This window comes from Rhinopithecus roxellana, chromosome 6 (genome assembly GCF_007565055.1).
Source record: "Rhinopithecus roxellana isolate Shanxi Qingling chromosome 6, ASM756505v1, whole genome shotgun sequence".
Lineage (NCBI taxonomy): Eukaryota > Metazoa > Chordata > Mammalia > Primates > Cercopithecidae > Rhinopithecus > Rhinopithecus roxellana.
In genome coordinates this window covers 146103280-146247458 of record NC_044554.1, presented here as the reverse complement: position 1 = coordinate 146247458, position 144179 = coordinate 146103280, and the positions used below count along the sequence as shown (strand labels likewise).

The following is a 144179-nucleotide window of genomic DNA, read 5'->3' as shown; positions in this document are numbered from 1 at the left end:
TTTCATACCACCACACATGGCTAATTTTTTTATTTTTTTGTAGAGATGAGGTATTGCTATGTTGCCCAGGCTGGTCTGAAACTTCTGGAATCAAGGAATCCTTCCACCTTGGCCTCCCAAAATGCTGGGATTACAGGCGTGAGCCACCGTTCCTGGCTGTTTTTTTTCTAAGACTCCAAAGAGTAAGTGGATCTGACATTCTTGGTTGCCCTCTCCTCTTCCTTTTCGACAAAGGCCAGAATCTTTTTAGGTATTAACCCTTCCCACACGTAACTCAGGGTTAATCCTTGCTAGGCCAAGCTTGTGATTGCCTAAACCAAGCATAGGCAAGCGAAGAAAAGTCAAGTAGAGGATTTGGGGAACAGATTTCTACATTCTTGAAAAGATACAGAAGGAAGAGAGAGTCTCTCTCTGCTTCAACTAGATGTCACTATCTATATGTGATGCCTGGAACTGCATCAGCTGTTTATGACTCTGAGGGCAGCCAGCCTGAGAAGGACAGAATGGAAAGGTGGGAAGGACCTGGGCCAGAGATGATGCTTGTGGGCCATCAAACTAACCACCCACAGAACCTCTCTACTTCCAGACTTCTCTGGCTTATGAAATAATTGATGCCCTCTTTGGAGTCAGGGTTTTCGGTTGCTTAGAGCTAAAAATATCCTAAAGGAGACACCAAGAAATGTGAGTGTATAACTCGTTTTAATTAATTTGCTCAACATATATTAATTAAGTATCTACTGTCACCAGGCATTGTTCTAGAACTTGGGTTAGAGCAATAAATAAAATGGACAAATCCCTGCCTTTATGGAACATATATTCTAGTGGGGAATTCACTTTGTACAATGGCTTGTAGAGTAATCCCCCTTATTCTCAGGTGAAATGTTCCAAGACCCTCCAGTGGATGCCTGAAACCTGGGATTGTAGCCAACCCTATATATACTATGTTTTTTTTTTCTCTCTCTCTCTCTATATATATATGATAAAGTTTAATTTATAAATTAGGCACAGTAATTTACAAATTAAAGGTAGTAAATTAACAACAATAAGTAAAATAAAATAGAACAACTACAACAATATGCCAGCATCACTGCTCTGCACTCTGGGGACATTAGTAAGTAAAATAAGAGTTCCTTGAAATAAGGCAAAATGAGGTTCAAGGAGCCCTTATTTTACGGTCCCCCAGTCATCTCTGCTGGACAAAAGGATGATTCCCATCGTGGATGGGACAGAGTGTGACAACTTGAGGTTTCATCATGCTACTCAGAATAAAGCATGATTTAAAACTTATGAATTATTTATTTCTGGAATTTGGACCAAGGTTGACCATGGGTAACTGAAACCATGGAAAGCTCTGATAAGGGGGACTACTGTACACTTAGTACAGCACTAAGAGGCAGAGAGAAGATCAGTGCTGGCAGGATGGGAAGAAAGCCACGTGTGTTATGCACTGGAACACTTTTCAGCGGCTCTCATTTAGTCACCATACTCACAGCGAGGTTGATGTTATGGTCCCCATTTTACAGATGAGGACACTGGGGCTCAGGGACCATAAGCAGCAGAGGATAAGAATCCAGATGTTCAAATACCAGCTCTGACCCTCTTTCTGTTCTCCCCCTCCAACAAGCCTGCAAGGTAGGGAGTGGGTCAACAGGAGTAGCAGAATGGGGGTCCCAATGTGCCAGGATGTGGACAGGACACGTCATGGATATCCAGCTTCTCCCTGGGCTCAGGCCATTGTGTGCCCATGAGGACTGTAAACAGGACAGGGCAATAAAATTCAGGACAACCTCAAAAAGATAGACATCTGGCAACTGTGAGATAAACAGAGCTTTTGATGAGCTGGTGATAGTGCAGGAAAGAGTGAAGTTGGTACTCTAAAGGGTCTGTGATTTCCTGGCCTGTCACCTCTAATCCAGGCTGCCTTGCAAGGGATGTGGTCCCAACCTCTGCAGAAGACAAACACAGGCTCCTGGATCACAAATAGGCTGATAAAAAGAGGGGAATGCTGCTTCACTCAAGAGCTTTGGGTTTTGCAATAATAACAAGTAAAGGAACCTTTCCACAAACTGCTGTTTGCGTGATGTTTAGTGACATAGTAATGGTAGCTTCTATTTACTGAGCACTTGATACATACCAGGCAATTTGCCAAGTCCTTTCTCTGTAGGATCATATTATGAAGTTAATTCTATTGTTATTCTTGTTTTTACAGTTGAGAAAAGCAATACACAGAGAGCTTTAGTAATCTGGCAAAGGTCTCAAAGCAAATAAGAGGCAACACTGGAGTTTCACCATGTCTGTCCCTTAACTACTATCTGCACTCTTTGCTCTGAAGGTTTTAGGGGTTTCGTGCATCCTTCACTCTTCTTAGTATATCTCAGGTGTAGAACCAGTGGTTTGTTTGTTTTCTACAATTTACATGGGCTGAATCAGAATCCTAAAATGCCCACAGAGTCCCACTACGTAAAACTCATGACCTGATCTGTTCTATACGCTACAAGACCATCCCCTGACCACTTCTTGGATGCTATAGCAATGTCAAATTGCTATGAAGGTTTCTAAATATTTCCTCACGGTTTCTGTATTTGTCTCATTGTGGACCAGTAGCAAATCGTCCACAGACGGGCACTGGCTCACAGATCACAGACCACAGTCTGCACAGCCCTGATCTAGGACACTTAAACCTGCAGACCCCTCATTCTGAAAAGGCAAGAAGCCCCCTTAATAATGATGACTGTTTTTATATACAGGCATATCTCAGAGAAGGAAAGCCCAACATTTGAAAACCCAAAGGAAAAAAGGAAGCAGAGCCATCTATAAAAAGGTAGTTAACAGACCTAACAGTATCTTCCATGTTATAAACCAATAACTGTCCAACAGTGGGAGAACAGAAAAATAATTCATTAGATAATTCATAATTCATCAGGTCATTCATTAGGATAGTATGCAGCCACTGGAGGGTATATTGGTCGGCTCAGGCTACCACAACAAGATATCATAGACTGCTATTTGTAAACAGAAATGTACTTTCTGACGATTCTGGAAGTCCCAGATCAGAGCCCCGCAGGAGAAGTTTCTGGCGAAGAATCTCTTCCTACCTTGAAGATGACTGTGTATCCTCACCCAGGCTGAGTGTCTCTCTAGTGTCTCTTCCTAGAAAGATACAAATCCTATCAAATCAGGGCCCCATCTGTATCACCTCCTTTAACCTTAATCACTTCCATAAAGGCACTGTCTCCAAATACAGTCATATTTGGGCTTAGAGCTTCAACATACGGATTTTGGAGGGAACACAATTCAGTCCCTAGCAGAGGGATAGTATCAAAGACTTTATAAACCATCTTATCCTTAATCATAAATTGGTGGATCATTTTAGCTAGCAGCCTGCATTTTTTTTTTAGTACACTTAATAATATCTCCTTTACTTATTTTAAGAAAGCTGTTATAAATTCATTCTTACTAAGGTATAAATGGCCAGTAACCTTTACTACTTCCCAGGAAACAGTTGCAACGTAATGGGAGACGTAGTTAGCTGATAGGAATTAACTATCTGCTATACAGTAGGAGCAGTACATTGAATCAGGCATAAGATGAGACTGTTTGGAATCCCTGATATTATATAGCACAAGTCTCTCAAGCCTTGTCCCAGCTCTTCTTCCAAATGAAAAAACTAGAGTCCTTGCCTACACCAAGAATATAGATTAGCTATTTCACTCCCCTACTTAGTAAGTGTATATGTGGAAGCTTTGAATTATTTAGGATTTGAAACTCACCTACTTTCCAAAATAATTTGAAAACGTTTAAGAAAATTAAAACAATTCAATTAAAAACAGAACAGAAGCAGCTAACAATGGCCAAAAGGTAGATACAAAGATATGCAGCCAGGCACAGTGGCTCATACCTATAATCCCAGCACTTTGGGAGGCCAGGGCAGGAGGATCACTTGAGGTCAGGAGTTCGAGGCCACCCTGGACAACATGGTGAAACCCCCTCTCTACAAAAAATACAAAAATTAACCAGGCATGGTGGCATGCAGCTGTGGTCCCAACTATTCAGAAGGCTGAGGTAGGAGGATCGTTTAAGCCTGGGAATCAGAGGTTGCAGTGAGCCAAGATTGCACTACTATACTCTAGCCTGGGTGACAGAGTAAGACCCTGCCTGAAAATGTACATATATATTGCTGTAGTGAAGCAATACGTGTAATGTATATCTTCCTCTGAGGGACAGCATCATCTTTTACTCAGTAAAGTGGGCTGACTGATCGTATCTCCCATAGTACTTCCCATGGTAGGTGTTCAAAACGAACAAATTTAATCAACATGCATCAGCTTCAAGGTTTAGCTGTCTCTTCCTGAGGAAACCAATGCCCAAATAATGAAGTATTTTATAAATTCCAAAGCAATAGCTGATCCTCATCATTTTATTTTTCTGCTAAGCCATTTACAGTACCCCAGGCCTGAAGTATATTATGTGTTGTCACTTTATAATATATTTAGAACTCGACAGACTCCCCTTCCCCTCACCTCACCATTATATGATCCACATAGGTCAAATTTTGTGTCAAGCGAATTGAAGTGTTATTTTATTATCCAAAGTAATTGTTTCTGGATTAAAAGGCCATTATGCTGAAATGGTTATGTTGGTGATTATGCTGTTAAGAGTGTGGGGCTAACTATTGGTTTAGCTGAATGCCCATGTTCGTGAAAGTCTTCTTTCAGCTATCCTGTACGTGGCAAATCATTCTTAACTGGGTACTCCAAATGGTCTGTGTGCCTCAGATGTACTTTACTAAGCCATTAACACATTGAAGTTCCTCCCCTAATTCCCCAGTTGACCATTAATTAACAGTGTAAGAAGAAAGAATCAGGCCCCCCATTGCGATGTGGCTGAGATGAAACGTTTCAGCAGTGATGGTGCTCAGAATCAGGCAGTCATTGGATGAGCTCTCTTCGTCACATCAAATATGCCATCAAAGGAGGGGAGAGGGGACTATTAGAACAGTGCTTTTATTACAAGCATTTTTTTTAAACTCTGCCAAGTATAAATACTTTTTCAAAAGCTTCAAGGAATCTCAACATTGCAAGGAATTTTGAGACTGACTTGGCCTTCAAACTGCTCCCATATCTGATGACCCACTACGTGCTAAGCGCTATGTTAGACAATTCAACGCTTACAAATCCCTTCAAGATTTCCTACTGTACACGTGGGAAAAGAAGCTTAGAAAGAAGAATCTATCCAAAGCCTGATGGCAACTTGTAAACTATGTTTTTTTTTTTTTTTTTTTTTTTTTTTTGTTTTTTTTTTTTTTTTGAGACGGAGTCTTGCTCTGTCGCCCAGGCTGGAGTGCAGTGGCCAGATCTCAGCTCACTGCAAGCTCCGCCTCCCGGGTTTAAGCCATTCTCCTACCTCAGCCTCCCGAGTAGCTGGGGCTACAGGCGCCCGCCACCTCGCCCGGCTAGTTTTTTGTATTTTTTAGTAGAGACGGGGTTTCACCGTGTTAGCCAGGAGGGTCTCGATCTCCTGACCTCGTGATCCACCCGTCTCGGCCTCCCAAAGTGCTGGGATTACAGGCTTGAGCCACCGCGCCCGGCCTTGTAAACTATGTTAAAGATCCATTTGGGTTTATCTCTAAAACACAGGCTTCTATCACATACCAATTCCCTAAAACCACAGCAATCTAGCTTACATGTTAGGCCACACATAGGTCTACGCACATACCTTAGAACCACACGGTTAATCATAAGCTAACAAAACACTGAACAATTCCCAGAAATAAACTTTACAAGAAACAGGCAAAATCTATTTGTGAACACACACACGCACACACACACACACAGAAGAAGGTTTCAACAAAGTTGTGAGCAATTTGAGAAATCATGTCTCTTCTTATATTATCACATAAGGAAACTCAGAATTGTAAAGAAGCCAATTCTTCCCCAAGTTAATGTATAAATTTATGTAAACATATATTGTATAAGTTACATAATTCTAATGAAAGTACCAACAGGATCTTTCTTGAAACTTTGCAAAATAATTCTAAAGCTTATCTGGAAGGATAAACATTCAAGAATAGCCAAGAAAATTCTAAACATAAGAGTAATGAGATATTAAAATGTGTGGTGCTGGCACAGAAATACACAGACTGACCAAATCACCATGGTAGGGCCAGAAAGTATGTGTAGACATTTAGTACATAATCAAAGTAGCATTTTACATCAGTGGGACTAAGATAAATTATTCAAGAAATGGGAAATGGTCTTCATACATAACAAAAAGAAATGATCTGGAAAAAACTAGCTAACCATTTGGACAAAATAAACAGAGCTGGATCCCAGCTTTATTCTTTATACTGCGTAAATTCCAGTGGGATCAACACTTTAAATGTAAAAATTGGAAAAATGGAAAAGTATAGGAGAAAAACACAAGAAGATTTTTATTATCCAGGGAAGTGACAGTCTTTTTTATCTTAAGTCAAAGGCCAGAAATGAAAAGAGAAATAGAAATTTTATTTCATAAAAATGTAAATTGATAAATTTAATTTCATAAAATTTTATTTCATAAAAATGTAAATTGATAAATTTAATTTCATAAAATTTTATTTCATAAAAAATTTATTTCATAAAAAACTCCTGGCTGGGCATGGTGGCTCACGCTTGTAATCCCAGCACTTTGGGAGGCTGAGGCGGGTGGATCACGAGGTCAGGAGATCGAGACCATCCTGGCTAACATGGTGAAACCCCATCTCTACTAAAAATACAAAAAATTAGCCAGGCGTGGTGGCAGGCGCCTGTAGTCCCAGCTACTCAGGAGGCTGAGGCAGGAGAATGGCATGAACCTGGGAGGTGGAGCTTGCAGTAAGCGGAGATCGTGCCACTGCACTCCAGTCTGGGAGCGAGACTCCGTCTCAAAAAAAAAAAAAAAAAAAAAAAAAAACTCCTATAGTTAAAAAAATAAGCAAATGACAATCTGAGAAAAATATTAGCAACAAATATGATTTTAAAGGATTAATATCACTAATCTTAAAAAGACAGTATATAAAATACATTCTCATATATATATATATATTCTTTTTTTTCAAGATGGAGTCTTGCTCTGTCACTGAGGCTGGAGTGCAATGGCTTGATCTCAGCCCACTGCAACCTTCGCCTCCCGGATTCAAGCAATTCTTCTGTCTCAGCCTCCCAAGCAGCTGGACTTACAGGCATGCATCACCATGCCCAGCTAATTTTTGTATTTCTAGTAGAGATGGGGTTTCACTATGTTGGCCAGGCTGGTCTCAAACTCCTGACCTCGTGATCTACCACCTCAGCCTCCCAAAGTGCTGGAATTACAGGCATGAGCCACCGCACCCGGCCTCTTCTCTATATGCTAACATTTTTTATTTTTTTACAATGAGCATGTACCATTTTTCTACAGAGAAAAATAAAAAGGCTGTTTTCATTTTTAAAAAGAAATATTTGTTTAACCATGCCTACTTCCTCCAGCATATAACTCCCAATATTTAAAGGAACTAACCAACAACTTTAGATCATACAATCACAACCCCTAATCAAAGTTCTAAAAGTTCTTGAAGTTGGATGTGCTTAAGAATCGCCCAGGGTGCCAGGAGCAGTGGCTCACGCCTGTAATCCCAGCACTTTGGGAGGCCAAGGCGGGCGAATCACGAGGTCTGGAGATAGAGACCATCCTGGCTAACATGGTGAAACCCTGTCTCTACTAAAAATACAAAAAATTAGCCGGGCGTTGTGGCAGGCGCCTGTAGTCCCAGCTAGCCTTGCGAGACTGAGGCAGGAGAATGGCGTGAATTGGGAAGGCAGAGTTTGCAGTGAGGTGAGACAGCCCCATTGCACTCCAACCTGGGCGACAGAGCGAGACTCCATCTCAAAAAAAAAAAAAAAAAATCGCCCAGGGAGGTTTTACTGCTGATACCACTGCACTCCCACCTGGGTGACAGAGCGGGACTTTGTCTCAAAAAAAAAAAAAAAAATCGCCCAGGGAGGTTTTACTGCTGATTTCAAGGGTAGAAAACTGTGCCTTTAAAATTGAACAAGCATCTTGATGTATCAAGTCTGCTAACCTCACTTTGAAAATTATTGTAGTTAGTATATTCAATCATGAGACATTTAAACCTGCAAAAAAAAAGTACACTGGGAGACTATCTCTGAATTTACCAGATACAGAAATACCCAGTGCTTCTGCAATATACCCATGTAGCAAACCTGCACATGTACTCCCTGAATCTAAATTTTAAAAATAAGAAAGAAATGCCCCGTGCTTCTTAAAGCAGCTACATTGGCCATTGAAGAATTGCTTTCTCTGTCTTATAGTTTTGGGGGTCCCTTAAGATCCGATGCTAAAATGTTGATGCCAAATGAAACTCACTGTCTTGAAATTTCGTCCTCAAGATGTCTTACATTTTGTGTTGGGAAAACAATTATTTGATATGACCCTGAACTCTCTGTAGTTCCACGATATGAAATATGTGGTTGTGTCTTCCCTGGTTAAGTGACTTTTACAGGAACTCAATCTTCTGTGTGCAGTTTTAATTTCATTTGCTGAAGATGCTGTGTTTTCTAAGGTAGAAAGAAAATCTGATTCTTTCTTGGAAACTTCCTGCTTCACTTCAACAATCTGATTTTTTCATAAACTTGGAATGACCTTTGCAAGTGTCTATTGGGCTCTTCTTCTCCCTCTATGTCCACCTCCATGTTAGGAGCTTTACAGGCTTTAAATATTGAGACACTACTATAGTTCATTATGTATATATGTGACATATTCAGAGCTATCTCATTAGATTCAAAACTTATGATTTCAAGTTAATTGATGACATCTCCAGAATTAAATGCAGTTTACTTTGAGACATCTTCCTATGACTGTGTTTTTCAAAGGACATGAAAGAATTAGAAATTGATCATTTTTTTTCTTTGTTTTCTCTCTTTTTACAACTTCTGGTGACAAGTAGTTAAATCCTATCACCTACATGTTTAGGCTTACAATCATTTCTCTCCTTGTTTACAGGTACCATCAAACTAGATAAAAGTAATTCTGGAGCCATTTTATTGTTTATATAATATTAGGTCATTCCTTTCTTCCTTCTTCACTCATTCATTTGATCAGTGCTCATTGAGCATCTGGATATGGTCCAGTTACTTTGCAAGATCATAAGCCTAGAAACACTTTTGGAACTCTAATTCTGATTGATTCAATATTTTCCTAAGTTTTTCCAAGAAGGAACCAAACTCCACAACTGCAGCATAGCTCCAGAAATATCAACTAAACAATTACTGTGACATTAGTTTCAATAATCTTCGTAAATGGCCGGGAAAATGTCTCACCAACTGGGGACTATCAACCATCATTACTTTAATCTGGTGCTCATGGCTCCACATGGGTACTTTTGGGTCTCCTGGTCTTTACTGACATAGAAATACTTAAGTTTCCTGACACCCAATGACATGTATGACATACTCTGCCAGTAGCTCTCTTGATACTGGTAGAGGGACATGCTCTTTCACAATGACCATTCTTCCAAAACAATCTTTACTCTAGGAGTAATCTGGGAGTAAATCATGGATGAAGAATTCTGCTGTCTGAACAACGACTGCAGGTCCCTAAAATCTTGACAGTAATTTGGGACTGGCACCTGCTCACCCACACAGTAAGAGCCCTCTCTTGTCATACTATCAGTAACCCTGTGCTGCCCTTGAATTTCTGAGGAAATCAGAAATTTGTTTTCACCAGCCAGTCCTTGCTCCATGCCAATGAAAATATCAAATTTGGTTCCATCAGGAGTCCCCCTGGAGATGTCTGCCATGGCTTCCATGTGCAAGGTGATCTCATAGGAAGCTATTTTGGAAATCCCCAATATCAATGTGGGACAGATGGCTTGACTCTGTGAGGTTTTAGCAGAGCCTCTTAGACCTCTCGCTTTCCTTTGTAAAATCCAAGACTCTAGTGACTGACAGGGTTGGCAAGGCATCCTTCTTCAATAATTCAATAAATTCAGCAAAATCCCTCATCTTAGGTGAGTCACTGGTCACAAAAGATGTTATGATGGCATATGTTTTGTCTTATGGGCTATCTGCTTGTGTTTATTTTGCTTGCTTCTAGATAGCCTCAAATACCACTTGGAAAAGGCTGAGTATAAAAATTGGGGGAACTATGTATAGTTCATCTGAAAGTCAGCACAAACTTTACACAAGTCCTTCATTCTTTTGGGCAAGGTGGGCTTGGTAATAATTCTCAAAGAGTACTGGTGTCAGCTTGAAGGGAGGTCTGTAACCAATAGGTCCCAGGGTTCTCTCTCTCTTTAGACACTGCCTCAGTCAGAATGTTTCCCTTTGCCACAGAGGAGGACATGATGACAAGCTTATCAAGTCCAATAAAATTCATTCAGTGTGTGAATCCCAAGAAAGAGGACACTTGACATCCAACTCTGCAATGTACTTCAGAGAAACCATTTAAGCAACATCTGTTCAACTTCCAGAGTGGAGATAGGATTCAGCTGCATATAAAGAGTAATTGCCGGAAGATTCCTATGTCCTGCTTTTCACTTTTCTTCATTTTTACTAGTATCCTCTTCTTTTCCTTTATTTTCTTGTATTTCTTTCTTTTTCTGTTTTGCCAAAAGGTATATAAAGTATTTGAGGTCACAGTAAGTGCCCCTGGTTGTTAGTTCCAGCAAATTATAAGCAGCCCCTTACTACCATAGTAAAGGAACACTCTTAGGTATCACACAATGCTCCCCAGTATGCAGACTGGAAGATAAAATCCTTTCAGGCAAGTTCAAGTCCTGTGGCTCAAAAGCCATAAGATTTTTGAGCTGATAAAAATATTGGAAATGATCTAGCCATTTTACAAATGAGGCACATTAAAGTTATGGGATGTTCATGGCTTACCAGTGCCCCACTACAATTCAGATATAGAGCCTGAATGGGAACACCCACTCCTTCCCTATATCTCTCCCTTACACTCCTGGCACCTTGTAAGTAGGAAGCGCGTGCCCTTCTGCTCTCCTTTCTCCCTGACACACAAACCCTGTGCCATTCATATGGGCATTCTCACAAAGCTCCACCCCTTTCATCGTGGTTTCCTCTGTCTAAAAGTCCTTCCTTAATCTGGAAATCATTTCCTACTCATCTTCCAAGACCCAGCTCAAATATTGAACTTTGGGGAAATTTATGTACTCCATGCAAGTCACTTGCTCAATGTTTACTTTGCCTGTACTATGTGACTTTTCAGACTGGTTTACATCCCACTGTCTCTCCTGCCCGGAGCTCCTGAGACCAAGAATAACATGTCAGCCATCTTGATTCCCTGGCTTTGCACAGAGCCAAGCACATGGTACACAGGAAGTGACCAATTAAGCAAACAAACAACACCAACAATAAAAACAACTCTCCATCTACAATTCTGTGGAGGCCAAAGCTCCTGCTTTCAAGGGGCTTATTCAGTGGAGGAGTTGCTTATAACCTCACAATAAATATTTGCCGAATCATGAATTAATGTGCTCTAATTCTGATTCTCCCAGGCTGATAGGTTATTACCAAAACCCATCTGCTCTCAGTGTGATTTGTGCCTCAACCACTTTTTTTTTTTATCTTGGCTAATAGGACTTACTACTCTGTAGTCTGGCTTCTGCACTACACTGCATTTATCACTGCCCCCAGTACTGGACTCTCACCATAAAGCTATGCAGAGAAATTGGCGGGAGATTCACTGTCACACATTAGAAGTGTCCTCCATGATAAAACGTCATGTTAGCCTGGAGTGGGAAACTAAGCACACATACTGTTAGTCGGTGTGTAAGATGATCAGCTTGGCAATATATATCAACATTTTTAATGTACGTCTTTTTAGCTGCATTTCCACTGCTAAAAATTTATTTTATGAACATACTTGCACAAATTTTCAAATGCGAATTATAAAGATATTCATTGAAGTAACAGTTGAAATAGCATACATCTAAACATTGCTATATCCATACCCTGGAATTCCATGCAGGTATTTAAAAGGATGCCACAGATATAAATGTGCTAAGAAGGAGTGAAGTTCAGTAGTCACACATCACTTAATGATGGGGATACTTTCTGAGAGAGGTGTTGTTAGGTGATTTCATCATTGTGCAAACATCATAGAGTGTACTTACACAAACCTAGATCATAGAGCTTACTACACACCTAGGCTAGATGGTGTAGCCTATTGCTCCTAGGCTACAGACCTGTACAGCATGGTACTGTACTGAATACTGTAGCAATTGTAATACAATGGTGAGTATTTGTATATCTAAGCATAGGAAACGTACAGTAAAAATACAGTGTAAAAGATAAAAAATGTACTTTGGGAGGCCGAGGCCGGCGGATCACGAAGTCAGGAGATAGAGACCATCCTGGCTAACATGGTAAAACCCCATTTCTACTAAAAATCCAAAAAATTAGCTGGGCGTGGTTGCACGCGCCTGTAGTCCCAGCTACTCCGGAGTCTGAGGCAGGAGAATTGTTTGAACTTGGGAGGCAGAGGTTGCACTGAGCTGAGATCGCACCACTGTACTCCAGCCTGGGTGACAGAGCGAGACTCTGTCTCAAAAAAAAAAAAAAAAAAAAAAAAAAAAAAAAAAAAAAAGATACGCCTGTGTAGGGCACTTACCATGAATGGAACTTGCATGACTGAAAGTTGCTCTGAGTGAGTCAGTGGATGAGTAGAGAGTGAATGTGAAGACCTAGGACATTACTGTACATTACTACAGATTTTATAAGCCCTATACTCTAGCTAGGCATGGTGATGCACATCTATAATCCCAGCTACTCAAGAGGCTGAGGCAGGAGGATCACTTGAGCCCAGGAGTTCTAATCCAGCCTGCGTAACATAGCAAGATCCCATCTCAAAAAAATGAAAAGTGAAAATAATAAATAAACTCTGTATACTTAGGCCACACTAAATTTATTAATTTTTTTCTTTCTTCAATAATGAATTAAACTTAGCTTACTATAACTTTTTACTTTAAAAACTTTTTAATTTTTTTAACCTTCTGATTATTTTGTAATAATACTTACCTTAAAACACAGATTGTATAGCTGTACAAAATTATTTAATTTCTTTATATCCCTATTTATAGCAGCTGTTTTCTATGTTTAAAATTTTTATTTTTATTGTTTTTACTTTTTAAGTTTTTTGTTAAAAACTAAGACACAAACAGGTACATTAGCCTAGGCCTACACAGGATCAGGATCATCAATATCACTGTCTTCCGCCCCCACATTTTGTCCCATTGTAAGGTTGTCAGTGCATGGAACTGCCATCTCATTCATATATATATACACACATACATGTATTTTTTTTTTTTTGAGACGGAGTTTCACTCTTGTCACCCAGGCTGGAGTGCAATGGCATGATCTCCTCTCACTGCAACCTCTGCCTTCTGGGTTCAAGTGATTTTCCTGCCTCAGCCACCTGAGCAGCTGGGATTACAGGTGCCTGCCACCACGCCCAGCTAATTTTTGTATTTTTAGTAGAGATAGAGTTTCACCATGTTGGCCAGGCTGGTCTCAAACTCCTGACCTTAGGTGATTCACCTGCCTCGGCATCCCAAAGTGCTGGGATTACAGGCATGAGCCACTGCGCCCAGCCTCGTCTCCTCTATTAAAATTCCTTCTTCTAGAATCCTTCTGAAGAACCTGCCTGTGGCTGTTTTGTAGTTAACTTTTATACATATATATGTGTGTGTGTATATATATGTGTGTGTGTGTGTATAAATATGTGTGTATGCATGTGTAGAAAGTACAGTCTAAAATAATAAATAGTATAGTAAATGCACAAACTAGTAACAGTTGTTTATTGTTATTATCAAGTATTATGTACTTGATAATGTGGCATACTGTGTTATGTGGTACACTTTTAAATGACTGGCAATTCAGTAGGTTTCTTTACACTGACATCACCACAAGCACGCAACTAATGTGTTGCATTAAGATGTTACAATTTTTCAGCTCCATGGTAATCTTACAGGGCCACTGTCGTATATGCGGTCCATTGCTGATGAAAACATCATTATGGGGCACATGACTGTATTATTAATTGAAAATATAAGACGTTGAAGAGTAACGTTCAGCATTAACCCGTTCGTGTAAACAAAGAGTGGATATACAGTCATGCACCACATCATGACATTTCGGTCAACAATGGACGGAATATACAACAGTGGACCCATAAGATTAACCTGGAGCTGAAAAATTCCTATAGCCTAGTGGCAACATAGCCATCATAATGTTGTAGAGCAATTACCTTTTTAAAAATAAATTTAGTGTAGCCTAAGTGTACAGTGTTTATAAAGCCTACAGTAGTATACAGAATGTCCTAGACCCTCACATTGCTCACCATTCACTCCACTCACCCGAGCAACTTCTAGACCTGCAAACTCCATGCATGGTAAGTGCCCTATACAGGTGTATTTTTTTTTTTTATCATTTATAGTGTATTTTTACTGTACCTTTTCTATGTTTAGATACACAAATACTCACCACTGTGTTACAATTGCCTACAGTGTTCTTTTTTTTTTTTTTTTTTTTTGAGATGGAGTCTTGCTGTGTCACCCAGGATGGAGTGCAGTGGCACAATCTCTGCTCATTGCAAACCTCATCTCCCAGATTCAAGTGATTCCCCTACCTCAGCCCCCTGAGTAGCTGGAACTACAGGTGTGTGCCATCAAGCCCAGCTAATTTTGGGGTTTTTAGTAAAAACGGGTTTTCACCATGTTGGCCAGGCTGGTCTTGAAGGCCAGTCTCAGCCTCCCAAAGTGCGGGGATTTACGGGTGTGAGCCACCATGCCTGGCCAATTGCTTTCAGTGTTCTGTTACAGTACCATAGTGTACAGATTTGTAGCCTAGGAGCAATAGGCTATACCATATAGCCTAAGTGTGTAGTAGGCTACACCATCTAGGTTTGTATAACTACACTCTATGATATTCGTGCAATGATGAAATCGCCAAACGATGCATTTCTCAGAACATATTCCCATCATTAAGAGATGCATGACTGTATATATTTGTATGTGTTTTTAAGTTACTGGAAGAATATACAAAACTATGAATAGTGCTTGTAACAGTGAATGGTATAGGAGGAAGGAAGGAGGATTCTATTTTTTATTTCATACACTTCTTCAGTGTTTGAATTATTTTTATTGAATATATTACTTTCATTATTTTTAAAAACATCTTCTTCCCACCTTCTTGTCTTGTCTATTTCAGCCTAGCCAACTAGGTTTTCTCAGGACTGAGGTTATTTATTCCATATTAACTCTGTCTCAAGTTCATATGCATCTCCCAAGATTATTCTTCTCAAACCACTTTAGGTTTAAGAATGACTTTTCCTAGGTCTTTAGCTTATGATTAAATAAATGACACCATCAATAGACAGACCCCCTAATTCAGGTGTTGAATTACAAAAATGAATTTTCAGGGGGAAAAATGCTAACTCGGTTGTGTTAGTTAAAATATCAGTAAACATTAGCGATGACACAGTGTCATGAAGCGGAAGGTCAAAGACTTATACACCCTTCACTGGGCGCCATGGTGGGACTTAACTGGGGCAGTTCCGGTTCTGCCATTAGGACCATGAGCACTCCAATCTCAATGAAATTGTGTAAGACACTGCCGTTATCCCCGGATCATTGCCACGATAGACCCAAACAACTCCAGTCTATCGTGTCAGTGGGTATTTGGGGAGTCTTTAACACACGGATCATTGGCAAGCTGTGCCATAAAAGCCCTGTAGGAGCCGTGACCGTGTGCGGAATCAATGCACACTCGGGGACTCCCCCATGCCCGGATCATTTGCAGCGCATCGTGTCAACGTATACTCCGGGAGCCCTTACTCTGAAGCCTGTGAGTGCTGAGGAACAGTGTACACCAAAAATACTTATGAAATAGTTGTTACAGTGCGTACACAGTATTCACTTTTCTAAATGGCATGTCAGCAAGTTCAGTGTGCCACAAATAACTCCTAAAAGGCACAAAACACTCCTAGAGGCCCACCTTCACACATGAACGGTTAGTCCATGGAATTGTGGCATGGCTGTGGGGGAGTGTAAGTTTTTCTTTACAGTAAAAAAGGGAAAAGGAGGAGACATCTCCTATGCAGTGTTGTCAGGGTTTTCAGCATAATCCCAAACACCTCCTAATTTTTTCCTGGGCATTTGATCCCTAAGATACAAGGACCTTCCCTCCATCCCTGCCTTGTTCCAAAGTACCTGGAGAGCAAGGTGAGAGGGCAGAGTTAGAGGATAGGTGGGGTTGGGTCTTAAATGCAGTCCCACAGAAATATAGTGTGAACCACGTGTGTAAATTTAAATGTTCTTTGTAGCCACATTAGAAACAAAAACATTTAATTCATGATACTTTATTTCACCCCATATACCCAAAATATTATCATTTCAATATGCAACCAATGTTTTTAAAGGATGAATGAGCCAGTTCACATTCTTTTTTTCATACAGTCTTCTTTACAATGGAGTGTGTATTTCCCACTTGAAGAACATCCTGGTCTGGCCTGGCCACACTGCAAGCACTCAGCAGCCTCTTGTGGTCAGTGGCTGCCCCAGTGAGCAGCACAGGGGCAGAGGCCCAGGAAAACCAACCCCAGGAGCGTGGATGTTCACTGCCTTCCTTCAACCACTCCAGGCAGGTGTGTCCACCTTTCCGCCTCATTTCCTCAGCAGGGCTGCAACTGCGGAACAGCAGCCTTTTCTCGGCAGCCTGACAGAATAGCTGTGTGTTGGGTTTCTGTAATCATAAAAATGACCACAAATATGCATTCGGAAAGAGGGACAAAAACTTCTCTAGGCCCAAATTGTAATGGCAGTACTAGGTCATCTTTCTTGGAGACGGAGGTGAAGGGAGGGCAAGGGGCCCCTGGGGAAGGAAAGAAGGGGCGGGCGTTGCGTCGAGTGCGGGGGCGGCGGCCTAGCTGCACCCGCGAACTTCCCCAAACCTGCCGCCAGCTCACCTCGCGGCGTGCGGGGTCTCTGGCAGTCGGACGCTGCAGGGTGGCTAGTTTCTGGGGCTGAGTCTGGCGGGACACAAAAGAGGAGGGAAAGGAAGAAACCGAGACAAAGGCGCGGGGGAGGACGAGGAGGCGCGCGTGGTCGCGGGGCGAAGCGGGGATGCGGGGCGGGCACGCGCAGCCCCGGGCTCCCGGGACTGGCGGGCGGGAGCTGGCGGAGCGGGCAGGGCGATTTGAATATCAGGCTCAGCCACACTTGGGGCGCCGCTGACAACTTCATTACCTCCGCATATAAAAATGACTGCCGGGGAATGCAAATAGCTCGCCCGTCTCAGCCGCCTGCCCCCGTTCCGCCGCCTGCTGCAGGCGGAGGCCCCGGGAGCCACGGCGGCCCGAGGCACAGACGCGCCCTGTCCAACATAATGAACTGCCCGGCCGCTGCTCCGCCCACGCCCCCGCCCGCGCCAGCGCCGCCGAGCCCTGCCGGGAGAGGGAGCCGGCCGGGTGCGGGAGAAGGAAGGGGTAGGCGGCCGGGGGCGGCTCAGAGGCCGCGCGTTGCTAGTCAGTGTCGGCAAATGCCCTGCCTCTTGACTCTGTCATCCAATTAATGCCGTGAAAATGCCAGGAAAATAGAGTGCTCGGTGGGTTCCACTCGTGACCGCGAACTCTGACGGAAAAGCAGGACCCCCGGCCTCCGTCCTGTGCGCCCTCGTGGTTAAATTGGACGCCAGCATCCCAGTGCCCCGCTCTCGCCTCTACTGCAAGCCGGCGGCGGGTGTGCTGCACCCTGCTCCCCAGGCCTGCGGCCCCCGCGGCCACCTGGAGGAGGCTGCGTCGCAGTGCAGGACCCGCCTCCCGAACCCTGGGCCTTCCTTGCTGGGCTCCCCGGGTGGCCACCGAGGCCAACCGCGTGCGGGAGGGAACGCAGGCTTCACGGTGCTTCTCTTCTTGCCCTGGCTTGCTCCCTGTCAAGAAGTCATCTCCTGCCTTCTGATAGCTCCCCCTATCACATTTGGGCCCCTTGTGAACTTCTCAAGGGGAGAAGCTAGGTCACTTTTATTAATAATAGCAACAACGGCAGTAGTAAACATCTACTGAGGACTATTCTATGCAAGGCACTATGCCAACTGCTTTACCTACATTATGTTTATCACAGCGATCTTACTGCTCTCCTGGAAACCAGGCTTAGCAAAGCCTTGCAAGGTGCCCAGGATAAGCCAGCTAGGGTGGGAGGGAGCATAGATGAGAACCCAGGCTCCTCTGCACTCTCCATCACTCTGCAGTATTTTCCTAGTCCTTTCTACAGCTCACACAACTGTCCAGCACTCCTTCCTCCCGCGACCGCATCACCCCCAGCCATTTTAGGCCAGGCAAGCCCACCCCCCACCGCCCCCATCCCCCCACCCCCTCCCTCTCCTTGGCCCAGAAGTAAATCCTAAGTAGTCTAAATCGGTTATGACCAACCCCTTCCCTTGCCCAGGCATTGGCTTAGAAAAGAGTATGTGACCAGTCCTGGCCAAGGCCAAGCTAGGGGACATCTGCTGGGGTTTTCTGGGAAATGCTTCCTTCTTCAAAGAAAAGACACCCGTAGAAGCGATTCTAGTTTATTCTGTTGTATAATGTGTATCTCCACCACCTGGCAACCACGGAGGAGCCAGGGAACAAAGTTAGTCTTTGCGAGATTTACAGGGTTAAGTGAGCTAACTCCGGTGTTAAAGTTTAGAAGAATCATGTTTTAGTCCTATCTCTACCTGCGATGTAGTCATCGTGTTTATTCAGGGGCATATTTAAACTTATCTCCTTTTTGAAACAAGACATGAAGATGTAAACAAAGGAAAACTCCAGAAATTTCGTCTTGTCTCCATTAAAGAGTGTGTTTCTAGGCACTTCAGTGGAACCTGTCACTTCCAGCTTCTCTTCCTGGGCACTCACCTCTTAACTCATTCAGCTTTTTCCCCCAACTCCCTTTTCCCTCAAAATAGCTCTTTGCCTACACAGCCAAGGCATCTGTTCCCTCCAGGAACATCAGAACCCCCCTTCTAACCATCCTGCACCCACACACCCAGGCGTCTGAGCTTGACTGCCTTTGAAATGTTTACTGGCCTTCAAGTAGTCTCTGAAGAATTTGCATCTAATTTTGAACTTAGGGAAAATCAGGCATAACCAGTCACTTACTAGTTTCCTTGGCAACTGCTTTAAAACGGAATCTGAATTGGAATGAAAATGGATTTTTATAGTTTCACTGAAATCATACACACTTTTCATGAAAATATACAGAAAAAACTATAAAAATATATATGTACTATATGCTTTATTTATTTATCTGGAATCAATACACAGTAACTAACTCAAATATCTCTGTTCCCCACTGCTGAGGAAAGGCACCCCACACTCCCTTAGCAAGATATTTAAGACGCTCCACAATCTGCACCTAACCCAGCTCCAGCCTTATTTGTCTACTGCAGTACACCCCCAAATCATGCTATTGCATTTCCTCTCCCATGACATTCTCTAGAATGCCCTTGAACTTCATGTCCAAGTGTTCAAATACCACTGATCCAAGTCCAGATTAAATATCACCTCTTCCAAGAAGCTTTTCCCATTCCTCACATATAATGACACAAATTGAGTTACTTAGTGTTTATTTTCAGCAATATTTAGCATATTTTATTTACTGATACCCAGTATTGTTAATGCACATTTCCTAACAGTTGGGGGGCTTAAATATAACCATGCAAACAATTAAAATGAGTAGTAAATATTATCAGCAGAATTAAACTCCCAACTTAAGGCTGAGCTGTTCTCTCAGATGTGATAAAATAAAGCTTCATATGCTGCTTGTTTTTCTTAGGATAACATTGATTTCAGTAATAGAAAACCTGTCTGTAGTAGCTTTAAAAATGAAAAATATGTGGTATCTCATGTAGGAAGTCCCAAGGTAGCAGATGCTAAGTTTGGTTAATTTAGTGGGTCAAAAATGTTTAATGTTGCCAAGTTTTTCTCGTCTTTCCGAAACTGCCATCCTCAGCTTGCTGACCTTGTTCTTAGCTAGTTCTCCTCAAGGTCTCAAAATGGCTGCCATAGTTCCAGGCATCACTTTAAGACATGGAAAAGCCAGACAAAAAAGTTGACTGTTCTCTTAAATTTTTTAAGAGTGGAGAAATTATACCAAAGATCCCTCAGATCTTTTCTCATTGGCCAGAACCAGGGCACGTGACTATCTCTAAACTACCACTGGCAAGGGAGGCAAGAGTGTCAGAATTGATGACTAATCAGGATTTAGCCTTGAATTACATTGAGGGTAAGGGGAGCCATGCAGGAGAGCAGGGAATTGACAGGACAGGCAATGCCAAAACAAAAGCTGAATTTTAGCCAGTTTCCCAGTCATCAATTTCTGCAACCAAACCATCCCAAAGCTTAGTGGCTTAGAAAATTTTTTATTTTTTCTCTAGAATCTGGACAGGGCTCCTAAGGATAAGGAATAAGGGAGGCTGGCTATTGAGCAGGCACTAAAAGTATCAGGAACTTTTTTTTTTTTGAGATGGAGTCTTATTCTGTTGGCCAAGCCAAGCTGGAGTGCAGTGGCGCAATCTCAGCTCACTGCAACCTCCGCTTGCCTGGTTCAAGGAATTCTCCTGCCTCAGCCTCTCCAGTAGCTGGGATTAAAGGCACACACCACCACACCTGGCTAATTTTTGTATTTTTAGTAGAGACGGGGTTTCACCATGTTGGCCAGGCTGTCTCAAACACCCAACCTCAGGTGATCCTCCCACATTGGCCTCCCAAAGTGCTGGGATTACAGGCCTGAGCCACTGTGCCTGGCCAGTATCAGCGACTTATGATGGCTTTTTATTTGAAGATCAAAACCAATCACCCTTTGATTATTCTTATATTGGTTTTTTCTACCAAAAAAAAGTGTTTGAAAAAATGGTGTATATTGAATTAGTCGATAGCAAACTGATTGGCTGAATCCAATTGTTAATTTTCTTAAGGTACAGTAAAATATTTGCTCTTTTACTTTGCTTTCTCCCCACTAAATAGCCATGTTATGGATCCCACATAGGATTTTGCCTTTAACAATATAAATGCTTGACTGAATTAAGCCATTTTTGCCCTAAGTTCTTTAGTTTGTAGACATCTGAGAATTAGGAGAATAGCAAATAATTATTTTGATTTAGCAAATAATTTGATAACTGGATTATTCACCATCAGAATATTTCTCTTTGAAAACATGTAAATCACAGAAATGTTTGAAGATAAAACTATTAGTCAGTCCCCTCTCAAAGGCAGATAGGAAAATTGTAACACGTAGTCTTTATTTTGTAATGTCACTTCGTTATCCTAAATAGGCCTTCTAGTTCTCTTTTAATTTCTATCTATATATAAGGTAAGAAAGTTCTTAAGTAGTGGCTAAGTCATGTCATTTGTCTGGAGTCAATATACGGTAACTAATCAGAATGTCTCTGGTCCCCACTGCTGAGGTAAGGCAGCCCACACTCCCTTAGCAAGACATTTTTAGTCCTGTCATTTACTAAAATACCACATGGGCTTCCTTTTGTCATCATATCTTCCATCTTCTAATAAATGTATAAGTGTCTCTAGGACAATACCTGGTCGGATGATGAATGTTCATACCATCATACTCTCCCTTTCTTTTCAAGACACTCATGGAACTGCTTGCACAAAATCTGATGTATTCCAGTACCATCTGTGTGAATCATAGACCTTTAAAGCCAGAATGACAGTCCTCTAATTTGACAGGCAAAGAAACTAAGGCCCTAGAATTTAGAGAATTTTCTGGAAGTTACCAGACTAGATAGTGACACAGTGGGATCTCATTATCTTGTTTTCTGGTTGGTTGCCTCTTAGACCATACATTGGTATTAATGATTAACATGAAGTACAGACCTAACTCTAACCAGGTTATGAGTCAGATTCTATAATATGGAGTTGGTGGCACTCACTCAACCAGGTCCCTGAAATCTCCACCCCAGCATACCCAGAGATCCCATCAAGTCTCATTCCCAGGTACCTGAGGTCTCCTCAAATCCCTGTTTCATCACCTGTGCCAGCAGCCCAGGCAAACCTGGGGTTCAAGGAAGGTACTTGACAAGGTGCTTCTTACCGTCCCCATTGAGCTGGGGCAGTCAGGGGAAACAGAGGGGACAGCTGGTGATGCATTGCCTCCTGTCTATGCACCTTCACAGTGAATTTAAGGCTGAATCTTCAGATTCACATCTGACAGCTTAATCGTAAGAGAAGGTTTTTGCTTCTCAGATGTTAATTGAATTTTCCCCCTTAAACAATTGTTTGGATTTAGAAACCCTGAGGCCTGTATTTTTTCAGTGTGGAATTATTCCATTGGCAGCATGCATTCAAATCCACAACTCATGTTTCAAATCATACATTTCTAAAAAGAGAAACCAATGTGCTCCAATTCACTAATACTTTTAAACGATTAAAAGACAACTAAGAAAATGAAACCTAACCACGACTATTTGTACCCTTCTTTTTCTTCAACCAACAATTGCTATAATCCGCACTAATGAGGTAGACTGTGTTAAGAATTTTCTTCACTTAACATTTCTCATTATTAATAAATTCTGCGCTGACAACTATAAAGTGAACACTTTGGATTTATGCACCTAACCTAATTACATATGCTGCATGTACGCATTTCATTATTTACTTGACAGATTCATTCCTTGATATAATAAATAATTAAACAAGAATCAAATATTAACAATCAGATACATGTTAATTCTCCTCAAATCTGTAGAAACAAACTATATTTTTATCTTCAGTTCAACAAGCACTGACTAAAATTTCTTCATTAGGCAAATTTCATAAGCAAAGTTCTTGATCTACTTTTCTTACTTTCACTGAAAATTAAACCTGGAACAAATTATTCCGGGATTACTTCATGGAAAAAAATAAATGTAACAGTATTTCTAGCAAGCCATTGGATTTGTAATCTTCCATGAGCACTGCTGTATCTTATACATGAAACATTAATCTAAGTGTTTGTTAGGAATTCTCGAAGATGGTCTTATTATAAACCAGAAGCCAGTATCAAATTGGTTGCTAGTGGTATATTACCAGAGATGTCTTGTGGGATAATGGTTTTAACCAAACAATTATTTTATAACTTGTTTAAAGAATAATTCCACGACATTATGGACAATGGTAAAACTCAATTTGGGCTGAAAATTTACACTGAGGTCAAAGTATAGCTGTTGCTTTTTGCACTTTAATGAGCTAGCTTTAAATTTTTTTATTCACGTATATCAACATCTTCATTGATCAAACTACTCTCACATTTTATCAAATTTGCTTTGGTAGAGGATACAATACAATTTCATCATTTAAAAAATATTAAAGATTCATAGATAGCCACATTATTCATAATGCAAGATTAATGCCAGGCTGACAGGTTTTTGTAAAGATCTGACTCTTTTTTTTCTAAGTGCATATACCATATCTATGTGAAATGTACCTCTGATGTTGCATATTGGTTACTCCCTTCTCTTCTCTTCTAATGCTAAAGAGAGAATATTATGAAATGATTGTCAGGGTTAGTGTGTCTCTGACCTACACATGTACTATTAATAATTTATGAGCTGATTTGAAATACGGCACCAAGAAATCAACTGAGGACCACAGCCGCTCCCAGGATGACATAGACTCTGGGTTGACAGCATGTGTGCCCAGATATTGAGGTTCTATTTGTTAAAATTCATAGAGAGACACAAATTCTTTGAGTGCCAGAGTTAACCGAATGGAAGGAAGCCACGCTTCTTTGTTAGAAATTTCAAGTAGCTACATTTATCTCTTTTCAGCCAATCCTTTTTGTGACATGAAATTTCCTTTTTAAATTATTTAATCAGGTTGTCAAGTTAACTCATAGTGTCCATAAACACTGGAGAAGCTAAATTCAAATAATATGGAGGTATATAAAGCAAAAGATCAGGTCTTTCGTCTTATTTCCCCCATGCCTTCACACTCAAAGGTTGTCCAGTGTGTATCCTTCCAGACTGTTTTCTGTGTTCCTACAAAGACAGAGGAGGTAGGGAGAGAGAGTTCCCACTATTCTCAGAAATGGTCTCACACTCTACACACAGTGCTGCAGGCTGCTTTTTCCACTCAACAACATATCAAAGACACCGCCCACATCAGCACATACATTTGTAGCGCAACTTTTAAACAACAATGTAGTGTTCCATTTTAAAGATGTCCTTTGACTCATTTATCCATTCCCTTATTAATATATTGGTAAGCTGTCTCAAATGTTTCATGATTTACAATGCCCATATACTGAACATACATACTTATACTCTTGCTCAACTATTTCTCTAAGATAGAGTCCTAGAAGCAGAGTTGCTAGGTCAGTAACTGATTGTTAAATATCCTTAATCCACTAATTAGGGAAAGATAAATAAATATTCTTACTTAGGATTTAAATAATGTAACATTACACTAACATATATGCTCATAATATTTAAGTTCATTTCTTTAAAAAAGTTGGCTGGGCTCGGCAGCTCACGCCTATAATCCCAGCATTTTGGGAGGTTGAGGTGAAAGGATCACTTGGGCCAAGGAGCTCAAGATCAACCTGGGCAACATAGCAAGACCTGCCTCTATCTTAAAAATACAAAAATTAGCCAGGCGTGGTGACATTCGCCTGTGGTTCCAGCTACTTGGGAGGCTGAGGTGGGAGGACTGCTTAAGCCCAGGAGTCTGAGGCTGCAGTGAGCTAAGATAGCACCATTACACTCCAGTCTGGGGAAGAGAGTGAGACCCCATCTGTTTAAAAAAAAAAAAAAAAAAAAAAAAAGTACATTTTTAAACTTTAATAAAACTGAATAATTTTAAAAATTAGTTATATTAATTTCATGTGTGAGTAGCTTTATACAAAGCAAACTAAAGTCTAAGTTTTTTTAAGGCTTTAGCAATATGTCATCAAGCCACACATCTATATATTTATTTTTAAATCATTGTCCAAAGCAGCCAGTCTTCATTATAGCAATACTACAAATAACTAGCACTTGAAAAGTGTGTTTATAGAGATTGACAACTGTTAAACTACTGAATGCTTTTCAAAATATATTCAAAAAATTTTATGTGTGAAAACATTTCATGTAAGAAATCTAATTATAAACAATGCTGTTATGTTTATTTCAAACTATCCCAGGCAAGTATATTTGTAAAATTCTCTTCTTTTCACCTAAATTGTTTCAAGCCTTCTACAAAAAGTATAATGGTTACCCAGTGTGTCTGTCAAGTTCTATTATATGAACTAGAATATGCTTTCAGAACAGATACCTCGCATCCGATGACAGGCACTTCCTATCTGCTAGGATTCATAAAAATTGGAACACTGATCATTTCTTGTAGAGATTTTCTTTAGCAAGAAGATAAAGGGAAACCTTGTTATGCCAAATGACTTACTAGTCAAAAGTAGCCAGGACATTGAAACCTGGAAACTAGTTAATGGTTCGTAACAAGTCAGAAATAAAGATGTTCAACCAAGAAAATGACATTAAGCAGCACTGGCTACAAGAGAAAAGAGCAGCCTGTCAGAATCATGCAAGGGCTGTGGTGACAGGTAGACAATAAAATGGGATGACGGGTTCCTCTCAGCAGGGGGTTTTAAACAGCTTTCTCTTGGGAGTTTCCATGCACTTCCTTTGTAGGAAACCTTCTCTCTAAAAATGGCAACAGGCCCCTTGGAGGTCTTATTAAAATTCTCCCCCTGTGTTATAAAGTGTGTTGGATAAGGCAGATGACAGTACCTGAACAGTTAATTCTTCACTGTATAAAGGAAAGTAGGGACAACAGTCACACCAGGAAGGTAGCTAGGTGGCCAACATAGCCCAGTAATATTGCACAGTAGACACTGTGGAACAGGAAAGGAGTGAGAGGGGAAAATCCATCCACAATCCCACCTAGGATGGCAGACAGCAGGAATCTAAACAGAAGCAATATCATACATATAAATATTTCATATTTAGATTGGTATCCATTATATCTGTAAATGAATTTCATGTACTAGTTTAAATCTCCATAGTGGTCAGTCCTATAGCATCATTAGGATGAATATTGTTTTCATTTTTAAGAGAAATTTTCTTTCATTCACTTTCTGCCACTAAACTGCGGCCATAACAGTGTATCTCTAGCTACCTCATTATGGGCCATAAAGGATATGCCAAGAAAGAATGGAAAGAAAGCAAAGAACCCAGTGATTGCCTGATGATTTCCTTAATATCCGTAATTTAAGGGCTTGATCTCTACTTTATCCACAATTATGCTATTTCAGTTTTTTACTTAACCTTGTTTCAACGCAAAGTTATATCATTTCATATATGTTTATTTAAAGAGTTTTAATGCCACTAAACTAATTTCCAATAAAGTAATAGCTGTTAGAACAGTCTTTGTTCTTATAAACCCTTTCTCTCTTTTTTATTCTATTTCCAACATATTTTAAGCATCTAACAAAATAAGCATTTCATAACCTTTTTCAGCTAAGTTTTTTTTTCTACTAATGTCATTTCAACTATGGGAGGTCTACATTTTCCACACTGCACTTCTACATTTAAAATTATTTCTGCTATAGATTAGTTGTCCCTTAGTGAGCGATGCAAAAATCCTAGCCTCTTTAAGCCCATCTTGTTTGACAGCATGCGATATTTGCATGAAATAAAAAACAAATATTTGTTCTGTTTATACAAGCTGTCAGCACAAGCTTAAGTTGTTTAGAAACCTATTCTGACAAACAGAATTGGTGTTTTCCACATGATATATGATGAAAGGTCAACAACAGGTAAAATCAAAATTATTTTAAAAGAAGAAAAGAATTGGCATGCTTTTTTTTAGACAAGGTCTTGTTATATTGTCCAGGCTGAATTTGAATTCCTGGGCTCAAGCGATCCTCCTACCTCAGCCTCCCAGGTAGCTGAGACTACAGGCATGCACCAGTGCGCTCAGCCAATATGCATTTCTTAAACCAAAGGTGATCCTGTTGTGCCACAAAGTACATAGTAGGCTGACAATTAAAACTTCTTTGTTTACTTGTTTGTTTAAGAAAGCATGGACTTAATTCAAATTGCTCACTTACCAATGTATCAACGTTAGGTCCACCACAGGGATAGGTATAAGAAAATGTTCTTTGTCACCTTAAAAAGTTGCCAATTAAAGTTGCATTTCAGCTCTTTTCTCCAGGGAGCTTTCTGATAGCTAATAGGAATATATTCTGAAGTCAGGCAAGCTGAGCATTCCTGATAGCACTGCCACCTAATCAGAGCCACTGAGCTACCACCTCCAGTTGCCCAACAGAGTCACGCTTCTGCTTATGAAACTGATGACTTCTGAATATGCAGGAGCAGTGATTTACCACAGGATGCTTTCAGGGGCAAATGCACTTTCACTCCACCTCTAGAACTTGCACTGTCAAGGCTGCCCTGGGGAATGCCTCAAGCCTGGGGACAAATTTCACCCACCCCTAGATCCACTCTGTCCTGTAGCCACAAGGACAGAGCTTGTTCTGCTTCCTGTGGACGGTGTCCCATCTGCTGAACACACATTTTAATACATAAACTCTATTTCCAGGAATAATACCTATTGATATTAACAAGAAAATAGCAATTCTGCAAGAGTCTGTGAAAAGAAACCCTGTCAGTGCCACTCATTCTACCTTCAAAGACAAGTCCCTGTAATTACTTTCTCCTTATTTCCTTGTCTGGCTAAAGCAACAAGATCAAAAGAACCTATCCATTTTCCCCAGATACCTTCCAAAATGTGCATTTGCTTTGCAGTCTGAGATCAGAAATTTCATTATCTGTATTTGTATTAGTAATTCACTGCACAAAGAGAACAGAGGGCAGAGAAAGAGAGCACGAGTGGAAGCAAACATCGCAGACAATTGTATATATGCAAATGCTTGCAAATTTCTGCCAGCATCTCCCTATCTACAACCAAGCAACATGGAAGTCTATTCATCCCTCCAGCTTCTTTGCTGCCAAATGTGGTTGTGGTTTTGAGGAAAATATTCAGAAAATGTTGAACTTTCAGTCACCAGGACTAAATCTAACTCAAAACCTACAATATAAATGGCGAATGCATAAATAAAATTAGTGATTTTCTAGAAAGACTTAGGATATGCAACATTCTGACTACAAAGGGTAAAAAATAAGATTGGCTTGTGAGGGGGGTGGGGGAAGGAAGGGAATGGTTGCATGCAGCTCTCCAACCCAACTGACAGAGAACTGAAATGTAGCCTCTTGTCTGTCTGGGGTTGTGCATTTACATAAATAGCCTAAGTGAGAAGGGGTATAAAAAAACCGGGAACAGTCCTGATAAAGAAAATGCCCCAAATTCAAACCCATAAATGCAAGTGCTCATTTTCAAATATATATGCATAGTGTTTGAAAATGACAGCAAGAATCATCATGTATTTTGTTTTGTCTTGAAATCAATTATTCCCAAACAGTAATGGTTTATCAAAATTTTTCATGACTTCCTTTATTTGTAGATATTTATTCTACCCACTGCACATCAGTGATAATGGTAATAATTCACATATATACATATCATTCACATATAATAATTCAGTGCATCCTTAAAATTATGCTTTGAGGTAGGGTCAGCATTATACCCGTTTTACAGGTAAACAGACCAAGGCTCCGAAGTTTAGAGAGTTACTCAAATTTACATAACTAGTAAATTAGTAAATGGCAGGACTGGAATTCAAACCCTCATGCTTGACTCTGAATCCCAAGAGCCTCCAATGATGCTGTGCAACATTACCAAAGATGTAATGGCCTCGGCCATATTTTGCCCCTCAGCAACATTTGACCCTGCTGGCTGTGCTGCTCTGGAAACCCTCTGCTTTCCTTATTCTTGAGAATTGCTCTTTGATTTGTCTTCTGCCTCTTAGATTGTCTCAGTCACTTCCAGGGTCTCCTCTTCCCAGGTCTTCTGTCTACCCTCATCTATCTCTGCCGTCAGTAAGCAATCTCACACACTTCCACTCCTTCATTTATTAATTCAACAAATAGACTTTGAGCACATCCTATGTGCCAGGCACTAGTCTAGGCATGTGGGACACCACCGTGAACAACAGCCTGTCTCCGTCCTCAGATAAAGCTTATATTGTCACGGAGATGCAGAGGACATAGATAAAAACAAATAGATATCTACTTAGATACAGGTGATTGATGCTATGAGAATACAAAGCAGGGAGGAGAGCTGGGGAAGGTAAGGAAAAGGGAATTAAGAAGGAGATTGCAATTTGGGGTCCAGGAAGGCCTCACTGAGATAATATTTGTGGAAAGATGTCCTTCATCAATTCTCCTCTCAGAAAATTTCTAAATGTTCCTCTCTACCTCTCGCCCTATTCCAACCTCACGTTTTCACCTCTGGGCATATTATCTCTTCCTGTACCCACATCCTGGCTGCACCTGAATTCATCCTCCCCTTCTCTTCCTCCTGCACCTCTTCCTGTGTTTCCCACTCTAAGTAACAGCACCACCATTCTTTACGCCATGAATATGCACCCAGTCAAGAAATATATGAGGCCCCTTCTAAGTGAATGCACTATTGTATTCTAGGTGCTAAGAGAATACATTGGTTTTATAACAGCTATTTTCTCCTTGAGAAACCATATAGGGTATTAGAAACAGACCTGATTCTGTGTTCAATCCCACCTTTTCCATTAATTAGCAGCAGGTTCATCTATACAATGAGAATAATGGTACCCATTTTCTATTAATGTTGAAGTAGTCCCCCCCATCCAGTGAGGTATATTCCAAGACCCTCAGTGGATGCCTGAAACCTCAGATAGTCTGAACCACGTATACACTGTTTTTTCCTATATGTGCATACCTATAATAACATTTAATTTATAAATTAGGCACACTAAGAAATTAACAACAACAATAATAAAATTGAGTGGTTATAACGATTTACTGTAATAAAAGTTATGTGAATATGGTCTCTTTCTCAAAATATCTTATTGTACTGTACTCACCGATCTTTAGACTGCAGTGGATGGCCAGTAACTGAGACCCCAGAAAGCAATTTGGGGAACTACTATATAGGGATTAAATGCAACTGCACAGGTAAAGTCAGCAAGTGAGCGAATGAATGAATAAATCAGTGAATGATATGCTTACTGCAGTGCTTGACATGGGAAATATCCAACAGTTTTAAAGGATGTCATCAGGACGCACTCAATTCATCTCTCAGCTCTATTACCTTTGATGTGGGCTCCATTTTCAGGCAGTGGCAATATGAGCTTCCCAGAGTTCCAGGCTTTCATCCTATTCAGCCATCCCAGAGGAGGAAAGAGTTTCTTTTCTCAATAGTAGCACAAAAGTCATTGGTTTTGACTGGGCATGTGACCACTTATGAACCACTCATCAGTTGGGCCAGGAAAATACAATTGCTCTGATTGACTAGAGTTGGGTTACAACTCCCTGTGGGGATGAAGGTTGACTCAGCTCCAGTCAAACCACAGGGACTGAGAGTGGAGAGCGGTGGTCCCTGAGAAATACCAAGAGTCTTGCAGGAAGAGAATGGATATTGGGCAGGTGAGATAATGGATGTCCACTACCCCCAGTTACGGCACCTGATTCATTCTGTCTTACGTTGTAGTTAGATGTTTTCATGTGTGTCTGCCCTCAGATTGAGAGCTTCCAAGAACAGGGGCTGAAGGTTTGTTATCATCTATCTGCTGGAGTACCCAGCTCAATCTTCGGAATATAGTACATGCTCAATAAATGTTTTTAGTATGAATTGATTCATTACACTAATGTAAACTATTTCTTCTTTTGCATATTTTAAGTTCTGTGGTGTCTTGTTCTCTTCTTATTACAGGAAAATACATAAAGTCTACAATACACATACACCTTATAACACCTTAAAAGACAGGTTTCCAACAGCAGAAGCACATAAACCATCTTCATAATTTCAATATATATTGACTTTCTCTCCTCTAAAATCATTAACTCAGCTAAGTTTACACAGTTGAGAAAAAGAGCAAGAGCAGTAGTGCCTTTCTAAGCCACATCATCTTGCTATTCTGTTTTTATTTGGCAAATGCTGCATTTGCTGAAAATGTGAGTGCATAAGATTTTCAAGACTTGCACTGCAGCCCTCACAAGGTGTCAGTATGCACTGAGCATCAGTTGGATTTGACTACAGTGTAGAAATGTCCTTGATCTTCCTCTGAGCCACATGATTTCAACCTCTACGGCCTTTTTCAAGGCTACCTCCTCAAATCCTGTAATCCCAAGTATGGCATTCTCTCCTTCTTCCTGGGTACACGGCTGCCCAGCTAGAGACATGTCCCAGGCTTGCTTGTCTCTGGTGTGATCATGTAACTGAGTTCTCACCAAGTGATGTGGTGATGTGTACAACTTCCAGATCATCTTCTTAAAGATGTCTAAGATTTGCTTTTAAATATAATGCAGCGAAGCTGTGGGGGACCTATTTGGGGGATATAAATGATACAAGTTTGACCACACAAAGGTAACTGTTTAAGCTCAGTGACAGGCACATGGGAATCTCTTATACTGCATTATCCCTACATTTGTGTATGTTTGAAATTTTCTATTGAACAATAAATTATGCTGCTGGGCACGGTGGCTCATGCCCACTTTGGGAGGCCAAGGTGGGTTGATCACGAGGTCAGGAGATTGAGATCATCCTAGCTAACACAGTGAAACCTCGTCTCTACTAAAAATACAAAAAATTAGCCAAGCGTGGTGGCGGGCACCTGTAGTCCCAGCTACTCGGGAGGCTGAGGCAGGAGAATAGTGTGAACCCGGGAGGCAGAGGTTGCAGTGAGCCAAGATGCACCACTGCACTCCAGTCTGAGCGACAGAGCAAGACTCTGTCTCACAAAAAAAGAAAAAAGAAATGATGCCAGGCATGATTGCTCACACCTGTAATTCCAGCACTTTGAGAGGCTAAGGTGGGAGGAAGGATGCTTGAGCCCAGGAGTTTGAGACCACCCTGGGGAACACAGCAAGACCTCCATCTCTACAAGAGATAAAATTAGCTAGGCATGGTGATGTGCACCTATAGTCCAAAGTACTTGGGAGGCTAAGGTGGGAGGATTGCTTGAGCCCAAGAGGTCGAGGCTGCAATGAGCTGATACTGCACCACTACACTCCTAGGTGACAGAGTGAGAACCTATCTAAAAAAAAAAAAAAAAAAAAAAAAAATTAAAGGGTGCTTTCCCCAGTTATGTTGTCTCCTTTCCTAGCCTGGTTAGAAAGAGGGCTGACTGGAGCAATCCTGGAAAGAAAAGCACGTGTTGAGGATTGCCGAGCCACTCCTCCAGTCCAGGTCCCTGGGCGGCTTCCTGGAGCAGGACTTGCTTACCTCCTTTGGAGAATTACCTGAAAGAGAAATTGATTTCTCCCTCATTGGAGCCATTGCCATCTGGGGTGTCTTTGTTACAGCTACAGTGTTGTCCAGGTGACTCTAGCTCCTTATTTATTTCCATTTTATTTCAAACCATCTCCTCTACTCTAACAGACAGTATAATCTTACCTGCCTTCACCAAACCTTTACTTATTTCTGCCTCTCTTATAGGTCAGAACAATGTTAGAGCTCAAGAAATGTTTACTATGTTTACATTTTTTGTTGTTTTGAGGTCAGGCTGAACCACCAACTACAGAAATAACTAGATTCCACTAAGACAACTTCAGTTAAACTGCTCAAAATACAACTCACTGTCAAAACCTTTACACCAATTTCACATATGAGTTTGGAGGTCATTATTTAACATAGCTATGAACAAACCTTTGATTCAGAAAAGAACCATAAATTACAGTAAAACTTAGGATGAAATATTAATGTTGAGAACATTTCAACTAGAAAATAAAAGGTTCAGGAAAAATTTTTCCAAAAAAATATAAAATACAGTTGTGTTATAAACCCTGCAAGCTGACTCCAACCCACAGACACGTTTTATCTTCCCCTCTCCAAATGCAGCACTCTCCCTCCCCTCCTCCACTCCCCTACCTCTCCCTCCCCCTACCTCCCCCCTCTCTGCCCTCATACCCCCCACCCCAGACTCCTCAGGTGAATCCCATCTTTGTCAGACTAGTTCCTAAGCTATGGCTGCAAAGATTGGAATTAGAGTGGGGAGGAGCCGAGAGGGCCAGGGACTGCTGTGTTCCACACAGCATTTCAGGAGTTTTGAATGTCAGTGCCCTTAGAGGGCACTAGTGCCTCCTCCCTCCCCGGTGGCCTTGCACAAGGGCCTCCTTACACATTTACCCTGAGGCCTGTGATCTGCCCATAGATTGGGCTTAATGGGGGTATGAGGCATGTAGACAAAATGGTTTTCTAAAAAGAGTGGTTAATCCTCATCGTGGATTGCCAAAGAAGGTCATAGACCTTAGAAATATTCTTAGAAATAAGATTGGTTTTCACACAGTGGTTTTGGGGTGAGGTCCCCTGAAGGTCAGGGGATAAACTTGGTAGGTAGACCAACAAAGAGGAAAACAAAAATTGGGTGCAAGCTGGTGTTCATGATTACTAAACAAAATTAGGAGTTTCAGGAAAACCTTTTACAGGGTTAGACTGCAGGCTTGTCTCTGATCACCACTGAGACAGCCAGTGTGCCCACCTGCTCCCACCCTCCACTCTCCCTCCCCTCCTCCACTCCCCTACCTCTCCCTCCCCCTACCTCCCCCCTCTCTGCCCTCATACCCCCCACCCCAGACTCCTCAGGTGAATCCCATCTTTGTCAGACTAGTTCCTAAGCTATGGCTGCAAAGATTGGAATTAGAGTGGGGAGGAGCCGAGAGGGCCAGGGACTGCTGTGTCAGATTTACTCTGAGAGCTACCGGGAGAACAGCGAGGAACAGATCTGGAGGGTTAAAGAAAAGGGTGAGAGAGACAAGAGCCAGTGTGGGCTGGGTCTGGAAAATCAGAAAGAGGCTAAAGTCAGGAGTTTGAAAAGAAGCTGAAGAGGAACGGGGTAGAGAGAGATACGCTGTTATGTGCTGCATAGTTAACATCTCAGTCAACAACAGACTGCATGTGCAACTGTTGTCCCATGAGTATCATGGAGCTGCCCTCTACAGGTGTACCATTTTTTATCTTTTATACAGTATTTTAACTGTACCTTTTCTATGTTTAGACCACATATATTCACCATTGTGTTACAACTGCCGACAGTGTTCAGTACAGTTACATGCTGTACGGGTTTGCAGCCTAGGAGCACTAGACTGTGGTCTGAGTGTTTAGTAGGCTATGCCATCTAGGTTTGTGTAAGTAAACTCTGTGATGTTCACACAACAAAACTGCTTAACCACACATTTCTCAGAACGTGTCCCCATTGTTAAGCAATGCATGACTGCATATGGTCCCCAACCTAGGGTGGTTTGACTCATGACTTTTTGACTTACAATGACATGATAGCAATATACATTCAGTAGAAATTGTACTTCAAGTTCACATACAACCATGCTCTTTCTCACTTTCGATATCATATTCAATAAATTACATGAGGTATTCAATACTAGATTATAAAATAGACTTTGTGTTAGATGTACTTGCCCAACTGTAGGCTAAAGTAAATGTTCTGAATATGTTTAAGGTAAGCTAAGCTAGGATGTTCAGTAGGTTAGATATATCGAATGCATTTTGATTTACAATATTTTCAACTTACCATAGGTTTACTATTATATGATAGTATGAAATACTGTTATAAGTCAAGGAGCATCTGGTGAGTGAGAAGAGAGAGAGAAAGAAACAGAGGCTTTTAAGTTTGAGAGGCCAGGCAAGGTGGCTCACGCCTGTAATCCCAGCACGATCGCTTGAGCTCAGGAGTTTGAGACCAGCCTTGGCAACATGGCAAAACCCTGTCTCTACCAAAAATATTTTAAAAATTAGCCAGGCGTGGTGGTGTACACCTGCAGTCCCAGCTATTCGGGAGGCTGAGGTGGAAGGATGGCTTGAGGCTGGGAGGTGGAGGCTGCAGTGAACCAGGATTGTGCCACCACACTCCAGCCTGGGCAACAGAGCAAGACCCTGTCTCAAAAATAAACAAACAAATAAACAAACTTACTACCATACTCCCTGCCTCTCTGTAGAACCTGTTCTCTGAAGGGGAATTGTTCTCATTTAGTGATATCCACATGGTCCTTGCACCCTGGCTTTAAGAACACCTAGGGTGAATGCAAGTGCCCCTTAATCATTTTCAGAAGGAATCTAAAGTACTATAGATTCAAGGGATCACTGTTCACCCTTTTTTTTCAAATCAGTTTAGGAAAACTGTGCACAGTACCCCTACACACAGATGCATACACACACACACACACACACACACACACACACACACTTAAAGATTCACAGGGAATTTTTTTTCTTGAGGGTCTTGCTCTGTTGCCCAGGCGAGAGTGCAGTGCCATGATCACGGCTCACTGCAGCCTTGACCTCCCAGGCTCTGGCGATCCTCCCACCTCAGCCTTCCAAGTAGCTGGGACCATAGGCATGTGCCACCATACCTGGCTAATTTTTTTTTTTTTTTTTTTTTTTTTTTTTGTAGAGATGGGTTTTTGCCACCTTACCCAGGCTGGTCTCAAACTTCTAGCCTCCAGCGATCCACCTGCCTCGGCCTCCCAGAGTGCTAGGATTACAGGTGTGAGCCACTGCCCTGGCCTCACAGTGAATATTACCATATGAAAGTCACTGAGAAGTCCTGCAGAAAAATTAATATTAAACTTTATTTAGCCCGACGTGTCCAAAACGTAACTGGCCATGGAAACCTCCATCCTGCTTTTTTTTTTTTTTTTTTTAACTTATTAGCGTTCTTCAGAACTAGCGCTATAGAGAACACCTTTAGAAAGTTCTGTATCCAGTATTTTTATTGTACTGAGGAGGAAATTGAGGTCCAGAGAGGTTGGGAACTGCCTTTGGGTACGTGCCAGCCGCAGAGCCAGAACCTGATTCACCAGACATCCTTCCAAATCAACACTCTCTCCGGTAAATCACACTTCAGTATGTCTATTCCATACCTCTAATATATAAACAGTACACACAGCACATGAGTTGATAGCCCTGTAACTGCCAACTTACAAATCACCCTTTAAAAAATACTAAGAAATCGCTAGGTGAGAGCTGAGATCATGTATACAAACTTGAAGTGTGTTTATACACACTATTAATCGCCCTTGTCATGGTTTATACTAGTTAGCCAAGTCTTGCTGGTATCAATTGTTTATCCTCATTGCCTTCTCACTGAAATACTACTACCAATAACAAATACTGGCTCCCTTTTTGCTCTCAGTGTGAAGGATAACATTAATACAGTGATGCAAATTTCTAACATTTATCTTTATGCATTCATTTAAATGGAGCCAAAACTAAAGAAATCACTTGTTAACAAGATAATCAAAAACAAATCCTTATACTGAGCACTTCATTGATAGATCAAATCCCATTATCACTAACTAAAAGGAAAATTCTTTACTTTGGAATTTGATTGAAATTAAGACAATTTTCAAAAAAGAAAAATAAGAATGAAGAGAGGTGCGTGGAAATCTTTGTTTTTGCAAGTTATAACTATTTGTCATATAAAAAAGTAAATTATGTTTGGTTGTAAACTTTAAAAGGTAGGTAACATACAAATTTTTTAAAATCATATTTTGAGAGCAGTCAGTACCCAACTTCAAAGAGTAATTATGGATAATAACATATTAGGAAACAGCAATTGGAATTTCTGTCTAAAATGTTAAATATTCAGTGCCTGTGATCTGTATTTGTTACCGAAGACTTCTTTATCAGCAGAAAAGGCAAATGATACCCTGCAAATGTTTCCAGCATGCAACTTTGCTTATCTCCCTGTATTAATGATCCTTATGGCAGTTGTTATATTAACCTTATCACATAGTACAGCAATAAGGGAAGACTATTGTGAAGGAAAAAAAAAAAAAAACCATTTTGTTTAATCTCTGGGACCTTTTTTGAACCTAGCAATTTTCTGATTGTCAAGGGTGGAAAAAAAATGAAAGTTAAACTTTTACTGAGTTTATTTACAATCTCAAAGAAGAAACTGGACATTTCCAAATGGGTGATTCAGTAAACATCATAAAATTTGAAGAGGACACAGATTAAATTATCAACTAAATGCTCATTATGTGAGTTCTGGGTTTCATGGGGTCCACTAGGGCGCTCTCACCAGGAGTCAGGAAGTGGCTCCTGAGAAAGGCAGTCTCTTCTTCAGGGCTCTGAACTGCTCATTTATGAATATGACATTACCAAAAAAACTCCCATTTGCCCCTCGTAAGACTTCTATCTCCTTCTTCATGCGGTCTCTATGTACACACAGATGAAATTCAGAGGCTCTGTCTTTTAATCCCTCTTTAACTTGGATAATATCAAACCTGACCCTGACACCATTCTACCTTCTCTTCTCTCAAGGTATGGAGAAATCACCTAACTCTATGATTGCAATTAATGTTTGGTTCAGCTACAAATGCTTGAGCTCAACTCACATACTAGCAGAATGAACACAAGTCCCTTCCACTCCCCGACCCAGGTAACAGGCTTTTTCCTTTTTTTTTTTTTTCTTTCATTATCCCTTTAATACAGAGCAGGGCTACTGATTAGCAAGAGGCAGTTTGACTCCAGCAATAGGTCTTCTTCACTAAGCCTCACTGTCATGGAAATTCCAGCTGCTACAAGAATAAGAGGCTCAATCCATATTTGCCAGCTCTAATATGAAATCTGTCAGAGCCCAAATTAATGAGTTCCAAATTCCTTACATCACGATAACAGGTTAAGACTGGTCAATTAATTACATAAATCCTTCCCGATTCATTGTGCGTTTGCAGCCCAGATTGTGTCTTACATTACTCCATGACACAAGGCCTTTTGGCTCCTTTTGCAGAAAGGCCCCATTTAAGTGGAGGCTGCCTGCCACGGCAAAATGTTAAATGTCACACGTTAAATTTGCACTTTTCTGTAATTGCTTTTGTTTAAAAAAAAAAATTAAATGAAAGCACAGGGCTTCCAGTACACTGCTATGCAGAGAGCTGGGATTGTACTGCAGGGATCCCAGGGCAGGTCAGCACCTGTGTTTTACCTCTAACAGCACATGCTCCCAGTACCGGGTCCTCTATAAGCAGTGGAACCCAGAATGTGCATATTTGTGAAAATAAGCCAAGTTTCCCTAAGGTCTAAGATTCTTATCTTTATGAAAGGATTAAAATAGGATTTTCTACATAACCAGCTTCCCTTGTCTACCAGTAAAAATACTGGATATCTTAAACACTGTCGATCTAATCACCTTTCAGAAGCGTGTGCATATTATATTTGCATAGGCCTTTGCCTCCAAAAAAAAAAAAAGATATTCCAGATGGCTTTGGTATTTGGATTTGTCACTTTAACACACCTACAGAGAGTGTGTTACAGTGTAACACACTTACATAATCATCCAGGCTAAATCTTTTCCTTTTTATAACATCACAATGTACCTGGAATCACAGCTAGTTAAAACTTGACCTGGATGTGTGACCTCCAGATTCCTAGAGTGGTCCCTCCACCCCACGACATGCCTCTGCGGACTTGTATGCACGTAGTTGCTGGATACCGAATGGAACCGGTTCCGGTTGCGTTTCCTGAACCACCTTATTGTGGGTTAGGGGTTCTGCGAATACACCAGCGACCAAATGATGCTCTTAAGTACAACCGACACCTACGTAGGGAGTAGGTTCTTTCTACTTGGGAGCCCTAACACTACTCCACTACGCGGGCAGCTCGCCAGACCCAACCAAGGGTGCATTCTGCAGAGGGCGGCTGCAGCCTCCGCACTGGCCCGGCAGCGCCCCCTTCTGTCCTCCGGCGGCCTGGCACCTGATGTGTCACAGGCCGCGAGATTTTTCCGGGAACTAAAACACAGTCCCGCTTACAGGGCCTCAGCCTAAAGCGGGTGGAAAACTTGTGTCACCCTCCCCCCCCCCACACACAGAGCACCCTGACAGGCGCATTTCTGGACCTGGAGACACGCACTCCTTCCCCAGTAGCCCAGTCTTACCACCAGGCGCGACTGTCCCCTCCCTCTCCAGAGGGGAGGGGGCAGGTTAACGCAGCCGCGAGCCCGCCGGGCAGGTTAGGCTCTTGGGGACCTAGAAGGGAAAGGGGTTAACTAATGTGTGCGATACGTGTGCAGATGACAAAATTTAGGGCACGTAGAGTTTTTCCCGGCGCCACCGCGTCCGCTCGCGGGGACCCTCGGGGACTGGGCCCCACGGGGCCGGGGCAGCACGGTGTCGCCCCTCCTCCAGCCGGGCGCGAGCTCTGCAGAACAAAGCCTGGGGTCCAGCCCCGGACCTGGCGCGGCCGCCCCTCACCCAGTCCCCAGGCGGCAAGGCCCGCTCCACGCGCGCTCTCCAGCCTGGCGGGGCCCTGGAAGCCGGGACACGCGGAGGCCCGGAGGGTCATCGGCGTTCAAGGCAGCCTCCCACACCAAGCGCACCGCCCGGAGCCCCTCTGCACGAGCGCTTTCTGCTTATTGCTCTTTTCCCCAGAAGCCAGAGTCATCACGGTAGCGCGGGAAGGGGCCTTGCGGGCCGGTCTGCAGCAGGTGCGGCCGGGAGCCGCAGGCCCGCGCGGTAAATAGCAGTCTCTTAGCGGTCGTTGTTCCCATTCACCGCCCGCCGCCCCCCCCCCCCCACCAGGGTTCTTTTTTTTTTCTTTCCGCCGCGCAGTTGCCATGGGTTACCAGGGCGGTTGCCATGGGTTACCGGACCGAAGCCGGCTGGCTCGCTACCTGCCGCCAGTCGCCGCCGCCGGCGGAGTGGCCCGGGCGGGAGGTGGCGGGAGCGCGCGTGTGTGGGACGCAGCGCGGGGGATGCGCGCGGGCCGCGGAGGCGCCGCAGCCAACAGGCGGCCGAGGGTGCAGCCGCAGGAGCGCCATCGCCAGTGGGGTGGGGGGCAAAGCTATAAAGAAGGCCCAGAGGTAAGAAACTAGCAAAAACACAACCACAAGTTATGCCCGTGCTGTGCCTCTAGCAGCAAAGACAAGCGGTGTGGGGTTTTGGATGATCTACACTTCTCGTCGGGGGAGAAAGGGTATTTTCCTCTTTAGCATAAGCCATTTGCGTAGTGTCTTTAGACCAGAGTTTAAATTCAGCAGGAAATTGTAGCTTAATGTTTTGGGGTTTTTTTCTCTCTTTTCCTCTGTATCTTTTGAAAAGAAGTCTTTGGAATTTTGGAGAAAGAGAAAGGGTCATTAACTACCAGAGTTTGCGCAACTAAAATAAATTAAGTGTCCAATGCACTGCTCATGATCTAGAAAAGTTTCCAGTTAAGACAGTTAAGAGTGAAGTGCAATTGTGTCTGCTAAAGAGGGACAATGGTGACTCGTTTGTAAGATGCATATGGCAAAGAATAGAACCAAAGTCCTTTGTATATATAGCAAATGTTAAAGAATGTTGCTTATTTACATCCTTCTGAAATTTTTGAACTCCACTCTTAAAATTATTAATTTCTTATGACCTTTATTTGCAAAGAAAATTCTATGCTTTGAATGTCAAATTGCAGTAACTAATTTCCGACAGTATTTTGTATTTGAAAATGTGTTTATATATAATAAACTAAGAAAAGGTCTATATTCCAAACAGAAACACAAAATTGTACTGAAATAAATTGTTTCCTTCATTGAAAAGATGTTGTTTTGTATTCATAGGATACCAGCTAAATAATTTAAATATTAAGAGGAAGACTATTTAGAAACAGAATAAGCTTTGTTACTTTTGTTTTAAAATGTTAAGAGGCTTCCAATGAAAAGGGGTCGTCTTTTGTAGCTCAAACACTGAAAACCTTTTTTGTACCACAGTAGCTCAAGAATAATGAATCCTTAAGGCATCCAAAAAATACAAACCAAATTCAAAACAGCATCTAGTTTACTGTTGGATATAACGGTGATTGTAGCCAGGCTAAATGAATTTGTTTAACTTCTTAATTGTCATAAATGAAATTTTGTTCTTTTACTTTATACTGCATGTAACTTGTTTGTATTTAATTATTCAATGAAATGTGGACTAGGTTTGAAAAACTGGCAAGATACTTAAATCTTAAGGAATAGTATCTGCTTAAGAATAAATACTTGTCCCCAGTAATGTTTAAAACTTGAAATTTTAACTAGAATTAAATAACTTTCTTCTAAGTGAGACTTTATAAGAAGCCTCAGTAACAGGTTGTTGATGTTCACTGTTGACACCTTTGGGTTATATATAAATCTAGTTCTACAACAAAACACGTAAGTTGGCTTTATAGGTGAATAGTTTACCCTTTCAGAATTAGCCAGGGAAAATGCAGTTTTGCTGTATTGTAACCATAAAGAATCCAGGATTAGAATTATTTATATTTAAGTCACATTAAAAATAGTGTTAAATAAACATCTATTCAAGTTAGTTACATCAGTAATTATTTTCTTTTTCCTAAAGAAAGCTTTATAAAAAATATGCCAGGGAAAAATAAGAGACAAAGCAAGAAAACCACTGGGAACTGAAGTTCATCTAAATATCTCAGCTGCAAGAAATCGGTTTTAAGAAGCCAGTGTGTGGACACTGAAACAACCGAACCAAGGCTAAAAGCCTCAAATATGTACAATTATAGTTAATATTAAAGCATGTTTTACCAAATTTCCTCATAAATAAAAAACACTTGAGTTTTGGTCTAAGGCAGAATATAGTCTCTTGTATAAAATAAGTGATCCGGCAAAGCTGATTTTTTTTCACGTTTAATGTAAAAATGATCTCATGACATTTACATACTAAATATTAGGCATTAATATTAATTTGATGGCTATGTTACATCATCTAAAAATAATATGACAATTGGTGGCATAGTATGTGTTTTTCAAAACTGCTGTAAAACAGAAATAGTGTAAACTCAAATACATATTGCTGAAGGGATGAGGATCGCTCTTAAATGCCTGGATGGCATAAACTTTACATATTACATGGTAAGAAATTACTAAATCTTGTGCACATGTACCCTAGAACATAAAGTATAATTAAAAAAAAGAAATTACTACATCTTTTCTTTTCCTGTATTAAAATAATGAGGATCTAAGACACATTAAATCAAAATATTTACAAAAATTTAATAATGTTTTAGACCAAAAAAAAAAAGGACAAATTAAAGAAATCATTCTAAATTTAAGTTTTTAAATGTTAGTTCTTAGTTTTGTTAGCTTTTTTTTCTGTTGGTTCTTTGAAACAAGCATTGTAAAGACTTTTTAATAATACAATAGCTTTTAAACTCCTAGTGAAAATGAAAAGGTTGCTTTTTGTAGTAGCTTCTGCCACTCTTCAATTAGGCTGGGTGACAAAGCAACAAGTTATCCTAGTTATCTGAAAATATCTTCCTGTTAGTTTCACAGAAATATTTTGTACCATTCAACATGGAAGAAACTTGGGTAGTTATCTCAAGAAAATGTTGCCTCATCTGAAATCTGAAGTTCAAAATAGTTTATCTAAGATATCTTTGGGACACTAAAAAAAAATACATTTTATGAAAATTATACCAATCTTCAAGTAGATGCCTTAAAAGAAGGGGTTTTTTAAAAATGAATAATTATTTCTGAAATTAGCAAGTCGACATCCTTTTCTAAATTATGGGAATATTTATTGGTAAAATTAAATTTATTAATTTTTATAAAATCCTTCCTCTGATTTAAGTAGTAAGTAACCACCACTGATACTGAAAGTTATCTAGTGATAAGAAATTGCACATTTAGTCAAAAAATAAATCATTAACCTGTAGTTCTAATTATGCAATGATAATGAAAAAAATGATTTGTCTCCAGAAACCATTTGTTGAAGCTGATTTTGGACAATTAAAATGTATTTCTGAATCTATATACTGGAATTATAAGTAATATTACTAGCACTATCTATGTTTTTTCTAAGATGTAAACATTATTTTAATATGTCTCTATTCATAAGATACATTTCCATCTAAGCGTGAAACAGAATACTGGAAAGGTTAAATACTCTTAAAATATTTCAGTCGAACACCCAAAAGCATATAGTGTTTTGCCAGTGCACAGGAGGTATCCACAAAATATCAGCCACATGTCTGAGAGAGGCAGTCTGGTCTACACTGTTACTCTTCATAGGGGTTAACAACATATACACCCCGTTTACTGTTTACGGTAACACTGCCCCACTGATACAAGAAGGAACGCTCTATCTTGATTTTAAATGCTACTTAGTTGCCTATCTTTTTAAATTCAATAAAACCAACTAGGTTTTTTTAAAGCATGTAAGTCATTTCATTTTGAGGGCAAGATCTTGTTTACCAATAATGTCTGCCTGTAAAGGATAGTATTGCATTCACAGGATTTTTAGCTTTACACAGAAGCCTACCTAAAATAAGACAACATAAAAATACCACTAATAAACAACCCAACAGCTTTAAGAATTTAAATACCTAACATCATGACAGTGAGCTTTAGGTAAGAATGTATTATTACGAAGCTTTCTTCTCTATGACTGGACATAATTTGCTATTCCTAAGATAGTAACATTAGAATTATTTTTCAGGATTCCTGCGGAGCTGTATTTACTTTACATCCATGTGAACTGCTGTCATCACTACTGTGTCCAAGCCCAGAGGATGAACTGGAAAAGAAGAGAGGGGGAAAATAATAAAAAGAGGAAATTGGTTTTCACAACACACTCAAAGCCTGAGTAACAGAGGAGAACTTTAATTATCTCCAGTCACAAAGAGAGACAGGAAATTTGGACTTTTAATTAGCCATTTGGAGTGCAGTTGGATATTTTTTTAGCTAGATAATTTAAACGCGAATAATTCAAGTCTGACTAAATGAAAGTCACATAATCAGAATGCAAATAATTGAATTTCTACTGCATTCATTAATTCAGTGTGGAGGTGTGTGTGAAGACTACTATGATGAGCTGTCACAGCTCAATAAAATCTCAGTCAATTAATTTTTTCATTATCTTAGTATTATATCAACAAAAAAGTGAAGTGTGTATATATATATCTATACACATGCATATGTGCACTATGTGTTACATAAATACATATACATTAAATCAAAATGCAAGGAAATACCTTTCTGAATCATAATCTATATCATTTTCTTTTTTTCCTTCTTCATCTTCTTCAGGGAAACGTCTGTTCATCAAAGCAAACTTGTGAATTGCTTCTTCCACAGAATACTTAGTCTGCCCAGAAACACAGGCCTCAATGTCTTCTGAATTCAGATGGCTCTGTAAGAAGAGGTGAAGGCTGCTATCTGAGAGCAAAAGTGCATTCTGTAGGACTCTGTATTAAAATAGAAAAAAAGGAAAAATAATTGGTGAACAGGATGGTCAGTGATAGGGTAGAAGAAAGAAAAACATTAGAAAATGTACCACTGAAGGTAATTTCTCTCCTGTGGTAAACTTTGTATCAATTATGGGCTCTGCCCATCAAGGGGAGGAAAGCATATGTTAACTTTTATTCAATTATTTGGAAATTTAGGTGGGTAAAAACATGAAGCTAATAGTTAAGAACATCTGTTAAAAGAATAACTTCAAGGACATTTCTTCAATTTACCTATCTGTTATTACCATGTGGATTAATTATGGAAATATTTTGCTTAAATAGTCATAGAAATTTATTCTACTTTAAAAAATTTACTGCCAACAGCATGTCAACTCAGTGATCTTTATGGGATAGGCTGTCATGAAACATCAAAACTTTACTATTAAAAACTATATGAAGAAGTCGATACAATTCTCAGCATATTTTACATTTTAAAACTTTACAAGTATAGTTATATACTTGAGTGCATGTTTACAACAGCTCATGAGAGAGATGGCTTTTTTTAATACTTAAGGTTAACTATAAATTTCTCCAGAATCTTTAGGAGCACTGAATCTGTGTGTTGTCAAAATAAGCAACCAAATAAAATTGATCCCAGCCAACTTTACCATATATATAATTAAAATATGATAATGTTGTGATGAGTACATACTGCTCTTCCCACATTCAAGATCAAAGTTTACAAAGACAGAACAGATTTCAACCAGGGCATCAGAACTACATGGCAGATTAAAAACTATTCTGTAGCCGGGCGCGGTGGCTCAAGCCTGTAATCCCAGCACTTTGGGAGGCTGAGACGGGCGGATCACGAGGTCAGGAGATCGAGACCATCCTGGCTAACACGGTGAAACCCCGTCTCTACTAAAAATACAAAAAACTAGCCGGGCGAGGTGGTGGGCGCCTGTAGTCCCAGCTACTCTGGAGGCTGAGGCAGGAGAATGGCGTAAACCCGAGAGGCGGAGCTTGCAGTGAGCTGAGATCTGGCCACTGCACTCCAGCCCGGGCGACAGAGCAAGACTCCGTCTCAAAAAAAAAAAAAAAAAAAAAAAATATTCTGTAGCAAAATCTATAGATGCTCAAATTCCTATCAGTGAATGTGTTTTCTCTGAAATGCACATCTTAGAATATGAAATCAAATCAAAGTATACCTTCATATTAAATAAAAACTGATTTATCTTTTAGCAAAGACGTTGACATATGATAATTTAGTCTCTACGAATAATAGTTCAATAATTATGTAAGAGGAGACACTAAGACCAGATATAGGGGACAAAACTAAAACACTAAAACCAAGTAGAGTTTTGTTCAACGTAAGACATTTCCAGTATAACAATCTGTGAAAAATAGATCATGTATTTCAGACCAAATAAACCTTACCTTATATTCTGCTTGTTTAAACAAGTAATAAGGAAAGTAAATCTCTTTTGGCCATTAATATCAGTTTAGTGAAAATCCAAGGTCATTATAATAACAAGTCCTTTTCTACAAAATAAAACAATGATTTCTCAACAAAGGCAAAAATGCCTAAAAATGCACAGTATTAAAAGCAAAATCTAGCTGTCCCCTTTGCTTCAGCAGGTTTACAGTTTGAGAAAATATGCTTTACTGGTCTATTAGAAGGAAAAGTAAAACGTTAGTGCTTTTTAAAAGGCAAAACCGGCCGGGCGCGGTGGCTCAAGCCTGTAATCCCAGCACTTTGGGAGGCCGAGACGGGCGGATCACGAGGTCAGGAGATCGAGACCATCCTGGCTAACACTGTGAAACCTCGTCTCTACTAAAAAATACAAAAAACTAGCCGGGCGAGGTGGCGGGCGCCTGTAGTCCCAGCTACGGGAGGCTGAGGCAGGAGAATGGCGTAAACCCGGGAGGCGGAGCTTGCAGTGAGCTGAGATCCGGCCACTGCACTCCAGCCCCGGCGACGGAGCGAGACTCCGTCTCAAAAAAAAAAAAAAAAAAAAAAAAAAAAAAAAAAAAAAAAAAAAAAAAATAAATAAAAGGCAAAACCTCAAGCAAAACAGCTAAATCCTTCCTTTTCCCTCTGTGTCCTCAGCCCTGGGTCCTCCCAGAAGATGACCATGTCACATGATAATGATTAATTCACCAAGTACAAGTAGCTAAGTAGTAAATCCCTCTTTACTCTTTGAGATTTATTTTCTACATTTACAAATGTTTACCATTCTGGTTTTAAATACTTCAGATTAAGAGAAGAGTTACAGAGCAACAATCCATTAATATGAACTTAGATCGTGAAGTCTGCGAAGTGAGCAGAGTGTTTCCTGTGGCCTGTTAGCGGTTTCCTGCCTGCCATAAGTACAAGGAACTGTTCATGGGATTGTACTCACAGCTTTGTTTCTGTTAGAAATGTGCTTTATTTTCTTTATAAAATAATGGGTAACCTTTAAAATTGATTTTAGATGGTTTGAGGCATTACACCACAAAAGTAATGAGCACTAATGCCAACGATATTGGACACAAATTCATTTTAGCTTTATTTCATGTCTGAAGCAATTCTACTGAGCCTTGAACCGCTCACGTGTTGTTATTAACTTGCTAGTAACTTAACACATGGGTACAGCAAACAAAAGTGATCAGAGTCCAGGTTGATCGGGACCTCAAGGCTACTGTCCTTTTTCTTGAGCTATAATTCAATTTCCAATTTTACTGTACATTAGACTCATTATTTCCCAGTGTTTTCTTTTTCTGCTCAATACTGCCATCTGGAGGACACACAGATGAAAAGAGAAGGAGCCAGGCTCACCCAGCTCCCAATTCCAAAGAGGGAGAAAGATGTGGCTGAGGAGGGGACATCTGAACACTTCCCCAGGCCTAGAGTTCAGACCAGTCAGTCGGCTAGACAGTTTTGGTCTTTGGAATCTCCTCTGTTTCTCTGGCTAAATTCATGCCACCATACTCCATGAGTATGAGTTTTAAATAAGCAAAAATAATTTTTAAATGTATATATATGCTTTTTATTTTATAGTCAGTTCATTCTGAAATTTAAAATGAAAACTTTTGAGAGTGTTTTCCCATCTGGTTAGTTGAGCATAATTAATTTATTCTGAGTACTATTTGGCTTACTATCAGAGAGGGCTGTGACTGCCACCATAATATTAAATCCTACTTTTTCCTTAGTCATGTTTGTGCCATATTTTCCACAAACAAATCTAATAGCAGAAAATCAATTTCAAACCTAATATAAAGAGTACTTTGTAAAACAGTCAATAAAATGTCTTTGTAGAAACTTCCATTTAAAAAGTGTATTATTTTCAAATCTTTATAAAAGGAATAAAAAATAGCCTCTAGGATTTTAAAATAATTTCTAAAAAGATATTTATAGTGCAAATCAGAAGTTATTCCTTTCCCCATAACAATTTTAGACTAAACAAAGCAAAATCTGTTTTTTCCCTAAATTGGACACAGTTGAAAAGCACAGTTTTCCTCAACATGATTTTATTAGATGTATTATATGATGGTTTAGCTAAGAACAATATATAGCTAGGCAAAATCATTTCATCCTAACTAAGGATGTCCTGGGTCTACTGAACCCAATACAATGATATATATACACATCTGTATAGTACATGGAAGATTAGCAGTTTGATGTAGGAAAAAAAATTAACTCAGCCTGTTTAGCTCTTACTATAAGAAAAAATAAAACCTACAAATCTTCATTGAAGACATTCATGATCTGTGCTGTGGTGCCCTCTATTGAATACAAAGACATAAAAATCGTGTGTATGTAAAACTAGCTGTCATAGTTCAACACTAGCCTTTTGTAAAAAAAAACTTTAATATTCCTTAATATTTGAAGAAATACAAAACCATGATACTAAAGTCTAAACTGTAGGGTAAATGTAGTTGTATTAATGGGATAAATTCAGTAAAGAAGGAAAGCGGCTCCCACTCATGAATAAATCTGATCAAACCTAAATTGAAAATCCCATTCAAACCTAAAAATTAGTAGGAATTCCATTTTCCATAGTTGGAGACTTACTGAGTTTATATTTTTTAGCCTATAACTTACTTTTCATAACTATTAGAAGTGACTTTACGTTTATAGTTATTCAGGGGCAAGAATAAAAAAGGGAGATTATAGTTAAGACTGAAAAAAAATGAGTATATTTGAAAAATCTCACAATCATATCAAATTTAGCCAGCATTTAAGAGTACTGCTAATTTTAAACTTGCCAGGTCCTGGGATTCATATAGTACATCCACCTTTCCTATAATTTCTTTATCTATAAAACAGATAATATCCAACTCCTAAGAATTTTGTAAATACTGAGACTAAAACATGTAAAATGCCAAACACGTAGAAAGTGTTCGATAAATGGTAGAAATTATTCTTATTTGGCACCTAGTCAAAGAAACAATTTTCTAATTCCTCTACAAAGATCAGTACTTTCTTATTAAATATGTATCATTTCATAAATGACCTTAAAAATAGGTATATATACACATATACAAAGACATTGTGGTTTCAAAAGGTTTGAACATACTTAGTGCTTCTGGTTTATAACTTCAAAACTTACATGAAAACCAGGCTTTAAAAATACATGCTAAAAACCTACAATACAAGCATGTTTCCATGTTTTAATGCTGTGGTTTCTAAAATTCCTCTATGAACAAGGTACAGGCTATTGATGGCTGGCCCTACTTAGGTAACCAATGGGGGTTCAGAGGATGTCAGACTGGGGCCAAGACACAGTGCCAAGGTATACATCACATCCAGTTTCCTAAAGTGGACCTGGGTTGGGTGAGGGTAGAGTGCACCAGGGGCAAAGACATCAAGGGCGCTGCCTTATATAACCCAGGCAAGCACAGATCTGAAGGACACAGAAGGGAGGCTGGGGAGGGTCAGCAGGGGCCGCAGAGCTCAGGTCAGGCCTGAAGCCAGCCCTGTGGTATTTGACTCCTCACTTCCTTCAGGTTTAGGCTGTGTAGAAGCACCAGCTTTCATTTTTAAAGTGAAATATTAACTTGTAGGCAAATGTTCACATACCACAGTGGAACAAATGGTATCACAAGAGAACCCCCTGCCAACTCCATGATTTGACAACCCAATCGGATGACAATCCAGATTCAGCATTAAGGAATCTAGCCGTAGCCCTGGATAGGTACACAGTGCTCCCCACTAGAATGGAAGTGTCAGGAGGACAAGAACTTGTTCATTCTGTGCAGTCCTATGTCTGCGGCACACAGGACTAAGCATTCACTTAATAAACCTCTGTTGAATGAAGGATCGCTGCATGGTTTTTGGAGGTTTTTTCAAGTCCTTTTCATCTGTAGGACACAACCACCCAGTGAGGTTGGCTATGGGGGGGTAGTATTACCCCACTCTATAGCAAACAAAGGCTTAAAAGGAATGAAGTGGCTGCTCCAAGGCTCACATGCAGCTACAAAAAAAACCCCAGGAACCATGATTATGGGAGACCTGGAACCCAGCTCCTTGAGTTCCTGAACCAGGACACTTTCTACTATGACATCTGCATCAAATACAACCAGCAAACAGTCAAACCATGCACTATGCAAAAATAACCTGGCACAAGCATAACCCCACTATGGCTGAATGACACTCACAGGGTCATTCATTTGGGTAGATCAACTGTGGATAGAAAGGTTGTGTTCAAAACAACAAAGTAATTGCTGGTCAAAAACATATACCCTGCACTTAACTAGCTATATAATTCAGAGGCATGTGCTGTCTTCTGACCTGAAATAAGACTTCCCTATAGAAGACAAGCTGCCCCAGCTCCCCCAGGACAACATCCACACTAGAGTGACAGGCAACTCTGTAGAATTGTGGGGCGGGGACCACATCTCAAGGGAGAGGCCATCAGCCACTTTGGCTTCATAGAGACAACAATTAAAATCAGAGGCCTCCTCTAGGGGAAAGGACAGGAAAAACTTGGCCAGGTCTCTGTTCTGCCATGCCTGTGATACCCCCCAAAAATACAATGAAATGTTTTTGGAGGACTTGGCTCTGCCAATCTGTTCTTCTGGTCTCTTGCCATGTTTAATCCTCTGGCTTCTCTTCATTTGCCCACTCTCCCTCAATTTATAATCGTGGATCTTTCTGTATGTCTCTAGGACACCTTCAAAGGAAAGGCACTAAGTCAATCTAATAGAAATAAATATTAATATTAATGTGCATAGTTAATATCCAAACCCTTTATGAGAGAGCCAAATGGGGAGGAGGCAGTATATTATTTCAGGCTAGCTCTAAGATCCTATTTAGTGAACCCCAAAGGAGATGACTTCAGATCCTGAAACTACTAGAAAAAGAAACAGTTCAGGAGATTGGATCCTGTCAGTAACTAGCAGTCATATGACTCAGCCTATTTCCTTATCTACAAAATTGGAAATTAGAAAAGCAAAAGCTATCTCATGTCTAAGTACATTAAGATACTAACAGCCAACATGAAGACAGCACACACTGCATGCCAGACACTGTCATGAGTGCTTTACAGTCACTAACTCGTCTATCTTCTCAACAACCCTATGAGGTAGGTACTATGATTACCCCATTTTATAGATGGGAAGACACAGGCAGAGGAGGTAAATGATCTGCCCAAGCCCCCAGCTAGTAAGTGGCAGAGTGAGGATCTGAAACCAGGTAGCCTGGCCTCGGAGTCTAGGTGTAAATCAGTGTGCTATATGGCCTCTAGCATTCTGGGTATTCCAGTATTCCAAAGAGTGACAGGGGAGGGGCGGGGGGAAATCACTGGTAGTGTGAACTCAGGCAGCTTTAACTGCAATGCCCACCATCATAGAGTAATCCAGAGTTAATAACTCACTGAGACTGTTCACACGCCACCAAATACTCCTTTATAAACATTCCCTTCAAAGATCAGCATTAAACCATTAGAGGAACCCAGAAGGATATTAGCAGCCCATTATTGAGCTGATTTTGGTCTGTAAATTCTAAGCATTGTAAACAAAGACAGTTTTTAAGAAGCACCTTTTGATAAGTAGGCATGTTTGTTTCCTGGCAAATTTTTACTTTTGTCAGCTAAACTACCATGTAATTTGGATCTGCCTGACAGCTTAAAGGACCACGTATTTGTTATCTAATTGAATTCGTTCATTGTTTTCTTCCTGGAAGACTTGGTCCCAAATATGTACCACATGATGTGAGCCACAAGATGGTGCTCTAATATAGGAAATGGACCAGTGGGCTTCGCTCTAGTGCAGATTATTCGCATTTCAGAAACAGGAACATTCTTCCCCACGCTACCATGCAGCTCTTGCAAAGCACTTGCTCACACTCCTTGTCTGGTCACAGAAGTGTCTGGACACTCACTTTCTGAGGAAATCTTCCAGACCCTGGCGACGCTGATCCACATGCTGGCGATTGTTCATGTTGAAAAACAGGTTTTTAGATGGAAGTTCTGGAAGTTGTCTTAGGAGAAAGAAAAAAATGTTTTTAGATGATTAATTCAAGGTGCTTCTGTTACAGAAATCCCTCAAAGTGAAGGCAAATTATGTATGATGATTATTATCACACAATTATTCTATAATTATGTTTACACATTATATAGTTATATAATAAGGGTATGAAGAAGTCAGCTTAAAGAAAAACCCGTCTTTAAACATTTCTGAGGCCTTCCATGGACTATACCTATCAAAGTTGGTAAAATTTAAGTGATAAATTTTAAATTCAGATGCAGTAGCTAACAAACTAAACCTACATATTGTAATCAAGGCAAAAGCCTATAAAAATCCTTCATATCTTCCATATATCTTAATGAACATCAATTTTAAATATTCAATATAATGACAAAGTCTCCTCAATATACTCTAAATCACTTACACCAGCAACGCATTACTTTGGAGTCTCTGCCTCAGCCACACAAATTCTCTGTATCTTCTTCGTACACAGGATGTTTTCATTGTAAAACACATGCTATTAGTCTGTACAGAAAAAGTAGAAAAATGAGTCTCACCTGAGGAAAAACAAATGCATTTCTTGTATCTATAATTCACAATATGATCCCAATATTCATTCTAAGTAGGATTTAAACCACCAAACATATATTTATATTTATGCCAGTACTCTGAAATCTTGCACATAACCCAGGAACAGCCCTGAATACAGCCGGGATGACGGAAATAAGCAGTGCTGCCCCAGGGCGAGATATGACCTGACCACTCCCTGCATCCTGAAGGAGCCTCCTACTCACCTATGAGCACTGCTTTCAAGAATAAATAATAAAAAATAAATCCTAACATATAAATGACAGGTAGGAGCTCAGGTTCATCCATTGCATTTTACCACCATCCACGTAAGCTGGAGGAGCCTCTGGGGCTTAGAGACACCTCCTCACGACCCTTTATGAGACATTGCAGAAATCTTCATCTCCTTGACATGGCCACCCTGCAGATCACACAAATCACCAGGAATCCTGAAATCACTTTTAAACTAGAGAACAGCCTTCCCTTCTCTACTGTATGTGAGAGACAGTATGTCCATCCAAGCCAGAGAACGGCCGTAGTGCGTGGGGGATGAGCATCTGGCACGGAGGACAGGCCAACCGGATTTCCAGTCCTGGTTCTGCTACAGGGCAAGTCACTCAAACTTCAGTTTCCTGAGTGCTAAAATGGGATGAACTAGTACATATCTAATTCACAGGGTGGTTGTGAGGATTGATAATAAGCACTTGGCCAATGTTATCTATTAATATTACCATTAGTTACTAAGTGTTGTTTTCCTTCCAGCTACCCTAAGGCAGACTTGGAAAAAGCCACCGATGGCGTCCCCATGCTAAGCTCAGCCACAATGCTTCTCCTTTGGGTAAACGTAAGATGAGAGTAAATATTCTCCTTTGAGTAAAACCTAGCAAAATATTTGTTTCTCCTGGTTTTTGAAAATATGAGTATCTCTATTCTCTGTATGTCAAAATCTGATTTTCTAATCTAAATGAGAAACATTTTTTAACCCCCAAGATGAGTACTATTTCAAAAATTATTATTCTACCACTTCATATGCCCAGCGATTATTTTCCTTGGGAAATCTAAGCAATTATGTGCATTAGCTTTTAAACTGTTCTCATGAAATATATGACATAGTTCCTGATATTCTTACACTTTGTAAAGTTCAGAAAACTTCAGAATGTAGACAGGTTAAGAGGCTCACCTCCAAGGTAGCCACTGGTCTAAATCTCATTATCTTTAACGATATGGCAGCAAAACCCGCTGGAAGGAGTTTGTGGCAAATAACATTCTGTGGGTGGACTTAGAGCACACCAGGGCCTCACTCTAATGTGCTCTTTGGGGACTAGGTTTGCAGACCATGTTATACCAGAACTAGTGCCCTAACGAGGCTTGAGCAGGTATCTTCCCAGTACCTTCTCCCTAAAGAATCCCTGACCACTACAGGGATTCCTGACATCTCAGACACAGGCTGGGTCCATTTAAACTCCCTTTAATTTCTCTGCTCACAACCACCATGGCTGTCAATAACTAAAAATCCAGCTGGTACCTACACCAGACTGAGGTCCACGCATTAAGTCCTTCATTTGCATCGCAGGTTCAAGGGAGTATTTATGATGGCTACCCAGTTCTAGGGTCTACTAGTTTAAAATTCCAAATAAACGTTAAGATCCCAGAGTTGTGTGACATCATCTTCCTTGAGGTTAATTTAAACAAGTTGTAAGGCCAGCTTCTCTACCTCAAAGCTCTATGGGTTAACAACTAAGAGAAGCCAACCAGAACTCCCTAGCTCTGCCATCCACTTTTAATTGTATGACAGGTGGAAGTCTCTTCAAGATTAGAGGCTACTGAGATCGCTAACTGATTAAGTTCCTCTAAATCTCTGCTTGTTTGTGCTGTCCACCAATCCAAGGCTTATCCATTGTCAATTTATTAGTGTTTCAGAGAAGTGCCAGGACACCATCAAATACTATTTGTGGAACCCATCATTTCTGGCTCCAGATGGAGATTTCTGAATTTACATCAGGCTATTTATAGAGCAGAGAAAAAGCTATACTTTCATTCATTCCTGGGAATAATTAAATTTCATGCCTATCATGAAGTGCGTGATAAGGACACACAATTTTTTTAGAGAACGTTAGAAGGCAACTAAAAATATTTCATTTTACTTCAAATGCTTATTCTTATATAGTCACAATTTTCCACACAGAATGCAACTCCACTGTGAGCTTATGAGTAAAACCAAAACAGAATCAAAATCCATGGCATATCCTGGAATGGCTTTACAACACAATCAAAAAAGCAATTCTGGGTTTTTCTTTTATTTTTTGAAGTTGGGGAAACTTCAGAGAAAAAAGGGAAGAAAAGAGAATTTTTTTTTTTTTTTTTTTTTTTTTTTTTTGAGATGGAGTCTCGCTCTGTCGCCCAGGCTGGAGTGCAGTGGCCGGATCTCAGCTCACTGCAAGCTCCGCCTCCTGGGTTCACGCCATTCTCCTGCCTCAGCCTCCCGAGTAGCTGGGACTACAGGCGCCCGCCAGGTCGCCCGGCTAGCTTTTTGTATTTTTAGTAGAGACGGGGTTTCACCATGTTAGCCAGGATGGTCTTGATCTCCTGACCTCGTGATCCGCCCGTCTCGCCCTCCCAAAGTGCTGGGATTACAGGCTTGAGCCACCGCGCCCGGCCGAAAAGAGAATTTTAAAAAAGAAAAGTTATATGGCGGGTGTTTGGGTGTCCAATATACCAAGTTAGCTATTTACAATGGGAAGATTAAATAATGGTTACTTCACTTGTGCTATGAAGTCACGGATACAATCTGGGTCAGATTCTATGCTCCCCGTTTGAACTAATTTAGTTTGCATCTGATATGCATCTGATTTAGAGGCAAAAAGTATCATCCTCAAAATCAGGGCCAATAAACTATAGCCTGAGGGCCAAATCTAGTCTGAGACCTGTCTTTGAACATAAAGTTTTATTGGAATACAATTATGCTCATTCATTTATGCACTGTCTGTGGCTGCTTTTCACCTGCAACAGCAGAAATAAGTAGTCTCGATAGAAACTGTATGGTCCACAAACTGAAGATACTTACTACCTTTACAGAAAAAGTTTGCTTACCCTTATTTAAGATGATCACAGAGGGCCACACACCACACAACATCGTTCAAGAGATTGTAACACAGTAGGATCCACACAAGGCACATCATTTCTAGTTGCTTACTCATTACATTAATTACTCAGATTCTAGACAAATTAATCACAATAATTGCACATATCCATTTCCCACCTTCTGATTCTATATATAAAACACCACCCATCTCTTTTTCCAAAGAACTCTATATCCTCTCAAACTTGAAGGTTATCAGGCATTATATTATTCAGAAATATGCTATAGCAGATCCTAAGAAGTGCCATTAATGAGCTATAAGTACTCTTTACCCATGCATTTTAGATACATGCGCATCTTCATATGTGAAGGCAATAAACATTAAAATATTAATATTAACAAAGGAACAATAAGAGATTCAAATAAGTAATTTTTCAACTTTAGGAACCATCTTACTAGTTCATGTAAGGTAAAAGCATTAGTTGTAATCATTCAAATTCAGTTTTTTGAATCAGAAAAACTTTTATAAGTGTCAACTTTATCCCATAAAATGTATCCCATACAAGTCCCTCAAGATTACTATTTCTACTGACTTCATACTTACATGAATACATATCTCATAGTCAATGTAAGAATGCCAGAAGTCCTCCTTCTGAATCCTAGGATCTCGAACCCAGACACTTACAAATTCCTGTAATGGCATCATAAACAAAGAATTATCCTTCAGAAGTGCAAGTAGGACTGGAAAGAACTGAGCAAATGACTGCACTAAAACAAAACTGAAATGAGCTTTAACCAATATGGTACTTGTAATACTTTAAAAAACAAGAAGTAAAGTTAATGAATCAGGCACCACGAGCAAATCCAGAAAACACTTTTGCCACATAATGGAATTTTTTAAATAATGCAAGACTGAGGTGGGAGCACTTCTGGATAGTTTTACTGGTTATCTGAAAACAAAGTATACTGTAAAACTGACTTTTAATTTTTAATCATAAAAAATTGGTCCAGGTTTTTTGCGAATTTAAAAAGTGATCATTTCTTACTTTCTTCATCTCTTCAAACTGAAACAATGGGCCCTTCTGGGTAAGTTGCTTACTAGGACACAAATAAGAAAGGGCACCAGGCCAGGCATGGCGGCTCACACCTGTAATCCCAGCACTTTGGAAGGATCTCTTGAGCCCAGGAGTTTGAGACCAGCCTGGGCAACATGGCGAAACCCCATCTCTACAAAAAATACAAACTTAGGCGCGCTGGTGCACGCCTGTGGTCCCAGCTACTCAGGAGGCTGAGGAGGGTGGATCACTTGAGCCCAGGAGGTCAAGGCTGCAGTGAGCCTTGATTGTGCCCCTGCATCCCAGTCTGGGCAAAAGAGCGAGACCCTGTCTCAAAAGAAGAAAAAGAAAGGATACCAAAGGTCATGGGAAAAGTAAGCAAAGAGGGTTGAAGTTGACTTTGTGCATACATCCCAGCCACATGAGAATAAGCAATAACAACTTATTAACAGAAAGAGGAACATTTTCTTTTACATAATACTTTTCTGTTTTTAAAATACATTTCCCCTACATTAAATCATTTCATCTTCATAATCTTTGTGTTATACATAGAAATTAGGGATATTAAAAGTCATATACAGTAGATAATTTTGTTCTTTTATAAAGATAATAAGAATAGAAAACATGGGGTAAAATTTAAAACAATAGGCCGGGTGTAGTGGCTCACGCCTGTAATCCCAGCACTTTGGGAGGCCAAGGCGGGTGGATCACAAGGTCAAGAGATTGAGACCATCCTGGCCAACATGGTGAAACCCCATCTCTACTCAAACTACAAAAATTAGCTGGGTGTGGTAGCATGTGCCTGTAGTCCCAGCTACTCATGAGGCTGAGGCAGGAGAATCACTTGAACCCAGGATGCAGAAGTTGCAGTGAATCGATACTGCATCACTGTACTCCAGTCTGGCGACAGAGCAAGACTCCATCTCAAAAAAAAAAAAAAAAAAGAACAAGATAACCCTATAGTGATGCTCTTTGGCCATTATTTCTTTTCTTTTTTCTGATTTTTGAGATAGGGTCTCACTCTGTCACCCAGACTGCAGTGCAGTGGTACGATCTTGGCTCACTGCAGCCTCAAGCTCCAGGGCTAAAATGATCCTCCTACCTTAGCCAATCTCACCCCCAGTAGCTGGACTATAGGCGGGTGCCACTATGCCCAGCTAATTTTTTAACTTTTTTAATTTTTTGTAGAGACAGGGTCTCGTTATGTTGCCCAGGCTGATTCCAAATTCCTAGGCTCAAGCAACACTCCTGCCTCAGCCTCCCAAAGTGCTGGGATTATAGGTATGAGCCACTGTGCCCTGGCCATTATTTCTTCTTCTCTATTTCTTTCTTTATTTATTTTTTTTCATGTGCATTAAGAGACAACCATCATTTCTTAAAAGCACATTCTAAATTACAAGAGGGACTAAAAAACCATTTTTAAACCAAAGTATCCATAATATCCCCTAATCACAGTGTGATAAAGCAGATTCTGCCCAGGGATGGAAACAGAAGCAAAAATCCAGATACTTTGCTCTTGGTCTATGTTTTCACCTCCATCTCTTGTCACTGTGTATGCGTGTGTGTCTCTTAAAATTTTAAATGCACACTCAAAATTTATTGCAGCACTAAGACTCCACATATTTTTTCAATCCTGAAAATATTTAACTTGGTTGGAGTGCTAAATATCACTATTCTCTTGTGGATGGCAAACTTCTTCCTTCTCTGCTCCCTGAAATGTTTCTATGCCTGAATGCCATCCCAGGCTGTTATTCTTTGCACATTATTGCAATTCTAGGGTGACCTCATTCAAACAAATTCAACCCCCTCGCATGGACTGATGGTCCCCACCCAAAGCTCCATCCCAGTCCAGGCACCTCTCCCATGGATCTAGCCTCTAGCCTGATCCACCTAGAAGTCCCTTGAGCACGCTGTGCCCATACCCTTCCCACATCATCCTGCTCCCCTTCTCAGTGAAGAGCATCTCCCACCAACGCCAGCTAGAAATCCAGTTCTCCCAGACCCCTCTGTTTGACTCATTCCCCAAATCCACACAGACCAAGTCCTTCAGAGTCATTCTCCTTGGAACCACTCACAACTATTCCCTCTGCTACTGCCTTGGTTTAAGGACCTCTAGCTCAACATTAATGCAAGAACTGCTAATTTATATCTGGGCCCATATCCAATGCATTCCCCACATGAAGACAAGAATGGCTCCAAAACACGTATCTGATGATGTTGCTTTCCTGCTGAAAATCCTTCAAAGGCTGCCCCATAACCTACAAGTTCAAACTCCTAAACTAGCACAATACAGCCTTTCATGATTTTCACTATGCTTATTTTCAAAGGCTAAGCATAGGTCCCCATAAGCAACACGCCACTTCACACTTCCAGCCTTCGACCAAGCTGTTCTCTCTGCCTGGACTGCTAGGCCACCCTACTGTCCTTTTTTTTTTTTTTTTTTAATCTTCTCTCTTTTATTTTAATCTTCTCTTTTCTTCTACTGTTTTTTGCCAACTCCAATTCATTTTTCAAATGCAACTTGGTCCCCACTTTTTCTGGGAACCCTTCTCGGATTCACCAGTCTGATTTATTTGACCCTCCTCTGAGCCCCCAACATCTCTGGGATTGCCTTGGGCATAGTCCCTACTCACCACGTCCTACTGTGCTGTATTGTAATTACCTGTAGGCCTCCTCTAGCAGATGCTAAGCTCCTGTAGGGCAGCTTAGGCTATCTTGTAAGACTTGAATGCCTGATACATCCAATGCATTCCATTAGTATCATTTAATGAATAAATAAATGCCTGCAGGAATAAACAAACTGCCTTCAGGAAAGGAATATCAAACTTCACTTAAAATTAAAACCTCATCTACTTGGATTCTTGGGCTCCATGAATTAATGATAAGTTCTTTAGCAGCTGGTCTAAAGTTTATTGTATTTAACAAACCCCTTCCTCTAAGGATGTGCCAATTAACAGCATAAGGATACAAGAGCAATGTTTAAGATCTGGCAGAACAAACTGTTTTCTAGCACCCTAAAGAACCCAGAAGCACCTACTTTACATAGAAATAATTGAAAATCCTTCTGATAGCTTCAATAACTTAGTCCCCTAAGACTTGTACCAGGAAACAATTTGTTAGCCTAGTTGGAGCTAAAATATGTACTTGAAAGTAATAAAAGTACATTTATTTTAAAATATTCTATAATTCACATGGGTCTCCTCCTCCCCCACTCTGCCATTAGTAGGAATTAGTGAAGTTTCCCCATACTCTCAGCTACAAATAGCACACCCAGGAAGCCAAGGTTCACCTCTAATCTCTTAATTAGACGCATCCCTCATGACATTGCCCGCCATTCTTCAAAGGAATGTTGACAGGCTGTCAGCCACAGAGGACAGTTCCACAGCCCCTTACCTAGAATCATATGGATTTCCTAGGAAAATTGCTTCAGCAGCTGCAGTTAGTCAATTTAATAACCTTATTAAACACTTTAATGACTTCTTGGGCCTAACGACTATATGTAGTAGGAAAAAGCCAGGCAGAGTGGAATTAAAAATTTAGACTAACTGTCCCTACTGTTCTCCATGTGAAAACAGACTTCTAAAGAAAGACAGACTCCTAGACTCTTTGAAGATCTAATTCCTGTGTTATCCTATAATAATCACCCTTTGATTTCAATGTTCCCTGTTTTTCCCCCCATCCCCACACCCCAGGTTTGACCATTATCCACTTCTACCCTGTCTTTTTTTTTTTCCTTAGCCCTTATGTGAGATGAAACTAATAATAAAAATAACTGTATTGTATTGTACCAGGGCACTCGACATGTGGCAGGCTTTGTACTGTTTCACAAATGTTTTCTTCAATCTTTACAACAACCCTCAGAGCTCAGTATATTCTCATCCTACTCTATGGATTTTTTAAATGAGGCTTCTAAAGCGTAAGCAACTGGCCCAAAGTCAAATGACCAGTCTGAGCTAAGTTGCAAACTCACATCTGCCTTGTTCCAAAGACTGTACTCTAAAACATGTTCTATCTAGTGACTCTTTTAGTAATAATAAATATTAGGCAATTTCCAATTTCACTGTAATTGTTTTGGAGGGGGAAGTTTTTTCTGCTTTTATTAGCTAAACTACCAGTTCAGACAACATGCTCTTCTCAAACTCTGTCCTTCTGGCTTCTTAAAGCTTTGTATTTCATTTTTGTATTTCTAGCACCAAGCATGGTACTAGCACATACTAAGTGCATATTAAATGTTTCAGAATTAACCAACTGATTTACAAATAAGATTTTTTAAAAGGCAGAGGTCCTCTATGCTGAAAATCGTAAGATGCTATTGAAAGGAATCGAAGCAGAGACATACTATGTTCACAAATTGGAAGACCCAACATAATTAAGAGATAAATTGGCCCAAAATTGATCTGTAGGTTTAACACAATTCCTATAAAAAATATCAGCAAGATTTTTTTGAAGACATAAAAATGGGCTTATTCTAAAATTTATATGGAAAGGGAAATGTCTTAGAATAGCCAAGAATTTTTTGAAAAAGAATAAAGTGGAAGGAAGCCTTCTTCCCAATGTTAAGGCTACAGTAGCAAGACAATGGAGTCCTAGAGAGGGATAGACACAGTAGATCAATGAAAGAGAACAGAACACCCAGAGAGAGACCTACACAAATATGCCCACCTGATTTTTGACAAAGGTGCAAAAACAATTCAAAGGAGAAGGAAAAGCCTCTCAAGAAATGGTTATGGAACAACTGGACATCCATAGGCCAAGAGATGAACCTCAACCTAAAGCTTGTACCTCATACAAAAATCAACACTAACCAAAACCACAGATGTAAATGTCAAACATAAAACATCAGAGAAAACTTTTAGAAAAACTTTTAGAAAAAAAAAAAACATCAGGCTGGGCGCGGTGGCTCACGCCTGCAATCCCAGCACTTTGGGAGGCCGAGGCGGGCGGATCATGAGGTCAGGAGATCGAGACCATCTGGCTAACACAGTGATACCCCATCTCTACTAAAAAATACAAAAAATTAGCCAGGCGTGTAGTCCCAGCTACTCGGGAGGCTGAGGCAGGAGAAAGGCGTGAACCCAGGAGGCAGAGCTTGCAGTAAGCCGAAATCACGCCACTGCACTCCAGCCTGGGCAACAGAGCGAGAATCCGTCTTAAAAAAAAATAAAAATAAAAATAAAACCTTTCAGCCTAGGACCAGGAGAAGAGTTCTTAGACTTGATCTCAAAAGGGCAATCCACATAAGGAAAAAGTGATCAATTAGGCTTCACCAAGCTAAAAATCTTTGCTCTGCAAAAGACACTGTGAAAAACGTTAAAAGAACAAATTACAGACTGAAGAAATATTTGCAAATTACACATCCCATAAAGGACTTGCATCTAGAATACATTAAAAAAAAAAAAAAAAAAAAACCTCTCAGACAGGTGAGGTGGCTCTCTCCTGTAATCCCAGCACTTTGGGAGGCCAAGGTGTGAGGATCACCTGAGCTCAGGAGTTCAAGACCAGCCTGGGCAACACAGTGAAACCCTGTCTCTATGAAACATTTAAAAATTATTTAAAAATTAGCTGAGTGTACTGGCTCACACCTGTAGTCCCAGCTACTCAGGAAGCTGAGGTGGGAGGATTGCTTGAGCCTGGCGGATGGGTGGGAGGTTGCAGTGAGCTGAGATTGCACCACTGCACTCCAGCCTCAGCAGGAGAGACCCTGTCTCAAAACACTCATTTACTCACTCTAAAAACACAGTATTTAAAAAATAGAATTTAATTAGAAAACAGGCAAAAGACATGAAGAGGCATTTCACCCAAATAGGGCATTCAGATGGCAAACAAGCACGAGGAAAGATGTTCAACATCATTAACTACTAGGGAAATACAATTAACCCCACAATGATACATCATACATACCTATTACAGTTTCTAGGGGGATTACCACTATTTTTTATTTTAGCCATTGGGATAGGTGTGTTTTTTAAAATTTTCCATCATAGCTTAGTTTGAATCTTTGTAGCACAGTAAAGATGAGTAGGTGTTAACTGTAAAAATATTTCTTAGATTACAGAAGGATCACAAAAGACGAAAGCTAATAAAGCAGAACGTCTAGGCGTTAAGTGAATATTAATTTTTCATAGGTTTGATGAGAATTTTCTACCATAAAAATGCAAACTTGTCTCAGTTTGTTCTTCCTTCTTGGGACATTTTTTTCCCATTTCAAAGTAATGTTTTACACGTTCATGTATTTAAACTGGATACTCATTCATTCGTTCACTGAAAATATACTGTGTACCAACAATGCACTAGGTACTTTTCCATAGAACTAATGATTATAGAATTTACCTGTGTGGGCTGGGTGTGGTGGCTCACGCCTGTAATCCCAGCACTTTGGGAGGCCACGGCAGGTGGATTATCTGAGGTCAGGAGTTTGAGACCAGCCTGGCCAACATGGTGAAACACCGTCTCTACTAAAAATACAAAAATTAGCCAAGTGTGGTGGCACACACCTGTAATCCCAGCTACTTGGGAGACTGAGGCAGGAGAATTGCTTGAGTCTGGGAGGCGGAGGTTGCAGTGAGCCAAGATCGTGCCACAGCACTCCAGCCTGGCCGACAGAGCAAGACTCTAACTCAAAACAAACAAACAAACAAACAAACAAAAAGAATTTACCAGTGTGTTAATCACCAGAGCGCTATTCAGGACCCCCATATAACAATCTCACAACTAAAATCTAGCACGTTTCATATACTATATTCTTTACAAATAACAAGGCAGAAGGAATATATCAAGTAACCTTCCTTTATTTCCTTTTTTTTTTTTTTTTTTTTTTTTTTGAGACGGAGTCTCGCTCTGTCGCCCGGGCTGGAGTGCAGTGGCCGGATCTCAGCTCACTGCAAGCTCCGCCTCCCGGGTTTACGCCATTCTCCTGCCTCAGCCTCCCGAGTAGCTGGGACTACAGACGCCCGCCACCTCGCCCGGCTAGTTTTTTGTATTTTGTAGTAGAGACGAGGTTTCACCGTGTTAGCCAGGATGGTCTCGATCTCCTGACCTCGTTATCTGCCCGTCTCGGCCTCCCAAAGTGCTGGGATTACAGGCTTGAGCCACCGCGCCCGGCCACCTTCCTTTATTTCCTAATAACAACTGTAACAAATAACTTAAGAGACATATGACAAGGGATATTACTTGCCACTCTACAGCATGGAGTATGTTTAAATACCATCCTCTGGTGGTACTGAATGATGATTTTTTGAAAAGCTTTTATTACTTCAGGATAAACAACTGTGGAGAGATTTAGCTAGACCTGCCTTTTACATGACTTACAATAGTTCACAATGTTTCAAGTTTCTTTACACAAGTAGTATCCCAAATCAATGAGAGTTACCTTTTCATATCCTGTAACACATTAGGAAAAGTGCAGGAAAAAAAACAAAAAACAAAAAACCTCCTCTTCTGCAATAAGAAATAATTGGCATCCACAAGGATGCAATCAGCAAAATCTAGAATGTGAAAACCTTTACAAGGCAAAATATGCAATTTCTTCCACAAATAAATTGCAAAACGGGGAAAAGAGAGAATTAAAGACTTTAAACAATGTATCAACCAAATGCAACGTGTGGTCCTTATCTGAATCCTAATTAAATAGAGAATTAGAACAACCAAGTATATAATTTTTTTCAAAATAATCAAGGTAATTTGCACATTGAATATTTGATGATATGAAGGAATTAATTATTTAACATGTGATAATATGGTTCATTTTTTAAAAAGGTCATTTGTTAGAAATGCATACTGAAATATTTACAGATGAAATTATATAACATCTAGAATTTGTTTCCAAATAATTGACTGTGGTAGTAGGAGGAAATAGGTGGGGTGGGGATACAGCTTGGTTATGAGTTAATAATGAGTTAGGAAACTGTTGAAGCTGGTTGGTAGGTACATACATGGGGGTTCATTCTATTATCATCTCTACCTTGTGTATTTTTTTGTTTCGGGGATTTAAGAGGCGAGGTCTCACTCCGTTGCACAGGGTGGAATGCAGTGGTTATTCACGATCACTCACTGCAGCCTCGAACTCCTGGGCTCAAGTGATCTTCCCGCCTTGGCCAAGTAGCTGGAATTACATGCATGCACCAACACACCAAGCTTTGTGCAATTTTTTAACACAAATAGGAGCGTAACCTACATTTATAAATACTATTTTGTTTATTGGTTTATTCACTGTATAATCTTTCAGAAATCTTTTTATGTGAGCATATATATGTCAATGATACTTGTTTTAATATAAACCTTTTATTTTAAACAGTTTTAGATATAGAGAAATTATGAAAATAGTACAGAGTGGTCCTACACATCCCCCACCCAGCTTCCCCTATTATTAACATTTTATATTAGCATGCTGCATTTGTAACAATTCATTAATCAACATTGACATGTTATTATTAACTGAAGTCCATACTTCATTAAGATTGCTGGTCGGGCACGGTGGCTCACGCCTGTAATCCCAGCACTTTGGGAGGTTGAGGCGGGCGGATCACTCACGAGGTCAGGAGATCATGACCATTCTGGCTAACATAGTGAAACCCCGTCTTTACTAAAAATACAAAAAATTAGCCGGGCGTGGTGGCAGGCGCCTGTAGTCCCAGCTACTCAGGAGGCTAAGGCAGGAGAATGGCATGAACCCGGGAGGCGGAGCTTGCAGTGAGCCCAGATTGCGCCACTGCACTCTAGACTGGCCGACACGGCAAGACTCGTTCTCAAAAAAAAAAAAAAAAAAAAAAAAGATTGATTTAATTTTCACCTAATATCATTTATCTGTTCCAAGATCCCACCTGAGATACATTATATTTAGTCATTGTGTTTCCTTGGGCTCCTTCCTCTTGGCTGTGACAGTTTCTCAGGCGTTCCTTATTTTTCATGACCTTGACAATTTGAGAAGCCCTGGTAGGTATTTTGCAGAATGTCTCTAATTGGGATTTGTCTGCTGTTTGTCTCATGATTAGATTGGTGTTATAGGTTTTCAGAAGGAAGGCTACCTATTTCAAAAGGTAAAAATGCCATTTTTATCATTTCCAGGGTACATGCTATCAACATAATATCACTGTGAGTGTTAACAGTGATCACCTGGCTGAGGAAGTGTTTGTCAGATTTCTCCACTGTAAAGTTACTCTTTTTTCATTTCTTAACAAATGTGAAGATGAATTTATGTTTACTAATTCTTTTCTTTTCTAAGTCACTTCTAATTTAAACAGAGCTGGTGAAGTATTTCTTGAAATGTGTTAGAACACTAAGCTGGAAGAGTGAGATATTAAACTATAAATTCTGTATGATCTCAATTTTCTAAAAATGACATATACATACGTATAGAAAAAGACTAGAAAGAAATAGCTCAAAGTTTTATTTTTTCCTGTACACTTTTCCAAAAATGTTCTGCAGTGAACAATTATTTTAAAATCTGGAAGAAGAGTTAAGAAAAAAAAAAAGGAAGGAAGATCTTTCTCTGGGACAGGCTCAGAAAAAAACACCAGAGTCCTCACAGTAACTATAACACAAATGTAGTGCTCAGAATGATAGCAGCCTTCTCTGAAACCTGGTGTGTATGCGTGAAGACAATATTCCCAGCGCTTGTCTGCTTACAGAAGACTGTAAATTGCCTCTTATGGAAACCTAACTGTTTTTTCCAATAGGAACACTTAATAACTGAGTATAATAGAGACTGAGAAAAATGGAGGCGGGGGATGGGAGGGGAAAAAAGGGAGAAAGAAGAAACAAGGGAGAGAGGAACAACAAATTTAGGTATTGGGGAGTGGGAAAATGTTTTGTCTTGTTGCTTCCCATCAAAGTACCCAGCATCACAGGATCCTAGATAATATTATTTATTTGTTAATGATATCATCAGTTCCAGCCCAGTCAGTTTCCAGTCAGTTTCCCAATATCAAAAACATGCTTTCCTAGAGCGAGTCCAGAATATGACCATGGGTCAGCATAAGCATATCTTGGACATATTAATATTAACCTTAGGGGCTGCTCATCCAAAATGGCAACACATCCCTCCCTGCCGGCTCTCCCCATAGCGCCCCATCTCCTCCCTCAGTGGTGGAGTCCTCATGGTTTGTGCAACTCTCCAGGGCCCACTTCGGCCTGCCCTACTCAGGATATTCCCTGCCAAAGAACTGATGGATGTATCATCGCTAAAATGTCAATAACTGGTAGTTGTCTAGAAGCTGCTGTTATACCTAGTATGAAGTATGTGCATTTGGGAAGGGGAAAAGCACTTATTCTAAAGGGATAAATCTCTAAAAGTAGAATGCAGCCATCATGATCCAGGAAAGCAGGGGAGATATGCATGCATACACACATACATTCAAAAGGGTTGTTTCAGCCCACACTTCAGGTCACATCACACAGGGACGAACAGTCTAGTTACACCAACTGAGCTCTGTGCCAAGGAAAGAGCCCAGTGCCCTTATGGAGGAGGGAGCAGGTGCTTGGGCAAGAATGTCCGACTCCATGGAAGGGACTGTGTGCAGCTGGATCAAATGCTCACTCATACACCCGACAAGATGAGTTCAGCAAGGCTGAGGCAAGCATCCTGAGTAGTACAGAAAAATCAAACAGCTTACTCTGGACATTCGAATATAAAAAGAACAAAAATGCCTAGCTCCACAAAAGACACTGTCTGAAATGCGTTTCCTGTCACAGCCACCTGCCTTTCCATTTGGAGTCTGGGTTCTGTCTCATTAAACAGAAGAGTTGATTCAGTTGGGTCCATCTAATTATTCTTATTAAAATATGTAACCATAATATTTTAATTGTAAATTAAAGTTGCATGCATGAATGAATCTGAATTCATTTTAATTTCACAATGGCCCAATGCCAAGGCCTTTTTATGGAGAAGATCCATCAGCTCGGATACTGCTCTCCTGGGAACTCAAACCACTGTGCAAATGGAACATGTTTAACTAACAAGGGAGATTCTCACTCCCTTTTCTCCTCTTTCTAGATTTATTACAGTCATAAAGCTGTTTTAACAAGAGAGACTACATTTGATTCCTTACCCCCAAAATGTGTTAAAAAAAACTAAAATTTAAGGTCAGTACTACTATTTAGATAGAACTAAGATGTCACTCCCAGGCTGTATGAATCTTGTTTCAAGAACGGTAAATAAATCTCAATTCAGTGCCAACCTCATATTAATTAGTAACGTTTGCAGTAGGTGCTGAGAGGAAAGTGCTTCCATACTCAGTGTACCCTTGGTCTAGATTCCAAAACAATCAGTCATACTGCATTTGGTCCTTACATATTCGATTAGGTGGAACCTGAATTACTTTCCACTAAACAACCAGACACTAGCATACTGAAAGGCTTGACCTAAACCTTCTCTATTTCTAACTGGCATTGACTACAGGATACTGCTGGGGAGGTGATTAGATAAAAATATCTTTTACAGTTAAAGGTTTAGAAAGCTTCTTCTTGACTTCTAAGCTGATGCCTGAAGGATAAGGAGAAGTTAGCCAGTCAACACAGTATGAAGGCTAGGGGAAGAGATCATTCCAGACAGTGGAAAAAAACATCTGTAAAAGTCCATGGGGGTCAGAGTGCATGGAACATTCAAGGCTCTAAAATAAGCTCTGAAATAAGGAACAAGAAGTGCACTGGAGTGGCAGGTGGGGCACAGGAAAGAAGTCTGGAGAAAGGTTTGGATCCTGCAGAGTGCTAGAGACCACATGCAGGTGTTTTGACTTTGTTCTAAGAGCAATGGATTTGAAACCAGGCGATCATTCTAGCTACACCAAGTGACTCTGCACACTGTCACACATGGGTGCTGGGAGGACAACTCCGCCCGTGACTCCTTCAGGAGGATGACCAGAAGCTCTGCCCTTGGACCCCACCTGACTGCCCGTGCGTCCAGCTCTTGCTTTGGCTGGTTCTCGTTTGTGTTCTTTCTCTATAACAAGCAGCATCTTTGAGGATAACAGCTCTTGAGTTCTGTGAGTTTTTCTTGTGAATTATTAAACTTGAAGGTGGTTCACGAAAGCCCCAAACTTGCAACTGGTGTTGGAGGCGAGGGCAATCCTGAGGGAACTATGCCCTTAACCTTGCAGTTTCATTAACTTCATGGGCGGGTATTTCCCAGAGCAAGCAGCTTGGTCTCAGTATTACTCAAAATGAGATGGAAAAAAGCATGCCTGGTATAGGTATTGTGTAAGGTCACCTCTAGGGGTGGAAGTGAGGGGGACTGACTGGAAAGGGGCACAGAGTACCTTCTGGGGAGCCAGAAACATCTATACTTTGATCTGAGTGGTAGTTACACAGGTATATAAAAATCCATTTAGGCCATGCTCAGTGGCTCATGCCTATAATCCCAGCTCTTTGGGAGGCTGAGGCAGGAGGATCACTTGAAGCCAGAAGTCCGAGACCAATCTAGGCAACAAAGAGAGACCCTGTCTCTATTAAAACAAAAAAAACAAAAATCCATTGGGCTACATACATAAGATTGGGACACTTTATGCATTTTACTGTACATATTATAGCCCAGTTTTTTTTCATTTTTTGTGTTTTTTCTGAGACAGAGTCTCGCTTTGTCACCCAGGCTGGAGTGCAGTGGCATGATCTCAGCTCATTGCAATGTCCACCTCCCAGGTTCAAGAGATTCTTGTGCCTCAGCCTCCCAAGTAGCTGGAACTACAGACACGTGCCACTATGCCCAGCTAATTCTGGTATTTTTAGTAGAGATGGGGTTTCCCCATGTTGGACAGGCTGCTCTCGAACTCCTGACCTCAAGTAATCCAACCACCTCGGCCTCCCAAAGTGCTGGGATTACAGGCATGAGTCATGGTGCCCAGCCAATTCTTTTGGTTTTTGGTTTTTGGTTTGAGACAGGGTCTTGCTCTGTCACCGGGGCTGAAGTGTGGAGGCGTGATCTTGGCTCACTGTAATCTCTGGCTCCCAGGCTCAAGGGATCCTCCCACCTCAGCCTCCTGAGTACATAGGACCACAGGCACAGGCCACCATGCCTGTCTAGCCAATTTTTAAAAGTTAAAAAACAAACCAAAACACTGCCTTTGAAAACGGGGAAGCCCAGCCTAGAGTTAAGGGATGCAAGCAGGCTGGACTGCTGAGAAGAACCTGAAGCCAAAGATAGGGCTGAAATTAAAGATGTGAGAGCTAGCAAAGGACTTTCTGGAAAGATTCTCTGAAATAAATTGTTTCGTGCTTTCAACTTGGGCACAGTGAGCTGGGACCATGTGACTGTGTGAATGCGTGACTCATGTGCAAGTGTGTGCATGTGTGTGTGGGTGCACACTCCCTAGACAGGCCCCTGTGCTGCTGCTCCACTTCATCAGCCTCACCAAGTGATAATGTGCACTGCACCACAGCAGGCAGGGCAACAGGTACTGCCAAAGGAGGGACACTCAGCTGGGGCTGGCATGATGGCTGTCCTACCCTCCTCCCAGTCAGGGAGAGAGGCTCAGGGGGCTAGCATGGAGGCCTGGGAAGCCAGGCTGCAGGCAGAAGGGCCAATCTTGCCTGTGTTGTATGAAACCAAGCCCAGGCAACAAGTGGGACAAACCTGAAACTAATGGCAGAAATTCCCCTGGGCTGCTACCTGAAGGGAGGAGAATTCAGGGATGAGTCAATGGAGTAGAAAAGCAGGAAGGCAGACTGGATGGAGACGGCTCCAAGCAAGGGGTAGGAGGCAGAGCCTGGGCGAATTCTGAGTCACGAGCTGTGGGTGGGAATGTGCTCCACAGCTGAGTCACTGGAACCCAAAATGAAGGCCATGCAGGCACCAGTGGTGGGAGTGGAGGAGCAGGTACAGGAGGGTGGGCCTTTGTTCTTTCATGAAACCTCCTCTAGCAACCCATGGGTTTATGGTTCACGAATGAAGAACTAACCCGTGTGAGTCAAAACATGTGGGTTATTTATTTTTGGATTTGTGATGACATACCTCTTTCTGTTGTTCCGGAAACATCTTCAGCACAGGACACAATCAATCTGAAAAAGAAGATATCCACAATGGGTGATTTGCAACCTCCAAACTGGAGTGGATCCACCGCTCATGGCCTCCCACCGAAATCCCCTGACAGAGCCCCCTGCCCCACAGTCCCTGACACATGAGCCTCTGCTCCTCCCACGCTGCCCTCTCCTGCTGGCAGGACCAAGGTGCACATCAATCCACACCAGGGATGAGGAGTCTGGACCCCAACAAGTCCAAGGCAGCTGGATGACAACAGACCTTCAAACTGCAAGGCCAGCCAGTCAGGCGGAGGCTGAAGCCTTAACAAATCGGGAAGGAAGCTAGAGATGCCGGGGAGCAGAAGCCATGGACGGGGGGATGCTGGCTGGAAAAGACGCCCAGAGAGATCCACCACCAGAGGCAGCCCTGACGCTTTTACTGGAAGCTCAAACCTTCTGGGACCAGGCCCTTCCTGTGACATTTAAATTATTCCAGAGGTCACACAAGAGATGGCATGGCCCTCAGCGGGGGAAAGTCAGGACCTTGACTCTGACCTTCTGAGCAGTGCAGCCAGCCTGTCGTTTGATACCAGGCCCTGCATGTCTCTGGGGTTGTCAATTGTTCTTTCAACCCACTTGGTATGTAAGCTCATTAGATTTAACACCTGCTCCGGGCCAAAAACAAAAGGCAAATTTAAATCCCCTGCCTATATCCACACATATGTATTCTTACAACTGAGGGTGACTATGACTGCAGGTCTACTATTTGTCTTCACTTTGATAATATTAGTATGTGTCTGAACCCACTTTCCGGGTCCGTATTATCCCCCACACGTATTCCCAGAGTCTCTATACTCATGTTTCTGGCACCATAGGGAACACAGGGAAGCAGGAACACAAGCTCTGCCTCCAGGGCCCTGTGGAGGTACAGACGAGAGACCCCACAGAGCCTCTGGAACGGGAGAGTGAGCCGCACCCAGGCAGCAGCAGGAAGCTTTCCAAGAAGGGCGTCCCTTTCCCCTGGAGCAGTCAAAGGACACATGAGAGGGAAGGAGAGAGCAGGGGATCTCAGTGTTCAAGGAAAAAAAGCAGGACCTCCAGGGGAGCAACACCACCACCCAGAGAGCCTGGTGAAAAGCGTGCCCTATGGTCCAGAGATCGTGACCAGGCCAGATCAGCTGGGGGACAGGGTTCTCAGAGGGTGCAGTCGCATGGAATCATGGCTGCCATAAAGATATGTCCATGTCCTGATCCACAGAACCTGTGAATGTGACTTTATTTGAAAAAAGGGTCTTTGCAGATATAATTAAGTTAAGAATCTCAAGGAAAGATCATCCTGGATGACTGGAGTGAACCCTAAATCTGATGGCAAGTGCCTATATAAGACAAAGACAGGAGACACACACACAGAAGAACATGCGAAGACAAAGACGGAGGAGGGAGAGGGATGCAGCCCCCAGCCACAGAGCCCCTGGGGCTGGAAGAAGCAAAGCAGGATTCTCCCCTAGGGCCTCTGCAGGGGAGCACGGCTCTGCTGCCACCCGGATTTTGGACTTCCAGCATCCCAAATTGTAAGAGGTTCCAAATATCAAGTTTGTGATAATTTATTGCCACAGCTGTAAGGCGCTAGTCAAGAGGGGACTGGTGGACGTTAGGTTGGAAAGACAGACTGGGGTTGGAACTGGAGATTCTGTTCAGTCACTCTTCGTGGAACTCCTGCTACGTGCCATGAGCTGGGGTGGAAGCGGGACACACGGTAGAGTACACAGCAGGCTCGGAGCTTTTGAGGCGACTTCCTAATTATAACGTAGAAATGACAGGAAAGGACACCGTGTGATAGGAATGGAAAAACACACAACAGGGCTAAACCTGGAGGACATAGGCCAAATGAAATAAGTCAGTCACATAAAGACAGCAACCGTATGATTCCACTTGTATGAAGTACCAAGGGCAGTCACACTCAGAGGCAAAGGCCGGGTGCGGTGGCTCACACCTGTAATCCCAGCACTTTGGTCGGCCAAGGCAAGCAGATCCCCTACCTGAGGTCAGGAGTTCAAGACCACCAGCCCAGCCAACAGGGCAAAACCCCATCTCTACCAAAAACAAAAACTTATCCGGGTATGGTGGCACGCCCATGGTCCCAGCTCCTCAGGAGGCTGAGGTAGAAGGATCACTTGAGCCTGGGAGGCAAAAGTTGCAGTTAGCTGAGATTGTGCTACTGTACTCCAGCTTGAGTGAGAGACCAAATCTCAAAAAAAAAAAAAAATTCAGAGACAGAAAGTAGAAGGGTGGCTGCCAAGTATGGGAGGGAGAGGGGGTGGGGGGCAGCTGAGTGAGTACAGAGTTTCAGTTGTGCAAGATGAAAAGAGTTCAGGAGATCAGCTGCACAACAATGTGAGCATCCTTCACGCCACTGAACTGTACACCTAGAAATGGACCAGGTGGTACATTTTAGGTCATGTGTTTTTTACAACTTAAAACAAAATTTTAAAGAATGGAGGGACTAAGTGGGGGTGGAGAGAGTTTACTGAGAAAATGGCACTTCCGCTGAGGCCTAAAGGATGGTGTGAGATAGCCATGAAAGCAAAAGGAAAAAGGCCCTCTACACAGAAGGCCTGTGTCGTGCCAAGGGGAGGAGGCCAGGAGGAGGAGTGGTTCAAGTCCGGTTATCATGGGATTCCTGCACCAGAGCCAAGTTAGCTGGTGGGTTCCACCATCTCAGGATCTGGCCATGCTTCCCGCACACATCGCATGCTCCACACGGCTAAACCTCTGCCCTCATACTTTCACCCTTTCCAGCCACCAGTAAACTCCCGCTCCTCTGCCAGGATTCTACAAGGAAATCACTTCCCAGGCTCTCTGCCCCGTTACACAACCGCGTGCTGTGCAGTCCCCTGGTGCCATTAACCTTGCTTGCATCATGATGTTTAGATACCCTCTGTCTCTCCTATTTGACTGAATTTCTCCAACAGGGTATAGCTGTGTTTCCTTGTGTAATTAAACTCCACAACTGTCCTGTGAGGATTTGAATATCCCCACTTCCCAAGTAAGAAAGCGGAAGGTCAGAGGGGTTAAGTTGCCCAAGGTCATACTATGAAAGAGTGTGAAAGCTCAAGTTCCACTGCAACCAAAACCAGTCTGCTTCCCCAGGGTGGCCTTCCAATGCCACAGGCTGCCTCCATGACTCTGTAATGTGAACAAATGGTTCAAAGTTGGGGTCTTAATTTTCCCCAAAGGGCTTGAGCTTTTCCCAGCCAGGCAGAACTTTGCACTTCTATCTAATAGGAGTCTGATAATTGGCCACTTTCAGATGCTACAGACCAAGTCCAACTATGAAATAGGAAACTGGCCCCAGTGGCTCACACCTGTAATCTCAGCACTTTGGGAGGATGAGGTGGGCAGATCGCTTGAGCCCAGGAATTCAAGACCAGCCTGGATAACATGGCAAAACCCTGTCTCTACAAAAAATACAAAAATTAGCTGGGCATGGTAGCATGCGCCTGTGGTCCCAGCTACTTGGGAGGCTGAGGTGGGAGGACTGCTTGAGCCCGGGAGGTCAAGGCTGTGATGAGCCATGATCATGCCACTGCTCTCCAGCCTAGGTGACAGTGAGACCCTGTCTCAAAATATAAAAGTAAAATAAATTAAAAAAGAAAATAGGAAACTTGGGAAAGTTGAAAGCAGTTTTAACCAGTTTCAACAAGTTATTCCAAAACATCACATTGAACTATCATGGTCAACCTCTAATACTGTAAATCTGTACAGTGAAAATGGTGGTGGGCAGGGGGAGATCATTTCATTTTCTAAGCTCTATACACTTCCATATTGTCTGAATTTTTCTAGTAACACATTAAACTTTTTAAAGTAATAATTATTTTAAATACAGTAAATAGCATAATACTCTCAGAATAAATAATAATTTTGACATAAATTATTTTTATTTCATGTAAAATAAATAGCAAATTCAAATGTATTAAGAGATGCTACCTTTATAACACAAGAGAAAGTATCATTTGGTACTAGATCTTGCCATGGCATTTACTGGTGGGGAGAAGGAAATTCAATGATAGCACAATTGTATGGTTTGAGATTAAAGGGCAACTGTCTATAATTTAGCAAACCAAAGCTGCCAATCAGAAATTGCTCCCTGAGGCCAGGCGCAGTGGCTCACTCCTGTAATCCCAACACTTTGGGAGGCTGAGGTGGCCAGATCACCTGAAGTCAGGAGTTTGAGACCAGCCTGGCAAACATGGTGAAACCCTGTCTCTACTAAAAATACAAAAATCAGCCAGGTGTGGTGGCACATGCCTGTAATCCCAGCTACTCGGGAGGCTGAGGCAGGAGAATCACTTGAACTTGGGAGGTGGAGGTTGCAGTGAGCCAAGATCATGCCATTGCACTCCAGCCGGGGCAACAAGAGCGAGACTGCATCAGAAGGAAGGAAAGAAGGAAGGGAGGGAGGTAGGGAGGGAGGAAGAAAGAAAGAAAAGAAAGAAATTGCTCCCTGACAAAACTATGCCCTTTAGGTAAGTTGGAAAATTTTAGATTTGTATAGATAGATTTCCAAACTCCCCAGACTAGCTTATGTGTCTGTCATAATAATGCACATAACGGGCTGGGTGTGGTGGCCCACGCCTGTATTCCCAGCACTTCGGGAGGTTGAAGTAGGTGGATCATTTGAGGTCAGGAGTTCAAGACCAGCCTGACCAGTATGGTGAAACCCTGTTTCTACTGAAAATACAAAAATTAGCCGGGCATGGTGGCATACACAGCTACTCGGGAGGCTGAGACAGGAGAACTGCTTGAACTCAGGAAGCCAAGGTTGCAGTGAGCCAAGATCACACCACTGCACTCCCGCCTGGACGACAGAGCGAGACTCCATCTCAAAAAAAAAAGGAAATAGAGAATTCTTGTCTCACTGAAAGACTGTTATGCCAAGTCTGGATATCTGCCTCCCGGTGATAGGCTGTCTCCAGAGTATTCTGTGTCTCCTCCACCATGAAGAACCCCCATCACACCTAGATGGCCACCCATTCTCCTTTTCTCTTACCTTCATTGTAAGAATTATTATTTTCATTTTATTTCATTTTTTTTTTAGAGACCGGGTCTCATTGTCACCCAGGCTGGTGTGCAGTGGCACAATTATAGCTCACTATTGCCTCAGATTCCTAGGCTCAAGTGTTCCTCCCACCTCAGCCTCCCTAGCAGCTGAGACTACAGGAACAAGCCACCTTGCTTAATTTTTTACATTTTTTGTAGAGACAGGATATCCCCATGTTGCCCAGGCTGGTCTCAAACTCCTGGCCTCAAGCCATCCTCCTGCCTCAGCCTCCCAAAGTGCTCGATAACAGGTGTGAGTCACCGCACCCAGCCCATTCCAAGAATTATTAAATCTCACTATCAAGTTGGGTGTGGCTTGGTTTCCACATTATTTGAATTTTTCGTTTAAAAACAAAAAATCATCCAGGGATGGTGGTGCACACCTGTAGTCCTAACGACTCAGGAGGCTGAGGTGGGAGGATCCCTTCAGCCCAGGTTAGGCTGCAGTGAGCTATTTGCACCACTACACTCTAGCCTAGACAACACAGCGAGACTCTGTCTCTAAAATAAACAAATGAAAAAAGATAAAATCTCACAACCATATCAAACAACAGGAATGATTTCTCAAACCTGCTGGCGACATTACAGCTGGATACACACAGGCAGCAGACACGTGGGTTATCCCCTTCCTGGGAAACATGGCAGTTCTGAAGACTCATCTAAGAGACTTGTGTGTCTCTTCACAACCCCACTGCCCTGAAAGCATGGTACACAGATCTGCCCAAACCAAAAACTCGAGGAGAAAGTTTCTTCTATTTTCTACCCTGGAATGTTTTTTCTATAAAATGTAAAATGTCTATGAAGCAAAGATAAAATTCTATAAAGCACCACTCGGCAATCTTTTTGTGTAGAGGGTCAGACAGTAAATATTTGAGGCTTTGAAAGCCACAGGGTCTCTGCACCTCTTACTCAAGTCTGCAGTGCATAGTGAAAAGGCACTCACAGATGCCTAACTGAATGAACATGGTTGGGTTCCAGTTAAACTTTATCGACAAAAACTGGTGGCAGTAGTTTGCAGACCCCCACTACAGAGCAAGCCATTACTGTGCCTTCAATACTTACATACTATACCTTAATAATACCTTTCTGAGGTCAACAGGCCAAAACATTTGCAATAGCAGGCTTGGTCTATATGCCTATGGGAGATCTTACTGATAAGTAAACTACTGACCAAAAGTTTGTGGACTATCTAGGTGAAGAGAAGGAATCACATATTTTTTCAAATGATGAAATAAGAAATAACAAGTATGGTTTATATAATGATTTAAAATAAAAATGGCAAAGACTTTTTCTAAATCTTTAGATCAGGTGCTCCCTGATTCATGAATCACTAATAAAAGCCAATTTAATTTTTAAACAAAATTTTTTGTAACTTTTTCTTTTGACAGGATCAAAATCTCAGAACCAACTGTTTATTTAAAAAAAAAAAAAAATCGGCCAGGTGCGGTGGCTCATGCCTGTAATCCCAGTACTTTGGGAGGCCGAGGCAGGTAGATCACAAGGTCAGGAGTTTGACACCAGCCTGGCCAATATGGTGAAACCCTGTTTCTACTAAAAATACAAAAAGTAGCCAGGCATGGTGGTGGGCACCTGTAATCCCAGCTACTCAGGAGGCTGAGGCAGGAGAATCGCTTAAAGCTGGGAGGCAGAGGTTGCAGTGAGCTGAGATCGTGCCACTGCACTCCAGACTGAGTGACAGAGTGACACTCCATCAAAAAAAAAAAAAAAATCAAGCTCAACAACAACAATGAAAACTACCTGTACCCTAAATGCCTGACTTCACCACTGTGCAACCTGGCATGTAACATAATTGCACTTGAACCCCACAAATTTGTACAAATAAAAAATCTGATTTAAAAAATATGCAAGACCAGGCACATGCCTGTAATCCCAGCACTTTGGGATGCTGAGGTGGGAGGATCACTTGAGCTCAAAGTTTGAGACCAATCTGGGCAGCATGGCGAAATCCTGAAACTGACTCTGTAAAATTATAACTGAGGGAATTATGGCAGTGAAAGAAATCAGACCTCACTGACTCCATCTTGCTTCTAATCCTTAAGATGTCCTTGTTCATTCCTGGGCATAAAGCTCAACTAACTTTGGGAAGGAAATCAATGCATGGTTTGACTCTGAAATAAAATTGATAACAGCCCTTTCCCGAAAAGACCCCTTTCTTGCCTGGGATCCAGTCTGCCTTGGCAGGACTAACAAACTAGCTACAAGATTAGAAATTACAATTTAGGGGTCATGTAGTCTCTGGCTCCGAGGGTCTGAACCTTCCCAAATTGCTCCTGGGGATAACACAGTTATTGTAAAACCTAAGATCCGTGCTTTAGATATTTAGCAGACCCTGCAACTGCACTCGAAGGATCAGCTGATACCACCCAGAGCAGTAATCTGGCTCAACCAGTTCTGCCATCCCACCCAGGCACAGAAGACAGCAAGAAAACCTCATTTTGACCCTGCTATGATTCCATCTCCGACCTGACCAATCAGCACTCCCTACTTCCTAAGCTCCTACCCACCAAATTGTCTTTAAAAACTCTGATCCAGCCGGGAGCGGTGGCTCACGCCTGTAATCCCAGCACTTTGGGAGGCCGAGGCGGGCAGATCACGAGGTCAGAGATCGAGACCATCCTGGCTAACACGGTGAAACCCCGTCTCTACTAAAAATACAAAAAATTAGCCAGGTGTGGTGGTGGGTGCCTGTAGTCCCAGCTACTCATGAGGCAAGAGAATGGCATGAACCGAGATTGCACCACTGCACTCCAGCCTGGACAACAGATCGAGACTCAGTCTCAAAAAAATAAAAAAATAAAAAAATAAAACGACAACTCTGGTCTCCCACACAGCGGGGTCTGTGTAAATTACTCTTTTGCCACTGCAATTCCCGTCTTGATAAATTGGCTCTGTCTAGGCAGCAGACAAGGTGAACTCATTGGGAGGTTACAATTCCACCTCTACAAAATACACAAAAATTAGCCAGACATGGTAACACGTGCCTGAAGTCTCGGCCACTTGGGAGGCTGGTGTGGGAGAGCTGCTTGGGCCAGGGAGGCAGAGGTTGCAGTGAGCCAAGATCATGCCACTGCACTCCAGCCTGGGTGACAGAGTGAGACTGTCTCACCAAAAAAAAAAAAGAAAAAAAGTACAAAGAAATTGATAGACATTTCTCCAAAGATGACATGCAAATGGCCGATAAACATATGAAAACATGCTCAACATCACTAATCCACAATGAGAAATCAACTCACACCCATTAGGATAGCTACACGAGGATACATCCAAGAAACAAACAAAAAAAAGCACTGATGAGGATGTGGAGAAATCAGAATGCTTCTGTTGGCAGCAATGTAAAATGGTGCCGCTGCTATAGAAAACAGTATAGCCGTTCCTCAAAAAATTACAAACAGAAAACTACCACATGATCCAGGAATCCTACTTCCAGATATCCATCCAAAAGAACGGAAAACAGGCTCTCAAAGAGCTATTTGTGGGTCCACATCCACAGCAGTACTACTCACAATAGCCAAGAGGTGGAAGTAACCTAAGTGTCCATCAATGAAATGTAATGGATGAGCAAAACGTGGTCTCTCCATACAATGGGTCCCATTCAACGTTAAAAAGGAAGGAAATTCTGCCACATGCTACAAAGGAGGATGAACCTTAAGGACATTATGCTAAATGAAATAATCCAATTATAAAAAGACAAATCCTTTATTATTCCAGTTACATGAGGTTTTCAAGGAAATTAAATTCATAGAGACAGAAAGTAGAATGGTGGTTGCCAAGGGCTACAGGAAAGGGGAAATGGAACATTTAAGGGGGAAATAGAACATTCTTGTGTACTGATAAACAGTTTCAGTTTGTGAATGAAAAAGATCTAGAGATCTGTTATACAACAATGTGAACACCCTTAACGCTACTGAAGTGTACATTTAAAAACTGGTAAAATCTATACACTAGTACCATGTGAAAAAATAATAAAAATGGGTAAGACTGCAAATTTCATGTGTTTCTTACCACAATTAAAAATACAGTTTTTGAAAGAAGGTCAATAATCTACTTAAATGTTTAATCTTGCTATTAACAGAAGTGCAAATAAAAACAAGTACTGTGTTTTTTTCTTTAAAATTAGAAATTTATTTAATAATATCCACTGCTGGCAAGGATCATGAGAAATGGGAACTAACTACTGTTGGTAGGCATGTGAGCTATTTCAATATTTCTGAAAGATAATTTGGTCATATATTTCAAAAGCAACAATATAAATTGTTTATATTCTTTAACTCAATAATTTGACCTCTGGTAACTCAACCTAAAAAAAATCAGTGCTACATGCGCAAAATATTTGTACAGCAAAGAATGTTCAAAATGTAGTTTTTTAAAGAAACAATCAAAGAAAATGGAAACCTAAACATCCATAAGCAGAGTCAAAAAAATGAATTATGTTCCATCTGCATAACAGACTACCTCATAGCCATTATAAATTGTTATAAAAGAATATTAAATGATCGGGGCTGTTCAAACAGTTATTGTTGATTTTTTGTTGTTGTTATTTTTTGAGACAGTCTCGCTCTGTCGCCCAGGCTGGAGTGCTGTGGCACAATCTCAGCTCACTCTAACCTCCACCTCCTAGGTTCAAGGAATTTTCCTGCCTCAGCCTCCCCAGTAGGTGGGACTACAGGCGTGCACACCAAGCCTGGCTAATTTTTTTAATATTTTTAGTAGAGACGGAGTTTCACCATATTGGCCAGGCTGGTCTTGAACTTTTGACCTCAAGTCATCCACCCACTTCAGCCTCTCAAAGTGTTGGGATTAAAGGCGTGAGCCACTATGCCCGGCCTCAAACAGTAATATTAAGTGATTTTTTAAAGTACATATATATTTTTCTTATTTATTTAAGAACTGGAACGCAGTGACGTGATACGCAGCTCGAGGTCTGTGCAGACGCGCCGTCGCTTCTTCCTCTTTCTCGACTCCATCTTCGCGGTAGCGGCAGCTGGACCCACGGTTCAGTCGTCAACATGCAGCTCTTTGTCCGCGCCCAGGAGCTACACACCCTCGAGGTGACCGGCCAGGAAACGGTCGCCCAGATCAAGGCTCATGTAGCTTCACTGGAGGGCATTGCCCCGGAAGATCAAGTCGTGCTCCTGGCAGGCACCCCCCTGGAGGATGAGGCCACTCTGGGCCAGTGTGGGGTGGACGCCCTGACTACCCTGGAAGTAGGAGGCCGCATGCTTGGAGGTAAAGTCCATGGTTCCCTGGCCCGTGCTGGGAAAGTGAGAAGTCAGACTCCTAAGGTGGCCAAACAGGAGAAGAAGAAGAAGACCGGTCGGGCTAAGCGCCGGATGCAGTACAACCGGCGCTTTGTCAACGTTGTGCCCACCTTTGGCAAGAAGAAGGGCCCCAATGCCAATTCTTAAGTCCTTTGTAATTCCGGCTTTCTCTAATAAAAAAGCCACTTAGTTCAAAAAAAAAAAAAAAAAAAAAAAAAAAAAGAACTGGAGCTTATACACAACAAAGTTAAAAATTAACAGTGGTCATTTCTGGGTGGTAGGATTATGACTGATTTTCACTTCCTTTTTTTTTTTTTTTTCTGTATTTCCCCAAAAGATTACAGTGCATTTGTTACTTTTAGAGTTTAAGAACAAAACAGGTTTTTCAAAAGAAAGTAAAACCTAATGTGCTCTGTTACTTTTATTATTCCCTCCCCACAAAAAACAAACAGCAATCAAGTTAATTTCACTGTGTTTCATTTCCTCCCACATGTTCAGCTATTTTTCTATTCAAATAAAAAAATCACTGACTCCTTACTTTCATCTCTTAAGAATATTCCATCTGTGAGGTTATTTTAAATTCAATGTTACGTGCCAAGTTTTCCCGTATCTGCTCTCAATATTACCTATGCCCTTGGCTCTGCACTGGACACATCTGTGGTGGTGCCAGGGCCCTCCCAGATTTGCTGGGGAAGAGCCTACCAAGGTCCTGCTCCTAGGGCAGATCTACCGGTAGCCAGCTTTCATGACCCTCCCCAGACACAGTAGGGAGGATCAGGGATGGAATGGATGTCATACTCGAAAGAAGCCAGTCCACAGGTTAGAGGGTGCCTAGGGCACAGCCTGGCACAAAAAGAAGAAAGCGCTGGGCAATGGCTCCCTCCTAGTACTTGAACTAGGAAATATTACTACATTTGGTGGTTCTTTAAGAATGGAGCCTGGAAAGTGATGAAAGAGAAACTGGAGAGATAATGACATCACAGTTGGGGTCAAGGGACCAGAGTTTCTTGTGTTATACTCGTATAACACAAGTAGATATGAGCCATGATGTACATAAAAGATACTGAAGGCCACAGAAATTGGCCACCAGGCAAGCTGAATCACAGGAGCCAGCTTCTGTTGCTAAAATCTGCAGGGCTGCCTGGGGCCACTTTCCCAGTGGCTTCAGGGTCCAGCATCTCTGAGGTTCCCTATGCACAGTGTCCTTAGCATAAGCATCCCTTTACTCAAAGTGGCTTGAAGGTGACCCCAGTTTGGGCAATCAAAGGAACTCAAACAAAAAGAAAAAGAAATTAGAGCTGCACCAAAACATGAAAGCTGGGCTGAAGGCAGGCAGCCGTACACTTTCGGGGAGGGCCCACAGAGCGAGCAGAACCATCTGCAAACCAGGCCCAAACTGTCTCCCTCAGTCCCAGATTAGAACTAGAAAAGGCAAACCAAGATGGAAAAACAGCAGAACTCTGATACTCAGTTAAAGTTAGAAACACAAATAAAATTGCATTTAAGTTTTTCCACCATTCATCACAAAAGAAAAAAAAAGAGGATATGACAACACATCTTTTTTTAAAGTTTATTAGCAATCTAAAAAAATACTGGTTCATAGGACATAAATCAAAGAAACCACTAACTTGCTAATCTCTATGACACAGAAATTCCATTTATGGTCATGAACTTGATAGTAGGCCAAATTTAGGGTTTAAAATCCAAGAAACAAACAAACAAAAAAAACTGAAGTTTAACCTCACATTTATTTGAATGTCATTTTGGAAAAGTGCTACCTGAGACACAGACACTGAGAACATACCTGCATATGCATGTCGGCCCTGACCTCCACCTCCCTTTGTACTCACACTAAGAAGTATCCCAGTTACTAAACAGAATAAAAGGAAAGAAGCTGTGAAAAATGACACATGAAAGAAGTGAAATGACCACTGGCATAGGTGCTTCCTAACTCATACTGTGACATCCTCTCTCTTCAAAAACTGCCCTTAAATGTTTGAGGCGATGGATATCCCAGTTACTCTGATCTGATCATTACACATTGTACAGATGTATCAAAATGCCACATGTACCTCAAAAATACATATAACTATGATATAGCAAGTTTAAAAAGACAAAAACCAAAAAACTGCCTTGACCTCCCAAGCCAAATCCAAAAGCATTTTTCCCACTTCCCACTTTTACCAAGATCTTTTGGAACATCGGATAAATCTCAGAAGCTGGGGGAGTGGTATTAGTGATTTAAATATTAGTGTTAATTAGTCCAATCAGATTGCCTTTCTATTAACCAAGAGCTATCTTCGGTTACTCACTCATCAGTCATCCCTTACCACCACACAGGGTTTTGATTAGGATGGGAAAAGGGGGAAATCATTGGTAGCTGGGTGCATGGAGTTCTTTGAAAGCTGATGTATTCCTCGATGCCTTGCCCCAGGATTGTGAAAAACCTGAGAACACAACCTCCTGAATAACAGCAGAAAATGCCCTGCCCTCTCTCCTGCCAACAAAATGTTTTTTCAATTCTACTCACTCTACCCCTTCACCTGGTAAGAGTAAGAAGTACTATCATGACTTCCCATCAAAGTACTACCTAAATATAGCATCAAAAGAATAAAATACCTAGGATTACATTTAACAAAAGTACAAACTACATACTCTGAAAACCACAAAACATTGTTGGAAAAAATTAAGAGATTAAAATAAACAGAAAAACATACCATGTTCATGAACTGGAAGACAATTTAACATCTTAAAATGGCAGTACTGCCCAAAGTGATCTATGGATTCAAGCACGATCACTATCAGAATCCCAGATGACTTCTTTGTACAAACTGACCAGCTGATTTTAAAACTCACAGGAATTGCAAGAGGCTTCAAATAGCCAAAACAATCCTGAAAAAGAAGAATAAAGTAGGAGGACTCCCACTTCCCAATTTCAAAACTTACTACAAAGCCAACGGCACTCAAGGCATTGTGGTACTGGCATAAGTATAAACAAACAGATCAAAGGAACAGAATTGAGAGTCCAGAAATAAACCTATAGGTAGTCAACTGATTTCCCCAATAAGGGCACCAAAACCACTCAATGGGGAAAGAATCATCCTTTCAACAAATGGTGCTGGGACAAGTAGATAGCCACAGGCAAAAAAATGAAGTTGAGCTCCTACCTTATACCACATACAAAAATTAACTGAAAATGGATCAAATACCATTTCGTAAGAGCAAAAAACTATAAAACTCATAGAAGAAAACACAGCAGTTAGTCTCCATGGCCTTGGATTTGGCAAAGGATTCTTTGATATGGCACCAAAAGCATGAGCAACAACAAAAAAATAGGTAAATTAGACTTCATAAAAATTTAAAACTTTTGTGCTTCAAATGCCACCATCAGAGACAACCCACAGAATGAGAAAACATTTGCATATCATATATCTAAGGGACTGTGTCTAAACTATATAAAGAACTCTTACGACTTAATAATAAAAACATGAATTACCCCACTCAATAACAAGCAAAGGATCCTGAACAATTTCTCCAAGGATATACAAATGGTGAAGAAGCAAATGAAAAGATGCTTGATATAATTAGTCACCAGAGAAATTCAAATCTAAACCATGGTAAGATACCACTCTACTCCTACTAGTCTGGTTAGAATTAAAAAGTCAAATAATAAAAAATGCTGGCAAGACGGTAAAGAAATCAGAACCTTCATACACTACTGGGGGAAATAAAAAATCGTGCAGGCCCTTAGGAAAAGTCTGGCAGTTTCTCAAACAATTAAACATATAGTCACCTTATGACTTGGCAATTCTACTCCGAGGTATATATCCAAGAGAAATAAAAACTTGTACATGACTATTCATAGCATCTTAATTAATAACAGTGAAAAAGTAGTAACAGTCCAAATGCTTATCAACAGGCAAACAAAATGTGGTATATCTACTCAGTGGAGTTACTAGTCAACAATATAAAGGAATGAAGTTCTGATACATGTTACAACTTGGATAAACCCTGAAAACATTACAATACGTGAAAGAAGCCAGTCACAACAGTCCACCTATCATATGACTCCATTCACATGAAAGTCCAGAACAGAAACTTCTACAGAGATGGAACATAGACTACTGGTTGCTTACAGTTGGGGCTAGGACTGGGACTGGAGGAAGAACTTAGTGGGTAGGGGAGAGACAGCCAAAGGGTACAGAGCTGTTGCTTTTTGAGGTCATGAAAATACTCTAAAAGTGACTGTGGTGATAGGTGCACGTATCGGTGAATATACCGAAAACCACTGAGTTATATGCATTTTATTTATATTTTATTTATTTTTTTGAGACACGGTCTAGCTTTGTCACCCAGGCTGCAGTGCAGTGTCATGAACACAGCTCACAGCAGCCTCAACCTCCCAGGCCCAAGTGATCCTCCTACCACAGTCCCTCAAGTTGGGGGGACTACAGGCATGGGCCACCACGCCTAGCTAATTTTTGTATTTTTTGTAGAGACAGGGTTTCACCATGTTGCCCACACTGGTCTGGAACTCCTGGGCTCAAGTGATGCATCTGCCTTGGCCTCGTGAAGTGCTGAGATTACAGGAGTGAGCCACTGCGCCCGGCCTGTATGCACATTTTAAAAGGGTAAATGTACTGTATGTGGATCATATATCAATAAAGCTGTTTTGTAAACATGCTACCTGAAACCCAAAGCCTAACCCATTTCTTTATGTTAATAAATCTTTTTCTTTCAGTTCTTTTTTTATTGGAGACAGGTCTCATTCTGCCACACACAGGCTTCAGTGCAGTGGTGTGATCACAGCTCACTGCAGCCTCAACCTCCCAGGCTCAAGCAATCCTCCCACCTCAGCCTTCCAAGTAGCTGGGACTACAAGTGCATGCTACTATGACCAGATAATTTTTAAGTTTTTTTGTAGAGACGAGGTTTTGCTCTGTTGTCCAGGCTGGTCTTGAATTTCAGGGCTCAAGTGATCCTCCTGCCTTGACCTACCAAAGTACTGGGATTATAGATGTGAGCCGCCACGCTCAGCTTAGTTCTGTTTTTTAGAGAAAGGTCTTGCTATGTTGCCCAGCCTGGTCTCGAACTCCAGGGCTCAAGCGATTCTCCTGCCTCAGCCTCCCAAGTAGCTGAGACTACAGGTGCATGCCACTATGCCTGGCCTAACCCATTTCATTCACAACCCTCATGTCCAAAACACCCTCCTACTATGAGCCACAATGTCTGCCCAAACTGAAGGGTCTCCAACAATATCCACCCTCTGGGGTTCTCTCATCTCTACCTGGATCTGACTCCATTCTTCCTCCACCCTCTCCTCTTCCTTTTTTTTGGGGGGTGGGGGGTGGGGGAGTGCTCTGTCACCCAGGCTGGAGGGCATTGGCTCAATCTCGGCTCACTGCAAGCTCCGCCTCCCAGGTTCACGCCATTCTCTCCTGCCTCAGCCTCCCGAGTAGCTGGGACTACAGGCGCCCGTCACCTCGCCCGGCTAATTTTTTATATTTTCAGTAGAGATGGGTTTTCACTGTGTTAGCCACAATGGTCTCTATATTAGCTATGATGGTCTCTATATCCTGACCTCATGATCCGCCCGCCTTGGCCTCCCAAAGTGCTGGGATTACAGACGTGAGCCACTGTGCCTGGCCCGGCTCACCCTCTCCTCCTCTAACCCTTCCTTCCACTATGCCTCGGGAACTCAAGTCAGGGCTGCAAATGCCCCAATTCAAACCCATTTCAGCAACTTCATCTTAACTGCACCCCGGCTTCTCCGCCTGCCCCTCCCTGATAACTCTCCCAAGAACCAGCTGCTCAATCCTCATGTGCTCCCCTCTATCCCAGGACCAGGAGAAAACCAAATTGTCCTGGTCACTGTTATCTCCAGACAATAACCTACCAAGAAGTACCTAGAACCTAGAAATGAAACCAACCTCCTCCTCCTCATTTCCTAGCAAGACCTGCTTCTCTCCAGCTTCCTGCTCCTCCTGCCTGTGGCTTTGCTGACCCCTCCACACTGACTTCCCCACTTTTTCCTGACCTCCTACAAGGAGGGCCTTGATCATGAGTAAAGCCCTAACATTCTGGGCTCTTTCCTTAGCCTACCTCTTTCATTCCTGTTACCTAATCCTCTGTTTATCAACCCCCATGTGGCCACAGCCCTGGCCATGAAATGTAAAGCTAGAAGTTCCCTCTGACCACCAGGGCCTGCCCTTCCTGATCTCACTTCCTCATTCTCACCCAATCGGCTATTCCACTTGAATGAAACCACTAGAGCCCTCACCCACCCATCCCATCTCCCTCTGGACCTCCCGTCCTTCCACTGTGTCACATTCCCTCCCTCTGCACCCTCAGCTCCCTGTCCCACTGCCAGACCAGCCACTTGTATCTCAGGGCCCTGAACCTGGATCAACCTAACATTTGTCTCCCCCATTTTCTCTCCTGCGCCACCCACCACTGAAGAAAAATCCCACCACTTCTGTGACTGGTTCCATGACCAGGTTACTGTTTGCATCCTCCTCCCTTTGTAATGCTGCGTTTATTGCCTGATGCCTTGTTCCTCAAGCAGGTACAAGGTATCGGGCAACAAACACCACATTACAAAGGGAGGAGGATGCAAACTAAGCAAACTAACACTTGTTGAGTGGGAATCCAGGGTTCAGGAGATAAGATCCCAGCAGACTCATCCCAGCAGCTTCAGACCTTTACTCCGCCCTCCAGCCTCTCACCTCTGCCTACCCCCTACTCTCTATTCCCTCAGTCAGCTGACAACCGTACCTTCCACTTCATCAAAACAGTAAGACCAGCAGGTGTAGTTCTTTATCGTGGTCCTCTGCCTCCTCGTAATCCACCCATATATTCACCCACTTTCCCTTAGTCTCAAAGCACCAAACTCCCCCATCTTCAGGATCTTTTCCCCTACCTCTTCCAAGGCCTTGGTCCATCAATTATCCCAGCCCTTACTCCAACCTCTTCCTTTTCACTAGGCCCTTCTTCCTTTCCCAACAAAAAAGCTCAGGCTCCTCTGATGTCAGTGCTGACGACAGCCCTGGCGAATTCACTCAACCAGTATTTGTTGAGTACCAGTCTTCACTTACATAATAGTGAGAGAACACAAAGTAAACATGTAAGCAAATAAAGGAACAAGATAATGAACAAGCTTAATGAGAAAAACAAAACTGGGTGATGTTTTTGAGAGTGACTACCAGGACTTGGTGAGGACTACTTCATATGTGGGTGGTCAGGGAAGGTTTCTCAGAGGAGGTGACTTTTGAGCTGAAACCTGACAGAAGAAAGAAAACCGGGGACAAAACAGTCTGGGGAAGAAACACTGCAGGAAGAGTGGGCAGTGTGTGCCAAAGCCAAGGCCAAAAGAGCCTGGCACATCTGGAGAACAGAAGGAAGCTAGTGTGCTGGAGTGTGAGGGATGAGGGAGAGGATCTCAGAGAAAGAGACATGGGCCTGGTCACGCCAGGCCTGTGGACCACAGTGAGTAATCTGGAAGCCACTGGGGCACTTTCAGCAGGTGCGTGACCTAACCTGACTTATGTTTTAACAGGATCCCTCTGGCTGCTGGGTGTGGAATGGACTTTAGGGGGGCCAAAGTAGAAACAGGGAGACCTGTTTGGAGATGACTAATGGTGCAGGCCAGAGGTGATGGAGGTCCAGACAGCGAAGCAGCAGTGGATGTGTGTACAAGGGGAAGGAGGTATTGGCGTGTTTCCTCACTTATGCTTATCCAGTGGAGGGAAGAAAAATGAGGATGGGCAGCTACAAGGAGAGAGGAACCATAGCATGTATTCAAGAAGAATTCTTTGTGAGACGTGTTGCAGGAGAAGGAGACAGACATTGCATGCAGCCTGGGGCCTGCAACGAGGCCCACGATGGGACAGAAGGCATTCTCCTCACTTCTGTACTGCCTACCCAAGGGCTGGCTTTGATGTGCACAGACAGTGGCATATTCTTGGTGGGGCACATGGGCAGTTTCAGTGGTGAGGTGTCACATGTGGCTTCCCAGCAGAAGCCACAGACTCCCTGTCTCCTTCCACTTTAATCAGGGCACTTCCGCAGTGGGCCACTGGCAGCCCTCTTCCCTTCCACTCTACACTTATTCTCTGGTTTGGCTACCTCCATTCCCATATCATGTGTAAAGGTGTCCAGAATCAGAACTGCCTTTGAGGGTGGACCAGCCACCTCCTAGTGGTCTCTTCATGCGGACACTCTGCACATAACTCAAACTTACTGTGTCCAAACCAGGCTGGTGGACACAAGATACCTTCTCCCTGCCCTTCTACACCCTAGACAATTCTACTATCTTCTATGTTGCCCATTTTCATTAATGATGTCAGCATCCACATGGTAGCTCAAGTGAGAATCTTGGAAACTGTCACTGATTCCTTTTCAAACCCAGGTGGTCAGCCAGCCCTTATAGTCCTCTCTCTAAATACCTCCTAAGTCCATTCCTGTCTCTCAACCTCCAGTGTCACTGGCCTAGTTCAAGCTCTCATCAGTTTTACTCTTGACTCTAGCTGGAAGAAGGGTACATTCCCTTGGTAGGGCCCAACATACTTAGCAAGTGGCTCACCTAAATGATTTTTGAATAAACAAGAAAAAGAATGTGGCCGGGCGTGGTGGCTTACGTCTGTAATCCCAGCACTTTGAGAGGCCAAGGTGGGCGGATCACAAGGTCAAGAAATCAAGACCATCCTGGCTAACACAGTGAAACCCCGTCTCTACTAAAAATACAAAAAATTAGCCGGGCATGGTGGCAGGCGCCTGCAATCCTAGCTAATTGGGAGGCTGAGGCAGGAGAATGGTGTGAACTTGGGAGGCAGAGCTTGCAGTGAGCCGAGATCGCGCCACTGCACTCCAGCCTGGGGGATACAGTGAGACTCCGTCTCAGAAAAAAAAAAAAAAAAAAAAAAAAAGCATAAATGAATAAAATGAAGAAATGAGTGATGAAATCAATGAATAAACCAAAAAACAAATTTTTATGTGCAGAGACAAAGAAAATTAAAACATATTCAGCCTAATGGAGGAGATGCAACCAAGCAGGTACAAGCATCAGGCAACAAACACAGTGTTACAAAGGGAGGCAGATGTAAACCAAGGAAACTAACATTTGCTGAGCATCTACCAGTTGTCAAGCACTAAACCAGGTACTTCATAAACAGTGTACTTCTTGCACTCCAGATGAAGACACTAACATTCAAAGAAGTAGAATAACTGTCCCATGTCATCTAACACAAAGTAGCAGGGTTCAGACTCAAACCTAGGTCAGTAGGCCACAAATCCTGTGTTGGCTAGTGGACATTTGCTTACTGGAAGGGTCGCACTTCAAAAGATAATTAACAGGAGCCAGGCGCAGTGGTTAACACCCGTAATCCCAGCACTTTGGGAGGTCAAGGCAGGTGGATCACCTGAGGTAAGGAGTTCGAGACTAGCCTAGCCAACATGGCAAAACCCCATCTCTACTAAAAATACAAAAATTAGCCAGGGATGGTGGCGCATACCTGTAATCCCAGCTACTCTGGAGGATGAGGCACAAGAACTGCTTGAACCCAGGAGGCGGAGGTTGCAGTGAGCTGAGATCACACCTCTGCACTACAGCCTGGGCGACAGAGCGTGACTCCGTCTCAAAAAAAAAAAAAAAAAAAAAAAAAAAAATTAAATAATTAAAAAAAAAGATAACACACAGAAAGTGCTTATAAAGGATAATTGCTGTTCTAAGTACTTTACATATATCCTTATAAAAATAGTCAGTTCATCTGGGCACAGTAGCTCACGCCTGTAATCCCAGAACTTTGGGAGGCTGAGGCAGGAGGATCACTTAAACTGAGGAGTTCAAGGCCAGCCTGGGTAACATGGCGAGACCTCATCTCTTTCAAAAAATATACACAAATAAAATGAAATTTAAAAAACAAAAACAAAAATGATAGGTACTAATATTATCCCCATTTCACAGTTAAGCAAACAGAGAAATGGAAAAGTTAACAGGTAATGTGTCAAAGGTCACATAGCTATTAAGTGACAGAATTTGGACTTGAACCCAGGCAGGCAGCCTTGCTTTGGTGTCCCAGTTGGCCATCACTAAACCTTTTCATTGCATTAATGAAGAAGGTAATATGGGAGGCATGGGTTCCAGGTGCAGAGTACAATATGACCCATGTAGGGAGGCAAGAAGGTGCAAGCAATGTGTGGGATCAGGAGGTGATTCACTGGACTGGCATGGGCAGGGTAGAGGAAAATGAGGCTCCAGAGAAATGATGGACTCAGACATGAGAATTCCTGCACCTATTCCAGGACCACATGATTGACTTATTTGAGATTTAAAGTGCCTCTATCTTTCACAAGGTAGTGAACAGTTACAAGGAAGTGTTCACTGTTTTCTTAGCCAAGGTATTTAGTTCTCTCCATTTTGAAGGTAGAAAAAATAAAAAAGCAAGGGAAGAACTAATTTGTTCAATGTCTTATCGTTAACTAAATGGCATAACCTGCCCCACAGTCCATAGAGATAAGTATCGGCACCCTAACCCCTTGGTATTTACTTTTAATACAGTTTTAGTTGTAAAAGACTATTCATAACATATTTTAAAAATCTCTAATTTTGGCCAGGCATGGTGGCTCATGCCTGTAATCCCATCACTTTGGGGGGCCAAGGCGGGTGGATCACCTGAGGTCAGGAGTTCAAGACCAGCCTGGCCAACATGGCAAAACCCTGTCTCTACTAAAAATATAAAAATTAGCCGGGTGTGGTGGTGCATACCTGTAGTGCCAGCTACTTGGGAGGTTGAGGCAGGAGAATCGCTGGAACCCAGGAGGCAGAAGTTGCAGTGAGCTGAGATCGCACCATTGCACTCCAGCCTGGGCAATACAGCTAGACTCTATCTCAAAAAAAAAAAAAAAAAAATCTCTAATTTTGTTTCATATACTTCAAACATGAGCCAATGAAACTATCACTTGTATGCCCCATTACCATGAAGCTACACACAAATCCATCAAATATAAATTTATATTTGATGGCTGGATGCTGTGGCTCACGCCTATAATCCCAGCACTTTGGGAGGCCAAGGCGGGCGGATCACTTGAAGTCAGGAGTTCAAGACCAGCCTGGCCAACATGGTGAAACCCCGTCTCTACCAAAAATACAAAAAAATCAGCTGCGCATGGTGGTGTGCACCTGTAGTCCCAGCTACTCAGCAGGCTGAGGCAGAATTGCTTGAACCTGGGAGGCGGAGACTGCGGTGAGCCAAGATCGTGCCACTGCACTCCTGCCTGGGTGACAGAGCGAGACTCCATCTCAAAAACAAAAAAACAAAAAAAATTATATTTGGCAAACTTCAGTAGAAAAAAATTCAAAGCCAGATCCCACAAACTAACCTTTAACTGTAACACTGCTTTGGGAAAGGCAAAGGAGAACAGGCCTGTTAAGTGATCTAAGCAAACCCTTAGGTCATTTTGAACCTACTAGGATCCTCATCTTATTAGTCACAGAAAAAGGTCATCTTGGAGTCTGTAAGTGCTATGCTAGGCCCTTCTTTCATGAGAATGGTAGAGGGCAGAGGGGGGTGATCACAGCTTCAAAGCCTCCCAGATGGATTATCCCCGTCCTCTGAGACCACCCATTCTCTGAGACTAATGTCTCCATGTATCCCTACCACTTCAAAAGGCAAGAAACATTTTAGTGCTTGGTGAAAGAGCCAAAGAAATGTTCTGTGACCTCTGAAAGCAAATATTCTAAAGCAAGATCATTCTTTTTACGTATTTTTAAATTTAAATTAATGTTTAAATAATATAATTCAGGAAGTTTGAAAAACAGAGAAGTAAAATATTGCCCATAAGTAGGGTGACCATATGGCCCGGGCTGCTTGGGACAGTCTTGATTTTCTCTTGTCATCACAGTATGTATAATTATTCATAGTACCTTCATTTCCCACTCAGTCATTTGAACTGTGCTCAGAAGTGCTATGACTGAGGCCAGGCATGGTGGCTCACACCTGTAATCCCAGGATGTTGGGAGGCCGAGGCAGGAGGATCACTTGAGGCCAGGAGTTCAAGACCAGCCTGGGCAACATAGTGAGGCCTCATCTCTACAAAAACAATTTAAAAATTATCTAGGTGTGGTATGTGCACCTGTAGTCCCAGTTACTTGGGAGGCTGAGGTGGGAAGATCATGTGAGAGAGAAGATTGAGGCTACAGTGAGCCATAATCACACCACTGCATTCCAGCCTGGGTGACAGTGCAAGACCCTGCCTCAGAAACAAACAACGTGTCATTATTTCCATAATAAATTATTCCTGGTCACCTTAACCGTAAACCACCACAATAAACAATCATTATCACAATTTTGTTTTACTTCCTTACAGTGTTTTTCTCACACACATATTTTTTATTGATATAATCATAAGTGTTTTCACAAGCCTACATTTTCTGTTCTTCAATCTCATTACAACAAAAATATCCATGTTTCTGGATAAGGGGTTATCTTATTCGACGGAGCGGATGTTACCTTACCTGTATTGTTGAGCTTCAGGTCTGCCATGGTGGGAAGGAGGGTAGTAAGGACTTGGGAAATTTTAGAGAAAGTGTATTTGTGAGGTACCTACAGTACCAGTATATAAACTTCAAGAGAAATTTCAACCTAAGTGAGGGTGTGACAAAAAAATGATTACTATTAGGAGGAAATTTTACAAATTCCTTTCATGAACAGGGCAGTCCTCTGTTACATTCTAGACCAACTGGATTCCCTCATTCAGCCCGTATTTATGAAGCTCATTCGCTTCACGCACCATGGTAGGTGCTATCTGGAGATACATGTCCTGTTGGCACTACTTCCAAATGTATCCTAAATCTCATCGCCAACTTTATTGCTGAAACCCTACTCCTGGTGACCACCATCCATCAGCCAGACTGCTAAGACAGCCTCCTAATGACTCTGCAGTCTTGCCCCACACAATCCATTCACCATGCACTTAGAGTGATCTTCTCAATGAAAAATTCAGATCAAAACCCCTTCCTACATAAAGCCCTCCAATGGCTTCCCACTGCAAAAGAAATAAACAGTAAATCCCCTGCCATGACTAACAAGGCCCTGCTTCCCCCACCACTCCTGCCGCCTCCTGGGCACCTCCATCCACTCTCCTCCTCTCCTCTACGTTCTGCTGCCACAGCTTCTCTCTGTCCCTCACACACGCCAAGCGCATCTCATGACAGGGCCTTCGCATCTACTATGCCCTCTTCTTGGAATACTTTTTCCCTAGACTTTTTTCGGGCTGTGTCCTCAGCTCATGTTTCCAAAGACACCTTTGCTGCAATACCATAACTCGTTTTTCCCCTAATTCACTCTTTCCAATTACACTATTTTATTTATTTTTATTTTGTTTTGAGACAGGATCTCACTCTATCACCCAGACTGGAGTACAGTGGCGTGATCCTGGCTCACTGCAACCTCCACCTCCCAGGCTCAAGTGATCCTCCCACCTCAGCCTCCCAAGTAGCTGGGACTATAGGCTCACACCACCACACCTGGCTAATTTTTGTTATTTTTTGTAGAGACAAGATCTCACTATGTTGCCCAGGCTAGTCCTGAACTCCTGGGCCCAAGTGATCCTTCTGCCTCGAACTCCCAAAGTGCTGAGATTACAGTCATGAGCCACCACCTCTGGCAGTCTGAAACTTACGACATGGGTTCCTAAATGGTACTTAGGTCTATAACCAATTGTTTAATAACAAATTGGGAAAAAGAAAGACGATGCACTGGACTTTTTATGTAGCTAGAATCTCTCAATTTAAAGGACTCCCCTTTATCCTGAGATTATGTCTTTCTTATTTTGGGAAGGTGACAAAATATTCCTTCTTTTATAAAATGGCAGAGAGTAGATCTGACAGGTTTGGGGAGGTGTCAATGCCTTTTATATAAAGAGCAAAAAGCTAGCAATCCTGTGCAAGACTCCCAACATTCTTTTTTACATTTTAGTAATCCAAGAATTCCACAAATCTGGGTACTACTCAGCATTCCCCAAAAACCCTCTCAAGTATGAACCCTGGAAGGGTTTTCCCAGGCCCTTAGTTGTACCAACTCCAACCTGGTAGGACGGGCTGCCTGGGGTATCAAGAAAGATCCCAAGGGCTTGTCTGGCTCACTGGATCATGTTCAAAAGAACATGATCAATTAGTGATGTCTGCCATGGTGGGAAGGAAGGTAGTAAGGACTTGGGGAATAAAGGCGTGGGAGAGTGGCATGAGCAATGCAGCTGACAAAGGTAAGCTGTGGCCTAATATGTATCATAGTCCAATGTTAAAACCATTTGGGAGCCAGGCACAGTGGCATGTGCCTGTAGTTCCAGCTACTCAGGAGGCTGAGATTCAGGAGGATATCTTGAGGCCAGGAGTTTGAGGCCAGCCTGGGCAACACAGCAAGACCCCAACCCAACTCTTAAGGAAAAAAAAAAAAAACTGGTAAAGTGAAAAAATTTAATGATTTGCTCAGTCCCTGATGGAGAAGATAATGAAGTAAGGAGGGTGTCCAGCAGTCAGCAGGGGTTCATTCACTCCCTCCTGGTACGTGATTCATTACCTGCCTGAAGAAAACTTTGGGAAGCTGTCAGTGCTCAAGTCATTACATCCAGGGTCTGCAGTGCACCTAACCTGGCAAGGAACACGTGGCCAAGGCAGGCAGGCCAGGAAGGAGCTCAGTGGGAAGGGCTCAACACTGACCAAATTAAACAAAGCCAGCAGGAGCCTTCTTCAAAGAAAGCTAATCTTGTGATCCTGTCGGTAAATCAAAGTCCAAAGACGAACAAAATATCCAGAAGGAAAACGAATGAACTTGGGGAGTGGGAAGGAAAACCAAGACTGGCTTTATTCCAGGAGCAGACTTAACATATTAGAGTTCTCTGTGAGTACATCTGTAATGAAGCAAGATTCAAGAGAAAAAGCTTTTACCTTTATACATTTCAAAAGGATGAAATAGGCAGAAATTGTCATCCCCATCAAATAACTCTGCCTACACATGGCGCTGTGAGCTCCATGCCTTGTGGAAACAGAAAATGGCCACAAGAATAAATGACTCCATCTGAAACAGGCCAGTGTTCACACTTTCACCCTGATCCGAACGCAGGGCTAATGACAAGTCCAGAGTTCACATAACCTTTGGTTCAGCATCCCTACCTCCAGGCAGGTATCCTTCAGAAAGATCAGCACCCAGAGGCAAAGCCACGTGTGTCAGCTGCTCACTGAGCCATGTTTATAACTGGAAGAGGTGAGATAACCCAAATGTCCATTGTAAGGAAACGATTAAATAAAGTAGGATGTAGTCATGGAATACCTTGTAGTTCAAAGGAAAGAGGTGAATCTGTAAATGCTGAGATAGAGAGATGTCCATGATGCACAAACAGGAAACAGCAAACGGCTGAACAACATGCAGCATGATTCCATTAAGTGTGTATATATGTGTATACACGTTTGTATGCATAGATGATTCCAGGCTGGGCGCGGTGGCTCACACCTGTAATCCCAACACCTTGGGAGGCCGAGGCAGGCGGATCACAAGGTCAGGAATTCAAGATCAGCCTGGCCAATATGGTGAAACCCCTGTCTCTAGTAAAAACACAAAAATTAGCTAGGCATGGTGGCAGGCGCCTGTAGTCCCAGCTACTCGGGAGGCTGAGGCAGGAGAATCACTTGGACCTGGGAAGCAGAGGTTGCAGTGAGCCAAGATCGTACCATTGCATCCAGCCCGGGCAACAGAGTGAGACTTCATCTCAAAAAATAAAATAAAATAAATTAAAAAAAAAGAAGACTCCAGAAAATATATGCCAAGGTAAACAGAAGTGGGATGGGGGAGGGGGACTTTCATTTTTTTCACTTTGTACATTCCAGGATTAACAACTTTTTTGTATATATTATTTTTGTGATTTAAAAATATAGGCCGGGAGCAGTGGCTCACACCTGTAATCTCAACACTTTGGGAGGGCGAGGCGGGGAGATCACTTGAGGTCAAGAGTTCAGGACCAGCCTGGCCAACAAGGTGAAACCCTGTCTCTACTAGAAATACGAAAACTAGTCGGTTGTGCTGGCCGGCACCTGTAATCCCAGCTACTCGAGAGGCTAAGGCAGGAGAATCACTTGAACCCGGGAGGTGGAGGTTGCAGTGAGCCAAGACTGTGCCATTGCACTCCAGCCTGGGCAACAGAGCAAGACTCTGTCGCAAAATTAATTAATTAATTAAAAATATAAACAAATATATAAATACAAGTAACATATACATATAGATATATAAAATAAAGAAGAGCCCCACACTCCTTTCTTCCTCTTTTGCTGAATTAGGAAAAACCAATACTAGAGAAGGAAACGCCCTGGAGAAGTGAATACTTGGCTCTTTCTCTCTGAGGCTTTTGTCATTTCCCCCCGCCTTAGCTAGCATATCAGGTTGTCTTTCTGTTTCGTTATCATCAGTCAAAATCAACACTTAATTTTTGAAGCAGGGTTTGCATTAGAAGAAAAACAAAATAAGAACTGCAGAGCAAATCCAAATTTTTTTTTTTTCTTTTTTCCTAGGTTTAGCTCAGCTGAAGATAAATCCAGATGGTCTAGAAGCAAGCTAAGCCCAGCCCAATATGTTTGTGGTGATATCAGATGCTGACAGACAAAAGCTTTACTGGCCTTTGGTCTCACTGATACGTCTTTCCAACTCCACCCATCTCTGAACATATCATTTATTTATAATGTATCCTCCCCTTGCTTCCAAATGGATTTGAAGCAGCTCCCAGATAGATTTAAGGCAACAAACAGTAGTTGACCTGAAAATGGCAAAGCTGTTAACACAGAAGCTGAGGAAGACAAATGGCACGAATGAGGAAGAAGTAAAAATGCTATTTTAAACATAAACTCCTAATATTTCATAAGCATACTTAATTTTCAGTTGTTATATACCAGAGTTCCTCAAGGAGGAGATAATAGCCTAGAAAGACACTACCAAAATATCTACATCTACTGATTCAGTGAATAAATCTAATCTAAATTCAACAAGCTTCCCAATGCTTTTCAGACATGACATCGTTTATAAGCCACTCTTACGACCACAGAAGTATAATAAATCTCTTGACATAAACTACCCTTCCTCCACTGACACAGGGGTTTGATCATCTTCAATAACTAGCTTGAAAGGCAGTATCAAAGTGTTTAGAGTTCACGTTTGGAGTCATTCATATCTGGGATCAAATCCCCAAATGTGCCACTCATGGCTGTGTGACCCTGAACAAGTTACTTAACCTTTCTGAGAGAGCTTCAATTTTCTCGTAGAGATAAAGGGATCTTACATGGAGAAAAAGTGCCTCTTTCATAGGGCTACTAGAAGGATTAAATCAGATAATGTACTTAAACCACTTAGCAAGTGTACAAGAAAAATTAAGTATGGGTTGGGCACAGTGGCTCATGCCTGTAATCCCAGCACTTTGGGAGGACAAAGCAAACAGATCACTTGAGCTCTGAAGTTCAAAACCAGCCTGGGCAACATGGCAAAACCCCGTATCTACAAAAAACACAAAAATTAGCCAAGTATTTTTTTGGCAGGCATCTGTAGTCCCAGCTACCTGGGAGGCTGAGATGGGAAGACTGCTTGAGCCCAGGAGGCAGAGATTGCAGCGCGCCATGATCTCACCATTGCACTCCAACCTGGGCAACACAGTGAAACCCTCTCTCAAATAATAATAATAACAATAATAATAATAACAACAACAATAATACATAAGGATGACCACTGGCTGAATTGTGGTACTTTTTTCTTCAAAATATAAGAACAACAGAAGGTGCAAAAAAACGGTATTATTCCAATAAAAAAGCTGGACTGGATATCTGCATATACACGTACATCTTCACAGACCAGAGAGACAAAAGCAAGACTCGCCTTTCTCAAAGGATGCACAAGGATCCCTGCACACTTAGCTATAAGAAATAACCACATACACCTGCAAACACTGTGGCAAAAAAAAATCACTGGGCAAGTAGTCTATGGCTATTGGCACAGGAAATATGCATTAGCCTGGCTATTCAAGATTGACCACCATCAGAAATGTAGAAGATGTGATCTAACACTTGCGTCTTAAAATTCTAGTATATTCCGGACATACTCCAATTGTTTTCAAGTAAGCTCTACTCTGAATGTGTCTTCAAATCAACAGTCCCATAAAGGCCTTTCCCATATCCTAGACACTGAGGACATTTGGCCTATTAGAAGATCACCATGAAAGCCGGGCGTGGTGGCTCACGCCTGTAATCCCAGCACTTTGAGAGGCCGAGGCAGGCAGATCACAAGGTCAGGAGTTTGAGACCAGCCTGGCCAACATGGTGAAACCCTGTCTCTACTAAAAATACAAAAATTAGCTGAGCATGGTGGTGTGCACCTTTAATCTCAAAGCTATGCAGGAGGCTGAGGCAGGAGAATCGCTTGAACCCAGGAGACAGAGCTTCCAGTGAGCCGAGATCATGCCACTGCACTCCAGCTGGGGCAACAGAGCAAGACTCTGTCTAAAAAAAAAGAAGATCACTGTTAAATATTCATTCAGGCTTCCATTTTCCAAGTTAATTATTCCCAGGTATTTAGTGGCCCTTGCTACAGAGTAAGAGACTTAAATAAGTGTCTCTTCTAAGTTCCCAGTAAAATGAACAGAAAATACAAATGGTAATAAAAACTGAAACTACTGATGACTACGTGTCGGCCTTGTGCTGAGTATGTTGTATGTTCTTAATTCTCACAATCACCCATTTTACAGATGAAGATAGTAAGGCTTAGAGAGGTAAAGTAACCTGTTCAAGGTCATCACCGCAAAGTGACCAACGTGCTTAAGGGCAATGCTAGATTTCAAATCCATCTGTCACTAGTTAACACTACTCACTTTGCAGATCTTGGTTACAATCTCACTACCCAGGGCACTTGCCCTCACTCCCTCCAACAAGGTCAGCTCTCCCTAGGTAGTTTCCCTTGTACCATCATCTTCCTCTGTAACTCTGATCATAACAATGAAAGATTATTCTGAGAATAAAAATATCATTGCTTGGCCGGGCGCGGTGGCTCAAGCCTGTAATCCCAGCACTTTGGGAGGCCGAGACGGGCGGATCACGAGGTCAGGAGATCGAGACCATCCTGGCTAACCCGGTGAAACCCCGTCTCTACTAAAAATACAAAACTAGCCGGGCGAGGTGGCGGGCGCCTGTAGTCCCAGCTACTCGGGAGGCTGAGGCAGGAGAATGGCGTAAACCCGGGAGGCGGAGCTTGCAGTGAGCTGAGATCTGGCCACTGCACTCCAGTCTGGGCGACAGAGCGAGACTCCGCCTCAGAAAAAAAAAAAATATATATCATTGCTCTTATTCAGGTAAATACCGAATTAATGCCTGTGCTCCAAACCGCAAATTACAAATGGCATGGCTCCTCACTATTCTTGTTTATTTAGCATCTCTGGCCTCAATCTTAGTAGTATCAGGCACAAAATGGGTTTTCCATACACATTCGCACAGACGGCATGAATAAATGGAGAAAAAAAGTGCCCAGAAATACTCAGCAGCTTAGGGCACTGCACTGATGAAGCACGGGCTGCCCAGTGTTCATCCACCCTGGGCTCAAATCCGGCTAAGTGACCCTGGTCCACCTGCTTACCCTCTGTGCACCTCGGTATCCTCATCTATAAAACAGTTATCAACAACAGAACCTAATTCTATATAATTATTACAAGGTACAAAGAAGTTAATATGTATAAAACACCTGGCCTAAAGCCTGGCTCATAACAAGCACATAGTAATTGCTGCCATTAATTATCATTATTATTAGGCTTAAAACCAAAAAACAGAACTGCGGTTTGTCATCTGTTTTCCCCACTGGCACAAGCCCAGTGAAGATGACTGTTGAAATGCCACAAGAGTTAAGGAACAGGTGCTTTATTTCCCTCTGGTCACTTAATGCAAGGCAAACCCATTACGGTTAAAGGATAATGTAATCACACCAATGATTCATTGTTCCCATCCATAACCCTGGGTTTCTGGAAAATCCTGGGTTGCTTTCAGGTCTGAAATCATGTGATTCTAAGCCAACTTACTAATTAAGCTAGACCAAGAATCCAAAACTGTCATCTGCTGCATTGAAATGAGATCCCTTTTTTTTTTTTTTACTCTAGGTATAATTTCTTTTTTTTTTTTTTTTTTTGAGACGGAGTCTCACTCTGTCGCCCAGGCTGGAGTGCAGTGGCGCGATCTCAGCTCACCACAAGCTCCACCTCCCGGGTTCACGTCATTCTCCTGCCTCAGCCTCCCAAGTAGCTGGGACTACAGGTGCCTGCCACCACACCCGGCTAATTTTTGTGTTTTGTTTAGTAGAGACGGGGTGTTAGCCAGGATGGTCTCGATCTCCTGACCTCATGACCCGCCTGCCTCAGCCTCCCAAAGTGCTGGGATTACAGGCGTGAGCCACCGCGCCCGGCCAACTCCACGTATAATTTTAAGCAAATAAGTTGCAAAAGACACCTTCTAAATATAAATTTGATAAAAATATAAAAATCTCAAAATTTGTCAGCTTCAATTTTATTTACATAAAAGAAAGCACCCCCTTTAAAACTGCTTTTCTAATAGAAAATATAAATTCATTTGATTTTGTATTATATTAACTATTTTGCAGTTTTAAAACATTATCAAGTATTTTGTAATTTTTTTTTTTTTTTTTTTTTGAGATGGAGCCTCGCTCTGTCGCCCAGGCTGGAAGTGCAGTGGCACAACCTCAGCTCACTGCAACTTCCGCCTCCCAGGTTCACATCATTCTCCTGCCTCAGCCTCTTGAGTAGCTGGGATTACAGGCGTGAGCCACCACACTCGGCCATATTTTGTGATTTTTTAAAAAGCTGTAACACTTTTGGGACAAATGGGGACACATTAATGTGACCCTGTTTATTAGATAATGTACTGTATAAAGTTAAATTTCCAGGGTATGATAATGGCATTATAGTTATCTAGAAAAATGCCTTTGTTCCTAGGTTCAACTTTAAACAAATATTCCTATGATCACATCTATAGGGTTTTCTGTGCACCCAAACATACAAATTCATTATTTACTCCTGACCAATCCAATTAATACATTTTGTTTAAAATTGCTTTTCTAATTCATTTTGCTGGACTATTTTCACTACAGATGGCTTCTATTTTTATTCTTTTTCCTGCTATTGTAATCTGCTTTCTAGTCCCTTCCTTGGTTATCTTTTTTTTTTTTTTTTTTTTTTGAGACAAAGACTCTCACTTGGTCACTCAGGCTGAAGTGCAGTGGCGCGATCTCAATTCACTGCAACCTCCGCCTTCCGGGTTCAAGTGATTCTCATGCCTCAATTTCCCGAGTAGCTGGGACTACAGGCATGTGCCACTACACACGGCTAATTTCTGTATTTTCAGTAGAGACAGGGTTTCACCTGTTGGCCAGGCTGGTCTCAAACTCTGATTTCAAGTGATCCGCCCACCTCAGCCTCCCAAAGTGCTGGGATTACAGGCATGAGCCACCACGCCCAACCTGCTCTTTTTTCTTAAAATACTTTAGGCAGAATCCCATGCAGTTCATAGGCTATGTTCTTGACACTCACCTATGAAACTGAAAGCCACTAGAAAAAAAGGGAACTGCATATACTACGGAAATAGTTGCTAAATCTCAGCAAATTCACAAGTCAATATAACAACTAAATGCCCAAGGGTTTCAGAGCAATGTATTTTAAACAAGCCACACAGGACCCATATTATACTTAGTCATAATATAAAAATATTGCCAGCCTGGCTAAGATGGTGAAACCCCGTCTACTAAAAATACAAAAAATTAAGCCAGGCATGGTGGCACATGCTTGTAATCCCAGCTACTCAGGAGGCTGAGGTAGGAGAATCGTTTGAATGAAAGCAGAGGTTGCAGTGAGCTGAGATAACACCACTGCACTCCAGCCTGGGTAACAGAGTAAGACTTCATCTCAAAAAAAAAAAATTGAACAGTAGACTCATTATGTCCTTTACAAGAATGAACTACCCTTTGAAAATACATTGACAGACAAGCCATTTCAGTCTAACAAAATTAAAAAGGAGTAACTTTTTAAAAAAGAAAATGGTATTTGTTACCTGTCAAAAAGTCAGGTTCTTGGGCCAGGCGTGGCGGCTCACACCTGTAATCCCAGCACTTTGAAAGGAGACCGAGGTGGGAGGATCACCTGAGGTCAGGAGTTCGAGACCAGCCTGGCCAACACGGGGAAATCCCATCTCTACTAAAAATACAAAAATTAGGTGGGGTGGTGGCATGTGCCTGTAGCCTCCCCAGCTACTCGGGAGGCTGAGACAGGAGAATCGCTTGAACCCAAGAGGCAGAGGTTGCAGTGAGCCAAGATCGCGCCTCCACTGCACTCCAGCCTGGCAACACAGGGAGACTCTGTCTCAGAAAAAAAAAAAAAGAAAGAAAGAAAAGAAAAGAAATTCAGGTTCTTCAGCACTCAGGATTTCATTACCTGTCTGATGACAACTCAATTTCACTTTTTTTTTTTATTATTATTATTATGCCACAAGCGAACAATGATCCTTAAGAGGAGAGAGAATGTGAGGACAAACAGGAGGTGGGGTTTTGTTACATGAATGTTCAGGAAAAGGACAGACCTTAGCCACACTTGTTTGGCAGGGCCCCCAATTCATCTAATGCCTAAATTATTTAACCCTTTGTTAACAGGCAGCCTTTAAAGGCATATAATTCCTCTGAATATTCTTTGCATAGAGTCCCAAACATAGTAGGTCCTCCCATGCTGGCAAAACAATCACAAAAAGCTCAGTTAAGCAAACTCAGCCAAGAAAGGTGCATCAGGTGAAGTGAAGCAGTAGCCTTGGGAAGAAAGACTTCAGTTTACAGGTTCTAACAAGATCAGGAGTCCACTAGATAAATGAAGCAGCTCTAAAGATCTGCTATACCACATTGTACCTATGGCTAACAATACTGTATTATACACTGGAAAGTTTGTTAAGAGGGTAGGTCTGCTGGTGAGTATTCTAATCACAATGAAATGTTCTTTTTTTAAAGGGGGGGGGGACAGGTATCTGTTAAATGGTTTTTAGTTAGCCTCGTTCTCTTTTTGTAGCTGTGTACTATTCCACGATGTGAATGCAATACAGTTCATTTCAACAGCACCCACAGATAAGACATTCTCATGCTACTATGAACAAGTACGCAGTGAATACCTACCTGCATGAGTACAGCTAAGGATAAATTTCTTTAAGTGGAATTGTTGGATCAAGCAAGATCATCTGAATCATTAAGATATTGGCAAAGCAACGTATTTACAAGTGAGTGGGTTGTTTTCCTGTATCTTCCCTAACATGATCCGTCTACAAAATGTTTTATCTTTGTCAATCCTAGATAGGCGAAAAATGGTTAATTTCAATGTGATTTAATTAGTATTTTTTTCAATTATGCGTAAGAGCAAGCATTTTCCATGCATTTAGGTACCTCTATTATTTTTTTTTTTTTTTTTTTTTTTTTTTTTTGAGATGGAGTCTCACTCTGTCACCCAGGCTGGAGTGCAGTGGCACGATCTCGGCTCACTGCAACCTCCGCTTCCCGGGTTCAAGCGATTCTCCTGCCTCAGCCTCTTGAGTAGCTGGGATTACAAGCAAGCGCTACCATGCCTGGCTAATTTTTGTATTTTTAGGAGAGACGGGATTTCACCATGTTGGCCAGGCTGGTCTCGAACACCTGACCTTGTGATCCACCAGCCTCAGTCTCCCAAAGTGCTGGGATTACAGACTTGAGCCACAGTGCCTGGTGCCACTATTTTCTTTTATACAAATTGTTTATGTCTTTCCATTATTTTCTTACAGAGTTCCTGTTCTTTTCCTTATTGGTTCATAGGAGTTCTTTTTGTATTAGGAAAGTTAATCCTTAATATATAACATAAAGTTCAAATACATTTTTCTGGTCTGTAATCTGTTTGTTTTGCTTATGGTGGTTGCTTATGGTGGTTTTATTAGATAATGAATTTTATGAAGGTTTTCCTTATGGCTTCTAGGCTTTGCACCATCCTTACAAAAACCACTCCTACTCCAAAGTTATAAAAATACTATCCTTTAGATTTTTCTAGAGACCAGTTGTTGGGGGAAGTCAGGGACCCTGAACGGAGGGACAGGCTGAAGCCACGGCAGAAGAACATAAATTGTGAAGATTTCATGGACATTTATTAGTTCCCCAAATTAATACTTTTATAATTTCTTATGCCTGTCTTTACTGCAATCTCTGAACATAAATTGTGAAGATTTCATGGACACTTATCACTTCCCCAATCAATACCCTTGTGTTTTCCTATGCCTGTCTTTACTTTAATCTCTTAATCTTGTCATCTTCTTCTTAAGCTGAGGAGGATGAATGTCGCCTCAGGACCCTGTGATGATTGTGTTAACTGCACAAATTGTTTGTAGAGCATGTGTGTTTGAACAATATGAAATCTGGACATCTTGAAAAAAGAATAGGATAACAGCGATGTTCAGGGAACAAGGGAGGTAACTTTGAACTGGCCGCCAGTGAGCCGGACGGAACAGAGCCATATTTCTCCTCTTTCAAAAGCCAATAGGAGAAATATCGCTGAATTCTTTTTCTCAGCAAGGAACATCCCTGAGAAAAAGAATGCGCCCCTGAGGGCAGGCCTATGAACGGCTGGTCCCCTGTAGCGCTCCCAGGCTTATTAGGATGAGGGAAATTCCCACCTAATCAATTTTGGTCAGACAGGTTGTCTGCTCTCAAACCCCGTTTCCTGGTAAGATGTTATCAATGACAATACGAGCGGAAACTTCATTAGCAACTTTAATTTCGCCCCGTCCTGTGGTCCTGTGATCTCGCCTTGCCTCCACTTGCTTTGTGATATTTTATTACCTTGTGAAGTACGTGATCTCTGTGACCCACACCTTATTCGTGCACTCCCTCCCCTTTTGAAAATTGCTAATAAAAACTTGCTGGTTTTACTGCTCGGAGAACATCACGGATCCTGCCATGTGATGTCTCCCCCGGACACCCAGCTTTAAATTTATCTCTCTTGTACTCTTTCCATTTATTTCTCAAACCAGTCGAGACACCTAGGAAATAGAAAGAACCCATGTTAACCATCAGGAGTAGGTTCTCCCAATACCAGTCATCTGTGAAAGGTGAAAAGTTCTGATCCATGGTCATGAATTACATCCTGGCTGTAATGTGCTATGGGCCATAATGTACAGAAACTAAATTTAATTTTTTTGAAGTAACTTTTGTCTTCTGATATTGTGTAATTTATGGCCGTAATGTGCTATGGGCCATAAGGTACAGAAACTAAGAAGTAACTTTTGTCTTCTGATATTGTGTAATTTATGGCCATAATGTGCTATGGGCCATAATGTACAGAAACTAAATTTAATTTTTTTGAAGTAACTTTTGTCTTCTGATATTGTGTAATTTAAAAAGCACGGTTCCATGACAGCTGATGAGGCAGGCAGTGCAAGACTGATTTGTCCCATTTACCAGAGAAGTTAAATCACTGCCCAAAGCCACAGAGCCTGGTGCAGACACAAATGCAATGCCAGCTGTTCTCTTATCCCCTCGACACTGCCTCTCTCAGCAAAAGGGCAACATACATGTGCGTGAAAATCTTAAAGGATGTCTCCAAAGTCTTGTTCATACAATTTCAAAAGAAAATAACTTTTCTATTCAAAAACAGTATTTATTTAAGTGGGCCACACAGTAATCCAATTAAACAGTGACTCAGCCTCAGAGGTCTGAGCCAATGTTCTCAACAATTGACAGAATTCCATGTTCCTATAGTGTGCCTCTATAACCCTTCAAAATTTAATTGAAAAGTAAGAGATGTAAATGTTCCCAGATGCCCGAGGATTCTGAGTGGGTTTTGAAGAGCTGTGTTTCTCAATTTGAAGAGATGGAAGGCAAGGTATGTCCAAATCACCATGGCCTCTTTTCAACCCCACACACCCTGACAATCCCCTCCTCCCAGTGCAACAGCCCCACACTAGAAGAGTATCTTACGCCTTCTCAATTATATCAATGATAGAAAAAAATTTTAAGCCACTGGCCAGGTGCAGTGGCTCACACCTCTAATCCCAGCACTTTTGGAGGCCGAGGTAGGAGAATCGCTTGAGCCCAGGGGTTCCAGACCAGCCTGGGCAATACAGTGAAACCCCGTCTCCACTAAAAATATAAAGATTAGCCGGGTGTACTGGCGCATGCCTGTAGTCCCAGCTACTTGGGAGGCTGAGGCATGAGAATCCTTGAACCCGAGAGGCGGAGGTTGTACTGAGCCAAGATCGTGCCACTGCATTCCAGTCTGGGCGACAGAACGAGACCCTGTCTCAAAAATAAAAATAAAAATAATTTAATTTAAAAATGTTAAACCACTGTTCCAGATAACGGGGTATGCACTTACACAATCCCTATAAGTCTCGCCCCTTCGGTTCCCTGGTCACCCCCTCAGCCAAGCTCTTCTGCACACTCCAGGTATCTTTTCACAGTGACCAGACTATTAACAGTTCCTCGGCTTGGCGGGGAGCGGTGGCTCACGCCTGTAATCCCGGCACTTTGGGAGGCCAGGGTGGGCAGATCAGGAGGTCCAGAGATCGAGACCATCCTGGCTAACACGGTCAAACCCCGTCTCTACTAAAAATACAAAAAAAAAATTAGCCAGGCATGGTGGCAGCCACCTGTAGTCCCAGCTACTCGGGAGGCTGGGGCAGCAGAATGGCGTGAACCTGGGAGGCGGAGCTTGCAGAGCCGAGATCGCTTTGAGACAGAGCGAGACTCCGTCTCAAAAAAAAAAAAAAAAAGTTCCTCAGCTTCCTCCCTCAGGCCCCTCGTGCTGCTGTTCTCTCCACATTCTCCCCTTTCCACCTCCCCACCCCCAACTCACCAAGGTGGCTCCTTCCCAGCTTCAGATCTTGGTTTAAAGACCACCTCCCCAGAGAGGGTTCCCTGACCACCCACTAACGCAGACTCCCCCAGGAACTCTATCCTTTCATTTTCTCCTCGGACTTTGTCGCAGTCCATATTAATTTATTATTTATCTATTAATCTATTTTCTTGAGGATTATATGTCCTCTGTAAAGTCCCTTGAGGGCAGGGACCTTGTCCAAATTATTTATGCTTTATAACTTTAGCACTTAGCACAGTGCCTGGCATACTGTCAGTGCCCAGAAAATATGCAGTAAATTAAATTTGACTGAACGAGTTCCAGCTGACTTTCTCCACTTCTGCATCTCCATCAAGTTTCTAAGCAGCCCAACCACCTGGGAAGGGAAGATGGGTACAAGAACGACAGCCCCCGCCTCTCCCGCCAGCCCACTTGTGAGCCCACTCATGGTTAATCATTCATCTTGTGAGGAAAGAAGGCGTTTAGCCAGCAACAACGCAGAGTGAAATGGTCTCTGTTTTCTGTCTTTCCTCCTAAACTAACTCCACTGGACTGCGGAGGATGAGACTGGGGAATAATGTTAAAATTATGCCATTAAAAATGCAAAATAGCAGTAAGACCAAAAAAAATTGTTTACTATGTCCCAGATACCATGCAAAGCTTGCAACATGAATTACCTCATCTAATCCTGGTAAGGGCCCCAGAAGCCAGGTATCATCATTACTCCAATTTTGCAAATAAGGAAAAGACACCTAAGGCTGTGCAGCTGATCAAGTGAACAAGCCAGGATCTGGGTCCAGGCAGCCAGACTCAGAGGAGCCCTCACCCTCACCACAAGGTACCCCTACATCCAACAGGGCATCCAAACATCCCCCTTAGAAATAAATGACTTAGAAATAATAACTCAGTTGACGAATTGAGTTATTAACGGCTCAAATGCTTTAGGGATGAGGGTTGGGGGTAGATTTCTTCCCATACATGAACCTGGGAGAAGCCAACAGCAGGATACCTGAAAAGACGTAATACTTATCTTCCGAAAAGAGGTAATACTGAGAAAAGTGCAGTGCATTCACTCGGCGGACCTGGTTAGGGTCACTAGCTATGAAGGGCCACCTAAGGCTAAGCAGAGCACAGTGGCAAGTCAGTCCAATATATAATCACTGAGAGCCGACTGGGTGAAAGTTCCAGGTTTGGTCCTGGTGAGGGATATTTTTTTGTTTTTGGATGATTAAGTAACACTCCTTGAGTTCTAATACCTAAAGATGTCAAGACTCAGATATGAAACAGGCCACTTCTAACACAATGCTCACTGTGATGTGCCAGAAGAAACTGCACTGGTAGCAGGGCTAACGGGAAGAATGCAGGGGGAGGCTTCATGGAGAAGGCAGGGCTTGACTAGGTCTTAATGCTCACATTAGGACAAGCAGATAAAACAGAACCAGCCTGCGGTGATCAAGAGGCAGTAATGAGTTTGGGAGAAGTGAGGGGCCCAGTCTCCCATGGAGGGCTGTGCTGGCAGAATTATCACAAGGAGGTTTGTCTGAAGAGCTGTCTGAGAAACTCAGACTCAAAGCATTTTTTTTAACTCTCTTACTCAAAGACAATCAATCAATATAGAAGATTTCTGTGACCCAGTGTGTGGGGACTTCTTCCCACCAACAGGCAAGCAATCAATTCTGTGGTAGACACCAGCTGGGTGTCCTCCAACCCAGTTCAATTCTGACCCTAACTACCTGGGGACATTATCAGATCCCAGAGGTTGAGGCTCAGACCCAAATGACTGCCCCCACTTAACGTGCCAATTTCAAGCCCCAGTTTCACTTGTGCTTCTGACTCACTGGCTATAAACGGGGGATCCCACGACCTACTCCTTGGGTTTGATTAATTTGCTAGAGTGGCTCACAAAGCTCATTACTGGTTTATTATAAAGGATAGTACAAAGGACACAGATGGAGACGCACAGGACAAGCTATGGCTTTGGAGCTCCTATACCTCCCTGGGTGCACCACCCCCAAGGAACCTCCATGTGTTCAGCCTTCCAGAAGCCCTCCAAACCTGTCCTCTTGGGCCTTTTACAGAGACTTCATTGAACAGGCATGACTGAAGCATGGGCAGCCATGCAGAAATGTGATTGGACAAAAAGGGCATGACCCTATACTAACAGACTGAGTGGGGAACCCAGAAAGGCCTGTCTGTTCAGATTCTTCTAGGCCTCTTGGTACAACATTGCTTCCTGCAGGGTAAAGGGCAGGACCCCTCCTGAAAAGAGGGTCTTATGATCTACAATCACACAACGTAAGTCTGATCATTTCTTTATGGAAACACAGGGGAAGATTAGCCTTGGGGACAAAAAGGAGCAGGCTGAAGGGAGAACAGGAGAAGGTCAGCAAAAGGTCCTGTTTTCTGAGGCCTGCTTCTGAGGCTATGGGATTTATGGGCCAGGAACTGTGGGCAAAACCAACATATATATCACAATATCACAGGCTGTGGTAAGCATTTTAGGATTGGGAAGTCCCTGAAGAACAAGAGGAGGAATTTGGACTTCTATCCTGTTGGAAGGCAGGGATGGAGTAAGTGGAAGCTTGACATGATGGCAGTGATTCATCTGGGATGGGTGTTGGAAGGATTGCCAGGGAGAGAAATTACAAGCCAAGAGCTTCATCAGGAGACTGATGGAATGCGCCAGCCAGAGGAAGAGCTCATGGACTCAGGCGGGCAGGAAAAATGGAGAAGCATACTGAAAAACAACAAGAAGCAGAGCCGAGGTTTTCTGGGCAGTGAAGTAATTCGATGTGATACTACAATGGCAGATACATGGCATTGCACATTTGTCAAAACCCATAGAACATACACCACCAAGAATGAACCCTAAGGCAAACTACAGACGTCCACTTTGGGTGACGATAATGTATCAATGCAGGTTCATCAACTGTTACCAATGTACTCCCACGGTGCTGATGATGATAATGGGAGAGGTGAGTTATGGGGAGCAGGGAAGCTCTATACTTTCCTTTTTGCTATGAACCTAAAACTGCTCTAAAAAAATAAAGACTATTTAAAAAAAAAAAAAGAATGCCAGCCTGGCCAACATGGCAAAACCCCATCTCTGGAACAAAAACAAAACAAAAAAAAAAATGCAAAAATTAGCTGGGTTTCATGGCACGCACCCATAGTCCCAGCTCTCAGGAGGCTGAGGTTGGAAGATGGCTTGAGCCTGGGAGGCGGAGGTTGCAGTGAGCCGAGATCGCGCCACTGCACTCCAGTCTGGGGGACAGAGTGAGATCCTGTCTCAAAAAATACAAATAAATGAATGAACAACAAGAAAAAACTTGGACACAGGGCATGATGGAGAAAAGGGAGTCAAGGATGACTCACAAGCCGGGTGACTGGAAGAAGACTGGTGTTCCCAGAATGGGGAAGTTGGAAAAGGGGAGCTGTTTTGAGAGGTAAGAAAGAAACTGAGTTCAACTAGAACATGTTAGGGTGTTGGGGACGTCCAGACGGGACAGTCTTTAGGCAGCTGGAGAGCAGCTTGCGGCTGAGATAAGGAAAGGATACAGGGATGCAGATGAGAGAAAAAAATTCAATGTTTAATATTCTGCTTTTAAACAGAGAGAGAAATTCTCTTTTCTAAAGGAAAGGCATTGCAACACACTGGAAATAACCCTCTTTCCTTCACGGTGCCTCTGTCATGAAGACCCACTGCTGAGGAGCAGTTTAGGGGGGAATGCCCCCCTAAAGTGAGCAGGAGGGGCACAGTGAGTGGTAAAAGTAAGTGTGAGACATTTGACTCCAGACCACCTGGTTGTGAATTCACATTCTGCCCTTTGCCAAATTACTTCCTCTCTGTGCTTCAGTGTTCTCATCTGTAAGAGGAGATAACTACCTGCTTCATGATCTACTGTAAAGATCAAATGAGCAAGCATGGAGGCCTGTGCCTGGCTCCGACTCTGCCAGCTGCAGTCACTGTTCATTCTCAGACTTTCCTAGGACCCACAACATGAAAAATGCTGAGGTGCCTTCCTCATGATCACAGAGCATTTGTTCCTTTACAAAAATTTTCTGTCTGGGCACGGTGGCTCATGCCTGTAATCCCAGTGCTTCGGGAAGCTGAGGTTGGTAGATCGCTTGAGCCCAGGAGTTCGAGACCTGGGCAACATGACGAAACCTATCTCTACAAAAATACGAAAACATTAGCCAGGTGTGGTGGTGTGTGCCTGTAGTCTCAGTCACTCAGGAGGCTGAGGTAGGAGGATCATCTGAGCTCAGGAAGCTGCAGTGAGCCATGATCTTATCACTACACTCCAGCCTGAGTGACAAAACAAGACCCTGTCTCAAAGAATAAATTCTCTTCAAGTATCTTTTTTGTCAGATGGGATAATAATATTTAGGGAGCAGAATATTTTAAATCTAAATGCTCTGAAACTCAGTCACACTGTGGCCACTCCCCGCAAGAGTTGGATCATTTACCCATGGATGTCCAATGCCTGGCCTTGATCTAAGAAGCCTAAGATAAGTAATACAAGAAAGTCCTTTTAAAAAGTTGGTGAGGCCAGGCGCGGTGGCTCACGCCTATAATCCTAGCACTTTGGGAGGCCGAGGCGGGCAGATCACAAGGTCAGGAGATCGAGATCATCACGGCTAACACAGTGAAACCCCGTCTCTACTAAAAAAAAAAAACACAAAACTTAGCCGGGTGTAGTGGCGGGTGCCTGTAGTCCCGGCTACTCAGGAGGCTAAGGCAAGAGAATGGCGTGAACCCGGGAGGCAGAGCTTGCAGTGAGCTGACATCGCACCACTGCATTCCAGTCTGGGTGACACAGCGAGACTCCGACTCAAAAAAAAAAAAAGTGGGTGAAATGTGGCTGGGTACAGTGGGTCACATCTAAAATCCCAGCACTTTGGGAGGCCAAGGTGGGCGGATCGCTTCAGCCCAGGAGTTCGAGATCAGCCTGGCCAATCTGGCAAAACCCTGTCTCTACAAAAAAAAATACTAAAAAATTAGCCAGGTGTGGTGGCTCATGCCTGTAGTCCCAACTGCTCGGGAGGTTGAGGCATGAGAATCGTTTAACCCTGGGAGGCAGAGGTTGCAGTGACTCACGATTGCGCCACCGCACTCCAGCCTCGGCGACAGAGAGAGACTGTCTAAAATAAATAAATAATTTAACAAATAATAGAAGTGGGTGAAATGCCAAAGTTATTATTCTTAAACTCTTACCTGCTGGCAATAATGACTGTAATCCAACGGCATTTGACATGTGTCTGTCTACAGACTCAGTTTGGCAAAGTCCTCAAAATAGACGCCACCGTTTTTCAGTTTCCCAACCACTAGCAAAGCGAGGTGACCAGCAAATCGCAGCATCCGGTCTGCGCCTGGTTGTAAATCTTTAAGCTGATTTCTCAGCATAGGAAGTTTCCTGTGTGTTTAGACAGAAAGAGCTCAGTTTCTCAGGGTCTGATCATCTGCAGACAAACTGATGAAGAGACTCCAAGTTGTTTGCTGTGAGAGTCCAGAACCCAGAGCTACAGTAACACTGGCTGCCCCCAACCCAGACAGTGACCTTCGGGGTCGGCAGGAAGAGCACATCTTCCCCCCAGCTCTTCCAAATGCCACTCTACAGTAAGAGCTGCTACATCAGTGAGAAAGGGAAAGATAATTACAGTGTGATAGAAAACTCTTTTGGGTGTGTTTGTATTTATAACCTCTAAGCAGTGCTGGTTCCCTACATATAAAGCCCTTTGTTCTGCCCTGTACTTTGACTTGGGTTTGTAAGTTGAAGACAGGAACTAGGGAGTATCCATAGTTACAGAGGAAGAAGACTAGAGCTCATGGACAAGTGAGCGGGATGGAGTGAGGGGTAGGGATGAGAGAAGAAAAGAGGGACCCAGGAGACTATGCAAGGTCAGGAGCCCCACAGGGTGACTTCTCCACTAACCCAGTAAAGTCCACTCAACTAACAAAACACATGGTAGGGGTGGTAGATTTCTCCATCCATGAGGGAAGGGGCTAAGTTTGTGTCGGGGCTAACACCAAGGTAAAAAAGAAAGTACAGGAGGCCTCCCCCATCCACCTCCCCAGGAATTCACAGAAAACGTGGGCAGGGCTTTGGATTTCCCTGGGCCATGGACTTGTGGGTTCTCACCAAGCTTAATCAGCTCTCTAAGGAACAGAACTCAGCGCTAAAAGATGACACTGGGGTTAAAAGAGAATGTGTGATTCTTCCCCAAAAGTAATTAAACATAGTTTGATTGCACTATTTAGCATCAAACGCCACAGGAATGTACTGAAAAGCAAAGAATTAGGGAGTACCTATCCCCATTTGTGTTCACAAGCCTTATACAGCTCAAGTTCTTCCAGTGAAATGTGGTGAAGTGGGACTGAAACAAACAAGTGTAGTTGATAATTCTTGTATACCTCCCCAGACACACCCCCACTTCTTTCAAGGTTCCGGGACGGTCAAGCTTGTGTGGTGTGATCCCACCTGACCCTCTCCCATCTAACCCTCTCCCATCTGCCCACACCCTGGCCCTGCCACCAGGCTCAGCCATTTCTATGCGCATGGCAGGACTGGAATGACATGTTCTGATGTACTTTAAAAGACTGCTCTGTCTGCCAATGGAAAATTGGACTGGAAGGGAGCAAAGTGGAACCAGAAAGACTCAATCAGAAGCTAATAGGAAAGTAACAATGGCATCCTGAGATTTGGGGCAAGGGGGTACTGAACTGGAGAATCAAGCAAGACCTTCAGAGGGCTCAGAAGTAGGCTGAAGATGACAAACGGCTCCTAGGTTTCTGGTCGTTTGACAAATGGAAGGCATAGGCCTTTACTCAGATGGGGAAGGCTGGAGGAGGCAGTGTTGGGGTGAGTAGGAAAGCAGAGGAGGAATGACCCAAGGCTACAGAAGCCAAGTTTCCAAGCCCTAATCTGCACAGTGCACCACTACGTTCCCACATCTCATTTTGTATTCTCTTTTTTTTTTGTTTTTTGAGATGGAGTCTTGCTCTGTCGCCCAGGCTGGAGTGCAGTGGCCGGATCTCAGCTCACTGCAAGCTCCGCCTCCCGGGTTCACCCCATTCTCCTGCCTCAGCCTCCCGAGTAGCTGGGACTACAGGCGCCCGCCTCGTCGCCCGGCTAGTTTTTTTTGTATTTTTTAGTAGAGACGGGGTTTCACCGTGTTAGCCAGGATGGTCTCAATCTCCTGACCTCGTGATCCGCCCGTCTCGGCCTCCCAAAGTGCTGGGACTACAGGCTTGAGCCACCACTCCCAGCCTCATTTTGTATTCTCAATTCTGTGTTCCTTTTCTTACAAAGGACCCCAAACTATGCAAGTGTTAGGCCCTTACAAAACTGGGGAGAGGATCAAGTATTGGGCAAGTTAATTTGAGATGTCTGTGACAAACCCAAGAAGCCACAGTCAAATTCTATGTTAAATATCTAAACCTGGAGCTCTCAAGAGAGCTAGATATCCACACCAGGGAACTGGTAATTTATCAACGACACTTAAAGTCATAGAATGAGGCCGGGCGCGGTGGCTCAAGCCTGTAATCCCAGCACTTTGGGAGGCCGAGACGGGCGGATCATGAGGTCAGGAGATCGAGACCATCCTGGCTAATACGATGAAACCCCGTCTCTACTAAAAAATACAAAAAACTAGCCGGGCGACGAGGCGGGCGCCTGTAGTCCCAGCTACTCGGGAGGCTGAGACAGGAGAATGGCGTGAACCCGGGAGGCGGAGCTTGCAGTGAGCTGAGAGCCAGCCACTACACTCCAGCCTGGGCGGCAGAGCAAGACTCCGTCTCAAAAAAAAAAAAAAAAGTCATAGAATGAAACCAGCTTGTCTTGAGTGTGTCACAGCCTCTAGATCACCCAGGAATAAGACAGAAGTTCCTAGGTCTCATCCTAGAACTACTGAATTGGAATACTGAGACCCAGAAATCTGCCTTAACAAGTTTCCCAGATAATTCCTATGCACAAAAATGTTGGAAAACCACAGATCTAGGGAGGAAACATAGAGAAAAGAAGAGGGCTCAGAACAGGCCCCAAGGAGTTGTCAATTGGAGGAATCAGAGAAAGCAGAGGAACAAGCAAGGGAATGGAGCAGAGTGGCCAGATGAGTAGAGGAAAGTTGAGGAGTTCAGCATGATGAAGGCAAAAATGTACTAAGAGGGTCGGAGGAGCCTGAGAGACTGCATCAGAGGGCAGCAAGCCCTTGGATGGGAAGCCACGTGCAGGCAGGGCCAGGCAGGCCACACTGAACCACGTGCAGGTGGAGAATCCCCAGCCAGAGAAACAGGGAGACGGAGTTAGAGGCCTTGGACCCTTGCGAGAGGAGTGAAGTGCAACTTCAGTTTTTGACTTTCCAGTTCCAAGCAAGGTGCCTTTGAGTTGTCTGTAGTATCCTTATATTAAGACCCCAACTCCCAATGCTAACATAGGAAAGTTTCTCTTCTTTAAAACCGGCAACAGCTGAAGTACAAAGGGATGAATCTGCAAGAATATTGTAAATCTTGAAAGAATCACGACAAAGTCTTTCGAAGACTTTAGGGGATCTGCCACCAAGAGTTGAAGCTAATGCATTCTAATTCTCAGTAGCTGATTTTAGCTGAGGAGGATTCTCAATCCATGTGTTACCTCTGATCTCCCTTCCTTTAGGGTCCTCTCTCTCTCTCTCTCTCTCTCTCTCTCTCTCTCTCTCTCTCTCTCTCTCTCTCTCATTTCTGAGACTATCAGAAACAGATTTTATTTATTTTTTTTTTTTGAGAAGGAGTCTCACCCCATGCCCAGGCTGGAGTGCAGTGCGATTTCGGCTCACTGCAGCCTCTGTCTCCCTCCCGCCATGTTGGCCCTGCTGGTCTCAAACTCCTGGCCTCAAGTGATCCACTCGCCTCGGCCTCCCAAAGTGATAGGATTACAAGCGTGAGCCACCCTACCAGGCCAGAAATATATTTTGTCTAGAGATGGCAAAACTGGGGTCAGGACTCCAAGCCCAGCCTTTGTGGGTATGCAGCAAAAGTGGTCACAGGAACCAGGGAGCAGGGAGGAACAGAAATCGAGGGTGCACCCGGCAGAAAGCAGCCACCCTAGTGAAAGCGAAGGATAAGAGCACACAACACACAAGACGAGTAAGACATTACCCGAGGGTCCTGGGCTATACGTAGGCCAGGTTGAGGTGCACTGTACTTAAGAGAGAAGCTGTACAAAAATGTGAAAGAGGAAGCTTGCTGCACACAGAGGAAGACCACGTGAATGGAAACACAGTGCTGAGGTGGGGTTGTCTTGGGGCTGCAGAGGTGGCCCCCATTGTCACTGCTGGTGCCAGGCTGGGTAGCATCCATCTCCTGCCTGCAAAGGAGTTGGCTCTCAAGGTCACATCAGGGCAAGTGCCCTATAACGATGAGAGTTGTATAAGATTCTGGGCCCACACAGCTTGAGATGGGTCTTTCTGTTTCTCTGATACCCAGAGAACTCTGGCCACATGCTAAAGGGGCCTTTGCAGAATCAAGGAAGCATAAAAAGGTACAAAGAAGGAAAATGCACACCTGAGATGGAAAATGGGAAAGGAGGTTGGGAAAAAAAAGAGACGAAAATAACCTCACACCACTGATACAAAGTTAAAATGCTCTGAGGTATTTTACAAAACCCTGGTTGTCTATGATATAAGTGAAAAAATGTATGACCCAGTCCCCAAGTTACAGCCTTTTATAATCTACATGGATTATGTGTGAGGATCAGAAGTGGAAACCTCAGAGTCCTATGCCTAATGATGTACCCAGTATGACTTTTAAACTTTTCCCTTAATAAAAAAACTTTTAAATCAGAGAGAGTGCATCTTGGCTCTAAAAGCAAACCCAGGGGTGGGACTCTTAAAATAAAGTACTGGAAAAAAATGGGTATGGGAACAGCTGTTGGTTCAAATCCTGTCTCCTCCACTTGTTCAAGTCATGAAATATCTCTGAATCGTCGAAAATGGCTGTAGCAACTCCTATATCACAGGATTAAATGACATAATGTAAACTGAAGTACCCAGGACAGTGTGTGGTACATGTGAGTACTGAATAGATGTTTCCATCTCTTTCCTAAAACATGCCATGCCAAATAAACACAATATGTTCCTGGAAGCATGTCAGAAAGTCTTGTCATACTCCTTGGACACAGGACTTGTCCTGGGTGAAGTCTGTCTTTGGCCTTTGGTGCCCCCTTTGGTTCCCCCTCACCCTCTTTTTTGTTCTCCCATCCCCAAGAATCCAAAGCTTCTTAATGCACAGCACCTTGGAAGCTATTAGGAATTTATTAGGCATTTCCAGCCTGAATCTGAAAAGGGGCTCAAGACTTCCCTTTCATATCTTCCTAAGGGATTCAGACCACATGGGGAAAAGAAAAAAATCAAGGACATGACATTTGTAGTTCATTGTAAATTCTGCCTTACCAGCCAGCTCTCTTGAGCACAAGAGAATATACACATTTAACTATACAAATGAGTAACATAAGATCTGGCCCTGTTAATGGCAGAAAGCCTGGTTAGACATACACTCTGTGTGTGGTTTTTGGGGGAATTTGGGAAGGGATAGTGATGCTGAGAAAACACCAATGAATACCAATAATGAAGTAACAGAACTACTTTTAAGGTATACCCAGGAAACACAACCAAAACTGCTAATTTTGTTTGTTTGTTTGTTTGTTTGTTTTTTTATTGAGACAGAGTATCACTCTGTCACCCAGGCTGGAGTGCAGTGGTCCAATCTCGGCTCACTGCCACCTCCGCCTCCCAGGCTCAAGTGATTCTCCCATCACAGCCTCCCGCGTAGCTGGGACTATAGGTGCTCACCACCACACCCAGCTAATTTTTGTATTTTTAGTAGAGACGGAGTTTCACCATGTTGGCCAGGCTGGTCTCGAATTCCTGAGCTCAAGTGATTCGCCCACCTTAGCCTCCCAAAATGCTGAGATTACAGTGAGAGATACGGCACTCAGCCTAATTCTTTCAAAGTACTTAAAGACCATGAAATCCAGGGTCATCACCCTTCTGAATTAAGCAATACTCTTGCTGCATACAACTCCTGCCTTCAGAGATGGAGGCTGGGATAAACCTTTTAAAATAAATAGCAGAAAAAACAACTGGGAACACTCAGTTCCCAGAGGAAATCCAGAGGACCAGGTCTTCCATTCTAGCAGAGACCACCCCTCCCCAGGCAGTTCAGCTGGAAGGCTCTAGGCAGGAGGGTCCTGTTAATACTTCAAATCATTTTGTTATTTTTTTCCACAGGTTTTAAGTATTATTTTATTTCAGCATAACATACTCATTAGCTTTAAAAATAAAAGATTTAGGGCTAGATGTGGTGGCTCATGCCTGTAATCCTAAGCCCTTTGGGAACCAAGGCAGCAGAATCACTTGAGATCAGGAGTTTGAGACCAGCCTGGGCAACACAGCAAGACACAGTCTCTCATCGCCTGAGTCAAAAAAAACTTTATTATTTTGGCACTTTATTTTATTTTATTTGTATTTACTTATTTACTTTTCTGAAACAGACTCTCGCTCTGTTGCCCAGGCTGGAGTGCAGTGGCATAATCTCTGCTCACTGCAACCTCCGCCCCCCGGGTTTAAGCAATTCTCCTGCCTCAGCCTCCCCAGTGGCTGGGATTACAGGCATGCACCACCATGCCCAGTTAATTTTTGCATTTTTAGTAAAGATAGGGTTTTACCATGTTGGCCAGCCTGGTCTTGAACTCCTGACCTCAGGAGATTCACCCACCTCGGCCTCCCAAAGTGCTGGAATTATAGACGTGAGCCACCATGCCCAGCTTTTCCATTCTTTTTAAAAGTTTTTTTGAAAACAGAGACAAGGTCTCACTATGTTGCCTAGGCTGATCTCAAATTCCTGGGCTCAAGCAATCCTCCCACCTCAGCCTCCAAAGGGCTGGGATTACAGGTGTGAGCCACTACACCCAGCCTGCACTTTTTATAAGTTTAAAATTATTTCAAAGTTTGGGCTAAAAAAATAGAAATATAGGCCATACACGGTGGCTCGCACCTGTAATCCCAGCACTTTGGGAGGCCAAGGTGGCCAGATCACGAGGTCAGGAGTTCAAGACCAGCCTGGCCAATATGGTGAAACCCTGTCTCCATTAAAAATACAAAAACGATCTGGGTATGGTGGTGCGCACCTGTAATCCCAGCTACTGGGGAGGCTAAGGCAGAAGAACCGCTTGAACTCGGGAGGCCGAGGTTGCAGTGAGCTGAAAAAAAAAAAAAAATTGCAGGCCAGGCGTGGTGGCTCACGCCTGTAATCCCAGCACTTTGGGAGGCCAAGGTGGATGGATCACAAGGTCAGGAGTTCAAGACCAGCCTGACCAACATGGTGAGACCCTGTCTCTACTAAAAATACAAAAATTAGCCAAGCATGGTGGCGCACGCCTGTAATCCCAGCTACTCAGGAGGGTGAGCCAGAAGAATCGCTTGAACCCGGGAGGCAGAAGTTGCAGTGAGCCAAGATCACACCACTGCACTCCAGCCTGGGCAACAGAGTGAGACTCCATCTCAAAAAAAAAAAAAAATTGGAATATACTGCTGAAATCCTCCATAATGCCATTCCCTTTCCCTTTCTAATCTCACCCTCCACAGGTAATGACTGTCTACAATTAGGGGCATATCATCCTTCCAGATTTTTTTCAAAAAATGAGATTGCATTTCTCCCACTGTTCCTGTACTTTGCTTTCATTACTTAATATACAGTACAGGTTGAATTGTGTCCTGCCAAAATTCATATAGTAAGGCCCTAACCCCCAGTGTGTTGATATTTGGAAACAGGGGCTCTGAGGGATGATTAGGTTTAGATGAGGTTAAAAGGGTGGGGCCCTCGCAATAGCACTGGTGAGACACCAAGCAGAGACACCAAGAGGTTGTTCTCTTTCTCTCCTTTTCCACCATGTAAGGACACAGCAGGAAGGCGGCAGTCTACAAGCCAGGGGGAGAACTCTCACTAGGAACCAAATCAGACTGCATTTCCCAGCCTCCAAAACCCTAAGAAATAAAATTCTGTTGTTTAAGCCACCCAGTCTACGGCATTTTGTTATGGCAGCCCAAACTGACTAATATAATGCATAATGAACATTTTCCATTTTGGCTCATTCGGAGCAACTTCCTTTTTTCAAGTAGGCAAGTATTTCAGAGGGATAAGGTCCTAGAAGTGGAAGTACTAATCAAAAAGTATGCAAACTTTAAAATGTTATAAACACCGCTGACATGCCTTTCCAAGAGATGGTACCAATTTACACTCTCCGCCATATATAGTGACAATCTATTTTCCCACACCTTCATCAACACTGGATATTACAAACCTAAGCAAAAATGGTTTCATGGTTTTTAATCCACATGTATGATTATTAATGAGACTAAGCATTTTTACATATATATGTGAATTACCTATTAATAGCCTTTGCCCATATTCCTACTGGATTATTTTTCCTATTGATTTCTAAGAGTTCATGCCGGTTATAGATATTGCAACTATTTGCTTTACTCCTTTGTCATCTGCCTTTGTTTTTTTTTTTGAGACTGAGTCTTACTCTGTCGCCCAAACTGGAGTGCAATGGCACGATCTCGGCTCACTGCAACCTCCACCTCCCAAGTTCAAGTGATTCTCCTGCCTCAGTAACTCACCGTGCCAGGCTAATTTTTGCATTTTTAGTAGAGATAGGGTTTCACCATGTTGGCTAGGCTGGTCTCAAACTCCTGACCTCAAGTGATCCGCCCTCCTCGGCCTCCCAAAGTGCTGGGATTACAGGCATGAGCCACCGCACCCAGCCCTGTCATCTGCCTTTTAACTTTGTTTATGGTATTAATATATTCTTCCTTTTTAAAAATTGTTACGTATATATCTATAATATATACGTAAAAAATGTGTTATGTATAATCTCCATAAATATATACTAAAGCATGTAAAGCAACATTTAGAGCCAGCTTTATGAAATAAAGAGGTGACAGAGGTGGCAGAGGTGCAGCCATTATTTCTTGAAATTTTACATGCATTTCTAAAAATATTACTTACAACAAAGGAGAGACAAAGAAAGTAGCAGGTATGGAAGGCCCTGAAAAATCTGTTTCCTACAGAGGAAGAAAGATGTGAGGAAAGAATGAAGGAGGGTGACCTGGGGGGAATCCCACCTGCCAGTCTGCACTGGGGAAGGACAGATTTGGGGTGCCTGAGCTGTGAAGATAGGAAATGTAGCCAAAGGTCATGTTCAAATAAACTACTAGACATGAAGTATAATCTTTCATGAAATTAGGTCTATCAATATTTTCCTTTATGGTTTCTGAGTTTTATTAAACTTGAGGTCTTTCCTACGCCAAAGTTATTTCTAAAAACCATCTTCTGGCTAGCCGCGGTGCCTCATGCCTTTAATCCCAGCACTTTGGGAGGCCGAGATGGGTGGATCATGAGGTCCGGAGTTCAAGACCAGCCTGGCCAAGATGGTGAAACACTGTATCTACTAAAAGTAAAAAAATTAGCCAGGCGTGGTGGTGGGCGTCTACAACCCCAGCTACTCGGGAGGCTGATGCAGAGAACTTCTTGAACCCAGTAGGCAGAGGTTGCAGTGAGCTAAGATCGTGCCACTGCACTCCAGCTTGGGCGACAGAGCGAGACTCCGTCTCAAAATAACAACAACAAAAAGCTATTTAAAACCATCTTCCATATTTACATATATTTTAATATTTATAATTTTGGTTTTGACATTTAATCTTTAAATGGAATTTACTTTTGTGAATGGTATGAGGCACGGATCTAATCTTTTCCAAATTGAGAGGCAATTTTCCCAACAGACTTAATAACAGTCCATTCTATCATACCCTCATTCCCAACAGACTTAATAACAGTCCATTCTATCATACCCTCAATTGCTGTCTTTACAATGGAACCATTTGTCGACTTTCTATTCCTAGTCCCAGGTGATATATATTTTTAAAAATTTATTTTAGACATGGGGTCTATGTTGCCCAGGCTTGTCTTGAACTCTTGGCCTCAAGCAATCCTCCACTTCAGCCTCCCAAAGCACTAAGATTACACACGTGAGCCACCGCGTCCTACCTCCAGGTGATATATTTTGATAGCTGGCTGAACAAGCCTCTCCTCAATATTCTTTTCCAAAAATGTATTGCCTGCTAGTACGAATCTATTTTCCAGGTAAGCTTTATTATTATCAGTTTGTAAAATTTACGTCGTGTTAAAAGGCTGGCCTAAACTATTAAAGGTCTCATGACTTCTTAGGTTTTTCTTATTTTTCTTATTATTATTTCTTTTTAGAGTTGGGGTCTCACTCTGTCACCCAGGCTGGAGTATAGTAGTGAGATCATGGCTCACTGCAGCCTCCAGCTCCTAGGCCCAAGTGATCCTCCTACCTCAACCTCTCAAGAAGCTAGGACTAAAGGTGTGTGCCACCACACCCAGCTTTTGCCCAAGCTGGTCTCGAAGTCCTGACCTCAAGCAATCCTCCCACCTCAGCATCCTCAGTCACTGAGATTACAGGTGTGAGCCACCATACCCCAACTCTTTTCGTCTTCTTTTGTCATTGGAGCATCAACCTTCAGCCAGGCGATGGCTTACTTCCCAGTGAGCCACATACTTTGCAGAAATCTCAGACATCAGGGAATTTGGGGTTTATTTGTATTTATTTATTTATTTATTTATGAGACAGAGCCTAATTCTGTTGTGCAGGCTGCAGTACAATGGTGCAATCACAGCTCACTGCAGCCTCAACCTCCTGGGCTCAAGCGATCCTCCCACCTCAGCCTCTTGAGTAGCTGGGACTACAGGCATGCGCTACCACACCCGGCCCAGGGAATTTTGTTTGAATTTCTGCATCTCTTAGCAAAAACTTTCCAACACAATAATTCTACCAAGAGGTCTGAAAGGCTGCCTGTGCCTCAACCAACGTATGTCTGCAACATTCCTCCTCTTCTCCCCAAACAGCTTTTCTTTTCCTGGCTCACATCTCTCCGAGTTGTATATTCCCATACCAAATGAGAGTAAAGTGGCTCAGCACAGGATCCCATGCCAAACGATGTTGTATTTTGACAGGTACTTCCAGGCAGCTTTGCTGGCCTCATACATTGGACAGTCTGGTGAGAGAGCTGAGGGTCTCTGGCAATTCATAATTTATTGATCTGGCACCCCTTAATCCACAGGGAACTATCAGGCTATAATGGAAAGAATATGAGACTGGAAGTTTAGGGACCTGAGTTTGAGTCCCCTTTTTACCTCTAATTAGCTGTGTAGTTCAGATTAAGTTATTCTGCCTCTCCATTGGGCCTTGGTAGCCTCATTTGTAAAATGAGATTATTAGAATACAATGGTGAGTATGGGGAAAAGAAAGAGAGATCAGCCCGTTACTGTGTCTACATAGAAGGAAGCAGACATAAGAGACTCCATTTTGTTCTGTATTTAAGATGCTGTTAATCTGTGACCCTACCCCCAACCTTGTCCTTGCAAGAGACATGTACTGTGGTGACTCAAGGTTTAACGGATTTTGGGCTGTGCAGGATGTGTCTTTTGTGAGATGGTAAAGATAATTATCAATAAATACTAAGGGAACTCAGAGACCGGTGCCGGCATGGGTCCTCTGTATGCTGAGCGCCGGTCCCCTGGGCCCACTTTTTCTTTCTCTATACTTTGTCTCTGTGTCTCATTTCTTTTCTCAAGTCTCTCGTTCCACCTAACGAGAAACGCCCACAGGTGTAGAGGGGCAGGCCACCCCTTCATCGAGTAATGACTTTCTTTCCACCATGGGTGACCACTAAAGAATCTGAAGAAAGCTACAGATTCTCTCCCCCAGAATAATGCACTTTTGCAAATGAATATGAAATCAGGCTGGCCGCAGTAGCTCATACCTGTAATCCCAGCACTTTGGGAGGCTGAGGTGGGTAGACTGCTTGAGCTCAGGAGTTCAAAACCAGCCTGGGCAATATGGCAAAACCCCATCTCTACAAAAGTATCAAAAAAAAAAAAAAAGTAAAAATGAAATCATATATTTGAACGGGGTTCACAGATCTGATAAAGACTATTTCCCTATCCCCAGAGGCAAAATCACTGAGGCCTAGCACAAGCTTTTAAAAATAACAGAGACTACAATAGAAATACATACAGAACCACAAAGCCTTGAGTAAAGTTGAATCACTTATAGAACTAAAAGCATCTATTCTGCAGAAACTGGGTGCAAGGAGTAGTTACTTAGGGGAAAATATATGTAAGTATCAACAGAAGTTGCCCTTGATTGAAGCCTGGCTAAGCCCTTTAAATTCGCAGGTGGGTGGCTGAGAGTTACTACTGATTCCAGACCCAAGCTCCTAGTTCAAATTTTGGCTCTAGCATTACTAGTTGTTTGACCTGGGGCTTTGTGCCTGAGTTTCCACATCTGTAAAAATAAATAAGAAGGGGAGAAAAACAATACCTATCTCAAGGGTTGTTAACGTACTTAGGACACTTGTAACAGGGTCTGCCACACAGTAAGCCCTAGATAACTATTAGCTTATAATAGAAATCTGACACACATTTGTTGGGTAGTTAAAACTGTAAGCTGAGGAGTTTAGAGAAATCATAAATACTTTGATGCCTTAGTTTCCCCAGACGTAAACCAAAGACAATAAAAGAATCTGCTTCATAAGTCTGTTGTGATGCTTAATGAGACTGCCACATAAAAACTCTTCCACAATGCCTGGCCCATAAGTGCTCGATATCGTGACAATGCCTGGAATATAGTAAGTGCTCAATAAATGTCAGCTGTTGTATTAACAGTTCTGAGAGGCAAAGAATACCATCACCCTTTTTTAATTCTGAATAATAGACAACTCAGAGAGTGTTAAGTGCCCTGCCAACAAAACTATACTTAGAAAAATATTATACCAAGATTTCAACTCAGATAGGTCTGGAATCACAAGTTCTAACCACTATACTGTATACCTTCCTCTTTGAACAGGACTTAGAGAACACAAGAGCTAATTCATACCTACTAGTTTACTAAGAGAAAGATGTTTGGAGATAACAATGCTAAATTTGGTGGAGTCCCCACAGAATCAACCACGAGCTTGGCCAAAAGCCCTTCTCCGCCATGCTGGGAAATGAAAATCTGCAAAGACTGAACCCTGTTCTCAACCAGTTGTCTGCCTTTCACCAAGTGGTTGTGAAACCACAGCCCTATCACCAAAAATGGAGAAAAAGAAGTCATTTTCCCCTGTAGCTTAACGAGCAAAATGAAGACTTAAAATTAAAGTAGTGATCCTAGGGCTGAGAAAAGATATCCATTGCTCCAAAGCCAAGCAGAATTGCTGTAAAACACTAACATTACTCTTTGATTAACATACTTTTATTTATTTTTTTTAATGAACGTGCTTATTTCTATTATTTTAGGTTACCTAACTCAGGGGTACTTCCCATTAGTAAAATAAGAGGAAGTGTGTACCAACCTGTAGGGGAGACTCCCTGGTGGGGCACAGTGTCAGACTAAGCAAGTCCCACTGTCAACACTGATGTCCTCCCCAGTTAAATGGTAATCAAAAGTGAAAATGAAATGGACTGGCAGAAGAAACAGGACAACCAGTCGAGTCCACGCTAACCACTGATATTTCACATCTTTTCAGTTTCTTCTAAATGCATTTTATTTTTGTATTTTTATTAAAAACTGCCCTATCAGTCAATCTCAAGTCTACCCTTCCTTTAAAAATCAGTAATAAAAAACCCCTGTAATCCTAGGCAGGTGGATTGCTTGAGCTCAGGAGTTCTAGACCTGCCTGGGGCAACATGGCAAAATCCTGTCTCTACAAAAAAACACAGAAGTTAGCCAGGTTGTGGTGGCCCGCATCTGTGGTTCCAGCTACTCGGGAGGCTGAGGTGGGAGGATCACTTAAGCCAGGGAGGCGGAGCTGGCAGTGAGCCAAGATCGCACCTCTGCAATCCAGCCTGGGTGACAGAGTAAGACCTTGTCTCAAAAGAAAAAGAAAAAAAGTAAATAATATTAAGAATAATGAAGGTCCAACTATGTACCTACATTAGGAACAGGCATCACTGCGAAGTGATGGCAGAGGCAAGGCAGGAGTCCCTGACCTCACCTCCATTCTCTCACTGAGAAGCCCCTGCAGAAGCTGGTCAACTATCCAAGCAGTCCCTGCTTCTTCCCGGTGAAGGCCTCAGCCTCCAGCCCAGCCCCCTCCCGGGAGAGGAGGGGAGTTTATGCAATCCAAAACCAGTTCCCAGGCCCCAGAAGTGGACGTCTCCGGGGTGGAAGTCAGAAGCCCACCAGGTTGTAGGCCTGGTTCTGCTCCCATCCGGCTGAATAATCCCTGTCACAACACTCGGCCTCCCTCGGCCTTAGCTTCCCTGTCTGTAAAATGAAAGGTTTGATGGAGATCATGTGCAAGCCTCCTCCTCGTTCTAATTTTCTGATACCATCATTTTTAATGTGTCTTGCAGAGATAGAAGCCCTTCCTTTCAGCAGGACATGTTGCTCCCCATTTCATGACGACCCCCCTCAATAATCCGTGTAATTTGAGAAAAGTATGATGCATCGGAAATGAAAAACAGGCTGTAGCTTTCCTGGTAACCAAATCTGATAATCAGTCAATAATATGGGTTTTCCCTCGGGCCTTCTCCCTTAATCCCACAATCCCACGAATAAACCTGCCTACCCCTCCCAATTCCTCAACTCAAAGCTACCCGTTCATGAATTAAAAACAAAAACAAAAACAAAAAAAAACCTCCCCACCCCCTTCTACCCGGCCTGGTGTAAGGTGCCACAGCACTTCTTCCGTAATCTAGAATCCACCTCTGCACCACCCTCTCCCCGGGGTGTCTTTTTAGCCAGGAATCCCTGGATCCACACGCTCCATCTCCCCGCTCTACCAAGCCAGCTTATCATTTCTTCCTGCCCGGCACCCGGCACACCTCGGCAGAAAAGGAGGCGGCGCCTCCACTCCTAGCCCAAGGGACCCAAACCTCTTTCCAACCCGCAAGGGTGCGGGCACCTGGGCGCAGCGGGAAGGGCCAGCGCCTCTGGAAAGAAGGGCCGCCGTCCCCACAAGGGCGGTGCAGCGGCGGCCAGTCAGCGGGTCTCTTGTCACTTACGGGCGTCTCCTCCGGGCAGAGCAGACCAGGGCCGGGCCGGGCTCGCGGGCAGCGGAGTTTGCTGACTCAAAGGCGCGCGGCGGCGGCGGCGGCGGCAGCGGCGGCGAGCGCCCAGGAGCGCACACGAGCGCAGCCCCGCGCTCCCCGCGCACGTAGCGGCCCTGCGCCCGCGCTCGGCGCCAGCAGTCGGCCTGTGGCCGCCGCGCCTAGTGCTGCCGCCGAGCCTAGTGCTTCCGCCGCCCAGCGCAGCCCAGCCCAGGTGCGCCCCCGCCCTGTCGAGCTAGCCTCCTGCTTCCTGATATTGAGTTAGGGAGGAAATGCCCCCATTAGCCGGGACGCTGAGGCTGAAGGTGATCCAGCAGCACCCTTCGGAATTCGCCACCTGAATCACCTTAAGCTTCCTAACCCCGACCCCACAGTTATGGGGAGGATTGCCGATGGGGAGGGGAACGGATAAATAATGTGATAAACAAGAATGGCAGAATGTTCGTAGCATCTAGGTGGTGGGCTTATGAGTGTTTATATAAAATTACTTCAATTTTTGTCTATTTGAAATGTCTCTTAATAAAACATTTGGGGCCGGGCGCGGTGGCTCAAGCCTGTAATCCCAGCATTTTGGGAGGCCGAGACGGGCGGATCACAAGGTCAGGAGATCGAGACCATCCTGGCTAACATGGTGAAACCCCGTCTCTACTAAAAAATACAGAAAACTAGCCGGGCGTGGTGGCGGGCGCCTGTAGTCCCAGCTACTCGGGAGGCTGAGGCAGGAGAATGGCGTGAACCCGGGAGGCGGAGCTTGCAGTGAGCTGAGATCCAGCCACTGCACTCCAGCCTGGGCGACAGAGCGAGACTCCGTCTCAAAAAAATAATAAATAATAAAACATTTGGGGGGAAATCTAATGAGATCTGCCAAGGGACCTGACTGAGGAAAGCATTTCCCAAATGGCACCTGAGACTGGGTCCCCACACCTGTTTGCATGGGAAACCGCAGCCATCACTTAAACTGCTAATAAGTGACTGAATGACACAGAATAATAAAAGTAGCCTAATATTTCATTTTCCAAGCATGAATTTTCCCATTAGACACAGCCTGTCGCTGATCATCCTCCAGGGACCATTCCAGGCTCACATGAAAATGCATCTGTTCACCACACCTACATTAACTCCCTAACAAAACGTATAAATATGCAATGTTGTGTCTTAACATCTTGGATCTTGAAGCTGTATTGCTGAACCCTCAGTCATTGGTATTTAATTTCCTAAAATTGCACCTAAGTGATGACACACAAGTGAATGCAACCATGATCACTTTTGAAAATCAAATCAGGGGTCGGGCGCGGTGGCTCAAGCCTGTAATCCCAGCACTTTGGGAGGCCGAGACGGGCGGATCACAAGGTCAGGAGATCGAGACCATCCTGGCTAACACGGTGAAACCCCGTCTCTACTAAAAATACAAAAAACTAGCCGGGCGAGGTGGCGGCGCCTGTAGTCCCAGCTACTCGGGAGGCTGAGGCAGGAGAATGGCGTGAACCCGGGAGGCAGAGCTTGTAGTGAGCTGAGATCTGGCCACTGCACTCCAGCCTGGGTGACAGAGCGAGACTCCGTCTCAAAAAAAAAAAAAAAAAAAGAAAATCAAATCAGGCCGGTGCGGTGGCTCACGCCTGTAATCCCAGCTCTCTGGGAGGCCAAGGCGGGTGGATAACAAGGTCAGGAGATCCAGACTATCCTGGCTAACATGGTGAAACGCCGTCTCTACTAAAAATAGAAAAACTCACCTGAGCGTGGTGGCCTGTGCCTGTAATCCCAGCTACTCGGGAGGCTGAGGCAGGACAATCACTTGAACCCGGGAGGTGGAGGTTGCAGTGAGCAGAGATCATGCCATTGCACTTCAGCCTGGGCGACAGAGCGAGATTCTGTCTCAAAAAAAAGGAAAGAAAATCAAATTAAAGTGTATTTTTTATATTCTTGTCCCTATGCTCCACAAAGAAAAACATTGAGTAGAAAACAAAATGCAGCATGTATCTAAGATCCTAAGAGAGTCTGTAAAATTAAAATCTTTCTGAACTTATTGTCAAGAGCATGACTTTACAGCTGTAGACAAAGCAGCAACCACCCCTTGGAGTCTACTGAAAGTCATTTGAATATCTGTTAGAATTATGACCCTATTAGGAATGGTAAATTGCAACCTGAATCCAGGAAACGTAAGTGATGGTCACCTTTTTTAGGTTGTGGCATTTTTATTATACCGTCAGTGAGGTTGGGTAAAAACTGAGACTCTACAGTGGTTAAGAAAGCTTGCTGGCCCGACGCGGTGGCTCATGCCTGTAATCCCGGCACTTTGGGAGGCCAAGGCGGGCGGATCACAAGGTCAGGAGATCAAGACCATCCCAGCTAACACGGTGAAACCCCGTCTCTACTAAGAATACAAAAAAAAATTAGCTGGGAGTGGTGGCGGGCACCTGTAGTCCCAGCTACTCAGGAGGCTGAGGCAGGAGAATGGCGTGAACCCAGGTGGTGGAGCTTGCAGTGAGCTGAGATCGCGCCACTGCACTCCCGCCTGGGTGACAGAGCGAGACTCCGTCTCAAAAAACAAAAAAAAAAAGAGAGAGAGAGAGAGAAAGAAACCTTGCTTGCTGTCCAGGCGTGGTGGCTCACGCCTTTAATCCCAGCACTTTGGGAGGCCGAGGCAGGTGGATCGTCAGGAGCCTGAGACCAGCCTGGCCAACATAGTGAAACCCCCATCTCTACTAAAATACAAAAATTAGCCGGGCATGGTGGTGCATGCCTGTAATCCCAGCTTCTTGGGAGGCTGAGAGAGGAGAATCGCTTACACCAGGAGGCGGAGATTGCCGTGAGCCAGGATCCCGCCAGGATCGCGCTACTGCACTCCAGCCTGGGTGACAGAGTGAGATTCTCAAAAAAAAAAAAAAAAAAGGAAGGAAGGAAAGAAAGGAGGGAAGGGAGGGAGGGACGGAGGCAGGGAGGGAAGGAAGGAAGGAAGGAAGGAAGGAAGGAAGGAAGGAAGGAAGGAAGGAAGGAAGGAAGGAAGGAAGGCCGCCTACTGAAAAGATCACCATAAACATTACTTTTAAAAACAAACATCAAAATTCTTAATAGATGAGCATTTTAACCCTGGGAAGACTGAAAATTGAGTATGAGACGTGTAAAAGATTCAAGCCTGTAATATTAATATTTTGTTTTAAGGAATCTGGGCATATTTGGAATTCTATGTATGTGTTAATGTGTAAGAGAACTTGGCCTACTGAAGTAACCATTTGCCTTGTACGTTAAGTTTTAAAATGTGTAATTTAATAGCTGGATATGAATGAGTTGAAGATGGTCTTATGAACTTAATAAACAGTATTGGAACACTCACTACAGTTTAAGATTTACCACATTTATAAATTTAATTTATTAGATGTTGAGTTACTTGTTAATCACACCATTAAAGACCTTTACAAGGGAAACAAATATATTAAATTCACGAATGAAGTTTAAAATATTTAGAGGTAATTAAGTTAATGGGATCAAACATTAATCAAATGCCTTTTTGGTTGTTAAAGTTTGCTAGAGTTATAAATGGAATAAGATTAAGTGTGACATTATAAAATATATATTTGGCCATCATCCCCATTTCCTAGTATAAAGCTCTTAAAATCCTTAGAATCTCCAACGCGATTTTTTTTGTATGCTAATGAGTTGACTGGTGGCTGGCAGCCCCTAAGTAGCTTCAGGAAGGGGCTGGTCACTGGAAAGACCACACCCTGATTAGAGGATCAGTACTTCCAGCCCTATTCCCCATTTTCTGTGGGGTGGGGAACAGCTTAACATTGAGTTGATCACCAATGAACAATGGTTTAATCAATCATGCCTACATAATGAAGCCTCCATAAACACACAAGAGGACAGGGATCAGAGAGCTTCGGGATAGCTGAACATGTGCAGGTGTATGGAGGGTGGTCCACCTGAGAAGGGCATGGAAGCTCCATGCCCCTTCCCCCATGCCTCCCTCTATGCATCACTTCATCTGTATCCTTTGTACTATCTTTCTGATAAATGTATGTGTTTCCCACAGTTCTGCGAGCCACTCTAGTAAATTATTTGAACTTAAGAAGGGGGTCATGGGATCCCCAATTTATAGCCGATCAGTCAGAAACACAGGTAAAACAGCCTGGGCGGAGCTTGCAATTGTCATCAGAAGTGGGAGGAGGCAATCTTGTGGGACTGAGCCCTCAACCTGTTGGATGTGACACTGTCTCCAGGTAGGTGGTGTCAGAATTGAACTGGGGCGGGGCGCTGTGGCTCATGCCTGTGATCCCAGCATTTTGGGAGGTTGGATCACTTGAGGTCAGTAGTTCGAGACCAATCTGGCCAACATGGTGAAACCCCATCTCTACTAAAAATATAAAACTTAGTTGGGCGTGGTGGCCCACGCCTGTAATCCCAGCTACTTGGGAGGTGGAGGTGGCAGTGAGCAAAGATTGTGCCACTGCACTCTAGCCTGGGCGACAGTGAGACTCCATCTCAAAACAAAAAAAAAGAGGAATTGAACTGTAGTAGAGAACACCCAGCTGGTGACAGCTGCAGAATTAACTGGTTGCTTGGTGTGTGGGGAGAAACCTCCACACCTTTGGTCACAGAAGCCTTCCATGTTGACTGTGGAGTGAGAGCAGAGGAAAAACTTTTTCCACGCAGTTAGGAAAACTTTAAAAACTAAGGAATAATTATACTCTCAAACTTGTAACTTTAACAAATCAAATATCCTAAAAATAACATCAAAACAATATTTTCTGTGCACAAGAACTACTCTTGGAGGCACACACACACACACACACACACACACACACACACAAAACACATAAACAATTATGACCAGGCCAGGCATGGTGGCTCATGCCTGTATTCCCAGCACTTTGGGAGGCCAAGGCGGACAGATTGCCTGAGGTCAGGAGTTCTGAGACCAACCTGGCCAACATGGTGAAAACCCATCTCTACTAAAAATACAAAAAATTAGCCAGGCGTGGTGGCACATACCTGTAATCCCAGCTGCTTGGGAGGCTGAGGCAGGAGAATTGCTTAAACATAGAGGGGGAAGTTTTCAATGAGCCGAGATCACACTACTGCACTCCAGCCTGGGCAACAGAGTGAGACTCTATCTCAAAAACAAAAACAAAAAAACAATTATAACCATTTCTGCCTCTCTTGGTATAATGTCCTTATGCTGGGGAAAGATATTTTATTCTGTGTCTCATGGAATATCTTCTCAGTTCTTTGTATTTAGCGCTGTAATGGGAGCATTTGAGAAACTTTACTTTCTTATATTTATGGTAGATGTACTACTACACCAGCTTCATAGGGCTGTTGTGGAGTTTAAATGAAATAACCCAGGTAAAGCTCTTGTGCCGAGTAAACAGTAAGTGTTCAGTAAATTGTAGCTGTTATTATAACTTGATCCTCTTCTCCAATCTCTCCTGTCTCCAAGCTAAGTGCACTTAGTTACACACAGTAAGGAAAGCCACCTCCACCCCCTGTCCTTCCACCTCTCTTAGGAAAATTGCAAAATCCACAGAGTGAAAATGGAAGTTGCCTGGACTTAATGTTAAGAAATTATAATTAACTGATAATATACTCAACATTGTGTTCAAAAACACTTTACATTTACATGAATGGTTCTGCCTTCTTGGGAAACACTGCCACAGGAAATATTTGCGATGTAGGGAAGATGGTTTTTATCTTTCATCAAACAACTAATAATGGGATATAAGAAAAAATTTAAACAAATGACAATTTGGATTTTGATTTCTGATACTGTGATTATAATTACTGTTTTTTCAAAACAATGAAATACAGATTAATGGTGAATAAAATAACCACTCTTAAATATCAATCTTATACAGTTTTTCAAAATATTTAACCTATGCACGCCTCTCCAAAAAAGACTAGAAAAACGTTTTCAGCGACCTTACCTGTTTGTAAGACGAAGGGGTTTAACTTCTCATCCATCCACCCACCTCCTTATTCTTGTTAGTGGACTACTCTTCTCCCAGTTAACACCCCAAACGCGCTAACTTTGGCACTTGCTTTGACCCAATCCCTTCCTGTGATCTACTCAGGTCCAAGACCCATACATTTCATCTTGGCCAGATCATGGTGGAACTCACCTTCTGTGTTCTACTCTCTCAACTCTCAGAATCCTACAGTAGCCTCTCTACAGCGATCCAATTTACTGGTTTTTCAAACGCCTTTAGCAACGGGACCCTTTTTTCAAATGAACTCCATTTATAAAACAAAGAAAAACACAATTCCATTACTATACATTTATTTGATGAATTCAATTTTGTAGCATTTGCTAATTATAAAGAAATCAATGACCATCGGAAGCTGTTTTGTTGAACACCAAGATTTGAAATTAGGGATTTGTGAAAGATCGTTGGAATCTCCTATCAGTGTCAACATCCCATTTTTCCCCTCTATTTGATTGCTCAATATTAACAAGATTCCAATCTACTCAGAAAAATATTTGCAAATGTAAACAATTCAGACATTTGAAAAAGGAGTAGTTGAAATTTTTGTTTCAAAGTTGAAGTACTAAGGGCATCTCACATCCTCACATTTTATCACTTACAGAAGTTGCAAGTAAGAAGACCAATCCTTACTGTAAATGCTAAAGTATCTATAATGGGAATTATCACCACATGACTTGCTATATGTTCATATGGCTTTACATAACTGACAGGAGCACACACCCAAGCAGAGGTAGGCACGTTGCCCAGTATTCCCCAGAACCACCAAGGGATGCTCTGCAGTGATGTCTTGCTCATTCTGCTCTACCAAAGTAACTTCACTCCTGGGAAAGAGAAAACAAAAACGAAAAAGCCCTTGCATTATCAAAAGCTACATTTTAAGGCCTGACGCGGTGGCTCATGCCCATAATCCCAGCACTTTGGGAGGCTGAGGCGGGCAGATCACTTGAGTTCAGGAGTTCAAGACCAGCCTGGCCAACATGGTGAACCCCCATCTTTACCGAAAAATACAAAAATTAGCCAGGTGTGGTGGTGCACATCTATAGTCCCTGCTACTGGGGCAGGTGAGGCAAGAGACTCACTTGAACCTGTGAGGCAGAGGTTGCAGTGAGCTGAGATCAGTCCCTGCATTCCAGCCTGGATGAGAGTGTGACTCCGTCTCAAAAAAAAAAAAAAAAAAGAAAGAAAAAGAAAAAAAAGCTGCATTTTAAAAGCATTGGTTTCAATGGTGAATTTTATTTTATTATTATGAACTAAAAATAAATTGGTTGATTAAAACTGACAAAAAACGAAACAAACCTTTAGCTATTACTGAGCATATCAAACATAAACCCATTCCCAATCATCTAATTTTTAAGCCTTTGATATAAATGGCAGTATGGTATAATTGGCACCAACCCTCAACCAAAGAACAAGAAACCAGTAGAGAAGCCATCTTCTGAGGAGCTGGGGTTTTTTGTTTTGGGCGGGTTTGGTTTTCTTTAGTGTTCTGCATGTGCTATGTAGTCTTTAGTACCTGTACACGTGGTACTAGTTCTGGATATTGGGTGCATTATAGTCTATAACCATGTGGAGGTAGTAGAGTACAGTGGTTAAGGCTCAGGCTCCAGCACCGAAAAGCTTCCTTCTAAACCCCAAATTCTTTAGGCAAGTTACTTCATGTCTCTAAGCCTCAGTTTTCTCATCTGTGAAATAGTACCTATTCAACAGGGTTATCATTAGGAAAAATAGATATAAATTACAAATATAAATTGCTAAGTCCAGGACTGCAACAGAGTAGGAAAGAGCTTCATAAACGTGATTTTGATGTTGTTGTTTTTAGTGCACACCTCATCTTTCCTAAATAAATAGTCTCATAATATCCAAATCTCATTATGACAACTTTTGCAGAAGAAAGTATGCTTATACTCGTTTATACAATTTTCTGTGAATGGACAGAGACAGGACTAAATTTTTTTTAACAACCAACCTATGTATATGTATGAAATTCCTCTGAAAGGATAAACTTTGGTGAGGAGAAATAACGAAGTGGGGGCAAACATGAGAGGAAGATTGCTTTTTAATCTATATCCTTTTGAACCATTCAAATATTATGTAGAGTGCATTCAACAGTGTATAAACAGGCCAGGCGTGGTGGCTCATGCCTGTAATTCCAGCACTTTGGGAGGCCAAGGTCGGAGGCCTGAACCCAGGAATCCAAGGCTAACTTGGGCAACATAGTAAGACCTTATCTCTGCAAAAAATAAATTAAAAAAAAAAAAATAGCCAAGCACAGTGGTGCACACCTGTGGTCGTAGCTTCTCAGGAGGCTGAGTTGAGAGGATTGCTTGAACCCAGGAGGCAGAGGCTGCAGTGAGCTGTGATCATGCCACTGCACTCCAGCCTGGGTGACAGAGTAAGACCCTGTCAAAAATAATAATAATATATATACACACACACAAAAAAAACTATATATCTATTTATATATACTATATATATTTCTCTATATACACTATAAATATATAAATATATTTATGTATATATTTATAAGATATATTTTTCTATATATTTATATAGAAAATAGAGTATAGTGAATAAATATTTATAAATATTTTATTTATATACATAAATATATTTATCTACATACACAAAGAGACAAGCACTGAAGGTATTGTAGGGGCAGCAAAACTCCACCTCTGTCCTCTTTTAGCCTGGGCTGGAGCATTAAATTAACATAAGACAGATTAACAGGAGAAAAGCATGCAAGTTTATTTAATACAAGTTTTAAATGGTGTGGGAGCCCCTATAAGGAAATGAAGACCCAGAAGCAGTTAGAGTTATTTTAACAAGGTCTGTACAGAAGTTTCTCAGTCTCAACTTTCCATCCTTGATAAGAATGCTGTGGGCGTGGCCGGGCACAGTGGCTCACACGTGTGGTCCCAGCACTTTGAGAGGCTGAGGCGGGCGGATCATGAGGTCAGGAGATCAAGACGATCCTGGCTAACACGGTGAAACCCCCTCTCTACTAAATATACAAACAAATTAGCCAGGTGTGGTGACGGGCACCTGTAGACTCAGACACTTGGGAGGCTGAGGCAGGAGAATGGTGTGAACCCAGGATGCAGAGCTTGCAGTGAGCCAAGATCACGCCACTGCACTCCAGCCTGGGTGACAGAGGCAGACTCCGCCTCAAAAAAAAAAAAAAGAATGCTATGGGGGTTTTAGGGGGTTTGTTTGTTTGTTTGTTTGTTTGGAGACAAGATCTTGCTGTGTTCCCCAGGCTGGACTCAAACGATCCTCCCACCTCAGCCTCCCAGAAAAATACTGCATCTTTCACATGAGAATTTCATCTCCTGCTTTTAAGAAACAGAATGAAGGTCACATTCTTTTTTTCTTTTTTTTTTTTCTTTGAGACAGGGTCTTTTTCTCTGTCACTCAGACTAGAGTGCAGTGGCACAATTATGGCTCACTGCAACCTTGACCCCTCCCAGGCTCAAGTGATCCTCCCACCTTAGCCTCCCAAGTTGCTGGGACTACAGGCACAAACCACCATGCCTGGATAATTTTGTTTTGTTTTGTTTTGAGACAGAGTCTTGATCTGTTGCCCAGACTGGAGTGCAATGGCGCAATCTCAGCTCACTGCAACCTCCGCCTCCCAGGTTCAAGCGATTCTCCTGCCTCAGCCTCCTGAGTAGCTGGGATTACAGGTGCCTGCCACCACGCCCGGCTAATTTTTGTATTTTTAGTAGAGACAGGGTTTCACCATGTTGGCCAGGCTGGTCTTGAACTCCTGATCTCAAGTGATCATCCTGCCGCAGCCTCCCAAAGTGCTGGGATTAAAGGCGTGAGCCACGGCGCCTGGCCTTTTTTTTTTTTTTTCTTTTTGTAGCGATAAGGTCTTGCCATGTGTTGCCCTGGCTGGTCTTGAACTCCTGAGTTCAAATGATCCTCCAGCCTCTACCTCCCAAAGTGCTTGGATTAATTACAGGCATGAGCCACCACACCCAGCCAGGGGTGTCATATTCTTAACCCCTTCAATATAAATAGACAACTCACAAAAGAGACAGTACCAATAACTAATAAACATATAAGGAAAATCCATTTCTCAACAGTTTAGTAAAAAAAAAAAAAAGTTTGAGACAGGGTCTCACTGTGTCTCTGTTGCCCAGGCTGTAGTGCAGTGGTGTGATGATGGCTCACTGCAACCTCAACCTCCCAGGTTCAGGTGACTCTCCCATGTGTCTCCTGGGTAGCTGGAACTACGGGTGCACCCCACCACACCTGGCTAATTTTTTGGATTTTTCATAGAGATGGGGTTTTACCATGTTGCCCAGGCTAATCTTAAACTCCTGGGCTCAAGCAGTCTGCTCACTTCAGCCTCCCAAAATGCCAAGATTACAGTGTGAGCCACTGACTCCAGCCCAAAAAATTTGTTTTAACTTTTATTTTTTATTTTTATTTTTTTGAGATAGAGTCTCACTATGTTCCCCAGGCTGGTCTCGAACCCCTGGCTTCAAGTAATCTTTCCACTTCAGCCTCCCAAAGCACTGGCATTACAGGCATGAGCCACCACACCCAGCCAAGTCAAAAAATTTTTGCATTGAGAATATCACATATTGACAACAGAGAGTTTCATGCTTTGCTCATGAGAGTATAAATTGGAAAACCAACTTTAAAAATTTATTTATTATTATTTTATTTTTGAGACAAAATCTCGCTCTGTCACCCAGCCTGGAGTGCAATGGTGTAATCTCAACTCACTGCAACCTCCACCTTCCAGGTTCAAGCGATTCTCCTGCCTCAGCCACCCAAGTAGCTGGGATTACAGGCATGGGCCACCACGCCGAGCTAATTTTTGTATTTTTAGTAGAGACAGGGATTCGCCATGTAGGCCAGGTTGGTCTTGAACACCTGACCTCAGGTGATCTGCCTGCCTCAGCCTCCAAAAGTGCTGGGATTACAGATGTGAGGCACTGTGCCCAGCCTGGAAAAGCAATTTTAGAGAGCAATTTAGCAATGTCCTACTGAAAGGACAGGCAAGCCCCAAAATTGGGGCTTAGCCTGGGAGGGTTCTTGGCTTTACCCAGGAAAGAATTCAAGGATGAGCTGGTGGTGTTAAATAGCAACTTTTATTGAAGCAGCAGTGTACAGCAGCAGCAGAGGTACTGCAGTTGTGGAGCAGGGCTACCCCATAGGCAGTGTGCCCAGAATAGCAGCTCAGAGGTAGTTCAGCAGTCACAGTTATACCTGCTTTTAATTACATGCAAATTAAGGGGGAGTTGGTGCAGAAATTTCTAGGAAAAGCATGGTAACTTCCAGGTCATTGAGTCATTGCTGTGGAAAGGGATGGTAACTTCTGAGTGTTGCCATGGCAATGGTAAACTGACATGGCACACTGGTGGGCATATCTTATGGAAAGCTGCTTCCACCCTGGCCCTGTTTAAGCTAGTCCTCAATTTGGTCTGGTGTCCAAGCCCTTCCTCCAGAGTTGAGTCCCACCTCCTACCTCACTATCAAAACTAAACTCATATGTGCCTTATGGCCCAGCAATATTACCTCAGTATCTCTCCTACAGAAACCCTCACACATGTGCCTGAGACAATAGGTACAAGAGTGGACACTGCAGCATAGTTGGTAACAGCAAAAAACTGGAAGCAAGTTAAATGTTCACCAATATGGAAATGTTTAAATAATCCATAGTATATTCATAGTGTGGAATATTATACATCAGATTTTAAAATTAGCAAGGGCTAGCTGTTCAACACACATAGAAGCCAATATGACATTGACTTTTGAGAAAAGAAAAAGCTTCATTGCAACTTGACTGGCAAGGAGACAGGAGTCAATTCTCAAATCTCTCTCTCAAGCTGGGGTCTGGGGCAGGTTTTACGGGCAAAGGGGAACAATGGAGGATATAGGAAGATGACATAAGGTGTGACCTGATTGGGTTCATGCGAAGAAGCAGTGGTCTGGTGAGATCATGCAGTGAGGTGATGTTGGGTCCTCAGCTTTCAGAAAAGTCCATACTCCAACCAAACAGGGCAACCCTTGCTTTTTAATCTGGTCTCTGTTGCTTGGTCCAAGCACTTAAATTCTGCCTGTGGTTGGCTTTTTCATTCCAGCTGGCTCTGAGGTCAGGACCTGGGCCTGCTTGATTCTTCTGGCCATACTCAGGTTAGGTGACTTGCAACCTGGGGGTCCTTAGGAGCTGAAAAACAACTCATCATTTCGTTACATTTGTTGCTGACAAAGTTGAACCAGATGGTACAGTTCCAGGGTTACATATGGTTACATTGAAAGATCTTTAAGGCATACTGAGAAAGGCGAGATAGAAAATATAGTGTGCTACTTGTTAAGGGTGCAGGGTCTTTACTGCAAATTGTCAGGTTCTTGGCGTTTTGAACAGAGAATTGGACAAAATGCACAGCAAAGCAAGGAAAGAGTTAAGCAAGGAAAGCAGAGATTTATTGGAAATGAAAGTACACGTCACAGGGTAGGAGTAGCTGGAGCAATGACTCAAGGGCCCTCATTGCAGGATCTTCTGGGGTCCAAATACCCTCCAGAGGTTCTCCATTGGCCGTTTGGTGGATACCTCATGCAAATAAAGTAGTGGCCAATGATCAGTCTGATTGGTTGCAAAAAGCAACCAATCAAAGGCTAAAGTGAAATTACAAAGTTACACTCCTATGCAAACATCTCATTGGTTGCACAAAGCAACCAATCAGAGGTACTTTCAATTTTCCATCTGCCAGGCAGAAAGTGGGGGGCAGGGGCGGTTTGCAAAGGGAGTAGCCTTTGGTCCTTTTGATACTTAAGTGTTGAAAGTTGGGGTTTTCCTTTTTAGTTCTAGAAAGTCAGCATGAATTGGCCTTAGGTTCCCTGCCTCCAGACCCTATTTTGCCCTACTACTGTTTATATGTTTTTTTTTTTTTTTTTTTTTTTTTTTTTTTTTTTTTTGAGACGGAGTCTCGCTCTGTCGCCCAGGCTGGAGTGCAGTGGCCGGATCTCAGCTCACTGCAAGCTCCGCCTCCCGGGTTTACGCCATTCTCCTGCCTCAGCCTCCCGAGTAGCTGGGACTACAGACGCCCGCCACCTCGCCCGGCTAGTTTTTTGTATTTTTTAGTAGAGACGGGGTTTCACCGTGTTAGCCAGGATGGTCTCGATCTCCTGACCTCGTGATCCGCCCGTCTCGGCCTCCCAAAGTGCTGGGATTACAGGCTTGAGCCACCGCGCCCGGCTGTTTATATGTTTAAAGTTTTTTTTTTTTTTTTTGTAGAGATGGTGGCATCTCACTACATTGCCCTGCTGGTCTCGAACTCCTGGCCTCGTGATCTTCCTGCCTCAGCCTCTCTAAAGTTTTAAAATAATAAAACTTCTATTTTTCTATGTACATATATTTATGTTATGTGAATATATGGTCTAGAAGGACAACTTCAAACTTTTATAAGAGATTACCTCTGGGGAGAAGAATGATCCAACATAGCTGGTAGCCTATATAATACCTTTGTGATAATTTTTTAATGGTTACCTTTCTTCCAGACAATTTACTGCCATCTGCTGGAAAATTATCATTTAAAAATGTCAAATGTACTACCCTGTGAATAGTGACCCCTAGGATTGCTCATGGCACAACTTGCACACAGTCTGTGGCCTTAGAGGATGTTCCTTGAGACTGAGATCAAGTTTTATTCTGAGGTCTATACAAAATAAGTCAATTTGACCACATGGATGAACACTAGCTTTCAATGTGTTAAAATTTATTTTGTAACATTACTACATACAAAAGCAGCTAAGTTTTGGAGAGGTGAGTATCGTGGGTTAAATTGTGGGTTATATCACCGGCAAAATCAGAGACTCACTACTTCCAAGTGCAGGGAGGATTGAGCAGCAACAACTGGGTACTAAACAAGACAAGTTACCTCTCAGGTCCTTCCTTTCGAATAGCAGGAATGCAGTATATTCTTGCATAATAAAGTATTTCTCAGTACCCTGTGTCCGTTTTCTTCATGTTTCAAATCATGTTTTGGAGGGAGGAAGAATTGGTAAAGTAGTTGCAGCAATTGCTTCTGGCAGTTTACAATATTTTTGAAATATTAAGCAATTCAAATTACCATTCAATTTCTATATATGTGAGTTTAGACATAACACCAGTGAAATGTGATACTGATTTTTATATTGTTAAAGCAAAGTAAACATGGCCTGAGAAGGACTCTGTCTTTTTTTTTTTTTTTTTTTTTTTTTTGAGACAGAGTTTTGCTCTTCTCACCCAGGCTGGAGTGCAGTGGTGCAATCTCAGCTCACTACAACCTCCACCTCCCCGGTTCAAGCAATTTTCCTGCTTCAGCCTCCCGAGTAGCTGGGATTACAGGCACCCGCCAGCACACCTGGCTAATTTTTGTATTTTTAGTAGAGACAGATTTCACCATGTTGGCCAGGCTGGTCTCTAACTCCTGACCTCAGGTGATCTACCCACCTCGGCCTCCCAAAGTGCTGGGATTACAAGCGTGAGCCACTATGCTTGGCCAGGACTCTACTTCTATATTTGAGTTCTTATGGACACACCATAACCTACCTTAATAGGTAGACAAGATTGAAAACTTAACTTGGCAGTACGCACCTGTAACAATATAGCTGAGTCTTGGCCAATCCCAGCACCTGTACTTTAACTACTCATCGCTGTTGAGTGTTCAAACTATGTTTAAATAAGGCAAATGCTAAGCTGTAACCAATTCAGCTGTTTCTGTACCTCACCTCCAATTTGTGTACATCACTTTCCTTTTTTGTCTATAAATTTGTTCTGACCACAAGGCATCCCTGGAGTCTCTGAATCTGCTGTGATTCTGGGGGCTTCCCAATTCGCAAATCATTCATTGCTCAATTAAACTCCCTTAAATTTAATTCAGCTGAAGTTTTTTTAACAATGTTCAAATTGTGAATAATTTTATTTGTATGAAAATATAAGGGCAAAAGGAAAACTTCCTCTTCATCCTTAGAAAGTTCACTGAAAACTCAACTCACAAAAAACAGATTAGGCCAGGTGTGGTGACTCACACCTATCATGCTAGCACTTTGGGAGGCTGAGGTGGGAGGATCCCTTCAGGCCAGGAGTTCAAGGCCAGCTTGGGCAACATAGTGAGCCCTCTTCTCTACAAGAAATTTTTAAAAATTTTCCAGGCTTGGTGGCACATGCCTTGGTCCCAGCTACTCAGGAGGCTGAAGCAGAAGAGCCCAGGAGTTTGAGGTTACAGTGAGCTATGACCATACCACTGCACGCCAGCTTGGGCAACAAAGTGTTTATTATTGTTATTTTTATTTTTTCAGACCCCATTCTTGTGTCCAGAGTTGGTTCCTTCCAGAGGGTTCATGGTCTCACTGACTTCAAGAATGAAGCCACAGGCCGGGCGCGGGGGCTCATGCCTGTAATCTCTGCACTTGGGGAGGCCGAGGCAGGCGGATCACCTGAGGTTGGGAGTTCAAGATCAGCTTGACCAAGATGGAGAAACCCCGTCTCTACTAAAAATAAAAAACTAGCTGGGTGTGGCGCTGCATGCCTGTAATCCCAACTACTCGGTAAGGTGAGGCAGGATAATTGCATGAACCCAGGAGGCGGAAGTTGTGGTGAGCCGAGATCGTGCCATTGCACTCCAGCCTGGGCAACAAGAGTGAAACTCCGTCTCAAAAAACAAAAAAAAAATGAAGCTGCGGACCTTCATGATGAGTGTTACAGCTCTTAAAAATGGCACAGACCCAAAGAGTGAGCTGTAGCAAGGCTTATTATGAAAAGCTAAAGAACAAAGCTTGTACAGCATGGAAGAGGACCCAATCAGGTTGCCACTGCGGCTTGGTGGGGAGGGAGGGGGTGGGGTGGCCAGCTTTTATTCCCTTATTGGCCCCGCCCATGTTCCATTTCTGTCCTATCAGAGTGCCCTTTTCTCAATCCTCCCTGTGATTGGCTACTTTTAGAATCCTGCTGATTGGTGCATTTTACAGAGTGCTGATTGGTGCGTTTTACAGAGTACTGATTGGTGTGTTTTACAGAGCTCTGATTGGTGCATTTTACAATCCTCTTGCTAGCTACAGATCACTGATTGGTGTGTTTTCTGATTGGTGCATTTTACAATCTCTCTTGCTAGCTACAGAGCACTGATTGGTGTGTTTTACAATCCTCTTGTAAGACAGAAAAGTTCTCCAAGTTCCCACTAGATCCAGGAAGTCCAGCTGTCTTCACCTCTCACCAGCTCTTAAAAAAAAAAAAAAAAAAAAAGGCAGAAACTGGAGTAAAGGCATACAAATGTATTATTGTATATACAGGTGCCAAATACTTATATAGCTTTCTGCTTTCTGCTTTCTTCTTTCTTCTTTCTTCTTTCTTCTTTC

The 144179-nt window shown here is 42.5% G+C and overlaps 2 protein-coding genes and 1 pseudogene across 5 annotated transcripts; 1 reads left to right on the top strand and 2 right to left on the bottom strand.

Moving 5' to 3' along the window:
- Positions 1-16366: 16366 nt before the first annotated feature.
- LOC115898259 (autism susceptibility gene 2 protein-like) lies at positions 16367-17443 on the bottom strand. Its single transcript, XM_030932378.1, has 2 exons — positions 16996-17443; positions 16367-16772 (listed from the first exon to the last, which is right to left on the bottom strand). The coding sequence occupies exons 1-2, from the start codon at positions 17270-17272 to the stop codon at positions 16702-16704; spliced, it is 348 nt and encodes a 115-aa protein (XP_030788238.1). The 5' UTR covers positions 17273-17443; the 3' UTR covers positions 16367-16701.
- Positions 17444-41742: 24299 nt separating this feature from the next.
- Positions 41743-128017, bottom strand: SNX10 (sorting nexin 10). Of its 3 annotated transcripts, XM_030932376.1 has the most exons (8): positions 127801-128017; positions 112909-113107; positions 70385-70431; positions 55995-56081; positions 52169-52269; positions 51659-51757; positions 44101-44313; positions 41743-43643 (listed from the first exon to the last, which is right to left on the bottom strand). In XM_030932376.1, exons 3-8 carry the CDS (start codon positions 70406-70408, stop codon positions 43562-43564), a joined length of 606 nt encoding a protein of 201 aa, XP_030788236.1. In that variant the 5' UTR covers positions 70409-70431; positions 112909-113107; positions 127801-128017; the 3' UTR covers positions 41743-43561. The 3 variants fall into 3 exon arrangements, with proteins under 3 accessions (XP_030788236.1, XP_010354833.1, XP_030788237.1); XM_010356531.2 differs by lacking the exon at positions 112909-113107 and having other exon boundaries at positions 127801-128016; XM_030932377.1 differs by lacking the exons at positions 70385-70431; positions 112909-113107; positions 127801-128017 and adding an exon at positions 59108-59228.
- LOC104656825 lies at positions 80414-80993 on the top strand (annotated as a pseudogene). Its single transcript, XR_747186.2, has one exon. The product of XR_747186.2 is annotated as a ubiquitin-like protein FUBI pseudogene (transcript).
- Positions 128018-144179: the final 16162 nt, after the last annotated feature.

Bases quoted from the DNA above. Each gene is read 5' to 3' on its own strand.
- SNX10 (XM_030932376.1), bottom strand. From the start codon at position 70,408: ATGTTTCCGGAACAACAGAAAGAG. The intron at 56,082-70,384 runs GTATGTCATCAC...ATGCCATTACAG, and splicing joins TTCCGGAACAACAGAAAGAG to GAATTTGTAAGTGTCTGGGT. The intron at 52,270-55,994 runs GTAAGTATGAAG...TTTTCTGTACAG, and splicing joins ACTATGAGATATGTATTCAT to ACTAATAGCATGTGTTTTAC.
- LOC115898259 (XM_030932378.1), bottom strand. From the start codon at position 17,272: ATGAAGTTGTCAGCGGCGCCCCAAGTGTGGCTGAGCCTGATATTCAAA. The intron at 16,773-16,995 runs GTGAGCTGGCGG...TTATGATTACAG, and splicing joins GAGACCCCGCACGCCGCGAG to AAACCCAACACACAGCTATT.